The sequence below is a fragment of the Astatotilapia calliptera genome, chromosome 15, assembly GCF_964374335.1.
Source record: "Astatotilapia calliptera chromosome 15, fAstCal68.1, whole genome shotgun sequence".
Classification (NCBI taxonomy): Eukaryota; Metazoa; Chordata; class Actinopteri; order Cichliformes; family Cichlidae; genus Astatotilapia; species Astatotilapia calliptera.
This window is the reverse complement of record NC_137436.1, coordinates 8,060,356-8,204,534: the sequence shown is the minus strand read 5'-3', so window position 1 is coordinate 8,204,534 and position 144,179 is coordinate 8,060,356. Positions and strand designations below refer to the sequence as shown.

The window sequence follows — 144,179 nt, the reverse complement described above, 5'->3', positions numbered from 1 at the left end:
ATACTGTAAGTTGGACTTCCTGAAAGAAATGCTGACACAGACTTGCTGTATATTAGATTTAACATCTATGAAATTTTGTGACCACTGGAGGTAGGTGGATTGATCCAAATATTGATAGTACTGGTATTGGGTCGATACTAGCACTATAATATTGATATTTTCAGTCTATCTTCTGTCCTCTAAGTTCAGCCCACTGGATTGTGTTTTTGGAAATGAAACAATATAACTCACACATGTGCTATGAAAGTTGTCTGAACCTTTTTGTGCTGACCGTCGCGTGCTTCCAGGTCCAAACTGGATCCTGCCATGTGATTCCATTTGTCCTTAACCATTGGGAACTCTCGCGTTAACTTTTATTGAGTGGAAAAACGTTAGCGTTCATCCTCCAGCTTCACTGTGCTAACCATAGCTGCGTAGCTAGCCACCACGTAGCACATCATTCTATACCAACTTAGTTTCCTGTCTTCATTTATGTCGGAAGTGATAGCAGAGCTGTATGTTTAAATTTTAGCAGAGCTGTACATCTACATTTACATTCTTTCAGAAATCCCTCAGTTAGAACATGGTATATTATGTTTAGGTGGAAACTAGTGAGCTAACTTCCTGCTAACATCTAACTCCATCAAATATCATAAATTCTGTTTTCATGGATGCCTGGATGTTAAAATTAATTGTTACACCTGGTAAAGCAGCAACACTGATAATTTTATTAAAGATGAAAGAATTTAGACAGTTTTTAACTCTGAGTGATGCCGGAGTGTTTGTTTGACTTTAGGACCTGAAGCTTAGTTTGGACCCTGAAACGGTTAATGACCTCAGACTTAAAGACCGAATAGCGCATTTAAACAACAGAAGCTGATCTAAAGAACTTTAGAGGAAGGCACATTTACATTACACGTCCCCAGAAAACCAAGTTTCAAAATACAAGAAAACCTGAAAGGTGTGCTTTGTTGTAATTATTGTGGAAAGTAAAAATCACAGCGATTTAGTGGTCATTAAAATGTGTTCAGCTCATAAAAGATCACGCACAATGCTCTCCCCTACATAAGCTTGCCTTAATGAGTTAAAAGCCTTGGTATTGTTACCGGCAACGCTGGCCTTCTATTTGCTTGGTATGGGATACTAAAATTTGCAGTATTGCACAGTACTAGTTTCCACCACTGGTGGAAAAAAACCACTAAATAGAGTTAAGTTGAAAAAGTTAGTATCCAAGCATTTCATATCCAAACACGTTACGTAGCTCAAAATTGCAACTTACTTCAGAGAAACTTTTTTTTTTTTTTAACTTTTTCTTTCTTTACATTTTTCCGTGGCACAAATGAACTTCCATACAGATCCATTCGAGGCTCTGAACTAAATCTCTTCAGTGATTGTACTGTTGGCGCTAACTAACATCCAGGAAGTTTGTGCTTCAGATTTGGTGAGTGAAATTTGATTAATTTATCACTATGCCACTTAACGCTAATTGGCATATACTTGTGCGTTGCATGTATGTACACATGCATTATGTATCCAGCTTGCTAAGCATGTTCTCAAGTGTTAGCTCATAAATTAACACTCCAGCCAGAGCAGAGCCACAAAGCTAACACTGATATTTCAAAGTGCTGAGTTCAAAACCAGAAGGTGACATCACTGTGGCTGTGACATTCCGGTTTTTGCTGTTTTTGCTCCACTCAGAGAGAGGGTTTAAGTTTAAACAGAGAGTAAAATGGGCTAATATGCAATGCCTTAAAATAGGGCTGTTCGATATAACGATATATATCGGATGACGATATAAAAACGTCTATCGTTTCATTTTACGCTATCGTTCGTTTCGTGGTGTCGCAAAATAAACAGTTTACGGCAATATTTTTTCATCATTTTGATGGTCACTGTCGTGGCTATATTAATTTCTTAAAGTTCTCTCTTTCTCTTATATTTTATATAACCACACTATGGACGGACAAGCGCCTGGTTTTATGCGTTGTGGTTAGCAACAACATCGGTAACAGCATCGCGTGTCCGCTTGTTTATGTTTCACATAAACCTTTCACAATAAAGCTCAAGATCCTGCTGAGGCTTTTCAAAATAAACTGAATCACGTGAAATAGCAGATTATTTACGGATGAGAATTAAAAAAGAGCCGCCAGGTGCTAAAAAATTAACCTTAGACTCAAACGTTAGAACAGGCTTTTCCCCGCAGCACGCCGTGTAATAAATACTCACAAAGAAAACGGCGGCCTTTACAACTTATGTCTAAAAATGTATAGTTTCATGCATCTGTTAAAACACTCGACTCCAGCTACACGACGCGCAGCTGGAAACACTTCACGCAAGTCGAGCTGCCCGAGATTCACAGAATATACAGAAAATGTTACATTTTTGTGATTTATATCGTTATCGGGACGATAGAATTCTTATATACAGCCCTACCTTAAAAGATGCAAAGTTTTACAGAATGAGGTAATTTGACTTGTTTTTGCTTCTTATAAAAGCAAACAGTGAGTGAGTGGGTTACAGTGAGTAATGTGTCGAGTTTTGTATTTAATACTGCAGTTACCAGTATCCACCAGAGGAAAAAATAGCATAACTTATTACAGATAAAAAGATGAAAAACTACAGTAATCACATTACATATTTAGTAGCACTTTAATGTAGCATGTTACTGTATTAAATTCAGTAGTTACAGTACTGTTACTGTTATGTACCGATCTTACGTGTGTTACAAAGGTTTTTCCATTATCTCGATGCCATCTGGATAGAAAGAAAAAATAAACAAAACTTTTTTTTCTTCCTGCGCTCTACTATTAGCTGATATTAGTTTGTGTGCTAGCGAGAGAAAATAGTGGTACAGCTTTTGTTGAGTGGAGATATGGCCATTACTTTAAATTTTGTTGCACAAAAAGGACAAGAGTGTGATGTCCAACTGCATCCAGGATAGAAAACACTCTCTCCAAGCATCTTTCGCAGACAGCATGCTAGCGCAAAACTAGTCAAGAAGAAACTGAGTGAATGTCGACCCCAGGCAAGCACCCAGAGCCTGAACTTCATCAGGTAACGAAAACAGTTATGAGCAGTGAGGCTCGCAGCAGTGTAGCCTCTATTACTACCTGTTCGTGTTTCCACAGTTGAATTTTCATCTTCAGTTTGTATTGTGATTGTTGTGCCCCTATGTAAAAACTCAAAGAAATATTTTATGTGTATCCTCTGTAGAATAGTGTTGGTGTGTGGAACTTAGCTTAATTTTAATGAGTAACATAAAAGTAATGTAATGAGTAGTGTAACGAATTACTTTTAAGAACACTAGCACGCGATGTCCAAAACATTACTTTGTTTGAGTAACCACCCCAACACTGGCTTATAATGCAACATGGCAACATGAACATTAAATAGAATTTGTGGTTTGACACCGAGCGGCTCATTATCCTGCTCTCTCCCTCCACATTTCCTGTTACCATCCAATAAAGGTGACACCCCCCAGTATAAAGTAGTGCTGTAAGTAGTGCTTTGGTATTAATCCAAAACCCAATAATTAGAAATAAATACAGGGGGCGGTATTGCTGAAATTAGTACCAATACTTTTAACTTACAATGGCAGCATATGAAGGGGACAGCAGTGTGTTTTTAACTGTCTCTGCAGCACTTTGGGTCACCTTCTCTTCTTTAAATGCGCTATAGGCTATAAGTAATATAGGTGTGACAGTCAACACACAAAAAGTTGGAGGATAGAAATAGAATGCGGATCCTTTTGGGCTATTATTGATCCAAAACCAATACCAGCATTGATATCGATACGATTGTTATTTGGATTGTTTTTAATATAGTCACTGATGAACCAGCATCTAAGTATATGTAATGTGTTTTTGATCCGAGACATGTGCCACGATAAAGGTCGATGGGACTGTAAGTCACTATAGAGTTTAAGGTTATTACAGGTTAACTCATTTGCTTTCTCATTTTATTGAGCTCCAAAGCTAGCTGTATGCACACTCCGCTTTAATAACACTTGCTGTGTGCAAGTGGTGAAGGCAGAAGGTTTAAAATGTAGCTGCAGTGCTTCTATTGCTTCTTCTTTCTTTTCTTTTTTTTTTTACGTCACAAACTACTCCGTTACAATGTGAGCCTGACACCCAGGGCACACCTTTAAATATAACAATATAAAATATTTACCTTACCCAGCAGGTGTTTAAGTTGTAGAAGTCACACAAAAAAAGAAAAAGAAAGAAAACACAAGAGTGCATTACTTTCAAACCTTTTTATTTGTTGAGTTACACCATCTGACAACAGCTCGAGTAAAACCCAGGGACATTATACACACCTTGAAAATTTGCTTCACTCACACACACACTCACAGGCAAAACCACAGGCTTCACAGTGTAGTTATCTGGATGCAACACTGGGGTAGTGTGACCAAACAACCAAGCAGAGGCGCCTTAGCTCATCAGCAGAAAAGGGGGGGGGGGGGGGGGGGGGGGTGTTGAGGTGTATATGTGTGTGTGTGTGTGTGAGGATGTGGAGAGTGTGTGTCTGGTGGTCGTGGTGGGGGGGCAGGATTCAGGGTGTTGGGAGCACAGCCGTGCAAAGAGATAAGAAGTTGTGGGATTGTCGAATCGAGAGACAGAAAGCAGAGAGAACAGATGGATATGTAGACTGCGTGTGTGTGTGTGTGTGTGTGTGTGTGTGTGTGTGTGTGTGTGTGTGTGTGTGTGTGTGTGAGAGAGAGAGAGGGTGAGAGGTTATGCTTTGTTTCAGTGTTGTCAGCATTAGGAGTTTTGAATTAGAGGCCCTACCACAAAAAAACAAGAACAACAACAAGGAAACAGCACAAAGATATTTATTGTTGGGATGCAGTTTAACACAATTCACACAAACCTTCAATTTTAATAGAGATGTCTCTTTTATACACCAAAAACAAGGCACAAAGCAAAACTACACAACAAAAACTAAGCTATCACATCTCGGACTTTCATCTGATTTGCATACGTGTCATATTTTACATGCATAACAGCTTTACCACATAAAAGAGCGACACTCTAATGAGTTTTCCCCAGAAAGCGAGTTTATTACCTACATCTGTCGGGTTAAGCCCTTATCCACTCACCACGTACCATCTGCTGGGTGCAGCTCTCTACCTTTCTTTTTTATCAAAGAAGCCGTTGGGGGTATTTCCAGTCCTTCCCGGAGTTTTATCCCTGAGAATTCCAGTACAAGCTGGGGAAGGGTTGAAGGTGAGAGGTCGGTGCTGGATAATATTCCTTGACAAAGACAAGAGTTTAGCAAGTAGGCCAGAGCCTGAGTGCTTCTCCTCATAAAACTGATATCCAAATACGTGGTACGGTTTTTAGTGTCCGCGTAGCGCATGCGTGTTAGCGCCATCGCATCGAATGCATGGACTCGAATTATTACAGGGAAACGCAACACTCAAGCTCCGTGGCTACTGCACATCCTGCTTGCAGAGTACTCACACATGCAAATAGACAGATAAGTCTCGCACCTTTTCTTTTATGCACATGTACAGTGGTGCTGTACATGAAAAGAAAAGAAAAAAGATGGCGGGGTGAGAAACAACACAGCAAGAAGCAAAAACAAAACTTGACACCCAAGGCTCTCTTCGAGCGGCCACTCACGTATTTTCACCAAACACACCCGCGGCAGAGCTCAGCTGAAGTAAGCAAATTTTCCTGGTGTTGCTGAAACCAGCTGTGTGTCTTCCCTCACACAATTACTCAGACACACACACGTGGGCGCAAGTACCTGTCACTTCCTGTCTTCGTGAGGTCACGGTCTCGATCTCACACCTGATGGATGTTGGGTGCGCTTTTTAAGAGTGGACCCCGGGGCAGTGGAAGCAGAGGGAAGCAAGATGGGAAAGGGAAATGGAGAGAGAGAGAGAGAGGAAATGAGACGCAGGAACAGCCGCGTGGTTGTTTTTTTTTGGTTTTTGTTTTTATGCAAAAACAATCACGACTCAACCTGGTCGCTCTGCCAGTGCGGCGGTGTACAAACGACCAGGGAGGCAGTGCTGTCGTTCGGTTAAAACACCGCTCAGTTGAGAGTTTTGGCTGCTTTTATTACCGGTACCTACCCGTGGAGCGCTTTCGAGAAAGTGTCTGAATGTAGGAAGACAAAATGATGCAAATGACTGCAAATCTCGGCGTGCGCTCTCGCGTCTGTCTCTTTGTGAGTGCGAGGCGGCTTTGTGAGGGTACATTTGGTTTAAATTATTTTCTGAGAATGTGAGGGCCCACATCAGATGCGTGTGCCACATGTATTGACACACGCTCCTACACATACACAGACACACACCCTGTCATAAACAAAGGGTCCTGTGGGAGGAAGTGTGAGAGAGGGAAAGTACCTCATCAAGACAACAACAACAGCAGAGGTGTAGGGAGTGACAGCTGCTCACTGAGACAGACATGAGGGATCACCTCTGTACCATAACAATAAACACAGTATGATTGACTTGACTCTTGACTGACAGACCTGCACACACATCTGAAGGACACATCTGAGGGAGGGCTAAAATGCTACCGGGGGTCTTTTGCACAGTTTTGGACACCTGTTGTAATTCAATTGGATGCAGGGAGGTGTGTGCTGTCTGAGAGACAATTTGCTTTTCTGTCCATGTTAAGCTGTTATTTTTCTATGGAAGCTGACATGTTAGCACAGCAGACCACATTCAAATGATTATTTTCTAGTTATTCAGGGACTAAACCTGAAAAGAAAACTGAAGCCACAAGAGGAAAGCCAAAAAACCTGCAGTCCCGTGCCACTGAGAGCTGAGGGTTGGGTAGCTCACATAGATGGTGTAAAAGATGGCTGTAGGTTTGAGGTCTAAAAAAAATCCCTAACCCTGTATTATTTTGATTGGCCATCCATTAGGGTTGCTGTGGCTGAACCCAGGATCTTCTAATCCTCATTTTAAAGTATCCTGGGGGAAGATACTGAGCAACATGCAGTGAAATGTGTCGTGTCCAAGCTGCAGACAGGCTGTAGACATAGCTGCGCCTGGGGGCCCTAGCCAGGACCCTTACTGGATACTGGGAGGGAATTGAACTTGCAACTTCCCCTCCAAAGGTGTGTGGTCTTACCACTACACTATCCAGTTGCATTACTGTCTTTATTAGAGTACGAGTGTGGAATGTTAGCTTAAAAGTGTTTAGCTGTAGAAAAAAATGGCTTGTGTGAATGGGGCTTGTAGTAAAAAAAGTACACTGAGTGCTCAGATAGAGTAGAAAAGCATTCTTTACCAGTCCTTTTATCCCAGCAGGTCACAACCAGTTTAAAATTGCAATGATGACAACAGCAAAAGCGGTCAGTCCGAGGTTTCCTTACACAATTCACTGATGACAAGCGATATGATGATGGCTCTGTCTATTTTTCTTTTAAATATCATTTATTTTTGAGCAGAGCATTAAGCAAAAAGGATTTAGTAATTTCCTACTGTCTGTTTCCAACAGTAGTTTGTTTCCTACATAGTATAATGTCTTTATAAAGGCATTAAAAAAATAGTAGCGAATCACTTTTGCATCACTTTATAAAGATGAGACATTGTTCTTTTTTTTTCTCCCCCTCTGAATGTAAAAAAGTATTCTTTTATTTCATGTAAGCATCACTAGTATAAACAGACACCGCTCTCGGTCAGACACCAGATGTCTTCACAAAATAACAAAAGCTGGGACATGCTCAGTGCTGGAACTTGTAATTGTACAGGCGCAACACAATGCAAACACTTTTTGTTGCATAGAAATGTTGCTTTGACCTTTACTACTTTAAATTTTTTAGCTGTGGCCCTGCTCTTTTGTGCATGAGCAAAAAAAAGAAAAAAGAAAAAGCCCTGCCCAACTCCACCCATCCTGAACACAAACCACAGAGATACACGCACACACACACAGAACACCTGACCACAGTAGGTACCCCTCTTGACCACAATTCATCGCCACGACCACACCTAAAGCCCCTGACTTATTATCAAGACCTATGGCAGTGCTAATTTAGAATTAGCACAAATTTTGCTAATATAGACTGAATATAACTGCTTTGCTTTCGTGGTTGGTATAGATCACTATCAGTCAATGGTTTAGTCATTCATCGATTACTAAATTGATAAGTGAAAGTTGTGCTTTTCCTCAGGGGAACTCCCACACTCACATATGCAAACAGGCACGCACCTGTCAGCAGGGAAACCACCTCCAAGGGCATGTCCATAGATAAGTTGATTATTTATTTTAATGCACAAAAATGGGAGCAATAAAAATGGACAGGAAACCCCCGTCTGTTATGTGTTAGCGCTTAAACGGCGTAGAGGTATGTGTCCCGATTAGGTGGTCTTAAGTGTTATTGTGTGGCACGTTAGTGAAGATAAGTTGTAAAGTACAGGTGTGCAACCCTTTGGAGAGATAATTTGCTGGGCGGGGAGGAGTTTTTCATATGCAAACACACTCGCACACACATGAGTAAGAGCATCCAAGTAGATAACCCCGTGGCATGCAATTTTATCATGCAGAATGGCATTATGTTTTTTGACCCACAAGATAAAGATACTTCCAACACATGCAGCGTGTTAAACCAAAATGTTTCTAATTCCCTTTGACAGAATCATCCTGTTAAATTGACTTTTCTAATAATCTAAAACCTGTTATCCTTTTTAGTCTGTATCAGTTGCTCATTGTCCATGCCGTTTTACTTCCACACTGTTTCAAAGCTGGTCCTGGAAGCAATCAAAATATAGGCTACCCCTGGGAATACATACGTTGTGTGCCTGTAACATCCTGTGCCCAATGAGGTTTTCTTCTGTCCTTTCTAAGAGTTCAACTCACACAGAAGCAGAGCATTTAATTAGCATGGGGAAATTTGACAAGTGTCTTGAGTGGGCGTCATCATCTACGGTAGCTGTGTCAGAACTGGAACAGTTGACAACAGGAAGTCTGGACATTCTGGAATCACTTAGAAATTCAATGCTGAAACTAAAGGAGTGATCTGAAAGTCACCCTTCAAAGTCGTCTCCTTGTGAAAGTGGCCTCTTCTGACCTTGGACATTTAAAGGCCTTATTTAGCCTTCTGTTTTGAGTCTTTGTAGCAACTAGGATACAACCTACGTAAGTAGCTGACATCATTGATGGCATTTGTGCTTGTGTGTGGTGCATTAAGTGTTTTAAATAACCTGGTGATTGTGTTACTCTTTGGGGGCGAGCATATCTGTCTCTCAAGTTTTTCCACTTCTTTGTATATTCATTCCCTCACATCCATTCCAATAGTTTCATCAACCTCTGACAGGGAATTTGCAGACTTTCATGAATCCTTGGATAGATAAATTCAAAAACTGCAGCAACAAAGTAGCCAAAAATTCACAAGAGGAATAGCCAGCACCAATTAGGCCAATCACAATAGCTGCGGCCTGCATGGGACTGATGTCAACATTCATCACATCATGTTACATCGCAGGTTGTACAGTGTAGATTTCCCAGTGAAGCATAAATCCTCAGAAAAACAAAAGAAAAACATCAACTTCTGTGTCATAATGACACAGTTTTTATGTTAATAACACTAGCGGTAAGAGCTGCATCTGCAGGCACAAAGACCAGTGAGTAGTTTTCAAAAGACCGGTCCAAAGTCATCTCATCATTTCAGAAATTCTATGGTTTTTGTTTAATTTTCTTTACAAGGGGTTGGGCTCATTGCATTCATCCGGTGGGATGAGATTTCCAATGTGGAGCCACTGAGCTGCCTGACTAAGAGCATGTCGTGCAAATGACTTTAACCGTTGTGTCAGTCAGTGTGCCTGCACACAATTTATTTGTCTCTTTTTTGGCCACGCAAACATAATTTTCACTCACCAAATTGGGATCAGCAATCGCTTTTGGTTCATATCAGTAGTAGGATGGAACTAGACGACACATCATATTAGTTTTAGTTTTCAGTCACAGTTTGGTGAGGTTAATACAACAAAATTACTTTTTAAGGCATGTTTACAGGTTTCGTGGTTTAAACGAGTCTGCTGAAAGTCATACAGAAAGTATTTTTTGTTAATGTTAACGCTACGTTACTTAGGTAGCAGCGGCTAAAAAAAGAAAAAGAAATCCGGCAGCATGCAGTTTTAGGAAAACTAACAACTGTCTGCTAGAATGAGGAACTGGATTTTTCCCGCCATGGTGTAAGATTGTGAATCCTTTTTTTGGGCCATATTTTGAACTTAATCATGCCACTGTTGTCATTTTAAACTATATGTTGTGTGCACAGAAACTGGCAGCGCTTACCCTCAAATGTGTTGTCAAAGCAGAGCTTTACATGTTTACTTTTTGTTTTCACAGCTCCACTTCTACTTTGAGGGTTAAAAATTATGTTTATAAGTAGGGTAAAGCCACATCTGCTTAAAACAACATACAGACCCTTTAAGGTTTGGAAATTGTTAAATGAAACTTGAGATATTCAAGCTGAAACATAGAATACATGAATATATACCTCAGAGTTAAATCCCCACTTCGAGAGGGTTGGGGCCAGAAACCAGGCTGTTCCTGAATCAGCCAGAGGCAGACGTTTTCTGGGAGGCCTTGGTGGTGATTGCAAAACAGGAAACACGAGGCCTTGATAACTCACATATACAAGGGCAATACAAAAAGTGTGTGGGCATGTTGCTTAGAACACTGAGAGATGGGGCAGAGTGAAAAACAGCGAGTGTATGTGTCACAGCGACATGGCCCTATCTGATGCGTTTGTCTACACACCTCAGTAAGTACAGGATATATACGGGTGTGTGTTTGTGTGTGTTTGTATGCAAGCTGTGAAGCTAAAGATGTGTTTAGGGCTTCACATAGCTGCCAAAAATGATCATGTGTCATTAATGGTACGGGGGCTCTTAGCTGTCAGTCACACTCGAGGACTAAAAAAATAAAGTGAGAAAAGAAAAAACAAACATAAAAATGGAAAAACACTGAAAACAAAAGAAAGTGTCAGCAAAATGAAGGGCGCTTATTGAGAAGGATGTGTGCATTCCTGCTGTAATCTCTCTGTGTGTGTATCTATTACTCTGTAATACACATATGCATTCAGCACTCTGCCTTTTCCGTGAATGCAGGACAAGACAGAACTTGCACACTAGCCCGAGATGACTTGAACACACACAATACACACGTGTTGAACCGGTCAGACAGCACTTATTAGTACTTCATCAGAAACATGATAGGGTTTTGTCATGAGGGAGCTTTATATTCTTCTGCATCCTTGAATATATGGCTACTTGTGTGTTTAAGTTAATCGTTTACATCTTGCTTGCTATTCTGTCACACAAACCGCAACCTTAGGATTTTCTGCCTTCTCATTGCCTTTGCTTTAATTGAAGCTTAACATCTGGTGCCTTGTTGCAGTGTTTGGGAGTTTCAGTTATTGTAATGAATTGAAGTAGCTCAGACAACTTGGACTCAAACTTAAGTTCAGACAGAACAAGCAGCGTTTCTGTGCTTGCTCTTGCACCCTGCAGTAACTGGCGCAAAATGCAAACTGCAGGTCAGTTTGTTTGGTACACCTGTTCAACTGTTTATCAACGCAAATAGCTAATTAACCCAAATCGCACTGGAGCAACTCAATGCATTTAGGTGTGTAGACATGGTCGAGATGACCTGCTGAAGTTTTAAAATGAACATCTGGACTGAGAAAAAAGGTGATTTGAGTGACGTCGACAGGCCCGTAAAAGTATTTCAGAAACTGCTAAAGTACTGGGATTTCTCCACAAAACCATCAGTTGGGTTTAGAGAGAATAGTTTAAAAGAATGAAAACATCCAGTCAGTGGGACTGGATATTCAACATTCCCTTGTTGATGCCAGAGGTCAGAAGAGATCAAGCATACCGCTTCGAGTAATAGAATATCCATCCCTTTAGGACCACAGTGGTCCCATCTTCTCGTGCCTGCTTCCAGCATACTGCACCATGTTAAAAAAGCTCAAATCATTTCAAACTGGTTTCTTGAACACAACAGTGAGTTCACTGTACTCAAATGGCCTCCACAGTCCAATCTCAATCCAAAAGAGCACCTTTGGGATGTGGTGGAACGGTAGACTTCCATCATGGATGCAGCAACTGTGTGATGCTATCATGCCAATATGGACCAAACTCTCTGAGGAATGTGTCCAGCAGCTTGTTCAATTTGCCCCATGAAGAATTGAGGTAGTTCTGATAACAAAAGGTACTAGCAACTTGGTACCAGCAAGGTATACCTAGTAAATAAACTACCCATGTATATTGGGAGAGGTTACATCAGTTGTACTTAGTTCCAGCCCATTTCAGATTTGAAGGCTAAGCAAGAAAAGAATTGACAGAAAAAACACTTACATCACAGTGTAAAAAAATGCTAACAGTAAAAGGCTACAATAGTAAATTTGCTGTCAAACAGAAGCTCAGGAGTTCACATTCCTGTCTGGGCAGGCTTGTTTAGGTCCCGGAATGATGTCAGGTGTTTTAACACAAGTGTTGTCAACTCAAGCAAAGAAGTAGATTTAAATAGTAATTAAATCATCAAGCATTATGTTGCATTATTGCTATTTAAAAGGTCTTTCACTGCAGCACTGGACTTATGTGGGTGTGAAATGGAACGGCTTTAACTTGTTTTTAAAAGGCTTTTATTGTGAAACATTTGCAGGCAGACCATATGCCACAACAGCTGTACAGAATTATATTTTCCCCCACCCGTATTTGGAGATCGGCCTTTGTTTGTGCCAGCTATGCCCTCAGCTATCACCAGAGACGAGACTTGAATTGGCTACCTGTTTTTATCTGAGGTAGACAATTTATAGGACGAAAACTAAAAGTCACTGCTGAAAAAGTCAAGAGTGTGAAGCTGCCGAAAAGAGATGAAGCTATGTGTTTTTGGGCGGCAAATCAACAGGTTTTTTATATTTTTTATATTTGTACTTGCATTGTCAAATCCTATATAAGTAATTCTGTTTCTTTATTATGATCACAGTACAGTAGTTAGAGTAATTATAAAATGCAGATATTAAAAACCCACTAGTCTAGCCCCAAGCAGACGCTGGATGTTCAGATAATATTGATCTAAAGCTGAAGATCTGGCATAATGGAAAGGTTTTGTTTTTGCAATAAGGGGAACTTACAGTAGACAAAATTCTGTGGTACTAGTGTTTGTGTGTGTGTATGTGTGTGTGTGGATTGAGGGGGTTCTGTGAAACAGGATGTAGCAGTGCAAATGCCTAAAAACTTTTTTTTTTGAACTTGTGTTTGCACAAGAGATGAAATTGATCCTTTACTGTAAACCTTAGGTCCGTGTTGTGCTGATGACGGGGACTTTACCACAATTTGTCTTGCACCCTGTCGCTCAGAGGACCGAGAGAGTGCCCACACATAAAAATCTCAGTTTTAGATTTACTTTAACATAGTGTAATGTAATATTTTACAAACATGCAGCTGAAGGATAACTTGCCAAATCAACACAGTCAAATGCAAAACTATGCAAATAAGATGCAAACAGTGAGTCAGTCCCATAATGGAAATTTTTTTTGGCACTATTGTGAGTGAGTAAATAATGTGAGCTTAGTCTTAAGGTTCCAGCTATGGTTACACAACAACTCAGGTTAAAATAATGAGATAGCAGACTTTTTTTTTTCATTTTCCCCTAAGGGAAAAGAAAAAAACCCCCACTGTGGTTCAGTGGATACACCAAGAGATTGAACTTTCTGCATGGGATTTGCATATTCTCTTTGTGCCTGTATGGGATCTTTCTGTGTACTCCGGCTTTGTCCCAATCCCACAGTCCAAAGACATGGGGAGATTATGATATTACAAGGAATAATTATAAGAACTTTGTCTGTTTCGTCTATGTCTTGTTCAGGGGTTAAGAGAAAGAATCCAGTTGGAAGGATTTTCCAAAGTGTGACCATTAATAAACATGAAAACAACTTTGTCAAGCTATGTTCAAGATTTTATTTTCCTGCTATGTTTACTGAAATCAAGGTTCAACAAGGTTATTATTATAAGCAACTTCTACTAGTTATAGCACTGTGGAAACGTCTAAAGCAACTTGTGATTTCTTTGTATTTTCCTAGGAAAATGACTAATAGGTGTAGCAGTTTATTGAAGCAGAGTTTGCCCAATTCTGACAAGCTTGAAAGTCAATATATGGGATGACCACTTTCATTCTTCAACACAGCCTGAGCTCTCTTAGACAGCTGTCTTGTAATGTCTTTAAGCATTCCTCAGGAATAGTTCTCCAAGTTTCCTGAAAGACTTTCAAAGCTCTTCTTTGGATTTTGGCTGCCTTTTTGTTCCCAGACTGTTCTCACTCCCGAGGCGTCATATACCGACGATTTGTAAGGCATTCCATGGGAATGTAAAAGGCGACTTTCCGTGTTCCTATGCTACGCGCCAGGTTGTGGATGAAATCCAGTAGAACGGCGGTCCTGCGGTAATAGATGTTCCTGCCATGTGTTCCAGCCCTAACCCTAACCTTATCCCTAACCTTAACCACCACTTTAATGACGTTAGATTGCGTTTTCCAAAGCGATTTAAGTAAAATAAACGTACATGTTTCCATTCATTCCAAATGGTTCTCATGTTTCGTCACTTTTACAATCTCGTAATATAGGGACATATTGGGTGCTCGGATATACATATAATATACTGACGATTTGACACCTAGCGTAAAATGTTATGCTTTGGGAGTGAGAACTTATTGTAGTTCCATTCCCTGTCAAAATGATCCCACTGTTTCAATAATACTGAAGTCCAGGCTCTGGGGAGGCCCATCCAGGACTGATAGTGTTTAATTTTGTGTTTTCTTGACAGCCACTCTTCTAATGAAACCATTTCTGATGATTTCTTAAGGGCTTAATTTCAGATGCTGTTCATCTGTTGTAGTTTGTTTGGTTTGTTTTTAGATCTACCACTTCTTCTTTTGTCCTCCACTTGCCCAGTTTCCAGTTTCTCAAAAAAAAAAATGTAGGCACGCACCCACAATATCGAGTTTCAACTAATAGCTCTTTAGGAATAGCTTTGTTAGATTAAAATATTTTATGCTGTCTAACTGTTTTATCTTTTGGCATTTTTTTTACCGATTCAACCAAATAAATGGGAATAAATGACATGTTTTTGTGACAGTCCGCTAGTAAAGATACAGTTTAAATATTGATTCTTTGTTAAGTTGTCTGTTTCGTGTAGAGACAACACTGAATCATCCCTTGAGTTAGGAGCCTTTAAAAAAAATGAATGATGCATAATTAAGTGTCAAATTGCTTAACAAATAAAAACATCCCTCTCATAATGATCAGGTCCAAGAACTGGGAATGAAAATGAAATGAGTGAAAAAGCAGTCGATATCCAAAGAAAAACTTTGAAGGACGTTTTGTGGTTTTCATAGGAACTGTTGCTCAACTATTGCTCAAGATCACTTTAAGTGTGACTCCTCGGCAGAAAACATAAACAAAGAGGGGTTGTTTGAGAGTTTTGGACATTTCTGTCTCTCTCTCTCTCTTTTTTTTTCTTTTTTTTTTTTGCTACTGGTGTTTTAATACTTAATGAATATTTTATTATTTCCATTATGTAACACCGTTTTTCTTGTCACACAGAGGTTGAGTGGGGAGAGAGGGCAAAAGTTCAAAATCCAGGTCAGTCTCAGTTAGAAACAGTGCTGTAGGTGAGTGAGCACTTGTCACATCATCTTCAAGAAGACGTCCCTCTGTCGATGTACCTAAGTTCTGTGGTACAAAAAGCATATAGAGGGATTAAAGATATAATATACTACTTAGCGACAGACTTAGCTCGAAATAATTCCCAAGCGTGTTCCTTAAAAGAGCAGGAAGAGGTGGTGAATGAAAGAAATCCATCCAGATCCAGCTGATAAATGAAGACCAAGAACAGGTTTGACAGCTCTGACTCAGTCCTTCCAACAAAGACATGGATGGATGGAGGGAGGCAGAGGGAGAAAGAGAAAGAAAAAAAATGTCACATCACTGGCAATTCCAGGTATATTAGTGGGTCACAGTGAAATATAAACCACACCCAAGTGTTTTTCTTTTTTTATGAACGTGTTTCTATTTGTCTTAATGGCAAACAGTAGCAAAGATCATTTAATCATTAACATTTGATCATTTCTCCGGCAACTTGAGCGAACCACTTGGCATTAATGGCCCATGTCTGAGCTGCACACACCTCACCAGAGAGTTATGAAAACGTTGTGGTCCAGAGGTGGCCAGCTGATGCCTATCCAGCGGTTTTTCTCATGAATCTGGCTCCTAATCCAGCCGCTTGCCAGTCTTGAAATGTCAGATGGTCTAAAGTAAGTGCAGCACACTAAAACGTGCCCCCACGTTCTCCCTTGCAGCCCTATAGCGTCTTATATCTACCACCACGCTGATTTCCTTTTCTTTTTTTCTTTTTTTTTTCTACCTGGACCGAAAAACGCCTGAGGTTTTTCTCATGGGAAAATCTTGGAGAGGTATGTTGCTCCGTGAGCAGGGAGTGAGAGTGGAATCCCGTTTTTCAGGATTTAATCTCACTCCCCACTCATGATCCAATCCCAAAGTCTTCATGACGACCGGCATCGTGTCTGAACACGCCGCAGATGTTAGGAAATTCTCGCTCAGCCGGATTCAGAGGTTTTGGTTGCGCGCAGCACCTTTCCACGACTTCTCGTCTTTTGACTTTTTCTTCTAGCTAAATCCATGACTCACATTTCTCTTTGAAACTCATCCATCTTTTTTTCTGTCTTTTTCCTCAACACAGCAGATTTGGACTCTTCCATACAAAGAAGACACCTACATTAAAGCAATCAAGACAACCCTGATTTCTTTGAATAAAATGCAACATGACAATGCAAAGTGTTTATCATGAAGCCTATAATAGTAAATTATTTACCAGCATTTTTAGCTAAGAAGAAAAATAATTGAATTTAATTGGAATTAGCTGGATAAACAGAAGAAAATGAAAGAATGGGAGTGGAATTAGTAATGGAAAGATCCACTATATCTCCCTGTACATCTGCTGCTACACTATACTTATCAAACTCCCCAGTCAAGTCAAGTAAGTCACATGACTTTCAGTAAGTCGATCACTTCAGGAAGAAACCAGCTTCGACAAGGAAGTAATGTTTCCCACCTATAAAATATATGATAAATGTATATTTGCATGTTTTAAAATGCAGAGAAAGCATGCGAATCTGGATGCGTGCGAATCCTCGTTGTGAAGAATGTAATTCTCGAACAAATAGGAGAAGAAAAAAACCAACAGGTAACACCCAGAGACCCACAATTTGTGCTGTTTTTTTACCCCTGTTTTATTACCATTAGAAAGCACATGAAAAACATTTTATTTGTGACGCACATACATGTGCAGATTCATCAGGGCCCAGGACAAGAAGGAGGCAGCGAGATCGATCCATCTTTATATTAGTGTTTTACTTCATGGGTAGAAGTAAATAATAAATGTGTATTTGTTATTTACTTATGAGAATAAGTAAATAACAAATAGCCTGCAGGCCTTCTGAAGGGAAAAAAAATGAGATGTCACCTTTTGCAAAGCCAAATTATTCATTGGTGCACACTGGACTTTATTCTGAAAGCTGCATTTGCAACTTAAATTATTTTAATCTATTTAAATTAGACCCTGCACATGTGCTACGTTTGAAAATCCAGTTGTTTTTCTTGTATTTTCTTTTCTTTCCTGCACTGCTTATTGTGTATGCACGAGTGCTTGCAATAATCTGATTGGCAGCTGGTCAGTAGCTTGTTTTGCCTATCAAATGCTTTGCCCCCACTCCTGTCTCCATGAGATAAATAATAGGGATTCTGGTGACCCCCTCTGCCCTTTATCTCATGCCACCATGAGGTCAAATGTTCCCATTGACAAACACTGGCTCCTGACGAGGTATCTTAAAAACAGAGGAAAAAGTTGGAAGAATATGACTTTGCATGCCATAGTGTCAATACATTAGATTATAGCCTTTACACCTGTTTAGATATATGGGGGGAAAAGGGGTCTGCTGTGAAATAAGGAAGCTGGGAGTCTGCTCAAAGGCGCTCATGGTGTTTTTTTTCTGTTTACACGCTCCAAAAGTGAAGGAAGTAAGTGTCTGAAGAAACAGAGCTTGAGAGACAAGTTTAAGGAGTCAGGAGAGTGCATTTGTGTGCACTCGAGGGGGCAGGTCACACACACAAATGCACGCACACAGATGAATAGTGTGTGACCTGCCCCGGGCGCACCTGAAACAAACCAGGATGTTTGTGGACTAGATAATATTTTCACTCACATCGGTGTTTTACAGGACAACACTGGTCCCCGAGAGGCAAACATTGATGTCTAATATGTGTATTTGCGCATTTGTTTATGCTCCAATGCTCATGTGTCTTTGAAATCTCACATCAGACAACATGTGTCATAGCTGTCATAGTTTCACTTTTGCATGTTAAAACAGATTTGTTTTTTTTTAAAAAGGTGAAGAATTTGGTATTAACTGAGAAAAATAAAACCTTTTAATTAGTGTGTCCTAAAGGCTCGAAAGACATGAAAGATTTTTTCATATCAACTTCCTTGTTCCACTTCTCCACATTTCCCAAAAAGAGAAAATGAAACATAACCAGCTAAACAATAAGGAAGATTCCTTGTGTGTGTGTAAAAAAAAGCCGCATGTGCTTACACACACACACACACACACACACACACACACACACACACACACACACACACACACACTAAAAATGCTGAATTACATTTCTTTTTATGTGTCGTTGGTGTGTTTTGTGCATATTCTAACATTGCCTGGATTCTCTGATGTGCGTTATAAAGAAGAATCGAGTCGAACTGTTGGACTCTGGGTTTTTTTTTGGTCATGCTTTTAGTTCAGATTTTCAGCATGTGCAGCAAATTGTAAAAGAGGCAAAACACACTCAAATCCCCAGCCTACTTACAACCCCCCCCTAAAAAAAAAAACAGGTGGAAAGGCGAGTAAGTTGAGCGGTCGTGTGTCCGGATGAATCCAAAGACGAGAGGCTGAAAGCAGGGAAAAGAACGGGGAGAAAACTAGTCGGTAAGCAGACTCACTTGGACATGGCACAACCGCCAGGGTCCTCCTTCCGTCACGCACAGACGCAAACAGCAGGAGACCAAACGGTTCTCTCGAGAAGTCAAGTCCGACTGAACGGACAGAAAGAGAGTGGACAAAGAGGAGACAGCAGGAAGTGAGCGAAGAGATGCATGAGCACATAAATAAATGCACGCGTGTTTGCAGACTAACGCGCACGATGATGATGCAAGCAAAGCAGTGTTGCCATAGCCACAATTACACATCACATTTGTTTAGATGGTGTTTTCTGGTGTGTTTCAGTTGGGTTTTCTTCATAAATAACATATAAAGGAGCCGTCCTGTAGACGAGGCTCAGCCGACTCCACCGCAGCTTTACTCGTCGCAGGAGAGGGAGGTTCGTAGAGGTTCTATTGATAGTTTGGAAGCTGGGAAGTAGCTGGTGAAATTAAATAAATTTAAATGTTTTCAGGGAAGCAGTTGGATAAATGAGAGGGAAGCTTCTTTATTTTATGGTGTAATCATCTCACAGAGAACTTCACGGGAGGAAGTTCGATACAGGAGGAACAAAAGCAAAATCCAGCTATTTTAGATGTGTCGCATAAAGTGATAGGTGTATCCCTCTTTGCACACACGGACACACACACCTGCAAAAGCAACACACACACACACACACACAGACACAAACACGCACACCCCATGGCACACGCACAGAAGCAAAAGAGGAAATTCTCGGTCAATGAGCTGAACAATACTTGACATATCTTGATATATTTTTACTACACACTTCCCTTCTTTGTGACAACTTCCCCACAGTTTTCACTACCAGGGAGGCTTACTACTGCACATGAATGAAGAAAGATGTACACACACACTCACACATGTGTGCGCGCGGAAGGAGAGAGAAGGAGAAGAGAGTTGTTTTGCAACTAGAAAGAGGAAGGTACATGTGTCCCTCATTCTTTTGTGATGCAACACAAGCACACTCAGTGAGAGCACACACACACACACACACACACACACACACACACACACACACACACATAGCCTTTAGTTCTTATCCAGACTTGCATGCAAAATTTTGTAAAGCCAGTCCTATCGCTTGGGAACATTTTCATCACTAAAAACAAAAACCAACATCATAATAAATAACCCAGGCAAGACCGCGCAGCCGGAGGGGGGCAAGACAGAGCATGAAGGCAATAATCCCTCGGTTCACGCTCACATGCGCACACACTGACCCAGCTCAAGGTGTACACTCCCCCGCCCACTCCCTCAGTCCGCAGTGAAATTTGCATTGAAGTTTGCAAGTCAAATCAAATGCATGGGAAAGTAGCAGTGAGTACTTTAGAGAGCAAACTTCCCCAGAATTCCCCCCTTTTTTCTCAGGAGACTCCCAAATTACATCCAAGAAAAAAAGAGGTGAAGTCAGATTAAAGAAAACTGCTAGAAAAGCATGTCATTCTCATAGTGGCCGGGGGAGAAGACACACTTGAGCGTGTGTTAAATGGCACAAAACGAGCTGTGTGTTATTTGGAATTGTTCAAGAGCGAAAACACTGTATTGATGGTGAGAATGAACCTCGCTTCATTCAGGGAGATTCTTGAAATTAAATTACTGTCGCTGTCATTTGTTGCACAAGCTGACACACTGTGGATAACTGGAAATGTGTGCTTGAGGGGTCAAGACCTCCGTGTCCTTTTTTTGTTTCTGTACTCTGTTCACTACCAGTATGATGGAGACCCTCATCACCCGCAGAGTGAGGGCTTTTATTGAACCTGATGTTTTCAGTGTGCACATTGGAGTGTGGGAGCTCATAAATAGACTGTGATGCTATTTTTTTTCAAGCAGTTGATTAGGTTGTATTAGTCAGGCTATGCTACTGTGCAAGAGTCTTGAGCCACCTTGCTTTTCTTTATATTTTGCTTCCAAGGAGCCAAAATGATCATTTTACTCTTGCATAGGAGTTTTCCAGAATTTTCTTTGGACACTTGCTGCTTTTTCCCTCATTCTCAGTTCAATCCTTGTACTTGACCATTTTTAGAGGAATGTTTTTTTGTTTGTTGAGCTACTTCACATTGACCTATGAATCATTAAAGCATAATAAAGGCTCCAAGGGATAAATTGCGGTTATGTCTACATGTAACAGACAACTTTGTTACTAGCATCCTGTTGCAAAAACACATCATTTGTTCCCATTTTTCTTTTAATCGGATCTTTGACAAACACCAAAGATTACGCAAACTATCTACAGCAGATGAATGATATGTAAGTCAGGTCTTAAAAAGTATAATGAGAAATGAATCAGGACCTTCTGTGACTGATGACTGTCAAGGGGTCTGATGGAGTGATGAATTTGAGATTATTTTGGTTCAAATTGTCAACAACAAGTGTCTACAGCCATCTGTAAATCATGGTGGAACCTCTGCCATTTTGGGGGCTGCATTGCAGCCAGTGGTGTTGGGGAACTTATCAAAGGTAAAATACAAACATAGGAAAGTACAGTTAGGTTTAGATTCACCATGTAATACCATGTGAACCTGGCTTTATCGTTATTGAAGCAGTGTGTGGGAACATTTTGACAGAGAATGGAACTAAATGCAGCCAACATCCAAAGAAGAGCTTTAAATGTCCTTCAGGAAGCCTGGAGAACTATTCCTGAACACAACTTAAAGAAAGTTCAGGCCGTGTTGAAGAATAAAGCTTTTTATTTCTCTGTCACCATGACATAATCTGTCAACCAATTACAGCAAATGTGCAATCTTGTGGGACTTTTGTGTAATCTTTTACAATCAGTGTCGAACACACACTATTATAGTACATTGTGCTATTGAAACTGATGTTATGCCACACCAAAAAAAAAGAAGAAAAAAAAGGTACTTTATTTTCTTTTGTCGTCTAAACCCGAGGCCTTGTTGACTGCAGAAATTACCTATGGAGTACACAGTTGTATTGGCAGGATGGTTAAGCATTTTGGTTATTTTGATCAGAAACAATAACACACTTGTCACTAAGACGGCACGTACATGATCGTTATTTACAAGTTAAATATTTACATTTAAGAGATAAGCGGGACATTTTTGAGCCACTAAAAGACTTTAGCATGTAAAGGTGGCATCTAGTGGAGTCTAAATAATATTGACAGATGTATGTGATGACATCTAATGCAAATGTTAGTGATATTTGATTATTTAACTGTTTTTACATTATGTACAGCAAAGTATTTCAGCTTCATTTGCCGTTTGTTTTTTTTTTTCTTTTAGTTTCACTTTGAGCCATTTTCTGGATAAGTGGCATAAAGACTGCCCAGACAAGATATGCAGCATTACAGTTAGTTCCCCCTTAAAATGAAACATGCCTGCACTTTTTTTTTCACACTGAAGATTGAAGATTTCAGGTAAAGTGTTTAAACGGTATTTGTTTACATGCTTCAATACATTTAAAGAAAAGTGTGACGAACACATGCATTTTTCTACATATCAGGTTATCTTATCTCTTTAGCAACTGTTTGGGTAACATACTGAAAATGGATGTCTGGTATGTCCTCAGTCAGCGTCAGTACAGGAGCAAACAAACAAAAAACTAACTGCATCAAATCATTTACATTGTAAAATTTTGCTTTTGATGGGTTTATGGGGACAGCGCCAATTCTCTCTGATTAGGGTGTTTATATAAGAGATTATATTTAAACTTTTAAACCGATTATGAACAGAAAAAAACTCTTTGTAAACTCACTCACAGGTTGCAGCAAGATTGTCGAAAGTAATGGCAATTTTACACGTATAGCACCTTTATGTGCCTAGCATAGAGATATAAACGGATATAAACATAGAAACCTTTGTAGGTTTAAAAGGCTTTAGGACTTGGACAGATATTGAGTGCAGGCCTGTGTAAATAAAGAGGTTAGAGAACACCTTCAGCTAAACCTAGAAATAGGAATGCGATTGCAGATGATGACAGAGCAACAGCTTCCCCGTGCTTAAAAGTGAAGCCGACGTGATCGTCCTGAAATCTGCAATTCCCTAAGTGGCCACTAGAGGCTGCTTCCAGAAGTGAGTAAATTCTCATGACATGTTAAAATGCTCAACTTTAGCTGTGAAGTTGAGATGTTTACAGCAGTGTACAGAAATATGTTTTGCTCTCTAAAGATAATTTTGCCCTTTGTAAAAACTGAGCTTAAAGTTGGAGCAAGTGGGGCATGCCCATTTTGATTGTACCCATACAGGCAGCTAAATTTGGCTAGGCTTCACCTGTTGAGTCACTGATCTGGACTTCTCCACTGTCCATTGTCCAGCACCTCGGTGGTGCTGATGCACTGAAATCATATGATAAATAACACAACTTGCTGGATGCACAGATGACTAAATAAGCTATAGTTTTAGCTTCTTAATAATTAGTTTATAGCTGCAACTTGCTAACCAAGCTTGCTAGCATTAGCTGGTAAGTAATAAGTCATCTCTCTCCCAAAAAACAGCATTTTAGCAGCCAGATGCTGATGTGAAGGGCTCACATAGCAGCGGGTGATTTATTTTGGCACGTCTGTAGTTCATAGTGTGTATATCACAATCAAGCTGACCTTTAATGAACTGCTGAGTCATGGCATTGTAGTGTGACATCACACCCCGTCTGATTAGAAAATAACGGCACACAAACAACGCTGTGGCTGATTGGGAGAAGGGAAGAAGAATCTAACGGATCAGAAGGAAGATCACGTTAATGTGGATTTGCGAGGTATTAAAAAATGTTTCAGGGTTAAAGATAATGAGGAAACATCATTCAGAAAATTGTTCTAAACTTGTATTTTCCGCAAGAAACACACACATACAACAAAACAACAACAACAACAAAAAGAAAAGAAAAGTTGACTTGAGATTCTGGGGTGTGTTAGAAGGTTTGAAAACCTTTTACCCAATCGCACTACAGAACTTGACCGTGCAAACCCAAAACAAACATTACACTTCCCCCAAAAACTAGACAAAATAAACACGGCCATGCATGGCTTAATCCACAACTAGACACCTTGTTTACAGGAGCAACAATATCACTGAGCCTGTGTAATTGTGACTTTGATAGCAATATGATTTGACTAATGATGCAGATCTGGAAGAACAGGCCGAGCAGGCTGAGCTGTACCTGCAATAACAAGAGGAGGCATGAGTCAGAGGAAGCTGCACGTCTTCCCCCAGCAGGCCACGGGAGGTGGATGCAGTAAAGAAAGGGGAAAAAAATCGCAATGATTTCGAGGGCTGTTAACAACACTTGAGTATAAATAGCGCCATAAAAACTTGTTGACTAAATATTTGAGCGTTTCCATGATGGTTGGTGAGGTTTTTTGTTGTTGTTTTTTTTCTTTTTGAACTTTACAACCAGAAGATGGAAATGAATTGGGCCAGAAAAAAAGGTAAAGGTCCAAGGTCAATAGCAGGTTATAGAGGTGAACATCATACATGTCAACCAGCCAGGAAACCATACGCAGCCCACTTATACACAAAAACACTTTCACTGCACTCACTCGTCAGGTTTTCTGTGAGCAGGTCCCTCATAGTGCATATCGGGCTGCAGGCTCCTTGCGTGCCAATCCTCTGCTGAGACCTGCGTTAAATTGTCTCAGAACAAAAACAACCAAATTACATTAACATGTACCGCTTAGTCTTCATTTGTTAAAAGCTTTTCATCCGCCCACACGTTCTTACACATATTTGCAGTATGCAAATGTTTAAAAAGAAAATGAAAAAGAAAGAGGCCAACAAATCCAACTCCTGAAACACACACATACTAAATAATAATAATAATAATAATTATAATGCTGAGCTCACTGTCCAGCATGCAAACACACACAACATGAGAGGGTGAAATGTGGCAGGTGTGTTCCCACTGCGCCTACGGGTTGGGTATTATTTCATCAGATACACATATCTCCACACACACACACACACACACACACACACACACACACACACACACACACACACACACACACACACAAAGAAAGAGCGAGGGCACAGTCAGAGGTGCCAACAAGTTTGGCTCCTGGTTATTGATCATGTACTTATTTGTTTGCAGTGTGTTTTTTGGGGCCTGTGTGGGGGCGGCTCATGTGAGAGACGTAAATACTGCACCAAAAAAGAAGAAAAATTAACCCTTTACTCATTCCACTACACAGTGTGTTTCATGGAAATCACCCACTGCACTGAGGTGCAGTTTAAGGACAGATGAAGTAGAGTGTAAAGCCCCGAAAACATCGAGATTGAAGCAGATTTTAGCTATGACCTCAATGTGATAACTGTTTTCTTTCAAATCATTGCAAGCAGATAAAGTGCATCGGTAGGTTTACATTCAGGTCTCACTGATTTGATTCACGCCCCGCGTATTATTTCATGCACATTTCACCAAAGTGGAGCCCCCTTTGCAGCCACATTGTAGGGGTGCAGCGATCCGTTTATGGCATGCTCACAATGTGATTTAAACGAGAGAGGATGAGACAGACGTGCAAAGATATCTGATAGAAAGCGCGAGTGATAAAGTTCGAAAGGTTTCATTCGCGACAAAGCAAAGAAGGGGCGCGATAGGCTGAGCTGCTGAAGTGACAACTGGGTTGGTCTTTTGTGAAGTTCTTCAGAGCTCTGAGGAGTGAGAGTGAGCACATACAGTAGTGTACAGTATGCTTATTATGCTTCTGGTGTGTTTACGCAAACTGAGAACAGAGCAATGTAAAGGGTATGCTGACCTTTCAACTGCCTTTACGGCGTGGCTTGAGGCAAAACGGAAGAATGAATGTGTCCTCTTTTGTCTTTCCGAGTAAATTTAAAAAGACAGTCACCCCCCACCCCAACAACTCATGTTGGGGTGGGGGGTGACTAGAGGAGTTCCTCTTTTCATAAAAGTGTATATAGACTCATTTGGTCTGTATGATGATAAATATAGTACGTGAGTGAGTGTGACAGTGGGTCAGAGTGAAAGAGTGAGAGATGCTTCTTTTTCTTTTTTACAAGTATGTGCTTCTCTCTGCTGCAGGTGGGCAAAAACCTACAAATAAGAATACAGATGCAAAGGTTGGAAAAGATCACATGAACCTGACACATGAAGTCTAGTTAAAGAAAGAAACAAGGGACGAGGCAGAGAAACGTGGCAAAAAGAGCTTACGGTATAAAAAAAGGGTACTGACTAACAACAGGAGATTAACCCTTTCAGCAGCAGTCAGACACAAAGTGAGACAAGCGCTGAATCCGAACACCGGGTTTCATTTTTCACTTTCAGTACACACATCCTTCACTCTTTATCTTACAGCCGGGAGGCCAAGCAGGAGCTGACTTTACGTTTTTTAGCTCAGCTTTTGCCCCCTTTTTTTTTTTTTTTTTGAAAAATGAAGGTGTATCCCATTTAAAGCAGCGATTTGCCAGCTTTGCATTTGGAGGTAGATGGTTATCAGCTCGATGAGGTAATGGAGGGGATGTTTTTACACAAGGAGGGGTAGAATTTAAGGGGCAAAGAGGGTCACTGTTTGCAGTGTCAATATTTACAGTGACACACACAGAGGAGGAGCACTGACTATGGCAAACTGTCTCTGTGTGTGTGTTTGTGTGTGAGAGAGAGAAAGAGAGGGAAACACTCAGAGGGAAATACCAGCATGAATGGGTGCCTGATGTCATGCTCTAGTGAGCAGATCATGTCAGAAACACAGCCTCTATCAGCATGTCACCCAGGCCCAGGCCACTCTGGAGTGTGGCGTTGGATAAAGATAAAGTTTAGAGAAGTGAGCCAGGACGGTGTAGTGTGACTGGCACTGGCTGACCAGTGGACTCTGTGTGTGCGCTTGTTTTGCTTTGCAAATTTCAGATATGCAAATAAGGAGAACACAGGTCGCCTGTAGCACCTCTCTGCTGCTCATTACTCTTGGTACATTTCCGTCCTTTCCCCTGTTGTTCCAGCCCATATTTACAGCACTCTCTTTACTCTTCCATTTTGAATACTAAACCCCCCGCATTCATTTTCTTAAGGCTTGTTCTCCCTCCTCACACTTTGCATAGCTCACGTCCTCCCAGCTCCCGCTCCCTCGTTTTTCTATTGTGCGAAATTCACAAGAAAATATGCTCAATTATGCAGTAAACACACCACGATATCGCAATTTGGCAATTTTAAAAGTCTAGATTCTTTCATCTTCTGTCTTTGCCCTGCAACTGCAATAAACACGACTCCATGCTGCTTGATTCTGCCCCATCTTTCTTCTTCTATTTATTTATGTTTTACATAAGAGCTCATAACCCCGAGCCATACCTACATCCCATAAATCATCATGTTGGTTGCCTGGTTAACAACTGTAGTCATACTGTAAACAAAACAGCAGACAAAGGTGCCCTCGTGTCATTGAAGACTAATGGCATGGCATCAAAGCCAGTGAAATTGATTTGTCACCACCTAGTGGTCAATTGTACTTATTACAGCTGCTAAAACTCCCATTTAGTCCTCCCGTTTTCTTTCTTTTTAGAGCACAAATACAGATACAAAAAAACTGAGACCTCGTATGGTTATTGAAAATCTTTTATTATATTGTTCACAGTGCTCAGAGGGTGGTTGTCAGAACACAAATGTACAGTCGAGCAGTCAGAGGACCCGTCAGACACCCCACCTTTCCATATAGAGACTCTTTTCTTGTTTAGACTGCATGACAGACATAGTGCAAACAGCTCTTTAATTTCCAGTTCCCTCTATTAGTGATACAGGATATCGAGAGCTTTATGTGAAAGGTTTCATTCAAAAAATATTCTGTTTAATTCAGCTGCTGTGCTAATAATTATGCACTGTAGTAATAATAATAGTCCATAAGGTAGCACACAGAAATATGAACAATTAAAACTGAGAAGACTCCTTTTGCAGATGAAGAGCATGCAATAGGAAAAGATCCAGATTTCACAGTCAGAAACTGACCGGGAACTTTAAGCTAAAGTATGAGGAGTACTAGAAGAACTGAAAATGGAGCTTATATATTGAAGTCTTAAGCACTGCGTTCACTTTCTCTAGAAATCATTAAGTTACTGCACTATACGCAATGAAGGACATTTGATTATTGGTGAGATTAAAATCTGTTGCGGCATTAAATTTCTTTGTTATTTGCAAACAGTTAGTCGGTTATTGCTGATTGCAGAATACCCTCAGAGGACGTAAATCAGAGGATTCTGTAACATGTTGTTCTACGAGTATATGCTATGTATAAGGTATAAAAAACAGCTGGGTGCGACTGTTATTTTAGAGAATCAAAATATAAATTCACAGACTTCTTTTTCGTGAGATATATTTATGGTAATGTCGATACTATAATTACTCTGGCATATAGACATACAGTACATATAATAGTAAGTAAAGTCAGTATGGCTCAGTTACCCTGTATCAGTGCTAATTCTGAGAGGTATTTGAATACAAGGCAGTCTGAGGCCTTCTGTCTGGACTGGGTCTACAGTATGGCAGTAACGTGTGACTTCAGAATTCAATACTGTTCAGGTAGCATATTTATATGTTTTTTCACTCGGTATTAATGGTAAAAAACAAAACAGATTTGCTCTCGGCAAAGGGAGCAGAACTCACAAATGAAAACGAGGCTGAATTAGTCGGTAAACTTTCTCTGCTGTCACTACATGCAATCAAACAGGCCAGTGTGCGCCAATGCAGTAATGAAACCTTTTCACAGGTGATAACAGTGACATAGGAGCGCACGCCAAACAACAGTGCGAGTCTGAGCAAAGCCAACAGAGTGCTACAGTGAAGACACGTTAATAATTTACCCATTAATAACCAGAGCTACAGATATGAATACGGCCTTTTTCATACAACTCGGCCAGTGACTTTTAACTTTATTGCACATTAAAACACAGCTAGCGCAGCTTTAGAAAAAAAAAGACATCATAGAAACGTCATTAATCTTACACTTTCTGTGAACATGTCATTACTGGAGCTTTAATTATGCTGTAGAACCATTGTGTACAGAATATACTGCGTGTCGGCTGGGTCGGTGGAATCGTAAAGCTCCTTTGTAGCTCAGGAAAACCCGGGCATCTGTAAACACTGCATACATGTGACAACCCAAACTGTATAGAACCAGAGCAGAGTGCTAAAAAATAGACTGTTTAACAGCAGTGTGTTTGGTAATTGGACCAACCAGTATTTACACACATTTTAATTTCTATGGATGACTCTCACCATTGACATAATACATATTATAAACACCATTTAAACCATATAGATTTTTAGTAAGTATGGCATATACTTCTCTGTAACACTGCAGAATAAATATGAATTAAGAGGTATTTGCAGTTACTAATTGGCCCAAGTCTCTTCATGGCATACACTAAGACAGGATACTGTACCAAGTACAAAAGTCTGAGAGAGGTAACAAAGCAGTGAGATGATGTGTCATAACGGTATATGGGCACCTTGGCCTTGTTTATCCGTTGTACGACCTAATCTGACCCCGATAGCGGGTGAAAGATCAATCAGGAAACAAGCTGCTACAGCACTGTGCGTGTGTTTCAGTATATGCTGGTATGGCTGAAGAAAAACAGGCATACACTGTAAAAAAGCTTCTCCAAAAAACAAAACTCCTTACACAATATGCTCCACAGACAGACCAAGTTGCTGTTAAGGCTTTGTTGTATATGAGCTTATAAAGTGAGGTTAGAAATAAATGCACCTATAAAGTTGTTACAAAGAGTGACCGTACCCTGTAAGTAGATGAACACATTGCTGAGATTTTGGCATGTGAAGTGCTGAGGTTGTATATCACAGTATTTACACAGCGTAACATTGCATGAAGACAAACTGGTTGTTTTTTGTTAAAAATGGCTCTCGTTTGCGTTCGGCGAGCGAGCTCGAGTCACAAAAACAAGCATCCACCTGACGGTCAGTGTTCAGCATCTAGCGGCTGATGACACTTTTGTGTATGTGTGTGTGTGCATATAAGTCAGAAAGGGTATTTATTATCTGGGTCACTCTTACAGGTTAAAACAGAATACATGTTACAGTTTACTGTACCTTGACATACCAACTTAGTGCTTTTAGTTAAAAACGCACTTCAGTGAAAAGTAGACAAGTGAGACACTTGATTGAAAAAGCATCCAACAGGAGTTCAAGCAGTACAAAATGAGGAAAAAGTAAAGAGCTTAATATATACTGTCTAAATGTTTAAAAAGCATAGTATATTTGATATATTTATATATTCCACCTATTTTTTCATCTATTTTACATCATGATTCCACCACCGTCCAGCTGATTTGTATATAATTTTGGCTTTTTAAAAAACTCTCCGAGTAGCATTGCACAGTCACACACTAACATTTGTCTTCACTCATCCTCTTCTGCCAGACTTTTCATTCTGTTCCCACTTTCCTCAGTTAATTTGAAGCACATATTATCAACAGGTTATTAAGCAAGGCATGACTTTGTCAAAATTTGCATTAATTTACTAAGATCATCCATCCTGACTGCGTAACTGTGAAAATCTCCCTCCATTTTCATCATTCCTGCAGCGCTACAATCCTTTGCTCCTGCAGAGGGACCCATTTCTCACGTATCCAACCCAACCCAGTGCTCCCACTTTCAGAGCCGTGGACAAAAGGCTGTGGGAGCAAACACCCTGGAGGACACAACAGGGGAGTTGAAAACACTCCTTTCCTCCATTTATAAAGGAAGATGAAACACCCCGTGAAAGAGGAGGGAGATTAAGGGATGTCTGCTCCCTCTCCAACTTCTCCTTCAGGCTCCTCAGCTTGGGAGCGGCCTTGCACATCTGAAGGTGTGTGAGCACATCGTAAGCTGCTCCAGTTAGCTTTGTTCTTGTGCAGGTGATCTAGCATTGTTTGGCTGAGCAGGCTGGGCTCAGTGAAGCGGTGCCACTCCTCAAACAAGGGCTCCACAATGTAGGAAATAAAACCTTAAAACACACAGACATCTTCTGTTAGGTACACACGGTACGGCATTCGCGAACAGGGCGAAAAGAAAGCGCGCTCCCTTTTGATTCTAAGTATTTCCGTATTAGTACACAATAAAAGAAAAATCTAGCCATCACCAGGTCTTAAATGTAGGTAAATACAACCTGAGACGAAAAAAAACCATGACATATTACACCGTCATTATTGATTTAACAAAGCTAAGACAAAATGCAAACGCAGGGTGATTCAGTATCTTATAGAACAACAATAATTTTTTTTCTGTGTGACTTTATCAGTCTGCCACATCACCGTGGGGGAATTTTGGCTCGCTCTTCTTTACAATAGTGCTTTTGGCTATTAAGGTTTGTCGCCATTCATTTATTAAGGTCCTGCCACAGGTCTGGACTTTTACTGGGTAACATCTTAATTTGTTTCTTTTTCAGCCATTCTGTTGTAGATTTGCTGCTGAGCTGGGGATCACTGAAAAGTTGCACGATTCAGTTTTAGCCCAGCTTTAGCTGACTATAGAATTGGTATACAGAGGAGCTCATCGTTGTTTCAGTGACTCCAAGGTGCCCGAGTCCTTTGGCTGGAAAAACAAGCCCAAATCATCACCCCTCCACCTCCTTGCTGATATGAGTGTGCTGTGTTTCATTTTCTCCTGGCAACCCTTCCAAACAAGCCAAACTTGTTTAGTCTTTTTCTGACTGAACTGTCATGAACTTTAACATCTCACATGCTAACTGAGGCCTATAGAGTCTGAGATGTAGCTCTTGGGTTTTTTTTAATAGTTTTCTGTGGAAGCAGTAAAGATATACTTAGCCCTTTGCAAACCGCTTCTTCCTTTTTGGCTTAGTTTTTGTTTAACAATTAATGACACAGTGAAATATTTGATGTTTTGTAGTTGATCAGATAAACTGTATTAACTCCTGATATATAAAACCTTAGAATTAAAGGGGTTGTGCTTTCTTTTTATTGTACACAGAGAGCCCCTATGAAGTGCAGTTGTGTGTCTGTAAGTGCACTCTAGTACTCACCTATCTGAATGGCTGGGACAGAGTCAGACTGTTGGTTGCAGAGAGGACTGATCTCTAGGTCAAACTTCTTCTCCAGGTCACCTGCAGGTTAAATGCCAGAACTCAGAAAACAGATATAAGACATAATGAAGAGAGATACAGATGTTAATCTCTGTTAAAAAACAAAATACTGTGTATAGACTTCAAACACAGTGATGTCTTTATTTGCAAAAATGACATCTCTGCATAACTAGTAGGTAGTGGTGGCTAAATTGAATACATTTATGATAAAACAACACACATTTAATTGATCTCACATTTAGAGATGTCCTATTTCTTTTTCTTTTTTACATCAATATTGAGTTTTGCTTGAATTTTTTAATTGCTTTGCAAGACAGAAAGAGTATTGCTGTTATTAAACAATGAAATGGTATTTTGAAGAAATGCACATTTGGTTTTAACACTGAATATTAGTAAAAGTATGAACTGATCATGTCACTGATCATTTGAGAAAACCTTGACATAAATTGAGATAAGACATCCTCTCACCCTGTCTGTAGAATTCCTCACACACCCGCTCGCTCCACTGCCTGCTTAGCTCCCAAACCCGACATGGATTACAGATATCTGCACACTTGAGTGCAATCTGCAGGTTTGCAGATTGAAAGAAATGCACATATACGGTAAATGTAGAGAAGGTTTTCATTCAAATTCAGCTTATAATGAAGCTGAAGTCACAGGAAGAATTGCTGTGAGAAATGGAGACGGTGCACTATACCTGCAGTATAAAGTGTCTGTGTGAAGCCAGCTGAAGATCCAGGTCCTGGTTGTCCAGATGTTCTCTGAAGGTCATTAGGAACTCATTTTGTCTGTTTATGTCTGTAGCCAGGATGAGAGAGCCCAACCGCTGTTCAATGTCTCGCCTGCAGAAAAGAGGGAAGCGTCACCAAGATGAAACAGCAAAACATAAACTTTCAACTCCACCTGTAACCGAGCAACAACTGTTTTTACAATAACGTCCTACATGGAGAGCTCCTTGGTTGGCGCTCACATACCGAGACTGACCTCTGACCTTCTTGTGAAGGCTCAAAGACTCATGGTGCAAAGAAACAAGAGTAGCAAAAATGCTTTAATTGTATAAAGTAGTACTAGAATACTTCCCTCCAAAAGACTTACATAGTGGACGTGAGGCTCTCAGTCCAAACACAGATGGATTTACATTTTAGAGCCATTATATTGTGCAAGTTAAAGCTTAAGCCTGCATATTGTCCATTTAAACAAATGAAATTTTACAGTAACACTTTCAAATATCCAAATCAGCCTGCTATGCTGTATTCGTGTTTGTGTGTTCTTACGACATGTCAGCAGGCAGGTGGGACAGCAGTCCCGACTCTCGCAGCATGCCCACAGTAGATCTCCAGTGGTGACTCTCCAGCACAGATGTGTTCTAGACAGGACAAATAAAAACCAAACTGTGTTTCAAACAGGCCGAGACACAAGGCCCTTCATCCACACGCTGACATCCATCTGCAAACTGGTGTGTACCTGGTAGAGGGATGCCAGGTGGTGTCTGGTCTTGATGAGGAAGGGCTGGTTGACTCCAGGATGGTCCACGTCATGGGCAGCTGCTGCCATCAGACCCAGGAATATGTCCAGAGGACTCAGATGCTCTGCCAGCTACAACACAGCAATGTTTGTTCTTTACACAGGAGGAAGACTTGGACTCATTTTAAAGAAATTTTAAAGAAAGCTTGTTTGCTTGATTGTGAAAAGACACGTGTTCTTTGGAGAATAATACTAAGTCTGACAAGTGCCCAGTTTTCTTATTACTGCCACTTCTTGGGTCTGTTTTTACAGTTGGTACTTACAAAAGAGGCTGTGTATGAGATTTTAAACATTCATGCAGTGGCATAAAAAACCAAAAACAAACAGTATCTGCGTGTTTAAGTAGCTACTGGCTACACCAGCTGTAGTTTAGGAGGTAGGGCAGATCATCCACTAATTGGAAGCTCGGTAGTTTGATCTCTGGCTGCTCCAGTCTGCATGCCAAAGTGACACCAATTTTCAGAAAACCAGGCTAAAATATGTATTTTATAAATTCACTCAACTAGAATCATTCAAAAGAGAAGGCAAGAAAGAAAATGCACTTGTTGGCATTGTGGGGGCACACCGTAATGTTTGTTTTTTAAATATTTTATGTGGGCTGATGACTGTAGCACTTTTAAAAACAGCTTCTCAGACTGTAGATAAAATATGTGTGTGTGCGTCTACATAATGTGAGCGTTTTGGTCTGTGATTCTTGTGCTTTACTCATTCAGTAGATCTGAATGTGGTATAAAGCACCTCTAACTTTCATAGCACAGCCTACAAATATTACCTGCTGGAGAAAACAAATTGTGTATCATGCCATTTAAAGTACTTGCAGTTAAAGCCTAGATGTGTGCCATAGCATGTAATCATAGAATATTGACCTCCAGGCCTGTTCTTATAAAGGAATGTTTGTTGTCTATGACACACTGGTGCGTGTGCTGACTGAATTTCATTCAGGGCTTTTACCGAAATAGAAGCATCACAAAGCACTTCACAGAGCAAAAGAGGACACAAAAGCAATTACTGAAAAAAGGGAAAGATGCAGAGAAGCTTAATCTGGTCAGAGGGCTTTGGAGAGTTCTCAGAGCTATGGATTGATGTGTCGTTGAGTCTAAGTGAGCGGGAATTATCCCAGAGGGAACAAAGCTAATAGAATATGTCAAGGAGAAGCTTAGCCTGGTGAGGTCTTACAGTGTGAGTATGACAGATAGAGAGAGGCAGAGCGCGTGTGTGTGAATACAGTATTATTCATTACCTTGGGCTCCCTTAGGTAGCAGTACATGGCTTGAGTAACATCAGCAGCATGAACAGCATTGTGATAGGGATTTTGGGAGTGGTAGTCCTCCTGCACCATGCCTAGCAAGGAAAAACACAAGGCCAAACCCTGTGAAACACGACTTTCACACCACTGACCTGCACTACTGTTTTGACTGTTTCAATCTCCATTTGATTTTAAGGGTGTTTTCACACCAACAGTTTGTTTACCCTGGTCCAAGGGTGTCACGTCCGGCCTGCGAAACAAATATATGTGCTAGATAGTTTCATATGTCAATTATTAATGGTCTCTTGGTATGTGGGAGCTGAATCCTCATAGCTTGGATCATAGTCACACCATGGTGTGATAACCACATTCACACCTGCACAAGCAAACTGCACCGCGATAGAAAAAGAACCAGAGTTTGATTCAGAAGGAGTGAACACAGCGGGTGATGTGTTTACTCCTTAACAAGTCCTATAAATGGCTAATTAGTTTTATAAAATTCTGATGACTTGAAATGTCTTTACTGCGATCAGTTTACGCACACAAAGTCCAGACAATGTCTGAATCGGGTCAGCTGGCACTGGATATGATCAGTTTAAGACATAATCTCACTACAGAAAATAATAAATACTTGTTTGTTGTGATTTTACCACACTACTTCCTGCATTATCTTTACATTACACCCAGCACAATCAGACATCACACTGACTTGCACAGTACTAGGAAGCTGGCAGGTGATAGGTAGACAGATAGTATTTTGGCGGGGCATTCAATGTCATTTCCATCGTGCAAAAATTCATTTATACTTGAACCCATAGATTGTGTTTCTTTCCTCTGCTGTGTGAAATTACAAAACGATGTTGACTGTGTGCTCTGTTGCCATAACAACACGTAGCTCATTGTTACTCTGCAGTGTCTATGAGGTACCATTTAGCTTGCTATGGTTACTGGGTTAATATTCACTTACTACAGGAATGTGCGGACTATCACTTTGCCCAGATTTGTTGTTAGTGCTCAGAGTCTCTTTTGTAATGATTTACTGGTTGAGTAAAAAGCAATTGGGAGTTTTCCTTCTCAGCTTTCAGTCCCGCCAAAATAACAGTGCAGGCGCACTTCATAGTAAGTAATGTTTCTATGGAGGCAGGAGAAATAATTATGTGTAAGGACAGCAGTGTTTTAAAGCTGAGAAAGAATTCCTTAAGTCGGAAGCTTAAAAAAACTATGAACACTTTATTGCAGCTTACCAAGAAACCTGTTAAGTTTGACCATATCCAGCTGAAAGTGGTGAATGAGATCGTAGACATTGAAGAGATGGCACATCAGCGTCACCAGGCTGTTACCTAAAGCACACAACATTGACATTCAAAAGAATTCAAATAACTCAGATCAGTAAGTCCACCAAGTTAAAAAAATAAATAAATCACGTTTTACATTTCATATGGAATAACTTTATACAGTGTTTGTGCTGGAAGCATGCATAGAGTGATGGTGGATTGTATCCTGTAGGTGGGGGTCAAAAAAGTTTATGAAAATAACCAATTTAATAATAAATCACCTCACCGTTTGTAAGACGATCGAAGAGGAAAATGTCAAAGTTCCATGTGCCTACTTTTGATAGCATGTGCTAGAAAGAAAGAAAGAAAATTGTCAGACTTTATCTGTTGGGAATATGTGTATGGCTTTGACTGCATATGAATATGTCTGTGTGTTTTCTCACAGCAGCTTGTCCCAGGTAGTCATCATCAAGCAAGTGTAAGGACCTGGGGGTGTGAGGAACTAACCCCCTCAGCAACCTAGAGGCGTGGCAGTATCTCTGGAAGCTCAGGAGACGCTTCACCTTTCTCCTGGTGACGGTCTCTACCTCCCCCTGTTGGGCACTGGCTTAAATTACAAAAAGAAAGAAAATGCATGTTGTGTGAATAGCTGAAACACGTTTTCTACACAAATGGGTGACCTACAGGATTTAAATGGTATGTTGTTCTGTCACAGAAACCAAGAAGAGAAATATTTTAGGTAAAACCCCATCATTACAAAGGGTGGGAATTTCAAAAATAATTTATTCACCAGGAGGTATTTGCCTACTCTTTGAAAATCCCCTCTTCCACCCCTGCTCAAATGACTGTGCATAGTTGTGGTAGACTTGTGATATGAGTTTGCACTGAACCTCCTTCATGAAAGCTGTGGTTGTCTCTGGCTTTGCATGTTTCTCCTGTTTATACAGTAGCATCTAATTTCACAGTGGCACACATGTTTTACTGCTTTGTTTTTTTTCTTCTTGTTATTGTTTCATCATGCTCAGTAAACTGCTTACAGGCACATTGCTGCCACCATCTGGCAGTAGTAGCCTATCACATCCAACCTGATGCCAGTAAAACAAGAGAAATATATACCGGTATATGTTAAAATCAGAAGCACTCATAAAAACTGTTTGTTTGTTTTTACCATGTGTTGTTAGTCATTAAATGTATTTATAGCTGAAATAAACAGCTTAGTAAAAAGCCAAAAAAAAGGGAGGGGGGAATGTCAGACAGTCTTTTCTAGAAGGCCTTTGTGGTTTACAAGGATAGTATTTTGTAATTGTTATGTAACAAGAAAAAAAAAACTAAGAAATTTGAGCACTTTCTTAGGTTGACACGACTAACACTGCTTCACACTGATGTACAGTTAGGTAACTGTTTTGAACAAAGAGACTGCTTGGCCTCTGTGAACAACATCAGTGGATTTTAAATCAAAGAAAGAAAAAATAGATGTGATTAAAGTGCAGACTTTCTGCTTTAAGATAAGGGGGTTAAAAAAAATTGTGCATTAATTGTTTATGACTTACAGCCACTCTTTAACACAGTTAAAGAGGGGTCAAAAATAATTTAATTCAATTCAATTCAATTTTATTTATACAGCACCAAATCACAACAACAGTCGCCTCAAGGTGCTTTATATTGTAAGGTAGACCCTACAATAATACATAACAATTGACTGACAAGCAGTTTCATGGACAGATGAGGCCTGTTCCCAAATGATACAGACAATATCTGGAGATGATTCAAAGAGATCAGGGTAAGTGAGAGAGCCAACATTAGGCTGATAAAACAAACTTATCACAGAAGGAGCAAAAACTTTAGGAGTGGCTAAATCTACAATCTGGTACATTCTTAAAACGAAGGAATACCAGTTAAGTAACACTCGAAGACCTGAAAGACCACAGAAGACAGTTAAAGTGGATGACGATACAATCATTTACATGGTTCAGAAAAACAACTTTACAACATCTAACCAAGTCATGAACACACCTCTGGAGGAGGTGTATCATTGTTCACAACAAGGTGCAAATCACTGGTAAACACTCAAGAACAACAAGGCAAGATTAGACTGTTTACGACAATATTTTTTCATCGTTCTGATGGTCACTGTAGTGGCTATATTAATTTCTTAAAGTTCTCTCTTTCTCTTATATGTAATATAACCACACTACTGACGGACAAGCGCCTGTTTTTATGCGTTGTGGTTAGCAACAACGACGGTAACACCTTCGCGTGTCCGCTTGTTTATGTTCCACATAAACTTTTCACAATAAAGCTCAAGATCCTGTTGAGACTTTTCAAAATAAACAGAATCACGTGAAAGAGCAGATTATTTACGGATGAGAAGTAAAAAAAACAGCCGCCAGGTGCTAAAAAATAAACCTTAGACTCAAACGTTAGAACAGGCAACCCGCAGCACGCCGTGTAATAAATACAACTTATGGCTAAAAATATATAGTTTCATACATCGGTTAAAACCCTCGACTCAGGGTGAAGGACGCGCAGCTGGAAACACTTCACGCAAGTCGAGCTACCTGAGATTCACAGAATTTACAGGAAATGTAAAATTTTTGTGATTTATAACGTTATCGGGAAAATAGAATTCTTATTTCGGGATATGAGATTTTGGTCATATCGCACAGCCCTACCTCAAAGAGTTTTCACAGTTCGGAAAAGAAAAAAGAATCTGACAGGTGAAACCTTGCACCAGAATGATGGGAAGAGAAAAGTATGGAGAAGGAGAGGAACAGCTCATGATCCGGAGCATACCACATCATCTGTCAAACATGGTGGAGGTAATGTTATGGCATAGGCATGTATGGCTGGATGGTGTTTATTGATGATGTGACTGCATGATAGAAGCAGCAGGATGAATTGTGAAGTGTACAAGGCTACACTCTCTGCTCAGAATAAGCCAAATGTTGCATAACTGATCAGACAGAGCTTCACAGTGCAACCAGATCATGACCCAAAGCAAACTCCAAAAACAACCCAAGAGTTTCTCAAGGCAGCAAAATAAGATACTCTTCAATGGCCAAGTCAGTCACCTGATCTCAACACAACAGAGAGGCTTTTCAGTTACTAAATACAAACCTGAAGGCAGAAAAACCCGGAAACAAGCAGCAACTGAAGGTGGCTGCATTAAAAGCCCGGAAGAGCATCTCAAGTGATGAAACACAGTATCTGATGATGCTCATGGGTTCTACACTTCAGGCAGTCATGGGCTGATTTTCACCCAAGTATTAAAAACAATCCTTATATTGTGTGTGATTTGCAAACAAAGTTTTAATTAATTTACATTTGTTAAACCCTTTGAATGAAAACTGAAAGTTTGCCCTTCAATTAAATCTTGACTGTTTGACTTAAATTTCACTGTTGTACCTTTTAGTAGGTGTTAATATTAGACTGAAATACAGAAACAATCAAATACAGTTTATTGTTGTTCCAAGAAAATTTCATTTTCCAAGAAGTATAAAGGAGAATAGTTTTTTACATGTATATTTTTTTTTTAAATGAGGAGACTTACTTTTTAAAATTCGCAGATCAATCAATGGGTAAGAGCCTCGTCTCTCAGCCAGCAGCACACCAGCATGACCAGTGTTCAGCCTGCCATCAGCTAGATGGAGAGAAGAAAGAAAGACAGAGGGGGTGTAACCGAGAAACATGAATAAAGAAAGAAAGATTTGGGATTATATTTTTGTGGTGGCTTTTAGTGGCACACATACCCCATGAATAATAAGTCAACGTTTCAAGAGGAAGCGCGGAGACGGAATGAGAGCAAACAAGGGGCTGACGGCAATGGCAATTTTATTTATATAAGACATTTCATTGTAAGTACACTCAATGTGCTTAGCAGAGATGATACAAACAAAAACCTGTGTGGGTTTACAATGCCTCAAAGCAGTGAAAACAGCAAAATAAAACTTTACAAAGAACAAAAAACAGAGCAGCCAGAAGGGTTTTGGGAACAGTGTTGTACTTAAAGTAGATAGTCAAGATAATCAGCCTCATGGATTCAGATTCAGATCAGCCCCCGTGAAACAAGAGGATCCTTGATGACACAGAAGAACCAGGACATCATGCATCTCATCCGGGTTTGCCAGAGGAAAATGGATTTCATGCCACCTTGCAGCTGTAATGGATCACACTAACACTTTGCCTTTATCAGATTGTTATTGCCTAAACTTTGTGTGTGTGTCTGTGTGTGTGTGTAGCTGAAACTGATGGTTTCAATTGGTTTTAATCTGAATCAAATGTCAGGTTTGTCTTACAACCAAAGATTAATTGAAAGACCTGAACTTTTTTCTTTTCTATTATAAAAAAATTGATTTCTTTGAAGAGCCGGAGTCTTGTTTTTGTTCCTTCTCTGAAAAGTTTTGTTTTATCAGCCTAATGTCTTGATTTCCACTGTTTACACAGCTGACAAATGTTTTCTGGGGAACATATTGATAAATGCCAATGGATATCAAACAGCAAATTTTCTCCTGAAAGGAATCGAGTGTTTCAGCAAACTGTGTGAACGCTCATCCACAGTCTTGAATAGCCTGAGAGGTCCCCTTCTGGGTTTTCCTTGTGGTTCGAGCATCTATCTGATGGAGAAGGAGCACAAAAGCTAAACAGAGACTCCTAATACTTCCTCTGTTTAGCACTTTGCAATTCACACACTCTGAGGCCAGAGAGGAGACACAAAAGAACTAGGTCCTAAGTCACAGCCAACATGCACACAGATAAAATTTGCACTTGAATAAGCTATGGGTATACTGAATAATTTACACGTCAGTTGTGGGGAACTGGAGCGTATTATATCCCTAAGGTTGCCAAATCACATCACCTCTTTGAGTCTTGCTTAGGAGATGCTAAAAGCAACTGAACTACCTGTTAATGGGGTTTGAGTCACTGTGGTAACGCCCTCGAGTTGCCAGATCTTGCTATGCAAGTTTAAGCTGCCAAAGCGTTGGAGTTTGCAGGTAGATGTTGTGTTTGCATGTGTGTGTGTATGTGTGCTTTGCAGGAAAAAACATATGGCACAAATGTTATAAATCCTGATTTATACATGTAAAAAAAACAAAAACAAGTGCAGCGGGGAAGTGACTCAGCCTGCTAAAGAAGGCAGAGGAGTCCCACTGGCCTAGTTTTTGCAATAAAAGGAGAATAAGGGGAAGGCCTCTTTGCTCTTAATCCTGTGTTCTGATGCGCGAGGAGAGGAGGAAATACATCTTCTGGAAAAACACCGCAGTCACAGATCATCCTCCTTCTAACTCAGACAAACACAATCACACCAATTCCACCCCCACCTCTCTCTCCCTCTATTCAAGCTGCAGTATTTTTCATTCACATCATTCCAAGTTTTCATTTTCTTCCCTAATTTTTGGCATCTTTTTGCACATCCTCCTCCCTCTCCATTAGTGCCCTCATCCTTCGTTCCCGTTCAACAACTACACCCCATCCCTTCTCAATATGAGCCATCATTTCCATCACCACCTGCTCCTCTTCTCCATCCCTCTTTCTCTCTCTCTCTTCCTTTAACTCCGTGTGGTAAAATAGGTCATTGATTCCACTATGCGCAAAACTGGGTCATTTCAGATGAAAACGTGAATCAGTCGGGAGGTGTTTTATTAAAGAAGCGGCGACGCACATGCGCCTCGTCACGCAAACCATGCTGTTGTGCACATGCACGCTTGTAAATGAGGTTAAATCCCTGATTCCAAATACAAAAACAAGATGGCACAATTGCCACATAGCGCCCACTCACGCGAGCAGACACAGGGGAACTGACAGGAATACATTCACTTGGCTTCCATGAATCTGTGGGTGTTTGTGGCACAAACTGTACTTTGGGGCTGTTCTGAAATTTTAACACATGCATTGCTGTCATATGCAGTGCCAGCATATGACAGCAACCCCCCCCCCCCCCCCCCCCCCAAAAAAAGCAAAACAAAAAACAACAACAACAAAAGGAAAAACACATTTTAAACACAAAGGGGGAGATGATGTTTTCTTCCACCAACAGCTGCTGCTTTATCTGGATACACAGATAAATACAGTAAACACACTGACCAGATACAGTAAAAACCCACTGGTAATGCTACCATTCTTTTTTTTTTTTTATGAGTATGTGCACTTCTACTTCATTGTCTTGCTAAGACTGACATCCAAAACCACAGGATGAAAGTTTATTGTGTTTTTTAAAAACTATCCATCTGTGCTTTGTGACGCTTTCTTTAAGCCCTTGCTACAGTAAATGTCACAATGACTCACAATCACCACTGACAACTTATCAGCAGTGTCTCCACACATTTGTATGTGCTGATATCAAACAGTGCGCAGACAGCCATTCGCCCTCATTAAGAAATCGTCGCATGTATGAGGTCATCACAGGGAAAGTCACCGACAGAAAACAGTATTTCTCCATTTCCCCCTTGCTTGAGTCAGCAAAGGTAATTCCCCACATTATGAATCATCGATTCATTATTAAAAATCCACGTTGTTCCAATTTTAATCATCAGATTATTATAAAAATATTTTCCAGTTGCTGTCAGACTTCAAACCTATTAATTTTCCTTAAAAGGTTAAGTCTCACTAAACACTGATAAGACAAACTGAAGGTATCGTAGAAGAAGCCCGAGATCGAGCCGAAAACACTTCTAAATGTCAAAAATAAATATTCAATAAATACTCAGTCAACGTAAGTTTTTGGAATCACATCCTATGTGATAATGATGCTATGCAACTGATGCTGTGCAACTTTCCAATGCTTTATTACTGTGATTGTTAAATATAAAACACATTGTCCTTATTTGCGGTTGATGCTGAACTTCGTTAGTAAGAGACATAGGCTTGATTGATGATGTCACACGGACAGCTGCAGCTCACAGATGGTAACACAGCTTTATTTAATGGACCCTCTGGCTTTACAGCCCAAATCCCTCATTTCACTGTCTACTCTGCTCAGCTGTCTGAACTATTCTGAACCGCATTTCGACCTGCGTGGCGTACGACCACACGCGCATGTAAGCATACGGCCCGAGGAGTGCTTGTCAGAGACAATCTGTCAAATCTGTCTTGTTAACAGTGAAAACATGGCACGGACTCAGAAGCTCAATATTTAAATAAAAAAAATGAAATGCATTTGCAAAACCACAAAAAAACAAGACCTTAAACTAATTTCAGTGCTAATGGGTGAAACTGAGACGTATGAAATTTGTCTCTCTCAAACTTGGACGCATTACCTTCCACACGTGCACTCCTGTTTTCTGTGTCCAGCTTTATCTCTTCTTCCTGCTCCTTTCCTGATTCCACCCAAGGACTTGCTTGATTTCTCTCTGGCCCCTGAGAGCCTCCCTTGCGTGCTCTCCACGCTGCTCTGAGTTGCCGTATAAGAGCTGGTAGCTCCAGGGCTAGGGAGAGGCCACCACATGTAACAGGAGGAGTCCTGAGGGGACCCCAAACTGGAGAATCAGGAGGCTCCTCTGGACAGACCCCAACATCAAGACCGGTGTCCCGCATCCTGAGATCTGGGCCCCAGAGTCCCTCTAGGACAGGCATTTTGATACCACGCAGGGATAGAAGGATGGATGACAGGTGCACCAAAAAATATCAAACTCAAACAGAGGCTGAAACAGAGGAGAGGGTGAGAAAATATGGTGGTGTTGACAAAGAAAGAGGGAGAAGAAGAGGGAAGGCAGAAGGAGAAGCTCACTGTCAGGTAGCCATGGGTGAGGATGAAGGAGTTGTCTAGATGTAGGACAGTGTAAGAGAGACTGCAGGGAGACACGGTATCAGTAAAAGGAAAGTCAGTCGAACAGAAAGAATGAGAGCATAGAGGTGAGGAGTGACAAAAAAGAAACAAAAAGTGAGGTGCCGTGAAAAGCCAAAAAACAAGAGAAGAGAATCGTTGCGTATCCCTCTGTCCCAGAGCCACTGACAGTCTGGTTCTTCCTTCTGCCGCATTCTCTCTTCCCTCTTCAATCTCACTCGCGCCAACCTTGTTGTGGAGTCTAAAAGCCCCTCCTTCCCCCTCTCTAAGCTCGCTCACACACCGTCTCTCTCTGCCTACTAGCCCAATAACAGACCAATAGGATTGTGGGAAACACCGTCGAGCTTCGGTTCACAGCTTCTGTCACATGGTGAGAATAGTGAGACCAAAGCTGTTTGAGGTGAATTTAGGATATATACACAGACGCATCAGTCCCCCGAATTAATTTTCACAACAACGGTAGTTCAAAACATTAAGTCTATTTTTTACAAATTTAGCATTTAAAGGCAGACAAGACTATAAGAACTCACTACAGGCCTACAGTTTTTTTTCAATTATATGCATCATTGTTGGATGGAAACAATAGAAAATACTACTAATATTAAATAATGTCCATTCAACTTCCAATGCATCAAATTACTTTAAAAAAAATTAAAGCAAAGAGAGATATTGAAAATTACAATAACATAAATAGAGGTAGTAAACTCAACCAGACGGTGGACATCAGTGGTGAAGTGAGCCATTAGGCTGGAGAAGCAATCCTATTGGGCTTGGTTAGCTTGTGGGTGTCTGAAGGCAGCTCGTAGGTACTTGCAGGCCAAGTGTGGCTCTGGTAGTAGTTGAAGCAAAAACTCAGGAGCGGAGATCTTTGGTGAGCATGACTTTTGATCAGCCTTGAAGAAATTCGGACAAAATGCGAGGTGATGTCAACTTAGGCTATAGTCAGGATGTGGAAGGAATAATTTTAGGATTTCTTCAATCCCACTGACATAGCTTCTATAAAGGAAGCAAAATTAGGGGGACGAGGGGGCACTGAGGTCACTCACGGTACCAAAGAGGAGTCCATCTGTTAGCTAAACCTCAGATCCAGGAGAAACCATGCAGTGTTTGTCGTGGCCGTGGAACGCTGGACCAACTTTTTAGCTTATGCTTATGCAGTAATTTTTGTGTCATTTTACAAGGTTCAGTCTCCAGAGTGGGAGATCTTTCTTTAAATCATCAACTCTGACATTAAAAACTTTTTAAAATTATTTATTTATTTACTTTGGGAAAACTTAAGAAGTTGGGATGGGATTTGTATGGCACAGGACTTGGTGCTAATAAATATTTAAACACAGAACAGAGGGAAGTTGTCACTGATTACTTTGGCAGAATATTGACTAATGGTGTTACCACAAAGAGCAAGCCACCTATCACTGCAGCCTATTACATATTGCATTTTCTAATCAGCACACTGTATTGACAGTGAATATTACAACTAAGTGGACAGATCACCTGAAAGAGTTTGCAATCTGCGTCATCAGCATATCAGGAGCTATTTTAAGATTCCCACCTCTACGGGCGCATAGTTTATTTAACTCTTATGCATACAAGCTCTTTTTTTACTAATGCCCTGTTCCCAGGTGCACTGACTCAGTAACAATGCCACAGGAGCAGGATTCAACAGAATACAATTATAAACTTCTTCTGCTCGGGGGTAAAACGAGGTGCATGCTGTGAGTCACCATTCATTAAGGCCTCACTGGCACAGGAACACTTGGGTGGATTTGCTGTGATTTATTGGCTCTGAATTCTTCAGTATAGGTGACTAACCAGCCCTGGGCCAAAACACAGCAAGGGTTTTTGAGAGTGGCAGAAGAAGATTTGAGAAAACAAACAAACAACCCAAACCCCTTTAAATTCTTAGAAGATTTTCATGTTTTAGAAATGTTAAAAGAAAATGGTCAGTTTTCAAAATTAAAATGAAGTAATTTTTAAATCCGCTAGCTAATGTCCCTAAACTAAAGCTAACTCTCTGCAATCCTCTGTTCGATCAATTCTACCTTAAGCCTAATTCATTCTTTTATCTCATACAACCATTATGCATCATGCAACTGTGTCCCTTCTCTAGCCTAATTGATTTTATTGGCCCAATTGTAGCAGAGACTTGTACTTCAAGACAAGTTCAAACCTCTCTGTTTTATGTCTTTTCAACCATTAAAGACCTGGATTTCCACTGCAAATTGCTTGTGCTGGACCTAAAAAGCTGGCAATGGCAAAACAGCAGAAACACTGTTGTCATTGCCTTTGGAAAGACTTATTACATGAAATTCACTGATGACTCACAAATGCAGCCTATAAATTCTGCCTGTCACGACTTTCTTTTACTAAATAACAGAATATTCAGTTCTCAAACCCACTGAAATGTAGTCTGGTTCTCATAAGGAACCAAGGCTGATGAAGCTCCTCAGCATTGAAGCCCAACACTGAGCATCCTTGATAAATGAGATCACAAGGTTGCTGGTTATCAGTTGTCTCTGTTAACGCTGAGTTTATCCATCCAGCTTTTCAGAACCATAACAGTGAGATAAAAATGTGATAAAAGCAGAAAACTAGATCATAATGACAGCTAAAATTGATGTAGATATTGTTGTTAGTATTTTAGTGTGACTAGCTCCCTAAGATGTTAGAAGCTCTGTTTCTGCAGGAAAAATGAACTTTCACATGGAAGTATCTGTTATTTGTTATCACCTGCTACATTACTGAAAATATATGTATTTCTGTGGCTGCTGAAATCTATTAATCTGAATGAATTTCAGTGAATGTAAGCCAGTTAGATATAGCATGTGCTCCTCTTTACATGCACTTCATTTGGAGGATGCAGTACTAACAGTTTTGGTTTTTCCAGTGGAATTGTTTCCTTGAGAAACGGTCACATGCAGACAAAAGTTTCAACACCCTCGCACTCACCCTCACACACACATGACAGGAACATAGCCTTGAACGCCACGTATCACTTGCAGGGAGTTCGTTCTAAGAAATCACGAGACAAAGAGCATTAAGATAAAAGATACACTACTGTGAGAAACTGTGTGAAGCAGGCAGTGAGAGTAAATGCAGAACAGAGTAATTCATTGAAAATGTATCATTGCTATGTGCTGAGAATATAGTTGTTTCATTGTAGCTTAGATCAGCATTTGGTATTTTGTGTAAAATGTATTTTCTTGTTGGCTGTATTTGTAGTATTTCTCTGTGCTTGCACCAAGAATCTTACTATATTCACATCAGAAACAAATTTCCCCTTAAACATGGAATATTATTATGCTTAGACTAGTGACAGCCATTTTCAGAGGATTGAACCCTTGGACTGTCTATATGTTCACATCATTCATTCATGCAACGGCCTTAAGGAAAATTCTGCAATTTTGGCAAATATGAAATGTGATTACCTGGACTTTATCATAACCTGATTATATCTGAGTATTCAAAGGTCAAGGTCACAGTGACCTTATGTGCATTCCATCCTTGTGGAAAATGATACATTTACATTACATCTGGCATAAATGTCTGTCTTGCTGCCATAAACATTGCACTATTGAATTAATATTTAATTAAGCTTGAATTAATTTTTAATTAAAGGTTACCTTGTACCAGATAAGAAAATCTGTGCCGTGGGTTACTCTTTTTAGCTTGGTTGATTGGAACACTAAATCTCTGTAGCCTAAGGAGAACAGTAAAAATGCCTCTTTTATTTAAAACCACCAGCAAATAAAAACATATCTGTGTCTTATAACTCTCTGTTCAAGTCTGAGGTGTTCCTTTAAGGCAGAATGCTATATCAACATTAATAACACATACTTAAGATTTCATTCAACTCAAATTTTAACATTTGAAATCATTTGTAATCTGTACAGTGAATTTTAACCAGTTGCTCACTCTCTACATATGGCTTTTGTCTGCATCATTGTAATGCATTTCCAGATCTCTGCACGACATGTTAACAGGGGGTAAACAGTGCCGTGGTTTAACCAATCATTATCTATCAGATAGACACAGCTCATACACAACATGTGCACATATAAAAAATAAAATAAGGGGAAAAAAGATGTGAACAGTGTACGTTTTGTAGGTTTTCTAATAAAGATCACTTTATATGGCTGGAAACCACTGACTCTCTGTCCTTTAGATTTTTGAAGGAGACTTGAAGACTGGGTCTTTCTTTAATTTAATATGATTTCTTTTCAAGCCTGCACTCATTGAAACTGCAGTGTCCCCCACATGTTGTCATGTCCCACCCACAGACTTAAAAAAAAAGAATAGCTGATCACACTACAGTCACACGCTCAGAGCAGCATGCAATAATCGACAAACGTCTCCTACATTTTCTGAGAAAGACAAAGATAAAATCTTCTCTAAATGATTTTATTGATCTCAGGCAAACTACTGAAACAAACAGCGACCTATAAAGATATCAGTGCAATTCCAATTTCAAATGTTTTCAAGCATTTCTCCGTAAAACTCAAGCATTGTCAAGGATTTCCCGCACAAACCATGTGAAACTAAAGGGGGTCAAAGTCAGAGCTGTGAACAAAAATCAGCTCGCCTGACTCACTGACTTCTTTCAGGTGTCTTATTTTCTTTAATGGGAACCCCTTCCTAATTTTGAGTTTCCGTTTCCCAAAGAGTACTCTCATCACAGTGTCTGTCTTCTGCCTAGTTATAGCCTGCAGTCATTAAACTAGCCTGTACCCATTACCTATCATTTAGATAGATAAATTGATAGATATAAGGATATATGTATTTTAAAAATGTTAAATAACACAGTGAGTCTTAACAGTGAAAGTGTCTCATATAGTAGCTTTCAAGAAATAGTGCTGGTTGTGTTTTTATAACAGCTACAATGACATTCATGGTGTAAGGGGTTAAACGACATCAGCATTTGTATTTTTAGACACACTGTTGTGGCTACACTTCATCGTCTCATCCCCAAGGTCTAAGACTGTAGTTATGATTAACAGCTATATCTCCTCTCAAGATAAAGCCTTTGAAAACATGGCCTAAGCAGGCTAAGTCCTGCATATGTAGGACTTTTCCAGATTAAAAACACATTGTGTATTGAAACCCACAGAGCTGAACAATGTAGACAGTTTACAGAGATAGCGGAAATATGCATCCCTGTTTGACATAGAGATTATTCTCGGCCAAAGGTCAGTGAAAGCCTGAAACCAAATATCTGAAAACACTATCTTCTACCAGACTACAGCTGACTACATATGCTGTATTTACAGCATACGTAGCACATTGATGGAATCGGGTCAATGATCATTCTTACCCAGCATGCGAACCTGTATGGCATTCTGCTCCCAACTTTTGAAGGCTACAGCTCCACACCTCTGTGACAGAGAGGAATAGGGAAAAGGGGAAAGGGAAGGAAAGGCTGACATTAATATTACAAAGGCCAAAAATATGCACACTGCTATCAATGAACTGTGTTTAGTGAAAAAGGAAACTGTGCTAAAAGCCGCAGTGACCCTACGTGTGAAGCCACAGACGGTTTTCACACTTGTGTGCCACCCCTGCACTCTTTTCCCACAAGCCCTCACTTAAAAGTAAGAGAAATTCTAAATGAACAGTTATAAATGGAAATTGAATTTAAACTAAAAACGAACTAAAGATGATCTATCTATCCAACCATAGCAAATAGCAAATATTTCAGGAGATTTTGGTCTATTTTCATCACATCAGGACACTTCCTGTGTTGGGTGCTTTGTCAAACTGAAAAAGTAATTTGGGGAAGGAAGAAGGGTATTTATTTAAAGATTATTATTCATCACAGTGAGTAAGAGAGGGTAGGGGCAATCAGTGACACTGGCATCTGTGCTTCCAGTAGAGACATATCTGTGTTTTGGCCAAGAATGCTAAAAAGTGGGTCAGGCGGCATACTGGCATACACTGGCAATGATTTGCGCATTGATCACATGCTTCCACATGGTTGGCCCTCACAGCCAGGGGTCTTTAGTCATCTTTTTTAGTCATTTTCTATCAAAGGTGTACTTGTCTCTAATTTAAATCACATGTTTTTTTGTTTGTTTGTTTGTTTCTTTAATAGTGAAAGATGGAGCAGATAAGACTCACAGTACTGTTCTTCTCAACTCCCACCCTCCAATACCTGATACTATTACACTGTTACTATCGTTATTGGTATAACGGCAAGTTAACATTAAGTTTACAGTTAAGAATTATTTTTACAAAAATGTCACAATCCCTGAGTTTATGTAATTGTTTTCAATTATATATTCAGAAAACTTTATTCTCACCCTCCAATTAAACTCAGGCCTCCGTTTAAGACTCTCAGCTCAGATGCTACTGTCCCACTGGACGTTTTTTTTTTTTTTAGTTTTGTTTTGTACTACAAAATGTCGAAGAGTCCCTTCAAAGTAATATGAATGTCAAAAGATTAAAATACCATGACTGTCTTATGAGTCAAAATTGATAAAGCTTGCTAGCAGTGCCACATCTGCCTGTGTACCCTGATCTGATGTCAGCTCTTGAGTATAATTAAAACCCAGAGTCCTGTGCTGTAGATCAGTCAGACACAGCTCGGTACATTTCCCAATTGAGGTCATCTATTTATAATAGCCAGTAATGGCTATAATAGTTATAATGGCTTGACATCTATGTGCATTTTGGAAACGGGTGAGAGGGGACTGGGTACAATGTGGGAACAAACTACATACACACACACACACACACACATATATATATACATGACATCCTGCATCGTCCCGGTCCCCAAAAGGAACCGGCCCAATGAGCTGAATGACTTCCGACCGGTGGCACTGACGTCACATCTTATGAAGACTCTAGAGCGGCTCTTCCTCAACCTCCTCCGACCACAGGTACAACATGCCCAGGACCCACTACAGTTTGCATACAAGGCGGGTGTCGGAGTGGAGGATGCCATCCTGTACCTCCTACACAGAGCCCACTCACACCTGGATGGGGGAAAAGGCACGGTCAGGATCCTGTTTCTTGACTTTTCCAGTGCCTTTAATACTATCCGGCCCTGTATGCTTCAGGAAAAACTGAACAGGATGGAGGTGGACCCCTGCCTGGTGGCCTGGATCTCCGACTACCTCACCGACAGACCACAGTACGTCAGGCTGAAGGACATCACGTCTGACACTGTGGTCAGCAGCACAGGAGCACCACAGGGAACTGTGCTGTCCCCTCTTCTCTTCACCCTGTACACCTCTGACTTCTGCTACAACTCTGAATTATGCCACATTCAGAAGTTTGCAGATGACACGGCCATCATGGGGTGTATCTGGGATGATCAGGAAGAGGAGTACAGAAGTCTGGTGAGGAACTTTGTCGCATGGAGTCACACAAACCACCTGCAACTCAACACCTCAAAGACTAAGGAACTGGTTGTGGACTTCGGGAGGTCCAGAGAAGGTCCACTGCCGGTTCAGATAGAGGGGGAGGAGGTGGAGGTGGTCAACAAGTACAAGTACCTCGGGCTGTGGGTGGACAATAAACTGGACTGGTCATGCAACACAGAGCACCTGTATAAAAAAGCCCAAAGCCGACTGTACTTCCTCAGGAGGCTGAGGTCTTTTAACATCTGCAGGAAGCTCCTGAGGATGTTTTACCAGTCGGTGGTTGCTGGAGTACTTTTCTATGCTGTGGTGTGCTGGGGGAGCAGCACAGCAAAGAAGGACTCATCCAGGCTGGAGAAACTGATCAGGAGGGCTAGCTCTGTGGTCGGCATGAAGCTGGACACTCTGGTGACAGTGGCAGAGAAAAGGACACTAAAGAAACTGCTGGACATTATGAACAATGCTGGGCATCCTCTGCACACGGCCATAAACAACCAGAAGAGTCTGTTCAGTGACAGGTTGCTTCTCCCCAAGACAAGAACTAACAGACTTAAAAACTCCTTTGTCCCACACGCCATCAAACTGTTTAACTCCTCTCTGGAGGGGAGAGGGAGGGGAAACAGGAGGACAAAGGAGGGGGGAACAACTAAGCTGTAGTGCCTCTTCACCTCACTGTACAATACCTTGTGCAATACTTTTGTAAATAGTCAACAGTGCAATAGACTCAATACTTGAAATGTGCAATTCACTTGTATTTTTATTTTTTATTCCTATTTATTCTATTTATCCCCTTTGTATATTTTATTTATATTTGTTTCTGTATTTATATGTGTGTGTGTGTGTGTATGTGTGTGTGTGTGTGTGTGTGTGTGTGTGTGTATATATATATATATATATATATATATATAACAATTCTGTAACTGTAACTTCGGTCGTTGCTGTGCTTTTTTTGGAAATCGAATTTCCCAGAGGAACCCACCCGAGGGATTAATAAAGTTCTAGCTTATCTATCTTATCTTATCTTATCTTATGACTGAAAGCAGGTACTCTAGCTAACCTGACAAATCATCTGTTATCCATTATTAAACATGTTCTTACTTTGTTACTCCTTTGGAGCAAGACAGTCATAAGCATGTACCTTGAGTAGGAGGATTTACATCTGATTTAGCGCACATTGTTTACCGTCAAGCAGGAAATGGGTGGAAGGAGGCAAACCAGAGGCAGTGACTGTTCGCTCATTCAGCCCACGTGGTTATGGCATGTTTACAGGACACGTCTTGTCATTTTTTTCCATGATCTCTATGCTCACATCATTACTCATTTCATTTGGCCAGCTTTCTAGTTTAAGTCTCTCTCTCTCTCAAATGCTTATGACTAACACAGCTTTTCACTCTCCTGTACATAGCGGGGAGTCAATGTTTTGTTTTTGTTGATATTTATCCCCCATCCGTTTTGTGCTAGGGAAACAAATGGCAATTTGAAGTGTTTTAAATTTTCGTTACACTATGTTTGAATATTTAGCCAATACAAAATGGATGTGGTACAACATATGAATGGTTGCATCTGTAGCTAAATGTCCACTCGGGTACCAACAGGTCAGTGACAGTCATGGATACAGATGTTTGGACAACAAATAGTTTTAAATTATTTAAAACTTTTCATATATACCACTGACAAATTTCATTAAACCCTGAAGTGGAACATGGTCAAAGAAAACACATATTAAATGTTAATGTTATGGATCAGTTTCTTCAAAGGTTTTCATGGGCAGGGTCTGTGCAGGCATCACTTGTACTAAGTGATGCATGGAATAAAAGAAATAAGCAGTGTGCATAATGATGCATAATAATGCATAATCAGCATCTATTCAAAATATCAGAGGGCAGAGAATAGTAAACATCAAATCAGGGAATTAATCTAACAATGACAATTTAACAGAAACTAACCCAAAAATTCAACAATTACTCAATAATATCATCTACCAAAAACTTGCTGGTAGCACTACAATGCCACACAGTCAAGAAGTGGGGACAGCTAAACCATCTTCCCCACAATTGAGTAAGCTCCACGCTTCATGGAAAACCATGAGGTGCGTTACAAAGTTCCTGAAATAACTTTTATTGTAAAAACCACCCTCTCTAATAGGCTACAGACCCTTTAGTTAGGATTAGAGTTATTTATTTATAAGGTTAATAAGGTTAAGGTTAATAATTTTCATGCACCTCTTTACCCATACCTTATGTAAATAATTTATGCATATTCAATTCAAGTATCTGCTTAGACATTTATAACTGAACATCTAATACTTAACATATATGCTGTGGCATGTCAGCAAATACCACAAGCAAACCCAGCCAAAAACAAGTCCACTTCACATCTTTCCCCTGCTTGCGTGTGGTCTGCAGTGCCCAGGCTGCAGGTTGACTGCTGTAAATCTGTCAGTACACTGACGTGACACATGGCAATAATACACAAGGCCGAACACTGCAGCAAACACGGCGTACAAGAACAAGCCTGCACCAATAAGTCTTTACCACAAAAAAACACAAGGTCATTATTGGCTTGCTACATGTCGTGCAAACATTTAGTCCATATGAGAATACTAGCATGCTCATCCGGTATTAATGCAACGCCACAGCATGCACCATAAACAGTATTCGCTCACTACAAACTCTCATTTAAGCGCCAAAGACTGTTCACAGGTCGTTACGGTGTAACGGCTTTCTGCCGTTAAGGCCTATTACAAAACAAGTCTGTCTGTTTAGAGGCAAGCAGCCGACACAGCTGGGGGAAAAAATCACAGTCTACGTACCTCGACCATTAAACAGGACATTTAACCATCGTGGCAGCTCGCAGATGACAAGTGAACGCTACGGAATCAGGCGCGTGCGGACTGTTTTCATGTCACGGGGGGAGCTCAGGAGTTAATCGCGTACAGCAGGACGAAAGGTGACAGAGTCCGAGCTGACAACTGTTTTAAAACAACTATTTCATCCTCCTCTCGCGGTTGTCCCTCATCATACTCGCGTGGTAAGCATACTGTGGGCTTTTTAAAAGGTGAAACCGAAGTTGCTGTTTTCCCTCTCCGCCCCTGCCCGCGTGCTGCTGCTGTGTGTGTATGTGCTTGGTGAGCCGCAGAGGGAAAGGAGGGGGGCGGGGCGGGTCTTGTTGGGAAAGATCCAATCAGGACTAGGATACAGTACCTGCTCTAATTACGATTGGTCGTTATCAAATAAACAGTGTTTTTAATTTGGAATATTCTAAAATAAGGGTGAGTACTGTAAGTACTACTACAGGATACTGCACAACACAATAAAGCAATGCAGCCCAACCTTTAGTTGTTTACTGGAAGAAATAAGAGTATATATATTTTATACTAACAGAGATTCAATAATTACTACACTACAACTACCACATTATTTCACTTTTATAAGTAAATGGATGTCATTTCTGTGTTAACTCTATAAAACAATCGTCCCCGAGTAGTTCGCACATGTTGGTGATCTTAGAGAACAAACAATCTGGTTGTTGCCATTCAGGCCGCGTTTAAACACATTAGTCAAAGTATATTTCAGCATGCTGAATGCTGACATCTAGTGGAATAGAAATATACAGAAACGAAATAAACTGCACTAAAAGTTTGTTGAAATACTTATTTGCAATAAATCTCATACGACTGTAAAACTTGTTTATTTCCCCTTAAGTGGTGCAAAAATTGTAGGAAAAATACATTTGTGGGTTGAGCGGCAGATTTGAGTATGTGAGTTGCACCCATTAAAAATTTGCCAAAATTTTCTCTGCCATTGCCCAACAGCTTATTCTGCTATTGAGTCTTGTTTTAAGTTTCTTTTTGAGCTTCAGCTGCCTGACTGGCAACACCTGTGAGCATGGACCCTGTTATAGCGTCACTTGTTGTCTGCTCCAAGTATGCCATATTTGACTGATCTGGATAGGTCTTGTGCCATAGGACAACTTCAAGCTGGTGTTCTGTGAACACAAGTTGCAGCATTACTTGGAGTGAGCCCAAGTATCATCTCGAAATTGAAGACCGAGTTTCAGATAATGGGAGATGTCACAGGCAGGCCGCAAAGTGGGTGTTCTAAAAAGATGACACCACAGGATGACTGGTTCCTCACCCTGTCGGCACTTAGGAGCAGTAGGCAGTCTTTTACAGATTTTTCAGAATGAGATACTGAGACAATCTGGAACAGACTGCACACAGCCAATGTCCCAACTCACAGGGCTGCAAGGAGGCCTACTATGACTACTCTTCACCATCAGGCCTGTTTGCGCTGCTGTCAGAAACAGAGATGGGCAGTAATGCATTACTGTAATCTGATTACTTTTTTCAATTAACAAGTAATGTAAGGGATTACTATTGCAAAAAAGTAATGAGATTACTGTTATTTTCCTATAAGCACGCTGCGTTACTGCATAAACTGTCATGATTTTGTTTGTGAGAGTGTCTCATGACAATGATGTAAGCACGTGCAATGCCTGTGGCAGCAACAGACGTGAGAACGACCATGCAGCGTTTAAAGCATGGAAGTACTTACTTCCATGTAGTTATGGAACTACTTGATTTGATTTATATTTTGCTGTGTTTTACTTGCATCTATTTAAAAGAGTGAGTGTAAACACAAAACATTATTTTATTTTATATGCTGGAATATGCAGAAAATAGGTTTAAATGTTAAACAATTTCTTCAAGTCAAAAACAGCTGCATATAATTAAATTTTTTGCTTAATGCAATGTGCATAAAATTAAAAGATTAAAACAAATAAAACAATTGTTAGAAAGAGGCTTTCCATTTGATTCAATGTTATATGATGGATTATGCAGAGAAAATAGAATTGGGCTGAAAGGTCTATTGCTTTATTGTGTATTATGGTTATGTATCATGTTTTTGAAAAGTAACGAAGTAACGAAGTAACTAATTACTTTTGAAAATAAGTAATCAGTAAAGTAATGGGATTCCTTTTTTGGAGAAGTAATCAGTAATTAGTAACTAATTACTTTTTTCAAGTAGCTTGACCTACACTGAGTCAGGAAACATGTGGAGGAACATTGAATCTGGATTCTGCCTACAGCAGCTAGATCGTACGTTCAGACTGTCATAGCTTTTGGTGGAGACAGTGTGATCATGTTTGGCAGCATCTCCCTCACTGAAGAAACAAGACTTGTCATAATTGGAGGCAATCTCAGTGCAGTTACATATCAAGATGAGAGTTTGCAACCAGCGATAATCCCATGTCTCTAAGTTCTGGGACCAAAACCTATCCTCCAAGATGACAAAGCTCAGTTTATCAGAGACTACCTCCAGAATTTAGAGTGGAGAGGATGGAATAGCCTGCCTGCCGTCCTGACCTCAAACCCATTGAACATTTGTGGGATGCTGTGCTGTTTGTGCCAGAGTGACAAACAGAAACAATTGGCTGACTTGTGACAAATTCTAGTTGAAGAACCAGAAGCCATCCCACAGCAGTGTGGAACCAAGCTGGTGACTAGCATGAGAAAGAAGTGTCAAGTTGTTGTGGCTTTGTATGGTTCTTCCATATGCTATTGAAACGCCTGTTTGTTAAATGAATAAGTTCTTGAATTGTCTTGTTTCTGCAGACTTCAATCATCCAATCCAGTAAACAGGACCAAACCAGAGTCAATAGCAGATTAAGCTGTTTGGCATTGGCAGGGAAGATTTGGCAAGTTTTTCTATGGGCACAATCCGCATACTCAGTTCTGCTGCTCAACCTACACACTCATTTTCCTTAAAATGTGGCACCATTTAAGGGGAAATAAACATGCTTTCCAAATATATAAGATTTACTGCTAAGAGGCATTGTTATAACAACATAATAATCAACCAAACATAAATTTCCTTTTTGTGCCAAGTTAATTTGCATAACAGTGGATTTAAAAAAATAAGTAACAAACATTTCATTATAGCTTCTGAAAGTTTATTGGCACTTTCAAACATTAAATCTGTAAAATCATAATTTAGATGGTAGTATGGAGGAAGCAAAACTGAATACACTGACATAAGACACGGACCTTCAAAGTAAAACAGGAAACACACTGACTGAACTTAAGATAAGTAAACTTAGAACAGAGACAGGGGAGACAGAACATTAGGACCTGAGACATGGGACAGGAAGGCACAGAGTACACAACACAGAACACAGGGAAGCCAAATAACATAACCTAAGAACTAGAACTCAGGATATACAATTGAACTAGGGAGCTAGAAATACTAGCACAGAAACAAAACTGAAACCTAACAACCAGGAACTATAAAATTGGACAAGGTGGGATTACACACTATGGCACAGCACACAAGAGAAACGGGAGATAATAGTTAATAATAGTTACTAATAATAGTTAATAGTTATGAGTGCCTCAAAGAGTTACCCATTTTGTGAGCTGTGTTGTGGGATTTCTCTTTAGCGTATTGTCCTTTAATGTATTGTCTTGATGAAATGCTTTCATGTTATTTAGTTTAGTATGTCTGGTTCACACCTCATTCACGCTGGGAAACAGACGGTGAGAAACTGGTGAATGTCTCCCAGGAGACGGAAGCTCACACAGGAAGACTTGACCCCAGAGTGGGGGAGATTCACACAGGTGATAGAGAGTTTTCTGTTTAGAGCCAAGGTGTGAACTGCAACTGTAAAAGCCTTTTGTTCCGTGACAGTGTTTAAAAGGGACCTGAACTGTTCATTGTCAGAGACGACTTTCAGTGCCCCGTGACTGACGTCTCTCCTCATGCATGGGAAATAAAGTGTTGGGTTTTAACTGCTCATTGTGTCTGCAGGCTTTGTTAATAAATTTCCACAACAGCTGTCAGCTGTCTGTTGCTTACAGCAGCAACAGAAGTTACTAAAGAATGCAAAAAGGGGTAATGTGTGACAAAGGACCCATTGTTTAAACCAACAGCACAATCATTGATAACATTAACAACAATATTCATGTGTTGTTGAAATATAACAGCTGAGTTGAATAAACCAAAAGGTATGATTTAACACTTAGAGCCCCCGAGATCAGCCAGTTGGCCAGAAGGAGCGATAAAGGCTGACAGACCAATAACTTTGTCTATCAGGCAGACAGGCCACCTACTCCCTTTTCCTTGTCACTCTTCCTTGAACTTAGTAGAAAACGTCATGAGTTTAAGGAAGACTGTGTAGGAGAATTAACTATCGTTTATAGTTAACTTGTTGTTGAAAATTCAACATGTATCAGCAGGATATGGAAATATACTTCTAAAGAACATTTCATGATCTGCAATACTTTGGCATATTTATTGATTGTCTTCGCGAACAGTGTGAGGGTGCATGGCTATGAATTGTGGAACAGAATTATCTTCTTTCCTGTCATAAAGAATGGTTTCATGTGTCCTCTGGTAAATAAGTTATTAAAGAAAGCATTTAAGCACTTTTCCTAAAAATTTAGGGAATTTTACCCAGCTCTTTTTATGGACTACCATGCAGATAATACTGGGTCACTTTACTTAGAAATAGAAACTTTCATGATATCCTTTTGTGTCGAGCTGACATTTTCTCCTGCGCCTCCCATAACCATCTGTAAAACTCCTAGTTTGCTTCAAAGGCAGGGTTCTTCCTGTTTACCTGCATTCCTGTCTGACACACCTAGAAGCTGGTGGTAATCAGCTCACCTCTGTGCAACTGATTCCTTTACAGCTGACGAAATCCCTCACTTCTGGGAAAAGGAGTATAACCTGGAACATTAAGGGAGACATGGAGCAAACATGAGGAGACAGGCTGAGGAGACAAGGATGAAACACAAGGAGAGGAACAAAGGAACAGGTAAGTGAGACAGAGACAGAGAGAGGGAGTGAGACACATAGGGAGATCACAAACAGGAAAAAAAATCAGACAGAGAGAGAATAAATAGAATAGAATAGAATAGAATAGAATTCAACTTTATTGTCATTGCACATGCACAGGTACAGGGCAACGAAATGCAGTTTGCATCCATCCAGAAGTGCTTTAGTGATATAGATATATTACAATATATATTAGCAATAATATAGATATGTGAGTATATTACAGAAATGGGTCTATTATGGTATGTTATAATGTACACGGTATGAAGTATGTTGTGAATATTCTATAACTATAAGTATGTACAGGCTGTAGTGAGTACAAGCTATGTACAGGATATGAACAGGATATAAATATGAAAAAAACTATACAGAATATGAAATAAATAACTTTACAGAATCTGGGATATACAGCTATACAGAAATGGGAACTATGCAATAATAAAGACATGACTGGGGAAACATAAACTCAGAGAACACGACAAACTCTCACAGGAAACACAGGGATGAGACAAAGACACAAAAGGAACCTGACTGTAGTAGAAATACAAATAAGCTCAAAGACATAGACTCAAAGAACCAAACTCAAGATTAAACTATATAAAGCTTGAACTTAAATCATCTTCATAATGTAAAGGAAAGAATCATGAATTCAAAACTAAAAACCCAGCACCCTGACACTTCCTAAAAAATTTGACTATTCATCCACAACCTACTTGTGAGACCAAAAAAACCCCCCCAAAAAACATGCTAGAGATGCAAAAATACATGCAAATACATACTGAAGTCAGCTGGCCTCTTCCTGAACTTTGAAGTTGCTATTGATAATTACAAAATGACTCTTTGAAGCATCTAATATATGCATCTAATCCTGCCAGTGAGGAAGGCTATCTTCTTTTTCTCTTATTTGAGATACTGGGGAAGTGTGGACCGTAAACCACATTCATCGTACTGTACACTGTTTAGACAAAAAGAAGAAGTGCGTTTTGAGCTAAACCAAAGTGAGAGTGAGAGACTGTGTACACTTCATTTGAGAGCACATGTTAAATAGTGCATCTTCAGCATAGAGGGAATACCTAGTTAAAAATCTTGTTAAAAGTTAATAATTTTCATAAAAAGAAAATTAGTGCTTTTATATTTTTCATTATTTAAACATAAATTGTGTTTACTTTGTAAAATACAAATATATGCTTTCAACAGAAACAGAAAACTAAAACATAAATTAAAAAATATTAGGAATTAAATGGTTTTAAAAATACTAAAATACAATAACTAATAGTTTTGCATGACGAGCATTTATGTACATATATATCTGTGAATAGCATTCATTTGTGTCATGAATAGTTAGACATGATAGCACGCCAAGTTTGTACGTGTTGACGTACTTCCGGAAAAATGGACGCTATCAACGTGTATCTTGCCATTCCACATCGCTCATATGTAAGGTTGAATTTTAGCTTTAAAAAGTATTTGGTATTATAATATAACCATTATATAATATATTTAACTCCATAAAGCTTTTTTGTTTAATTGCAGGTTGAGTTTAACCTTGTGATCAAGGGCAAACCATCACCCATTACGCCAAATACGTTTACTAGCGCTGCCCACGAAGTAAGGTTTTCATAGGGTTTAGCAACAAACAGACCATATCCAGGACAACATGCTTTTCATAGCAGTATAATAGCACTACAATGCGACACAATGTGATATGAATCATGTGTTTTTTGTTTGTTTTTCTTTTTTTTGCATTCCAGGAACCAGAACCGATGGACTGGACTGCTTACGGTGAACAACCAGTTCCTGGCCGGTAACTTACACACTTTTCTACTTACATTGTCAGTTTGTGTTTATTACATTAAACACACAGTTTGTGTTTATTACATTAAACACACAGTTTGTGTTTATTACATTAAACACAAACTGACAAACTTCATTACATTATTGTTGATCTATATTCAGTACCTGTTTGTATACATGTATAGATGTATAACCCTCTCAAGGCAGGCATTGCAGATTTGAAACAACCTGATTACCCCACATACATATTTTATGAGGTTTTTTTTTTACTCAGAAGTACCACTGCAGGTATTCTTTTGTGCATTAGCAACAAAAACTTAATTTGAGCCTGAGAGGGATAACCTTTTTGTTGAACTAGTATAAACTAGTAGAAAAGTAGAAAACTAGTAAGCTTAAAATACTCTGCAGAATTAAGCAGATTTAACAGCTTACAATAAGCTTTGAATTCTGCTTTGTAGAATAGACTAGACATTTAATTTTTAATTTTAAGCAAGTTCCATTATGTACTGTTTAAAAATTAATTTACAACATACTGTTATTGCCACTGCTTAAATAAACAGGTGTTGTGGTTTATGCATTTGCCTTTATTTTCCATTCAGTGCTGCTGGACCATTTGTCTCCTCCATGGATGACGACGTCACCCCAATGGAGATAGACTAAAAGGTTCAGCATACCAAAAGGTAAAACATTTTTTTAGATCAAGCAAAACTTCAGTTGTTTTTCTTGCAATGCCCTTTTTAAAATTCAGACTCAAAACAAATTCACCCGTAAACATACTTAAAGAACTTCATTATGACAGTTGTGGAATGTCGGATCCATGTTTTTGCATAAATATAACGGACAGTAACACCTTTTGCTTAGTTTCAACTTTGTAAACTAATGGATATGAAGTTAAGTCATAAAGATGTGACTTGGATTTGGATTTGGAAGCTGTTAATGAGAATTCTTGACCAGAGTAGAAACTTTCAGGAGTGTCTAAATCAAAAATGTAATAACAAAGAAAAATCCTTTATCAACATTCACAACATGTGGAATATTTTTGTTGAGTCTATAATCACTAGACAACTTAGTGAATGTGATGCTGTATGAGGGTTTACCCCAAGATATTTTTCCTAACCTCATGAACAAAAGGACCAGATTAGACTTTGCTGAAAAACATTTCAAGAAAGACTGCCCAGTTTTGAAATAACACTGTTTAGACAGATGAAACCAACATTTGTAAAAGCTTGTAAAAGAAAGATTAGATTGCAAAATTATAAATCCAGCTAGGTAAAGTACGTATTTGTACAATGACACAATCTCCACCAAAAAGTAATTGGTAATACATATCAGTCTAAATAAATTATTTTAGAATTATTTCAAGAAATCCTATAGCTACTTTTGGCCACTCCCTGATTCAACAGAGGGTACTCCATTTTTTATTTCACAGATTTTTATGCTGGATAGCCTTCCTGATGCAACCCCAAAGGAATTTCTGTCACGGGTTGCCGGGGCAAGCCGTGTGAATTTATCAAAGGACCCAAGATACGGATATGCACTGGTTGCCTGTCAAATATCGTATTCAATTTAAAATTTTGTTGTTTACTTTTAAAATTACTAACAACACTGCACCCAGCTACCTTAAGGACCTTTTAAACCCTTATGCTCCTGCTAGGGCTTTAAGGTCATCGTCACAGTTACTGCTGGCTCAGCCCAGATCTCGACTTAAGACTAGAGGTGATCGATCGTTTGCTCTTGTTGCACCTGTGCTGTGGAACAATCTCCCGATTGGCATCCGGGCATCTGATTCTATTCATTCTTTTAAATCACAGCTTAAAACATATCTTTTTAAACTTGCCTTCTCCACCTTTTAATTGCTGGTTTGTTTGTTTGTTTGTTTGGTTGCTGTGACCTATTGACCTCTTGTATTAATTCCCTCCTATCTTTCTATTGGTGTCTTTTATTATGGTGGTACAGCTTTTATCTTGCTATTACCCATGTGCTGTAGTCATTCTTATTGGTAGCTTTTATCTATGAACATAACTCGTTATTTTTATTTATCCTTTATCAATGTTTGAACCTTTTATTGTTTTATGTAAAGCACTTTGGTATGCCCAAGGCTTTTAAATGTGCTCTATAAATAAAGATTGTTGTTGTTGTTGTTGAAATGAGAGGGCTTTATTGACACAAAACTCGAGTGATAACAAACAAAAGGAGAGTGTGGCGAGAAACCGAACTTAGACAAACTACACTGAGAAAACTAAAACCTAAACACCAAACCTGAACACGAGAGAAAGCAACTTGTAGGGAGAATTCACAGGATGACGGCAGGAGATTCACAGACACGAAAACGCCAAATAACACAGACGAACCAGCAACAAGGACGAGGTAACACACACTATAAATACACGCGCCAGGAATCAGGGGATGGGAAACAGGAGGGGAACACACCTGAAAGATATAACAGCTGACGAGGCAGGGGAAACGTAAATAGAACACACTGACATAAGACAGAGACCTTCTCAATAAAACAGGAACTTACACATGCAAGGACACGGACTAAGAAACATGGACTTAACACAGGAATACATGGGCAGAACCGAATAAACACTAAACAGAGGAAGAACAGAACCAAAATCACAATAACAGAAAACACAAAACGCTGGGTCAAAAGGACCCAGGATCATGACAATTTGTGTCTCATATTATCTAGCCATCTTTAGTTGCTGCTTGTTTGTGGGTCTCTCTACCTTCAGTTTTGTATTCAGTAACTGAAAAGCTACTCTGTTAGGTTGAGATCAGGTTCGCTTGACCATTAAAGAATTTCTCATTTCTTTGCCTTTAGAAAATCTTTGGCAGCTGTTGCATTTGCTTTGGATCACTATCCAATGGCACCATTAAGCACTGCTCCATCAGTTTTGCTGCATTTGGCTTAATAAATCAATATAAATTAGTGGCTGGGTTCCACTGAGAACCATGCATACCATAACACTGCCTCAACCATGTTTCATAGGCAAACATCCTTTGGATGCTTCTTAGTAATTCCGGTACAGATCATTATTGGTTTCATCTGCCCGAACACATGTTTTTTTTTTCCTTTTCTTTTTTTCAGAACTGTGGAGGCCCATATAAATGTTTTCTGGCAAAGTCTAATCTACCTGTTCTTTATTGTAACAAGAGATTCCTTCCTTGTTATAAACTGTCTCTATTTTACTTCGTGAAGGTGTCGCATGATTGTAGATTTTGACAGTTATACATGTAACTCCTAAAGAGTGTTCTTCACTTAGTTCAATGTTGTGACATTGTTTTTCTTAACCACAGAAAATTCTGTGATCACCCACTTGTATTCTGTGGTCTTCCAGGCCTTTGGGTGTTACTGACTGGGTCAGTGCACATCTTTTTTTAAGAATGAACCAGACTGATTTGGAAACTCCTTTGGGTTGTGTATAAATGGCTTTAATTTCTACAAAAGTTAATGCAATATTTTTGCTGTGAATTAAAGCTATGGATGAATGGATGTATGGAATAAGGGATACTCCTGATTGTATTTGGTGGCTTTTCAATTATTTATGTATCTGACTATATATAAACAATGTATGATGTTTCTTTTTTCTGTTTTGTATTTCTCACAGTGAAAGAAGAGGATGACAATCATAACATTTCTGCTTGGGCAATTACAGTTGATCCTGCAACAATTTGGTTTTTTTTTTTTTTTTTAGATAATTTTGTAAATTTCATTTCTCAAACCCCAAGCTGCTGTAATCAAGTGTTACTATAAAAGCAAGTAGAAGTCAATTTTTTTTAATGCAGCAGCTAATTTCTTCCTGTTGGCTTTAAAGCGGGTTGACGGACCTTTTTTCACAAGAATATATCTTGAAAAGTACTTGATATATGAAACTAAAATTACATAGTACATATTACATATTTTGTACAGATTTTAAAGACATTACACAGATTTGGGACCAATCAGGAAAAATAATCTCTAACCCAGCTCAAATTAATTATGTTTTTTATGCTATTTTATAAACCCCTTTATAAATCTGAATCACAGTAGTAAAACTCAAATAAAATACTTTTCTTTTGGGAACTTAAGCTTACCAAGGGTAGGCCAATGGTAATAAAAAATTAGATGCTCCAATATATATGTCCAAACTGAACCATAATATGTCTATTGCAAATTGGAGAATGTTCTAGAAATTTAAATAGATTATTATTTTTATTCTAATTTGAGTACAGTTTTTGAGATGTTCATTTTCAAGCATTGCCATATATAGCATCTGATATGCATTTTTTCCCCTTTTTTTGTGACAAGTATTCTATATGGTTTATTTTTTGGTATTGTAAAATTCAACTACATATCATTCAGAAATTAAATTGCTGTGAACAAACATTGGACTTTTTTTTCATATTTTAACTAGCCAAAACTTGATGGTAAAAAACAACAAGAGAAAATACAGACTTTTATCTTTAATGGAGTTTGAAATATTTATGTTCAAATACTGAACATTGATGTGTTCTTAAAGAAGACCTGAAAGTGGGTCAGTGGAAAGTTTTTCCAAAAAAATAAAACTGATATGATATTATTGATGCGAACCTAAAATTTCACAGTACTGATTATGTTCAAACACGACAAAATCTTTATGCAAATTAGAAAAGGTCAAGCAGGAAATTTTCTTAACATTGGCTGATTTGAGATTGAATGACCACCTTAAAAAATATGTATTGGTCTATAGGCAAGATGACTTCTGTCAATGATAAAGGGATTTTGTAAATCCTTGTACTTTAAACAAAAATATCTAAAATATTGAAACATTTTAAAAGCGGTACAATAACAAAACCATACTTCTTTAAATCAATTTTTTTAAGCATTGCACAATTACAAACGTGCACTTCCACTTAACACAGAAAGTTTGTGACACACTTGTTTGAACTGTAATTTAAGGCAAAACTCAAAAACATAATTCTGTAATTCTAGTGTAACACCACAAGCATGTTAAGTTGTAACAGAAAAATTACTAAAATGTTCCATAGCAAAGTAGTAAAGCTCAATGACCAGACAGCAGTCCTTCAAAAGTATTCTTCAACTCAGGAGAGTATCCAGAGGAGCACAGTTAGCAGTTGTTCCAGTGTTTACTGACTTGTGTAAGACCAACGAATAGTCCTGATGCCCTCTACTCATTGGCATCTGTGTTTTGTGTGTTCACCATTCTCAATATGGTCTCCCTAGTGGACTTGGGTTAGTGTAATGAACCTGTGTTTCACAATGTTCTCCTTTGCATCAACTGAAAACTGAGGAACATATAAGATTGTGGGCCAAAATGTCATTTAGCTGGCTGAGCTGAATGTCTCAGATTCTAGGGAAGTCACAATACCACTACAAATATCAGATTATATGAAAAGTATCAAAATTATGCATTTTTACCACAGAGAGAAATATCATTCAGCACATTTCTTTCTTATCTCCAAAAATAAACAGACATCCAACCTGCTGGTGAAATATGAAATATGTTTGTGTAATCCAGTTTTTTGTTTTTTTGAACAGGTGTAATTTATTTCAGGTGTCCATAATATCTAAGGCGTCAAAATGTCAAGAATTAGATTGACATAAATTCAGTGAGAAGAATGAAGTCTTTTGGGATCCTACGTAATCAGTCAGAGCAAATACTTCATAATACTGACAAGTATGAAATGTTGATTAAGAAAGTGAGAAAAGAGAAGAAGATAACAAGGCATCCTAAATAAATGACAGTAAAACTGACTATAAGCTGACAATTACTAGCAGGATTTCTATTGTAATGAACATTTTTTTGTGTTACACTGTCATTATTGGTCAATCAGTGTCACTGTGTGTAACCTGTGGAAGATGCAGTGCCAGGAAAAAGTAAGCAGCTTCCTCTTATGAGTGTGTGAGAGGTTTCCCTTTCCAAAATATTGCTACTGCCCCTGTCAAATGCATGCCAGTAGAAACCTAAAGAGGCCGAAATTGTAGTGTACAGTTGTCCCTCGCTATAACGTGGTTCACCTTTCGCGGCCTCGCTGTTTTGCGGATTTTAATTTTGTGCAATATTGCATTTTTTTTTTTTTTTTACTGTGCATTGTGTTCTGCGTCCTAATTGGCTGTTGACCATTTCAATCAATGTTAAGTTACATAAATCTTCGATCGCTAGCAGTGTGACTCTGAAGTGCTGTACTGTATGTTTGTAAGTTTTCTCCGCAACAAACAGACAATGTCGACTAAATGTTGTCACCTGCGGGTGCCTTCGATTTCAATCTATAATACTGCACTGATTTTTCAACAAGGTTTGAACTTTGAGATGGCTTAAACAAGAGAGAAAAGTGCGAAAATGTTCATGCCTGTCTGAGAAAACTGTATAAAGTCTGTTATAAATTGAAAAATTAAGATAACAACACTTTCATCAGTGCACTTTAACTCTTTAATAAAATAGAAATATCCTGCTAACAGTTGCATAGAATAGAGCTCTATGAATCTCAGAATCCACTCTTACAGATTTCACTTGGTTGAGGTAAGAAGGTAGGGCTCACAAAGTGAAACATTAATGCAGGCAAGCTGCACCGCTTACCTGAAATTCATTATATTATTTGCTTTAAAAGGTGGTTTGCACAAACATATTGCTAAGAACAGTTAAAACAGTTAAGAATCCAATGACAAAAAAAACCTTTGTGTACAAACCCCTTTGTTTACAGCAGCTTAGAAACATACACATTTTAACATAGTTAGCACATTTAAAATCCCAACAGACACAGAGACAAGCACATTGTAGTCCATAATAAGACAAAGTAAGGACAAGCAAAAACACAAGTCAGTAGCTGCAGTAGTAATCCGCTGTGAGGCACATCTGTAGGAGCTGTTGATGCTGATGTCACTCTTTAATGATGTAACAGGTGGCGGTGTCCCCGACTTCGCCGAGGGGGGTGAGGAACCTGCAACAGAAGAGGTGTCAGGTTAGGAACTCTCCTTCAAGCACATCATCATAGGGGATGGATAACATTTTTTAACTTCTCAAAGATCTCAGCGCATCTATGGAAAACAAACCTTAGGTGACTCAGGACTGCCGAAAGGTGAGAGCTCAAGGGAGTTCTCTTTGTCAGAGGAAGTGTTGTGGCGGAGATGGGTGAACTTTTTCTTCAGTGCTTCAGCAATCAGAGCTGCCGGGTCATTAAGCAATGCCGTACCTCCTTTACTGCGCCTCCTAACTGGTTTGCCCCCTGGAGATCTGCAAAACAGAATGAATATGCTTTGTTAGGTGGGGGGGGGAAAGATCTACTTCAAATTACAGGAAAACAAGCAGGAAACGCCAGGATGCTGAACTACTGGTGCAATGAAGAAAGCATTCTGCAGCTTCAGATATAAAGAGTTACATTTTTAATGATTAGTTTTCTTTAAATCTGCATATTTACCTCTTCACTGAGCGCAGTTTAACATGATTTAAGTCCTTTAGAACATCCAGCATGGAGGGCATCCCTTTATTTTCAGACCCCTTGGTCCTCTGGTGACCCTTATCGAGATCTTTCTCATCCTTCCTTTCCTTTGACCCAGTGAAAATGCTAGGGCAGGGAGGAGGAGGGGGTGGTGGTGGAGGAGGAGGAGCCACATGGCGAGGTGTGGAGGTGAGCGCTGGAAGTGGATGGGAAAGGGAAATCCCAGGTGAGGCAGGCTCATTTGGGGATTCAACCAGACCTAAAACACGATGAAAAATAAAACAAGAAAAAAGAAAGAAACACTCAGTTGGTGTTCTGAGAAGATGAAAGCATCTTGAAAAATGGGACAAAGACAAACACATTGTGTACCTGAGGCTGGAGCAGCAGTAACTATCAAAGCAATCTGAGCTCGCAGTTTCAGCAGCTCACTCTCCAGCGCTGTGATCTTCTTCAGAGCTTCTGAATCAGGCGTCTGTCTTACAGGTGGCCCTCCTCTCTGAGCTCGTATGAATGCTGGTTCTGGACATCTCATCACATCTTGATTTACAGTACTTCGCCTTACTGGAGGTAGGTGGTTCCTACGGAGACCCCACATCATTCGTATATTAATTTAATGTCTTACAGTTGTCTGGACAGAATGATCAATGCTGTCCTTTCATCTCACAAACATAAAAAGGTAAGATTCTGTGTAAATGCAGTGACATTAATCACATCCAACAAGACTGCCTAATGAGTGAATTTGTATGTTTACTTTTATGGAATTCAGGGTTGCAGGGAGGGTGATTTTATCTGTGCTGTGTCATTTTTGTTTTTACCTCGTTTTAGCACAGCTGTCACCCTCATCCTCAAACACCCACATGACATCAGCAAAGGAAGGGATGGCTGGTGTGTCCACAATGGGCTCGATATATTCATGGTGCCTATGGCCGAGCAAAGCGACCTGAGGAGACAAGGATAAGGAGGGATTACACGCTGTAAACGAGTACACAAGAGAAATAAGAGTCAAGAGATTCTAAAAACAGTTATGATAACATTAACTTCTTTTCATAGTGAAGCCTTGATTATATTCTATTGCAGACAAGGACAATTAGAGACAGTATGGGTGGTCATTCCTCTTATATTTCCTTAAAGCCCACCAAGTCCACCAGCAAAGCAAGAGGAAAGCTCCAGGGAGGGAAAATGAAGTCAATGCACAAGTGCCAAAAGCTGCAGCTCCTCTTTAAGATAGAAAAGAAGTCTGTAGTGTGGGGACACAGACTGCTATTATTGTTATTATCAACAACAACATGGACAACTGTAGAATGAATGAATTAAATAGTTTTTAATTAAAAAGCTGTCAACATGCCAAATGTTACATTGATCAACTGTAGGGTGACCAACTGTCCTCTTTTCCCCGGACATGTCCACTTTTCACGTTCTGTCCGGGGGGATTTTCGAGATTGATAAAAATGTCCAGGCTTTCCTATATTCCGACAGAGGACCCATGTGTGCTGCTGCTTTGTGAGTTGTTCTACGCTTACACACGGGACAGACAGCGCACAGCAACGCGCGTAATAATGTTTAAAAGATCCCAAAGCACAAATGGATCTTTTCAAATGAATTGCAAAAGAAATTTCCCTCGTATCGACCAAGTACTGGTAATTTTTCTTATGCAGATGAGGCATTATTTCTGTACCATTATTTAATTCAAGTTTTTTTTGCACTTGTTGACTTGTAAAAGCCTATATGACATAGTTTACAATTCATTAACCGCACAGAGAAGGCATCGTTTAAATATGTTAAATATGTTTCTTTAAGCAAGTTCTTCATGACTGAGCCAAGTGTCCTCTTTTTTGGAAATCAAAATGTGGTCACCCTTATCAACTGCAGCTCTTGATTGTTTTATGCATGTACAAGAGAAATGTATTGTTTTCATTGCAAATAGCCATTTGTGTTGTATATTATATGCAACCGTGCATGCAAGTGTATGGACTCATTTAGCCAGCAGTGCTGACTGGGTAAAGTCAAACATGTTTTGTAAAACACAGATTGTACAATACCTGAAACTGGACACGTGGTGTCGGTGTCAGTGGGAGATTTGATCCAATCATCCGCACAATGCTGCGATACTGACCGCACAGCGGACTATTCCACACTGGAACCAGCTAAAATGCACGATGACACAGACAAGACAGAAACATAATGTCGCAACGTCAGATTTAACAGTTCACTGATTCAAGCAACCCACGGATGCCTCAGGAGTTTGAGTATTGCAAAACAAAAGAATGACACAAGTGCGTCTGTGCACATACCACGTCTGGAGGAACACCAAAGTACTCCAGGACGATGCGCAGCACATAAAGAACATCCTCTGCTAGGGACATTGGAAGGATGTTTTCTTGCACCAGCTGATGACTGCAAAGCTCTGCTTTCTGCTGAGTGTCTTGGTGGGAGGCCAACACAGAAAGGATGGGTCTAAGTCACATGCTTGAAACCTGAAACAAAACAACAAGAACAAAAAACCCAAAAATAACACATACGTAAAGTAAGATAATGCCTCACAGTAAAAATCACATATGAAACCAACAAACAAATAATGGTTCAAATATTGATACTAGGAAAATAATAACAATAATGATGATAATGACTATAGTAATCTGATAATCTGTGACCACCGATTCCTTCATCTGCCACTTCTCTGCAGAGGAAACACCACGACTCTCAAACCTATAGACTTACAGAGTTTAAAATATAACGAATGCATAGGTTTGTATTGATAACAAAGTAGCTTCAGACAGTTAGAGTTAAACATTGGAATTGTCAAGGTCAGAAAAACGTTAAACCCATACGAGAATGACCAGGACACAACCTACAACAGCAAAATGAAAGTAAGTGCAGCCAACGGTCGGTTGCTGCCATCACTGATGCTCAGAGAGACAAATGTCGGTCTCTACTACTGGATGTTGATTCGGCAGCAATCTCTCAGTGTACCAGCACACTGGAGAGAGCATGGCTGACTTTAGGTGTAAGTTACACAGTGTCCTGCCGTTCTGAGCAGTGGGGGCAGAGAGGCACCGCAGTGGAAAAGCTGCGTGGATCATCAAAATTAACGTGCATGACACCTCCGGGATTTTACACGATAAAAAGAAAAAAAAAACATATAGTCGCACTTACCGTCAAAACGTGAATTAGCAGCTACATTTCTCCCAAGCCATGTTCCCAGACGATACTGTAAACTAAATGATATTCACCGAGAATCTGCAGCTTCCCTTTTTTCGCTCACGCGTTCAGATTAAAAGGAGTCTGTAAAGTCAAATAACGCTGCAGCAGCGAGACGTCTTCTGGTTGGCTGTGGATACAGAAGTAGTAAGAGCAGCCAATAGGGGTGGGCGACTTTGCGGCGTAAGCGGAGGCTAGTCGACCAATCGGGTGATTGCACCAAATTTGTATTTGTGCACGAGCTGCTTCTGCCCTGGGTAAGAAACATTTAGCTACAAAACTACAGTTTAATTATAACTGTGATATATTTTAATAGAATAGCAGTTAAAGTGATCCCCCAATATCTGGTTATGAAGATGGAGCGAAAAAAGAGGAAATGTATTTTTTGTTAAGTTTATTTAGCCTTTTCTCCTAAAGTAGTTAGCTAGCTTCTTTGGCTAGCCACATTCTCAACGGCAGCGTAGCTGCTTGACTTGTTAACATTAATCCGGCCTGTATGTTTGACAATGTTGGTAGTTTTGAAACATTCATTAGGAATTGTAGTATGACCTCACACCGGACAGTTTTGGGATAGGAAAAGCTATTCAACAGCCGCACGTCTTTTACCTAACACTCTTAAGTAGATATTTTGTCCACCACATGCCAAACGTTGAGAATGACTAACTCCTTTGTAAATGTTTTTCACAGTCCGATAAAGTTGTTAAAGATGATGGATGCACTGTCGGTGGTGAGTCAGCTCCGGGACTTGGCTTCTGAGCCCCAGAACCGCGACGTGATAGTCCAGGATCAGGGCTGTCTCCCTGGGTTGGTTCTCTTCCTGGACCACCAGAACCCAGATGTCCTTTTTGCAACTCTACAGGTATGTTATTGGACGGGATTCAGATTATTTCTGAATTTCAATTAGTTACATAGTTTTAATAACATTAGGTTGCTTTCTGTTTTTAAGAGAGAGACCAGTGAAGGTGAAAGCTTTCATCATTGGGTCAAGGCTGGGCTGGAGCCTATCCAGCTGTCATAAGACTAAAGGCAGGGTACACCGTGGACATATCTATTGTGTGGCAGGACTAAACATAGTGACAAATGTTCATGCTCACATTCACAGCCAATTTAGAATTGCCTATTAATTAGATGTAGGATTTGTAAGACAGAATATTTGGAGATTTAGAAGTCTGATATTTCAATATAGCAAGCACTTTTCTTTCTTTCAAACACACACAATGTTATGGGCAGCTGTTTGTTAACTTCTTTACGCTCTACTTCAGCTCTGCTCAGATCCGACTGGCTCCTGTTTGTGATATTCCAAAGATTATATTCCCTGTTAACATATTGCTAAAAGGCAACTTTCCTTTTAGCAGAGTGCCATCTAATGGACAAACTGCTGTTTTACATTTTCATTTTTAAATGGCAGTGCATCAGCAAATAGCTAATGCAAACTCTACACAGAACGTGACAGATGGATTTGAACCTAGGACCTTCTAGCTGTGAGATGTGGCGCTAATCACTACACCACTGTGCATCATTTAAAAGACATATTTTCCATGTTTTCCAGTCTTATTACCAATTAAAGAAGGTTTTTAAAGCTCATAATGTGATTTTTACAGTGGTTGATCTTCCTAATTCAGCCCTCTCAGGGATTTGTCTCCTCATGGTCGTAAAGAAGGAATCTTTGATGTGTTATGTGAAGGTTTAAACCCCCACACTGTGAGCCTTTCTGAAAGCAAAACATAAAGGTGATTACTTAGAGGTGACCCATCCATGCCTATTAAGTATACTTGCTTAATTCCTTGGGGGAGAAAAGTCTCCTGTAATCTATATTATGTGCAGGTTATATGAAGCATGTGAAATGGGTGATATGATACTTAATCTAAAGTTGATGTGCACTGATAATACCACTGTTGTGTCGCTGAACTGTAAGCATGGCTGTATATAAATCCTCTCTGTGCTATTTTGTCCTCAGACCCTACGTTACTTGGCTGAGTTATCTACCAACATCCCCACCATGAAGAATGAACTGGGTATGATGGTGAGCTTGGAGAATCTTTTGGCAAGGTGACACACCCATGGTTACTTTTACCTGTGAATGAACACATTATTTCATTTGCATTTTAATGTGGCTATGTAAAATTTACAGTGATACTTGGCTGCTTTTTCAATGCATAAATTCTGTGCCTTTTTTTTTTTGCATAATAACATAGTTATAAGTTTGTAATGAAGGTGAGTGTTCACACCTCCAAAGCACATGATTAAATATAACCTTTCTCCATACAGAGATGGTCTCTCTGTTGATATCACCTCTTTGGCCAAGGAAGTTTACGATATTCTCAATGCACCTGCTAATCCTCCGCCTGAGAGAAGAAAGAAACCCCAGTTCTTTCTCAATTCTTCCAACAAGAAGGCCAAGTCCATCACTCTGCACATACAGGGCTTGGACAGCTCTGTAAGTCGACTGCTTTTTACATACAGTTCATTTATGTAGCTATTATAATCACCAGTAAGTTTAATTATGTAATCTCTCTGTCATTAAGCATCGAGGTTTGTGCGAGGAAGCTCTTCTGAAGGTCAAAGGAGTGATAAGCTTCACTTTCCAAATGGCATCCAAGAGATGTACTGTTCGCATCCGTTCAGACCTGCCCACTGAGGTAACAAGCAAAGACAAACATTTACAACCCAACATTTTACCAACAAAGTTGGGATGCTGTGTAAAATGAAAATAAAGTCAAGTAAAACCACATTTTATTCACAATAGAACATATCAAATGTTTAAAATTAGAAATTGTACCATTTTTAAGAAAAGGTAATTTTTCATTAACCTCACACTCTTCCCTGATGTCCCATTTGCAGAGTCTGGCAACAGCCATCGCTGGCACTAAGGTGTTGTCGGCCCAACAAGTGATAAAGAATGAGGCAGGAGAAGAGGTGCTTGGATACTTGAATATACTTTCAGTAAAGAATATTAGGATATGGAAGTGTAAGTTAAAGTTTAACTATGAATTTGTTTGTTTTTTAAATAACATTGTCTTCAGGTTTATATTCCTTTGAAATCATCTGGAGTGGATGTGCCTCAAAACTCAGCCCTGCCGGATTACCTCCCAGAAGAAGAGGAGAGCCCTGTGAGGGAGGTCGATCGAGCAATTTCCCGCACCACAGCCAAGGAAGATTCCAGCGGTAGCTGGCTCAACGCTGCTGCCAGTTTCCTCACAAAAACATTTTACTGGTGAATCAGTCACAGGGAGGTGCTTTTAAGACTCATTCCGGTGTATTTAACTTGGATGGACATTACTTGTTGTGAGAAACCACAGCTGAGTCCTGGCTTCTACTGTAAAGTCAGCATTTCAGTTCTTGTGAGATGATCAGATTTTGGGCTAGATCTCTTTTATTGTTTGAGTTGACTGGAAACTAAAATGCTTGAATCATCTGTCCTCATTCGGTGTAAATATTTCTTTCAAATCTGTTTTTAAAATTTCATTTCCTCCTAAAATGTACAGAAACTGTTTACAATCCTGACTGCTTCTTTCTGTCCTGTTTTTAATTGTTGCTGGTTTATGCTACAGAATACAAATGTTGTGTTGTCACTGTACTCTGTTCTGTTTTCTTTCTTGGCTAAAGAGTTTGAAAAACAAAATAAGGTAAAATTACTGAATAGGTAACCAGTTCAAAAAGTTTTATTCATTTGAAGCAGTACAGCTGCAGCAGTTGTAGAGATTTTACTTTTACAATGATTCAGAGAGCTCACCTCATGCTTCCTCTGAAGTAAAGGGCTATATTCAAATCTTTGTGGTAGTAATAAAATATACATTTTTACATTTATAGCATCAAATATATAACAGCATGCCATGTGTACTGCTGGTAATGTCCTGCAGTACATAATCAAGACAAGTTTATTCTTTAGTGGTACTGTTAGACAGTGCTCAAGTCTGAGGACCCTAATGCAGATCATTTGTAGGAGCTGAGTGAAAATGAAGTGTAATGGCCTGCTTCTAGAAATTTAGTAATTTCCACCTTTTGTCTTGCTATAGTGAGAAGTGGTATGAATTATGAGTTGCATTATTTATAACTGCGTGACACAAATATTTGATGATTCATACGGAATTCAAAAAAAGCCACTGGGGAGTTTGGGCAAAGGGCCAAAACGATTGAGCTCATGAAGCAAAGTCACATCATTCCTTCTACACTATGTTAAGGCCAAGGAATGTCATAATTAGCAGCATCTGTCAAATCCTTGGAAACAAATCTGATTATTTTAACAATAACATCAGTAAATTCATTCAATCCAGTTTGGATTTACTTGGCCAAAAAAGTGGCTTACAGGCAGTGACAGGATGTAGAATAGGTGCAACTGTGACAGGGTTAAAATGTGAATGAATGAAAGGGCATAACTTAATAATGAAGCACGTTTTTGTAAATTTGAACATAAAGACAATGACGACATATCATTTTATCTGTACAGCAATTTGAAGAAAAATCTGACGTTTATACCCTACATTTTCAGTTTTCAGATGACAGTATGTTCATTTTTGTCATTATTAAACCTAAAGTCATAATACTCCAGCACCTGTTGCACCCCAGTAATAACCTAGTTTAAACACTGTAGAAACAGTAAAGTATATTACATGACATACCTTTTTTTGCATTAGTCTTAATACAACTTCATGCACTGATATTATTCCTGTAGCACACTTTATTTCTCACATTTCTGCAGAAATATTACCTTGTGAGAACCATAAGGTTCCAGTCAGAGACAAAAATTCATAAACGAAGCTAGATTGGGGCCTGAGCTAAAGTCCCATCGCTGATCACAATCTGTCTACAGAAAAATAGTTCAAAAATGTTCAAGTATCACAGCTGCTGACTGACAGCTGATCTTAGTTTTTACATCTTTGTCAGTTTCTCATTCGCGCTCTCAATCACGCACATCACAAGACTATACACACTCAATGCCTCAATGCCCTGCTGTGATTTCAGGACATTCACTTAAGAATCAGGGAAACCTGTGGCTATACACAGAACATACATGATGACCAAGTGTAATCATGTTCAGATACAGAAAAACAAGCTTTGCCCCACAGAGTGCAGGATGAGGGAAGAGTAATCTCTCTCAGTGATGCCCTTGCAAGATGTTTGGAGACACCATCTTTGGGAACAGTGCTCTTCTGTCACAGGAGAGGAAGAAAGGAAGAATCTAGTGCTGAGAGTTGTCCTACTGATTCAGTCCAACAGCTCTGTACTTCACCTCTCTGTTTGACCTCTCCTTCATGTCTGTGGGTGTGGAATCGTCATGTTGCATCAGGGCATCAGGCAACATCTGCAAATCAAAGGTACAAAGAATTTAAAGCACAGGACATATAATATATTTTCTTTATTCACTTGTAAATAAAATATGATCTTTCAACTTGCAATGCTTGAGCTACTATATTGAAAGTGCAATACTAAGTCTTCATAATCTGAATGAGCTTCTTGGTATGAAACAAAAATGAATAAAACAAAAACAAACAGAAAAACAGAGCAGCCTGTAGCAGCGATGAAGCCATGTGAGAAACTTGTGGAGGACTGCACCAATAAGCTGTACTCAGGTCTGCTCAATCAATTCTGTGCCAATAGCTTATTGGTGTCCTGGTTTCTCTTAAGCCTAATGGGAAAATTAATTGGTCAGTGATGCTCGAAACAGTTCTTCTTCTTGTTAACTTTTTTTTAAAATTAAAAAAAAAAAAAGACATCTTCAGAAGCTTATTGGTGCTCTCCACAAATGTCCCAGTTTCTCATTTGACCCCATGGGAAAATTACACCTCTACTTCAACATAACTGCTTAGATACTTTGAAAGTCCACAGTGATGTCTCTGTACATGCTTTCATTTACAAGAATTGATTGAAGAGTTATTCTGTAAGACTAGAGTTACACATAAAGAAGAAATATTTGAGAAGATGCATCCCACCCAGGATGTCCCGTCCCAGTCTGTAAGACACCCTCATCTTTCAAAGTCCAGCAAAAATTAAATAACTCGATTTTTTGGTAAAATGTGATGCCTCAATCTGAGATACCCCCGATGACATCATTTTGACACTGCTGAGGTTTCTTTCATAGAGCTTGCAAAGAGCCCACCAGAGCCTCAGAAGACTGTCACAAAATTTATAGAGGACATTATTCATCAAGTCAGGTTTGTAAAGACAAGATGCGCACACACACCAAGAAGTGACCAGAATGAATGACAGTCTCTGTAATTTTATCAAAAGGAAACTAAGGGAGGAAGAAGAAGGGGGTGGGGAGTAATGGGATATAAATGTAGGAACTAGTGGCTAATCAGAGAGTGGATGCCTTCTCACCTGCTCCCTGCTGGGCTGATATATCGTCTACTCTGCTTAGAGGTTTCAGTAGACCATTCTCTGAGAAGGCTAGGACAGGAACTCTGTTGTCCTCCTGCTGTTGCTGTTGCTCCTCCTCTCCTTCAGGAGGAGACAACCTGGAATGTGAAGGCAGTACAAGCACCTCTTCAAACTCCCCATTCTCCCTAAAAACCAAAAAAAAAATAACAGTGTCAGACCTGATGACATCACAAGCAGTATGGCTGTTGTATATCATGGCTGTTGACTGTACCTCTGGTCAGGATGGCTCAGTGCTGTGGTGTTGGGGTTTGGGGTGGGATCTGGTTGGCTTAAGTTGCCATTACTATTGTGTCTTGGTGTCTCAGTTGCTGCTGACGCAGCAGGAGAGGTCGGGTTCACTGATGGTGAAAGAAAATCAATCTGGTGTCAGGAACAACAACTGCAGAGGATATGTTTTGACGACAATCTGAAAGATATATTACTGCAAAAGTAATTATAAAAACGGTATATTAAATTACCTGCATTGTCTCCATTTCTGACCTTCTGGTGATGAAATGAAAAAAAGGAATTAATACTCAAAGATTGTTCAGTTGGATAGTTGTTACACTTTTGTTTACTCCATTTTCCCTCTGGTCTTTACCTTTTCAGTTGTCTCTGAACGCCGTGTTCTCTTCATGATCTCCTCAAGACGCTGGAGGGTTAGAAAAAAAGAAAAATGCTTTAATGTACACTGTACCTTGCAATTTATGCGTGTTTATAATGTGAGGTCACGTTACCTTCTTTCTCTCCAGTCGTTCAGCCTCCTCTTTCTGGAAGCGCCTCTCTCTCTCCTGCCTCAGTCGCTCTGCCTCCTCTCTCTGTCGAGCCTCTTCCTCCTCTTTCTAATGTACACAAAAGCATTTCATCTTATTAATAGGTCCATAGTGCTCCAACGTGTTCTCGCCCTCGAGTGTGTAGCAGGCATATCACAGATATACACAGGATGTACTCTCCCATTAAAGCCTGGATGCACCTGGAGCTGCAATGATGGGCTCTCAGATATAAGAGGTCTGTTTTAAAGAGCTTCAAAGTGTGATTTAGGAGGCTGGAATTGGGGCGAATACATAAGCAGTACATTTTTCTTTTGCCTGGAAAGTACAGTTTATGTTCCCTTTGAGAGTTTAGGGCAGCAGAATATATTTGGTTAGGTTTAAAAACAGACTTTTCCCTTTTGACAACATTAACCCTGCACATTGAAAAATTGTGATTCCTGCCAATCAGTGCCCTTACATTGCCAAGAAGCCTTTTACAAGCATCCATATGAAGTTTGGGAGTGAGACGTGTCTCGTAATTTGCCATAACCTGGCGCATCACTGTAGTTATGCTAAAGAGAACATCTGTGTGTGTCTCTGCATCACCATCAGGTCTGTATTTGACACCCCGGGAATGAGAACAGGCTGAAAGTTCCAGCAGCAGACCTGCTGCCATTTGTGGCAACCACATAAAAACAAAACAAGTCAACATAAACATCTGTAATCTCAGACCTGTTTCTGTAGTCTCTCTGCCTCTTCTCGCTCTTTCCGAAGTCTTTCTTCCTCTGCCTTTCTCTCCTCTTCCTCCTCCTTCTTCCTCCTCTCCTCGGCCTGGCGTTGAGCCTCCTCTTCTCTCCTTGCTCTCTCCTCTGCCTTTCGGCGAGCCAACTCCTCCTTTGCTAATCTGGTGAGACACAACCAAGTCAAAAATGATGCAGCCTTTCAGCACTACACACTCCCTCTCATGCACATGCTCACACACAGCCCAGCCTGCACACCTTGCCTGCTCCTCTTGTCGCCTGCGCTCTTCTTCCTCCCTCTCTCTCTGCTCGCGGGCCAGCCGTCGTTTCTCGGCCAGGATACGACTCGCCTCCTCCGGGTCTGTGGTGCCCGCTGAAGGCTTGTGAGCTGGTGGACTGCTTACACTCTCTAGAAGGCATCATAAAAGTTATGCTGACCAGTGTAATAAACTGTAGCTGTGAAACAGGTGAGAGATTCATAACTCACCGCTGGTTGCCGTTTGCTCATTTGAGCTCTTGTTCTGACCCAGTGGCTGAGGTCGAGGCTGAGGAGGGCTGAGGACCTGCTCATCATCCTCCTCTCCTCTGGGTGTTGAAGGGTGGGAACTCTCAGGTGTGATCCTGACAGGACGAAGATTTCCAGGATCTTCTGCCCCTGGAGACTTTAGTAACTTGGGGGTTGGAGGTCGCCCCACTGGTTTCTGTGGAGGTCTGTGAGCAAAGGAAGTATATATTTTTTTAAAAATAGTCATCATTCGAGCATATCAGCAAAATAACTTCCACGTTACATTTCAAATAAAACTGTAAAACTCAATTTCAGCTCAAAATATTCCCCATTTATCAAATGTAACTGACCTGCCAGGAGAGGGTGCTGTCACTTTACCGCTCTTTTTGATTGGGGAAGAGGAGCGCTTGCTTGGGGGCAATGAGAGAACAGGAGCAAGTGGAAGTGTCAGGTTGCTCCATGACTTCCTGACACTGTCACGGTCTTTTTGCCGCTGTTGGTTCAGGAGATACGGTAAAAACAAAAGACAACATGCACGAGTCAAAACAGGCAGTTTTTTTTTAAAACACCACCAAGTAAGGACCCAGGGAAGCAAACAACACATTATCATCAAAACTGCTCTTCCAGAAAAATGTCCTTTAATGCAACACAAAGGTAACTGGATGGTTTAGAAGGTGCCCTATAGATAGTAGCCACACAATATGATGACGAGTAACAGGGTTAGGCTTAGATTACCTCTGGCACCAAACTCAGAAACAAAATAAGAAAAAACAAAACACACTTAACAGGTCACAAAATGAAAAACAGTCTTTTTAATTTGGAGAAAAAAAAAAAAAAATCACACTGCATCCATTATCTGTACATTCTCACTGACCTTGTATGAATGACACACCAGCGGTATTCTGGAGTGGGTGAGAGTTATCAGTTCACATGCACAGTGATATGTTAGTGTGTGGGATGCACGGCATACAAGGGGCCTTCTTTCTAAGATCTTAACGGCATAATAAGCTGTCACGAAGCAGATGAACAGTGGATGCAAGTGTGTGTGATGACAGATACTCTAATCTATTGTTTATATTGTTTGATCAGAAACATAATCAATTTGAAAATGACAAAGTTGAAGAAGTAGAAGAATTAAATGTTACTCTGTGCTTGAAAAAAAATGATTTAAAAAAAAAGATTTACGTCAACACGTTCTGTAATATCAGTAGCAGGAAATAATGATGAGTTGCTTTTTGTTCACAAATATTATTTCCCAGATATTTTGTCATGAGCTGATGAAATCTACCTGTGTTGTTCCGGTTGTCCTCCTGCGCGGGGTGTTTGAAGACGAGGAAGCTGCGTCCCTGCTGAGGTTCCTCTCCTGGCTGCGACAGTGAGGCAGTGGCTGTGCCTGCAGGGCCTTGAAGGACATTGAGCCCATGGGGTGGCAGGAAACTGAGCGAGGACACACAGGCATGGCTAGGGTGATGTATAAGGTGGGAGTATACAGTGTTTTTGAAGGTATTGATTGGGGTAGTGTGAGAATTGGTAGGACACCAATAAGTGTTGGATAAAATGGATCACAGAGGAAAAAGGATCAGGAAACAAAGACAGGAATGAGAAGGAATCAAGATGAATAATAAATAAATAAATAAAAAAGGAAAGCCATGGGTTGAAGAAGCCAGCGCAGGATTGAGAGGAATGAGGAGAATATTTATGGTAGGAACAGAGAAGAAAGAAAGAAAGAATTAGTGCTACTAAAAAGTGCAAACAGCTGCGAATGTACTGCAACCATCACCTGGCACTGTCTGACAAAGACTGTCTATGTGATACAAAATAAGGATTTGGTTGGTTGATTAGGGTTAGTAAAAAAAAACGTAACACAATACGCTTAAAGATATTTAGATCAGGAACGGTTTGCCAAACCATTACTTGCTATAAAGAGTCCCAGTGTTGGAAGCATTTCTACTTTGTCACCCAGTTAGAACAAACTATAGCTATCCACACAATAGACCCAAAACCATACAAAGCAAGCAAGCACACAGAAACAAAAACATCTAAATACATGTAAGAAATGCTCTTCACCAGCTGAAGATGATGCTGAATGTATCAAAGAGGGCAGAATAGAAAAGAGTGAGTGAATTCAAGTAGTTCACCTAGAAGTTATTTCTTTCCCTTAATGTAAACAATGATGGAACACACACAAATGATCTAAAACTCCCTGCTGCTGTGACAAGGCATGGCATCAGTAGAGGAAGATTTCCTGAACAGATCACTTTATTTGTTTTGGGGGACGTATGTGCATGTGTGTCTGTGTGCGTGAGCTTTGGGTGCCTGACACACGCTGTTAAAGGAAGTTTCAGACAGTGTAATGCTTTAAGTCCAGGCAAATCAGATTAGCATCCGAAACTGCTTGGGTCAAGAGACCAAGCATAAAAGAGTATATATACTCTTTTTAATAAAACCTCTGCCTTAGATCAAGAGAATCTTGATCTAAAGAGCCAAAGGGCTTTAAATGTTTTGTTTTATAAAATCAGTGTTGCGTGTTACCTGATTGGTCTCCTGACAGACTCACTGCACTGCGGCTGCGGGCCAGATAGGAGTGTGTTGGCTGCTGCAGGCGGTTCACCATGTTGCTCTCCCATGGCGTCAGTGGAAGGCGGCGCAGTCCTGAACACACGCATGTGACATGTGAGCTTTGATAAGAGCTACAAATACAAACTACCCACTTATTTGCCTAAGCAAACAATCAAAGCAGATTATAAATTATACATATTTACTGCATTTTCCCCCTTTCCCAACACTGTCAAGCATTGCAGGTTAGAAATAAAGTGAATTTGTAAGCATGCACAGACTGCCGTGCCACACCTACACCTTCATGCATCTGTTTAATTATGAGAGGCAGCAAACACCGTGGTATGAAGAGCAAACAAAAGGGCAAAGACAAACAGTGCAAGATAAAAGGACACATGTCATTTTTAAGAAAATGATCTTCAAGAAATTTCAATTTATCTGGGAAATCATTCAAGCAAAAAGCTTTCAGTTTACCTCAGGTAGTTCGGAGAAAAAGGCTATTTTAATTAATTAATCTCCACGGCAACCTGATAAGTAAGCCAATTAAAGGAGATCCGGCACAGTATGAGACAAAACGTGCAGTGCTTTGCAGGTGTCAGCATGCAGGTCAAAGATACATCTGGGCTGAAAACTGTAGCAATAAATGGGTTTTTATATTTCTATTACTTTATATATAAAAACATTCATGTTTGAGAGTTTTTTAGAATTCACTGAGTGATGCTTCACAGTGCCTCAGTGTGCGGTGTCTTCTGATAATATAATAATGGGAACAAGAGCATAATTATAATTTTATGACTAATGTGGGTGCCAATTTTACAGCCAGGATAAAAACAGCATACAGTGTTCCCACAAAAACAAAAAGATTATCCTACTGAGGATTAGAGAAAGGGGTCACGTTAGAGGGGGGGTAGAAAAAAATCTTGATCCCTCAGATGAAATGCACAAATGCCAACACGTGTGTGCTGGACTGTGGGCATTTGTTTCAATAATCATAATGTATATTTATACATAAAAGGATATTAGATCAGCTTGTCATGTCATGGTAGGCTCTCCAAATCAAAGTTTCTCTTTTCAGAATATTACATTTAAAATTTTACACTGACAAATTTCTACAAAAGTAACAGATTATTTTACAGTTTCCAGCCCAAGATCTTTTTTGTTGCTTGCAACATAGTCGGAACAGTATAAGAGACCAAAAAAATTTCCACAAGAAACCTGTGTTTTTCTGTTGGCTGGTCTTTCCCTGATGCAGGTGGGGTTTGGACTGAGCTTTGTTTATGACAGGGGAGGAGACTGTTCTCATCTGTAAGCCTGTCAGCAGCATACAAACATCAAATGATGCATGACCCGATGGTTAGACTTCAACAATGACTTCAGTAAAAGCTCAAACTCGGAAATTTGCTTATTTGCTTTCTTGCTGATTACTTCATGCAAGGATTCATTTAGGTCTAACATCTGAAAAACAGACCAAGTCAGCAGTTTGTTAGCTTAGCTTAGCATAAGGCAAATTTTTTATTTACCGGTAGTGTTTTTCAGTTTTATTGTTCTTTTTGTCTTCATTTTAATCAAATAACTTCCTATTTTACTTTGTTCATATTTCACACCGTCTTGGGCCTGTTTAATGGTTTCTGTTTTGAAGTGTAGCTTTATTGTAAATTTGGGAAAAATTCACCTAAAAAGTATGTGTGTCCAATTAAAGGTACAGTTATTGACGTTTTTAGGCTATTTCATAAGAAAGAAATGATAAAGTACTCATAAATATACATTATATAATAAATATACAAATATACATTCATTATTATTCATTATCTTCCAAAAAATTGATGCATTCTCATAAACTTAGAATTAATCCATTTAAAATATACCCCACCATATTTGAATACAGTGACCGAGAAGGACACCTTCCTTCTGACTAATCACGCTTTACCTATCTGGCTGGAGACCGACCACATATGTAGTATGGCAAAGGCAGAAGAGAAGTTGCAGACTTTCATGCCATGGAAGGACATTGGAGGAATATGAAAACAGAATTCTTCTGACATCTAGCAGTGAAAATTTTTCTGCATTGTAATAATATTTCATCTTCTCCTGTTAAGAGTGTTATTTGATTTAAGTTTGGATTCTGGTGTTTCTCTTCCATTCTTTAACTAAGCTATGTTAACTCTCTGCTGGATTTAGCGTCATATTAACTAAATGGGAATGACACGCTACACAATACATAGTTATAACATAAAAAGTGTGTTTCAGTCACATAAACATCCCAAATCTAATTAACTAATCACAATAAAACAATGAGTGCTTTACAGCCTGTCACAAGAGACTACTTCATAACAATGGCAAATTATACAAGATGGAGTCAAAAGCTGACCATTGCCAGTGGATGTAATGAACTGTATTTGTGTGTGTATATTTATTACCTCGATCTGGTGAGTGCAGGAGTGTGGCAGAGGAGCAAGAGAGGCGCTTGGTAATGACAGGGTCTGTATGCTTGGATAAATTCATTGTGGACACTGAGCGCCTATCAGCATCTAGAATACAAAAACAACAACAACAAAAAAAACATGACAAATGCATATCAGTTTTATATTGAATTGGTGAAATTTAAGGAGAGAAAAAGGGGAAGAAAGAGAGCTGAAGTCAGTCATCTCTCTGGGTTTCTCTATTTTGGTTAATTCAGGTTAGGTATGAAAAACTACCAACTTGTTGCTAAGACAGGAAAGATATTTAAAAACAGATTAGTGCTAAATGGGTCTTATGTCCTCTAAAATAAAACTAAAATGGCTTGAGTAAATGATCCTGTGCCTGGGGATATAACTTTACGTCACACGTGAACTGCTACATGCGAGTGAAATAGCAAAACTACATGTCGTGCCATTCACACTGGCCTACATGAAAACTAAAGAGAATGAGCTAACACAGTGCTGAACAGTTACAGTGCTAAAGCCAGCGTTCTAACGCCAGCCAGCTAACCCACACAGTGCTTTTATATTCACATTGGGATGTCATTCCGTATCTGTAGTAGAGACTGAAAGCACTCTGCATGTGCTCCAGTCCAGCAAGGTCGAGTGGATAGAGGAAAGCTGACTCGACAAAACCTGGGCCAGGAGGGGAAAGGACAATGGCAGAGAAAACAAAGAGTGTAGAGCAGGTAGAGAGCGAGCCGAGAGTGGGAGGGAGAGAGAGAGAGTTTGAATTTGAGAGCAAGGGGGGGGGAGAGAAAGAGAGAGAGGCAGAGAAGGGTGTGAATATGCAGTAACAACAGAGGGCAGCGGATCTGAAAAGTTCAAATATAAACATGGCAGAACAATACTGACACGCAGAGGCAGGCAGACATATTTATACAAGAGAGGCACTGACAGAGACACGCATCAGGTGTATGAGCACCAATGCAGAGGGGGAAAAAATGGCTGTACAACTGACTATGTCTATGGTGTGTTGTGCTGTGTGTTAACAGGTATTGTGTTATATATGTGATATATGTAAGAGTACCAGCTGTTGTGCAGGGAGTGTTTGTCTGCAGAGTTCCTCCCCAAGACCAACGGTTGGCCTTCTGTCTGGTTTTCTGGCTCTTCTCCATAGTCCTGCGAATCACTGCCTCATGACGAGCCTACAGTCAAAACAACGAGAACATCAATGGCAAAAAAACAAACAGCCATCCGACATACCAAGTGCTAAGCAAATTCTCTCTCTTCATTTCTTCTGAATGAATGGAGTGCTTTGACTGCACCCAAAGTAGCAATACATGGCAGATAGAATGAAAGAAATGCCAACCTATGTGCTGGTGCTAAAGCTAAAGCTGAGGAACCATAGACACTTTCTAGGCTGTAGAAATTGGAGTCCACTGAAAGTTGAGGTACGGTGGGCATCTGGTGGCCCAGTAGCAGTAGTAGTAGTTTCCCTGTTCTCCTACAGTCCTTGTTTCTAAATTTATAACGTTCCTATAAAATGAAGACTTAGATCCAAACCTAATTTCCTACTAAGATGTAACTCTTTACTCGTTGAAAGCCTACTGAGAGTAACCATTGAAGCGGTTTGAACTGAGTGCTTTCTGTCATATTTCAGGCCTGCTTATAAAATAAAATGACTGAGTGCATCAAAAGTTAGCTACCCTTTGACATCTCAGCTATATACTGAGATGTCAAACCTCATACAGGTGAGGTTGTCAAATATCATCTTTATGGAGTAAAAAGTTAAAAACCTACTGTATCAATAGAAAAAAAAACTATCCAGATTTATTATTACTATTTATGCAAAGTCATCAACATGTGCTGCTACAGTGTCATGTTACAGATCTTTGACACATCAATGTTCTAGTTCACTAAATCAACAACTTAATTAGAACGTCAAATCGCTGTAAAGTTAATTACTGCTGGACAGGAAATCTATGACTACTTCACAGATCTGCAATTTTTCTTTACATTTTTTTATACGAGAAAAGGAGTGGTTAAACACACAAATACAGTATCCATGTCCCCCCATCCTCCCTGGATGGGTGTTTCAGAAAAAACTTGGAAGCAGGTGGCAGGTAAGAGGTTAGCCTTTGTGTGTTCACGAGTGTAACACTCAGGATGCACAGTTGTGAACGAGGGGAGCATCAGTACCCTGTCTTCCTCTATTTTTTGCCGACGTTTCTCCTCCACGGCAGCCCGTCTCTTTTCCTCCTTTACCCGCTGCTCCTCCAGCTTTTTCTTTCTCTCCTCAACGTGTTTCTCATAGTGCTGCCTGGCTCGTTCCTCACGGGCCTGCCACTGGGCCTCCTTGGCAGCTGGCGCATGTAAACATGATAAACAATTTGTTTGAAAAAAGAAAACAAAAACAGGCAACTTGCACACAGCACGAAAAGGCTTATAGCAGTAATGTGATGTGTCAGCTGTGGATCATATGAGAAAGCTTTAGCTCTCAACACAACGCAAACGCCTCAGCCCCTTACTTGGGACCAGAGGTGCGACCAGTGTACAACAGTGTGAAAAAAAACCCACACTTAAAACATGAATAAATAGGCAATGACTTCCAAAAAGCCATCTGTTGTATTATATTGGTTATACTGACACACACACACACACACACACACACCCTCTAATATCCAAAACACCAGCCTTTCTGAAAGCTGTCCCATGGACTGTCCCATTATGTAACACGGAATCCATGGCAACAGGCCGCCTGGCTTGAACCTAGCCTTTATGTAACAGCCAGAGAAACTGGCACTTCACCACAGCTACCAACCAAGTTCAGTCACAATATGTTGTGGGAAAGACAAAAAAAAAAAAAACACCCAAAAAAAGATAACTTTTATTCTTTTCTCTGTCAAACTCACAAGAACGCTCACCATTCTGTTTTTCACGCTCCTCCCGGCGCTCACGGGCCAACCTAAGTCTCTCGTCAATCTTGTTGAAGAGCAGCGAGTCTGCAGCACAAACAACAGTGAAGAATGTTAAAGGCCTGACATAAAACAGTCAATGCTGAGACACGGTACAAACTAATCTCATTGAAATATATGGTAAATGGTAAATGTCCTTAAGGACCCCAAAGCGCTTCACACTACATTCAGTCATTCACCCATTCACACACACATTCACACACTGTAATGTATGTGGGACTCACCTGTTTTGGTGCCAGCATTGTTACTGGGGCTGTTGCTGTTGGTGGTGCGACTAGGTGTAGGAGTGGGTGTAGGGGTCAGGCTGGGAGTGTAGGTCTGCCCAGAGCCTGCAGAGCTGGGACGGGTGGTTGAAGACACGGTGCCATCCTCTGACTTAAAGTGAGAGTACGATGCTGCAAAGAAGGACAAACAAGTGTCACATAATAAAACAACAAAAGAAGAGACAAAGTGGGAGAAAAGAGATACAGAAAAATACAAGATAATAATTGCACATTAGGAAGCACCATCAGAAAGACTTTCCACAGCTCCTCACCCAGAGCTGTAATAAATGTTTTCCCACTAAATAAAACCCATTCAACAACACTTCAACTGAACATTGTGTGTAGAACAAACTGCTGCTTAAAATAAAAATGAACATATTCAACCAAATGCTTAAGAAATAGCAGTTTACCATCAAAAAATTTCAAATGCATCAAAAATCTCTGCAGGTGGTCTCCCCGGCATTTTCAGGCTTTGCTGAGTTGCTTAACAGAAAAACAAAATGCAATAAAACAATATGCACTTCACTGTCTTCCTGCTATTCATAGATGTGGCCATGAAGTTGCAGTGTTTCCACCAAGCTCACAGCTAGGCTATTGATTAATTGCACCATAGGGTGACTCAGCGCTTTCAGGTTAGCTTCCTGGACACAGAGCGTTATACTGGCTCTGATGCAGATGAACCAGACACATAAATTTACACGGGTAGGATTAGAAAAATTGTATACTATTAATAAATACTGTAGGTGTACTAAGCAAGCATTCAACACAGTCCTTTCCTGTGTGTGGTGATAAGAGAGAGACTCCTCAGTCTCCACAGAGACCAACCTGTCCCACAAACCCAAAGACCAAAATAAATCATCCCCCCTGACTAATCTGATAAACTGAAAAAGATGGACTCCACTTTAATTATCACAGCCATCATGCCCTATTCTACACAAGTCTCTCTATCACCTATTTCTTTTCTTTACAGAAAGAGGACAGGATGGAGTACAAGTTTCATATCTAGAGTTACAGATGGAAATCTGTGTCTCAATGAATTTTATAGTTACCGGTACATAACATTAAGAGTAAACACTGAATCATTTCTCAACATCCTGGCTTTTTTGATTGATTTCATGCTACTATTTCCTTCCAGGCTTGTTTACAGTACTGCGAAAGTGTCTCATTTCTTTATATTTAGTTTCCAAGCAGCCAAACTTGTCTGTGGTCTTGAAGTGGTCTTCTCCAGACTTTCTGAAGGTCTTTTTAAGTTGTTTTTTGCTTTTTTGTTTTGGGTTTTTCCACTCGTTCCCTCCAGTTCTATTACCTGGTCATTTTAGAGGTTTGTGTGTCTGCCTGTTAAGGCACTTAACACTGACCTATGAATCGTTCAGTTTTAAAATCAATTTAAAGTTGTATCTTTGGGGACTTTGTTACTACCAGCTGGTAACAAAAACACTCTGTTCCTCTTTATTTTAATCTATAAAAAATAAAAGCTCATAACAGTCTGACAGGCATAATTGAATATTTTTGCACTAATAAGGTGATTCAAAAACTGCTATTAGTCAAAAAGCTTCGCAGCTTTTTGTGCAGTGAGGACAAAAGAAGTGGCAGGCCTTAAAACAACAACAATAACAACAATGAAAAAACCTACACTAGATTAACAACAGCTGAAAATTACAAAAAAGCTTGCACAAACCTAATACTGTATTTCCATTTATGTCTGCATGTGTTCTCTTGACTCACTGCAACAATTCCCCATTTTCCTAGCAAAATGTAAGGGCATGAGGTGTGGCTTAAGAGTTGATAAAGATTTGATCAAGGACTGAGAAAAAAATTGAACCTTCTTCCTCCTAAAAGGTAAAAGAGAACATCAGTCTGAACACAACAAGTTCCACTAACTACTACTTTCAAATGCCGTTTTTCATTTGCAAGCTGATCAGTTTTAGTATATTAGAAACAGTTTCCTCCTTTCACTTTATTCTCACTGTACTTGGTAATTTATGATATTTTGTTTTGCAGAAAGTCTTATGAATCTAAACTGTCACTAACGTCTCCATCCAAACACCTCGAGAGGTTTTTAGGGTGAATCACAAAGACCAAGGATGTGAGGGCATAGCTGCAGACGGATTGTATGTCACAGTCTATGGAACATCTACAGAGGTGTGTACACAAGCATTCATAGGTCTGCCCTGCCTCGGGTAGACTGGCATTGGAAGTGGTTTAATATAGGCTATTGTTATGAGAGGAAAGGCTGGACTGGGCCACGTAAAAACAAGTCTGGTCTGTTTATTCTCTTCCCCTGAAATCCCTTTCCTCAAACAAAAGATTCAGTTTATTGAATGATGAGGATAATACACTGAAGTCAGATACTTAACGAGACATACGTGAATGGGCTTTTGGGTAAACAAAAAAGATGGCTTAAATGAGATGAAGTCAAGTCTGAATGAAAGGCCAGGAGCTCCTGCAAATGCATTAAAAGGAGAAGTAATGAGCCTTTTCATTTATACAAGTTGACTTCAAGTTTCATGTTGTGATGGAGTGGGCGTTTTAATGATCCGAGTGGACTACCGCACAATGAGCCAGTAGGCGACTGTCAAAGACCACAACCAGTTTCTTTAATTTGACAGCTTAAATTTATGCACTTCACTTTAATCAGCTGGGAATACTTAAAACTACATAATAAGAAATAACACTTCTTAAAAAAGTCAAGACAAGAGAGAGACACTTTCATCCCATGTGAAATTAAATAACATTAGCAACTCCTCCAGGGTGTACCGCGCCTCTCGCACCCAAACTGTAAGTAGAACAGTCATCTGTAGGAATAAGTATGAAAAGATTAACAATTGGTCGGTTTAATCAATTAACCACACTCTCACAGAAATATTCAGAATACAAAGAAGAAGAGAAAAGAGGATTGCCTCTTAAACTATTAAAAAATTACTGGAATAAAGGAACTGAAATTTTGACATTAACAATGTGGCCCATATTTACACAACTTGATTTACCTCATAAATATTTACTGTAACTCCGAGCTAGATGTCCTTCAGAGCATTTGCAGATAAAAGTAAATGGAGAACGAATGCATTCCTTCAATTCCTATACTTTGAAAAAGGTGCATGCATGTTGTACAATATAGTTACGAAAAGCAGTTAAAGCCTTTTACTTATAACAATCAGTGGAATTTGATAACCAGACAAAATTGATCTCCACATCTCTGGTTCATACATCTTCTCATTGTTTCCTTTGTTCAAAACATTTTTCCAGATGACGCAGTGTCATGATAACATCGCAAATCTGCACTGTCTGTGTTTTTTCAGCTGAAAATATTACAGAAAAAATACTAATATGTTGGACTTGTGCAGCTTATATCCTCTTACTGCGTCTCACAGACTCACCCATCTGTTGTAGAGGTCATAAACCGACAAACCTCAAATAACAGCGAGCATATTTGCTTGTGAGCAATAGACAGCAGCTTAACAGCCTTCGCAAACACACCAAAGTCAGTTTCATGTGTGACATAATTCCACTTCCCAGTAATAAATGTCTGGCTACACTCATGTCCACCACCTTTTGCTACACTTTTATATAAGATTCTTTCATATTTTCAACCAACTGTTAACCAGGAACATAAGAATCTACACATACTAAGCCTGAAGTCCTACAAAAGTCTAGATTCAAAAGATTAGGACAGATGTACAAAATATTTTGGTTTCACTCCAGCTGACGTGATTTTAAGCAATGTCTTTATGAGTATGAGTTCTTAGTGTTTAAATTCATATTAGGCTAACACATATCCTTTTGAATCTTTGGTAAATGACCTGTATTTGTATAGCGCTTTAATTAGTCCCTAAGGACCCCAGCCCATTTGAAGCCCATTTAGAAAAAAAAAAGAACATGGATCATCTGAACTGACAGCAAACACCTCGTATTAAAACTGACACTATGGCAATGGTTTGATCTCAAATGAAATATTCGAGGACAAAGCCAAATCCAAAGCATACTGATGCTGGTGCTTTTGTAGTCCTGTTCATTCCCAATTAAGTACCTTGTACTAGATGAGTGTGGATTTGGCAGCAAAAGTTTAGGACACAGGTGACCCAATAGCTCAGAGGCTATGGTGCTAACCAAAAGGGCTAAAAAAAACCCCCAAACTTGCAGCTAAGTCCCATATTTCAACTCCTAGCAAACAGGACCATTGCTGCAAGTCAGTCTTGTCACTTCCTTTCTTTTGTACGCTGTTTCAATAGTTTAAATAAAGGCAAAACAAAATTCTGGGTTTAAGGCTTTACCTGGATTGTGGTTCATAATTCCAAGATTGCACCTGCTGAGCTCTTGGCAAGCATCCCACTCTGACTAGTCGAATCGGAGGACCAGAAACCACATTCCTACTTCTTGAAAGCATCTTTCACTGAAAAGAGTGACCCAATGAAATCCATGTTGCAGTGAGGTGGAGGGGGGGCAAAGAGGGCAGTCAAAAGAAATCCATCCAAAACTCAACTGTTTCCAGAGTAAGAAAAAATGGGAAGTGAAAACGAGAGGGTGAGAGAAAGAGTGAGAGGTCAGCTGTGGTCGGTGTCACTGCTGCTGAGAGCCAGTGTGTGAGACAGGTTGTGGCAGCTCTCCAAACCCCATCCTTTTGTCCATGTGTATGCATGTATATTTGTGTAACAAGAGTATGTGTGTAACAGAGAGTGAGACGTGAGAGTGTCACCGTTTAATCTGCCCGCCCCTCCCTCCGTTCTGTTGCTTGCATGTATGTGTGTATGTGCATGCACGCTCCCCACCCCCAATCTATCTGCATTCATTGCCAGTCAGATTAAATGGTCAGAGTTAGCGATTAATGCTCCGCTGTCCAGGCCAGCGGATAGCACGCTGTACGGCTCCTTTCCTTCCCTTCAGCCTGAGAGGATTAGCTGCTGCTAATGCTAAGCTAAACTGTAAGCCCCAACCACCAGAGGAAAAAAAAAAAGGGGGGGGGGGGGGCAGGGATGGGAGTGTTCCTTTATAGCTCTAGGAGAGGCACTCAGGCCTGGGTAACAGGTGCAAGAACGCTGGCTTCTGCTGCAGGGCCAAGCTGCAAATCAGATCATGAGAGGAAAACTCTGTCATTTAAAACTGGAAAATTTTGAATGTTCCCATCTTCAAAAGTTTTTAAAAAATTTTTGTTAGTACAAATTTTTGCTCGACAAATTTTCACTGACAATAGAGCAGGGGTGTCAAACTCAAATACACAATGGGCCAAAATTCAAAACTGGAACAAAGTCGCAGGCTAACGTTAATATTTATTGAAATATATTTATTCCTCCAGATATAAGAATGAATCTTTTCTTATGGACTCAAACACGTTTTGCTGAAAAACTGAATATGGAACAAGCAAAACTTAATACTAAACAATATATATATTAGCTGTATAATACCAGTAGGCCAGCTCTAATAGTAATTTGGTATGGCTTCGCGGGCCAAATGTAATTAGTCCGCGGGCCTAGAGTATGCATACAAACCAATGCCCTCAAATAAAGTCATCTTGTTTACTATTAACAATCAATGGCAAATGAAAATCCACACACTTCTTATAGCTCCATCAACCATTTGACTTGTACATGAGTAATTAAGTCCATACCATTACTGAGAAATTACAGGCTAAGGTCAAAGTAGAAAGAACTATTTGAGACAAAACAAATCAGTTTAGTCTAACAGTCGTGTGTTGAATCAGTCCAATCAACAGCACCCACCATGTCTTCATAATAAAGATAACTGTGAAAAAAAGCAGCTCCTTCACAATTTCAGACTTCACAGTAAACCCAGCAGTTTTCTCTCCTTCCACCTGTTTCAATCATATCTTACATGTATGTTTGCTCCATGATGCAACTACACATCCCTCAGCATGAGATGGTTGGATTCAAACAGGAAATGCAATTATCTAGAAATGAAACTAGCCACTTTGTCTTGTTCCTTATATATAATGTGGCATATGCATGATTTGTAGAGTCAGTCTGTAATACTACACTACTTGAAGAAAACCATCTAGCTTTGTTCTTTCTACTAAAAAACACTGGTCACAGCATCATCTCAACATTAGATAAGGCATGAAATTAAATCTAACACTATATCTTTCTGAATTGTGTGAAAAGGGAAAGCTAACGTGTGGCACATTTATGCCTGCTCCAACTGTAATAGCATCCCGACTGCTCTGCTTACTAATGCATTTAGATCACATGTACAGTGAGCCGCACCTCCATTCTCATCTGCAGTCCTTGAGTCAATCTTGCCCTGTCAGCTGATTTTCACTCACACAAACAGTAAAACTGTGCTTCCTCATCACACCTGTCAGGCGCCTGTCTCTGGATGGCTGCGCTTCACAGTTTTAGAGGAGTTTTCCTTTGTAAAAGCAAACTGTGCACAAATCAAACAATTACTACATATTGCTAGGGGTATCAACTCCTACCTCTTTATTCAACATCATTAGCCTTGCATGTAGACACATTTGTCTTTAATGGACCACATTTTCAGATCTTTCTTTAAACTGCTGCGACTCTCTGGAGTCTGGTTAAACATCTCTGTGCCCCAAGAGCTTCTCTGCCCCAGATAATGCTCGCTCTCGCTCTCACACACACACACACACACACACACACACACACACACACACACACACACTCTCTCTAACATTTTTGTCAGCGCAAACATCACAGTATTTAAGGGAGAAAATGTAGTTTACACTGCTCTCATTTTCTTTTCTCATTTTCATCCATACCTTTTGTCTTTCTCTTGCAAGCATCTCTTCGTCTCTGTACCTCCTCCTCCTCAGTGATGGTGAAAAGTGCTGGGATAGCTGAACGGTTACCTCGCTTCCTCAGCCTCCACTTCCCTTGCAAACACCCACCTCCACCTCCTCTTTCCCCACGTCCTTTACTATCTGGCATTGCCTACCCTGTTGCTAACCCTTGAGCCCCAGCCTAACTCACCCAACCCCGTCCCATCCCACCCTGTGATGCTGGGTGAGGATGGGAGGTGGGGGAAGAGGTCTGTCCTGAATGCCAGAGGATGATGATGGACGAGGTCACCCCTAAAAGCCACCTTCTCTAAGACGTAGGTAGCTAATAGCTAGTGCTAACAGCAATTTTCTTCAGGTTGCTGCTCTGACTTTAAGACAGCAGGAAGAAGCGACAGAGAGAAGAAGAAACATGAGTAAGGAGATAGGGGAAAAAAGGCGGTGGAGATGGAGGAAAGTAAATGTGGTGGATGAAGGAGAGCGTGGAAGAGACAAACAGAGCAGCTCATTGAGCCAAGTCCATACTCCCTGCAATGGCATAGAGAGAGTAAAACAGAGTGAGTGAGTCTCTTGTAGGATGAGCTCTTGCAGTCTGGCTTAGAAAAGAAGACTTAATCCACAAGACTGGCTTGGTTGAGAGCTGTAAGGATTGTGCTTCTTTTGACTCCCGAGATGCCGCCTCTGCTGTCACTACTTTTACTGCATTCCTTTTTCTCCTGCTTCAGCTCTCCCTTGCTAGGTCTATTGTGTGAATGCAAACTTGTCAGAAGAATCATATCACCCAGGCAGTGACTGCACAGAGCACACACACACACACAAACACAGAGTAACTGAGGAGAGCGGGGTTTGTTAAAATATTCAGTGCGAATCCAGTGGTGGAAGTTGAGCCGGTGCTGGCAAAGGGTTTCCCTGACAACAGCAGCACATGGACCAGTGACGCATGGGAAGTGAGAGAGCAGAGGACGGACACGCTTTAATGTGCTGTACACAGTCACACACACAACTAGGGATGCACACACCAAATCAAATATTGCAGTACAGGAGCTGCTTCTGTGAAAGGGGTGTGTACAGAGAGCACATGGTATATAGCCCCACCCCACCATCCACTTAAAGAGCCATCAGCCATTTAGGATGCCACGGCGATGTACGATGAGCGAGAACATTCATATGTTGCTGCAGCTTCACAAGAATGCAGAAGGAACAACACGCAGCACATCAATATTTAACCAAGGAGCATTATTGTAGTTGCACTGCATCTACAATAATGTTGCAGTGCAACTTTATTGTTGCTTGGCTCTGTAGCCAAATTCAGAACCTTTAAAAGGTGACACAATATGGCAGATGCAATGAAAGGGAGGGTGAAATAAAAGGGGGAGTATTTCAAACTTTGAAGGCCTGGATAGTAACAGTACAAACACCAGGCTCAACTTGTATTACTGTTAATGCATCCTTGAGCTAAACTAATATGGAGATTAGAGAAACAAGTGCGATAGCTTGCATGCTGTGAAAAGCAACATAGCCACTAAAGTTACAACTCCACTGTTTCTTTTACTTTATATGTACATAAGAAAAAGCATTAAGTATTTCCTAAAATAATTCCAAACCACTACCTTTTCCACTATTCCTTTACTATATAAAGGAATTCAGGACAAGTCCTGCTGTCTCATCTCCTCAGAGAGCTCACACTTCACAAACGCACACATTCATGAAAGAGCAATCTGATCTTTGTCCCTGCAGGAGAGAGCAATGCTGTAATTCTACACTCAGACTTTAACCTGATAGGATGGGTAACACACCCTTCTCACACCTACTGAATGTGTGTGTTAGACACAGACATTTGAAGAGAATGGACATTTGAATACAGTAAAATGAAACCAAGAAAAAAAAAGATTTCGTTTATTGTTAAGTTTAATTGCTAACCCTGGGTCTGACATGTTGGGGGTCCTGAATGACATAATGTTTGACATAGTGTACAATTAAAGTATAACAGCCGAGTTGTATGCAAATTTAACCCAGAAGTATTGAGTTAAATTTCTAGAAAATCCCATAATGTGTGATGGATGGCCAAACTGACAGCGAATCTGGGAAAACACCGCAATCACCCACAGAAGTAACTTTTTGTGCAGGCAGAATGCAGGGCAACTCATGAACAAAGCAGCAAAAAGGATGATTTGGGAAGCAGGTAGTAATGACAGGAGATAAACCACATCTTAGGAACTTATTTTCTGATTGGATCAAAGCTGCAGTACCTCTTTATAAATACAGAGTTAACAACATGTATTAATTAATCTGTGCAGTGTTACAATGCATGGATTAGAGGTAATTGGCAGTAATTTTTTTGTGAGCTGCAAAATAAATTTAAAATATGAATTCTTTCTTTTAGTGTCTCATCCTCTGTATCTGTATGTATGACTCTTGGTGGCTTTAGTTGCTGTCTAACTGCAGGTCAAGCTAGGTCAAAGCAGGGGACATTTGTGGAACAGCTGAGCTTAATGCTATGTAATCCTAAAGTAAGTAATCTCAACTCATTCAAATCAATAAAAGGTCACGCCCACCGTGCACCCATTCTGCCTACGATATAGTTGTCAGGGCTGCTTGTGTCGCAGTACGTGAACATAATCACTCTTACTGTAATTCATACAGCAATAATTCTTTGCATACTTAACTGGGTTCCAGGTCTTTATAAAAGCACTGGAATACTGTTTATGCAACTTTCTGTGTGCTATAAGGGACTCTCACACCTATCCAAACCCTTCATCTAAACTAATCTGCTTTTTATACATTTTCAAGGAAAACTGAGTGAAGGTGGTGACCTTTGCCTGGATGCACTGTGGATTAACATGAACAGATACTTTTAACTTCTGAAGGCAGCTTTATATAAGGGACACACATTTAAATGAACACTAAATCACTGGGATTTTTGCTTTCCACAATAATTAATTAATAATACACCACACATCTTTAAGCTTTTCATGTATTTTGAAATTTTCTTTTTTTGAGACCTGGAAAGTAAATGTACCCATGTCTAAAGCACTTTGGTCAGCATTTGTTTTTTCAGCGCACTATTGCCTTTAAATAAAATAGATGCAATAGTCAAAAGAATAAAGTTAAAACATTTTTCATAGTGCATAATAAAAAATTTTTTCATTTCCAAAAAATTCTTAATTCACTGGACAGAAAAAAGTATCGATTTTTTCATGCTAGTATCGATCTGATACCAACACTTAGGGTTGGTCCAGATACTATCGATGTTTGGGTCGATCCGCCCACCTCTAGTTATTACAGCTCTGCCATTAGGAGTGAATGGGAATCACCTGCTATATCGTTACTATTTGAGGAGTGGCTAAAAGTGAAGCAAAGGGGTGTAAGATACGGGAGATCTCTGCCCTTTGGCAGCCAAAAAACCCAACATACTTTACATACTTTTACAAGATCACTGATAGGTGACATTTCCGGAACTGACAGGCGTACAGTTTGTATGTGTTGTATTATTTCTCCAAAGACATTATACACACATTGACCTACAAGATAAAAATGCACTTACAAGGCGACGTGGCCATTTTAAGTTGTAAAAATGAATAACGAGAGTATAAATGATCATGTTTGGGGTATTAATAAGCCAACTCAAAGTTCAAAAGAATATATAAATCCACCTGTGAGAGCCAGAGAACAAAGCTGTAGCCTAAAGACATATTCTATCTATGCCATCCCGAAAACAACCTGCGGCTCATTTTCATTAATTCACCTGTCACGTCAGCTGAAGGTGGATTTCGACGAAGTGACAAATTGTAAGCAACAGGTGTCTGCCGAAGCTCAAAATGTCTACCAGCTACAACACAGACTCACAAAAAAGGGGTAAAACATAAATAAATAAATAAATAAGTATTACAGCAGCTTACGTAACAAGTCGTGTTTGGTAAACGTAAAGTAACCGGTTGGGTGAGTTGGTTGATAGTTAATCCCACTCCCGTGACCGACCGGCTCCGAGTCTCTCTTTAGCTCAGAGTCAGTGTTCAAAAACAGACCCACTCAAGCACCCTTCAGTACTTCACACAACTGTTATTCCCCCTTAAGAAGAAGAAGAAAAAAGTTTTGTCAAAGTAAAGTTTCCTGTTGGTGACAACTCACCTTGGGACTCCGGAGGAGATGTGTCGCTGCCATCCTGGTCCGCCATTTCTCCTGACGTCAGCTGAGAGGGATCAGCGGCAGGAACCCGAGGGAATGATCCTGAGACACACCGGGACCGGGGCCCCTCCCACGGACAGGTGGAGGGGACAACGAAGACCAGTATCAGATCAGCAAAACAAACTAGAAACTAGTAAAAGTTACATGAATGTGTAATGAGTAAACTTTAAACTACGCGACTTAATTTAATTCGGACTGCATAAACCTCACATAGATCCTGGGCAACATATAAATAAACCTTTAATTGAAAAAAGTTTTTTTTTTTTTTTTTAAAGTAAATCCACCTGAACTTACCCTGAGTTTAAAAGGAGAGGTTTAGAAGGCAGAAAGAGGCGCAAGCGAAACAGGGTGCTTAAGATGAAGTGTTATACTGACATCTGGTGGCGGTAAGGCAAAGTGTTGCTCGATAAATGTTGAAGATAAAGCACACGCTGTTATTCCAGACCTGTCATAGCTAGTCAACGTAGAATTTATGTTTTCAGTCAAACTTACACCATAATACTTTTCACATGTCTAATCAGTCATCCGACTAATCAGAAGACACCATATTAAGAGTTGGTATGGAGAAAAAAATAATGAAATCTGAGGCTTTTTGGTCCGCTTTTCTACGTTGTAGAACATAAAGAAATGAAAGATATGACAAAAATTACTTTAATAGCTGAAGATTCTGGCTTCCTGCATTTTGAATGTGGGTTTATTTACCTTATTTTTGTTACAGCCTAATTTAGTCTTTGAGGTTAATAAAATAAATAAAAGTCGCATTATTTTCATTACAAACAGTTTTATGTATCACACATCTGGAAACAGCTATGCCTTTTAAACTGGCAAAACACAAATCCAGTGTTTTCTTCTTGTGTGCACAACAAATATACGGCACTGCCAGCAGAGGGAGGCCTCGTCTTACATTACAAATATTTGATTCATTAAAATTCTGTGTTTTTGTATGCGTTTAGAGCTCTCTCGTTAGGTTTTACTGATATATCAATAAATAATTATAAATCACACGGTCAAACTAACTGCAATTTTATGTCTGGATAATTATACCTGAACATTAGTAGATATTTTTCAATTAAGCCGCATTTTTTGAGTCATTAAAAAAAATTAAACAAAAAAAAAAATGCAAAGGCAGACTCATTTCATAATCACAACATGAATAAAACACTTCTAACCAGCCCCGCTCTATTTGAGGCTTTTCTGTTCATGGCTGAATCCATGCCAGTCTCTGCTCATATCGCTGCTATTTAACAGACTGTGCCGGCTTAGCCCCCTCTCTGGACCCTCAGTAAAGTGCCTGCTGATTGGTGCGCAGAAAACAGCAACCATGGCAACCAGCTGTTTGGCAGTTTCTCTGTTGGAGGAGATGTGGAGGGGGCGCGGCTGGGGGGGCACATTAGCCTATAGGTATAATCACATACTGACAGACAGACATATAAACACACACTGCAGCATCATTCTTTCCAGCTATCTGGTAGCTATATTTATCCAAAAGGTTTGACCCAAGACGCTCAACAGCCGGTTTTTGTTTTCAGTCTACCACACAAAGGCACCACATGCATCTCTTAAATTACTGTTGAAGTCATGATGTCTGATTTATTTAGCTTGTGTCCTGCTTTTCTCAGAGACCTGAAAAGCCAGTATGGGTGGTGTTCAGGGTCATGTGTGTTTGACTGTGTTCACATGTGTATGACAAAAGCACCTCAAATTGTTTAACCTTCAGATTCTCACTACATAGAAAAAGGACTCTGGTTGCTCATTCACATGCATGCCGCTTCCCTAAAGAGCGAGGGACATAAAGGATTGGGTACGTATGTCTGCGTGACCTAAATGTGGACAAGATTTGAAGCGACTGGTTCATTCTAGACGTTCACACTTAGAGATGCTGATCCTCTGTTGATTAATTCTCATGGCTCTTCATCCACGGCTGTAATCAGCTAAGGGTGGCTGCTGGGAAATAAGTAGATCGAGGAACCGATTAATGCAGAGGACAAGCTTTTGCCTGCCATTTTGATTCATTTGTAGTCCTGTGCGTTTGTGTGTGGATATAGAGCCAGTAACATCAGGGTGGGAGTCAGATCACTTTCTTGATTAATAAATTTGATTTAAGCGGAAGAATCAACAATCCAGAACAAACAGAAGACCCATAAAGACCCATGGTTTTTGATATTTCTTTATTTTCTGCCACATAAGCGACAGTCAACATAAAATCTGAAAAACACGTCATCTACTGCTTTTGTTTACGTTTCAAAATTGACTTTGCCTAATTAAAATTGTGTAACCCAGTGAAACTAGCACACACAAGTCCTTACACGGACCTTGAATGTTCAACATTTGACAGAACGGTTTGACTTATAGTGACGATATATGTTTTTGATGGTCCTTTGACAAGGACAACTTCACTTAACCCAAGCTCCTTTGAATTAGTCATCATGCCACAACACTGTGCTACTTTTCCATTTGTATTTACAACCGAATGAGTCACTAAATAATGAGATACTGGTAACTGCAGTTCTGAGTACAGGTGAAGTCAGTGTTGCACTTCTACGAAGTGCTGAGAATCTGGGATGTTATGAGGTAAACAATGCAAAAGCTGCATAAGTTTATTTCAAACCAGTTGGCAGAGAAATGCTCCTGTGTTGAGGATAGTAACACATCACAACCTACAAAAAACTTAACAGATTAGCAATGGACACTCATAGCTTAGCTGTGAATTTTCACACAGCTCCCATAATTATTTTCTTGTTTGTAGCACTGCTGTGATTTTTTTTCCAAAGGTTATTGTTTGAAACCTGTTGGTTGTAAAGTGTCAGACAGGAAATCCATTATCACAGAGAGGGGCTATGATGTCATATAGCTCCTTGGTTGTGCTTGAAACAACTACTTTATGTGGCATGTATTTACCTGTTTAACACAGATAATACATAATGTATAAACATTTCTTTACTTAAGTGAGAATCGACTTATACAATGTTTATAGAAAGCAGTCTTTGTCCCAGGAAAGGCTCTTACAAACCTTAACGAACTTTTTAAAAATGTAAATAAAAACAGAATGCAGTAAACTGAATATCTCACAAATCCATATTTTATTTACAACAGAACATAGACAACACATTAACTATTTAAACTGAGAAAATGCACTATTTTCATTTTATGATTGCAGGCAAGTAATTTTAGCAGCCAGACTCTTCTACTGTTCTTATATGCAAAGCCTTCCCTGAAAAAGACATCGTCTGGACCTGCGTATACTTTGCAGCTTTCATAGCGCCCTTTCAGATGTGCAAGTTGCCAATTCCATAGGCACTGATGCACTTCCATGGGGAATAAGCACTTTAACATTAATGACAGGAAGTAACCAAAAAAAAAAAAAAACCCTGAAAACTGAGACAGGGCAATACAGTTGGCATGAGGAAATGAAGAACTTAGTATCAGAGTCCAGCCTGAGGGTCATGACAAATAATAAAAGAGACACCACTTGGACCAAAGCATACAAAATTATTAACCAAATAAAGTAGAAAACTGTAGTACTCCATGAGGTTTGCTAATCAGTGTTCTTGGTGTATCAGTATCTGGATGGGTTACTGAATGCTAAGAATGCCTAATGTTGTATAGAATAAAATCTAAAACAATCAGGCCAAAGCTAACCGAACAAATAACACAATGAATTGTCTCCCTGAATGGAGAAGAGCTGAAACAGTCAGCTCTTAAATGCTTCAAGGAGACTGGTCAGGTGCTTTCAGTTGCACTGATTAACCCCGCCTACCAGGAACTTGCAAGACAACTCACAGGGACACATGGGGAAAAACACAGCGGGAACTGGCCAAGGGAGAGGGCTGTTACACTCAAAACACAAACGGGATCAACAAAGCCAACCGATATTAGGACCACGACATGCATACAGGTTTTGCATCTTTAAATGTATAAACTTCTCAAACCTTAGCAAATGACACTATTTAATAATGTTTTATTGGTTTCTACTATAATATTTTCAAAACGTGTTACCCAGATGGTAACAATGTAAGATATTTACCATGGCAGAACCATGGCATGTATGCCATGGGAAGCCTTTACAGGTGCACAAATTAGTGTGTGTGTCTATGTCTGTGTGTGTGTGCGTGTGTGTGTCTCTGTGTGCGTGTGTGTGCACTCCTTGCACTCCTAGATTTTTAACTCATGCCTTTTGCAGATCTTTGTAGAGGATAGTGAAGTTAATGTGCTTTGCAACAAAGCACATTACTGTAGCAGTGTAATTGATGTTTTCTTGGAATATACTTTGACATTGCTGGAGTTTTATAACTGACATGAAAGCACATGATTAACCATTAATTACTTCTACTCAGATATCAGTGTTACCTTTGACTTGTTTTTTTTTTTTTCACTTTTGGCTCTTGTGACTTTTAAGTCACCATCTGCTTCTTTGTGTCTGGCGCTGCTTTTTCTTCAGTCACTTTATTCTCATTACTTTTGTAGAAGTGGGCAGAGAGACAGGACCATCTCTATATAGTAATAAACTATTTATGACACTTGCCAAACAAGTTTAAGCAGGTTTAAGTAGCTCTGCTGCTTTAACTTGCCGTGGGACAACTATACTGTTGTTTGTTGGCCACTGTCTGAATTATGAGGAAATGTGGGTCAATCTTATTTTTTTCCCTTTGATTAAATATTTTACTTTGATTGTTTTTCCTAATATTGCTCTTTCAGATTAAATGCTATTGCTGTTATTTGTGCACTTGTAATGATGCACTAAGCATGTATTCTACCTGGTTTGCTTAATGAAAATAACCTCTTTATGTGTCTCTATCTCTACATAATTCACTAGAAACAGATGGTATCATGAAGAATGATCTGTCCTCCCTCCTGTGGATAGACAGATCACCCACCAGGATTCCCCCCATGTTGTCTAAATAGACTTGGCCTGCCTGAGTGTGCGCGCACACACACATGTTCACGGGGTGGGTGGGGGGTGGGAGGGGTTGTGTTCTCATATGTTTATGAGAACTTTTACAGCTGACCAATCCCAGCCCTCTGAATGAAAGGGCCAATCACAACAAAGAAAACAAGCCTAAAAAAACAAGTAGTTCATGCACAAACAGGCCAGCAGACATATGGCTTCTAAATAGTGCTATTAAATCTAAATCCTTGAGTTAATCCCCTGGGTAGTCGCAGAAGTATTGTCTATACTGTGTTTATAACAGCAGTGTTTATCATTAAATATTCATAATACTCCTCCACGATGATAATATCTAGCGGTATATGTTCTTATGAATTGCAGAAGATGCACAAATGAGCATAAATGATCTCCATAATTATGTCAGACATCATGAGAGTCTGTCTGCTAAGTTATTATTAATGCACAATAACATTTTCACTCTCATCATTCTACAGAGGAGTATACACTTACAATGTCATTGTAAGTAACAAGTTTGACTTCCTTTTAGCTCCAGAACTGCCTTAATTCTTCATAGCACAGATTCAACATGGTGGTGGACACATTCCTCACAGATTTTGGTTCATATTGACCTGATAGCATCACACAGTTGTTGCAGATTTGTTAGCTGCACATTCATGATGTGAATCGATATCTGTGACTGTGGAGGTCATTTGAGTATGCATGCTGCAGCAGAAACTGAGAATCATCATTCATTTTCAAAACAGGCTCATTTTTTTTTTTAGGTTTAATGAATTCAAGAGGCGTTATTTCACATAACAGACATCAAACTAATTTGAACCTGAATGGAGGGAACGATAACTCATAAGACAGCTCAAACAGAGTGTTTTTTAAAATTGTTTTATTCCCTGTTTCTCTGCTTGTGTTCGACGTCAAGTCACGTACATTCATTCAGAGTTACAGTTAATTATATTAAGTATACTCTTAATATTATTTTATTGACAGTGATGTTCAGTTAGCTAAGTTACATCATAGAAACATAGTCCAAATAGCTACTTTTTACGTTGATACTATGAGTACATTTCAAATCCTGTACTTTTTTTACTCAAGTAAAGGTGTTGACTCAGTATTTTAAGTTTTATCAGAGTATTTTTAACGCAACTATTTCTGCTTGTAATGAAGTGTTAGAGATGTTCTTCTGAATGCTTTGGTTGTGATGAGTGCTTATTTGAGCTGCTGTTGCCTTCCTATCAGCTCCAAGCAGTTTGGTCAGTTACTCTGACCTCTGGCAAAACTTCCGCTTCTTCAGAACGTCTGCTCACTGGATGTTTTCTCTTTTTTGGACCTTTCTCTGAGACGGATGTGTGGGAAAATCCCAAAAGATTAACAGTTTCTGAAATACCCAGACCAGCCTCTCTGGCATCACCAACCATGCCGTATTGAAAGTCTCTTATATCACCTTTCTTCCTCATTCTGACAGCTTGATTTGAACTTCAGCAGGTCATATTGATCATGTCAACATATCTAAATGCATTTGGTTGCTGCCATGTGATGGGCTGATCAGATATTTGGGTTAATGAGCAGTCAAAAAGATGAATATAATAAAGTGGCTGGTCTTCCTGCAAAAGCATTCGTTGAAGTTAACACCACTTTTTCTATGTTAGATATATTTAGATATTGCATCTTTAACACAGCTGTAAACCTTAAATGTAAAATATACTCAGATATACAAATTGGCCACTTTGGAAACTGTGTTTATTTTTTTTAAATATACTTGGGCAAAATACTGAATCACAACAAAACTGCTCTTGCGTGTAATCTGAAAAAATGTGATCGAGAAGACAAACCAACAAAACGCTGTATGAATTTCTCATTTGACCTGTAGGCCAAAGTGGGAAGTGTAAAGCAAGAAATAAGGCATGGGAAGGTTGCAAGAACTTCAACTTCATCCATTAAGTACGTCTGACTGATAATGCTTCTGTATGTATATTGAATTTTAACTACTTTTCAGTACTTTTTTAAGTATTTCAGACTGTTGCATTGGTATTTCTTCTAAAAAATATTGTGTAAGCATTACAGTGGTGTAGTTATTAGCACTGTTGCATTGATGCATGGTTTTGAGTTTGAACCTCTTGCTGGCTACACTTGGGGGGTTTTCCTTTCGGTACTCCAGCTTCCTCCAACCAAAGATGCATCTTCATTTAGCAGTTAGAAAATGGATGATGACTCTCCTGCCATTCCCTAACATACAGTGGATACAATTTTTTTCTTTATACTAATCTCATCTATACCAGCTAATGTATTTTGAACCTATTCTTAGTAAAACTGGTGCACATGTACAACAGCAGGTCATACTCATTCAGCCAAATCAGCTCTCTGTATTTGCCTTGAGCCATAGTAGTAGTAATAGTAGTCACAATGCACAAAATTAATATTTCAAACAAAGTCTGTGTGCGTTTGTGCACACTCACATTTTTTATGCTTAAACAACAAGAGTTGTAACATTTTATTGGAGTGGAAAGTCGAATGGATGTGGTGTAGCGAAATTAAAGAGTTTTCCCATAACATGCATTGCAGGATTTACCACGCACACATGTGCAGACTGTGTAAGTGGAACACATGCATGTGTGTCATATAGTATTTATAAAGTGCAGAAAGGAGGTTGTTCTCAGAGATTTGGTTGTACTTACTGTTGAAGAAGAATAAAATATTCAGTAAGCATCCAAAAGTTACTCAGATTGAGACATCACTATCTAAGCCTCTTCATGCAGTTCTTCTTTTTAACAGGGTTACTGTGCATCAGTTAATCACGGTGATGACAACAAGAGAAACCTGCATGCTGTGCCCTCTTTGCACAGAATGCTGGTCTAGTGTGCAAAGGATGACAGAGAGTCATGAGGGCAACAGAAGAAAAAATCAACCCCCATTTTCGTACTCCCATTCGGTGGAATAAATGATGCTGTATGACTGAATTGCCTGTCATGTGAATGAATGAACAGGCTGCAGCGGCGTTACTCCCTGCACCAGCATTTCTCTGATGGTGCTGTTAGGTTCCACAGCAGTGGGTACACGATGGGATCTATCTTCAAGCTGTGGAGAATTGTGTCACTCCATCTCCCATCTCTTGCTCCACTGCACCCAGGGATATCTATCTTTTTATATTCGTAATATTTTCCCCTTCTTTTCTTTGTGAAATGTTTGCATGAAAGACTACCGAATCCACAGAGAAGAAAGGGGAGGGGGAACGTAGTGAAGAAGAAAGAAAGGTAGAGGAAATTATATGATCAACAGAGAGAATGGCAAATGGGAAGAGGGGGATGGGAAGACTACAGGAGGGTCTTTACAGCAGGAGATATACTGCACTGTATTCTGTTGTACGACTTGAAATGCACTCCTCAGAAAACACAATCTGGCAACAGCTCGCCGAAATGACACATCCTCCTGCTGGTGTCGTTTAATTTCATACATCCATACAATTTCCCTGTTTGTGTCAAACAGCTGTCTTCCTTTCACATCAGCGTTAATATCGTAAAATGCCGTGACCAACAGCAACTTGTGAGCACCGTGCTGCTGTGAGATTTGCTGGTGTGCAGCCAGTTGACTGAACCGGGCAGGCTGACTGGCAGGGAGGGAGCTCCTGTCTTTAACTATTCTCCTCACATTCACCTTGCAGTCCCAATTATTCAAGGCAGCGTGCACTAGCACTCTCTGCCAGCCAGCCCCAGCTGTGAAAAGTGGGTCATGGAATTAAAGGCACACACACACACGTGCAGCAGCACCAGCAATGCATGTGCAATTCTTGTTCTTGCAGTGAAATCCAGAGTGGCTGCTTAGAAATATGTTTTAATGATTCAAAAGACCTTCATTGTCACGCTCTTTGCCACAAAAAAAAAGCTGTTTTAACATTCATTAAATGTGTCTCTCTGGCCTCTATTCTTCCACCTGACTTTCCTTCAGAAACAAAATATACAAGCCGAGTGAAGGCATGCTGACATGTTCCCCCCAAGATACAAGATCATTGCAATGATCAATGTGTAGACTCTTGCAGATCCCTTTTAAACAGCAGCTTTAAATCTGTCTCTTATATCAATGAACAATTTCTACCTAGCAACAGTGTACAGTAGGCCAGTGGGCCAGTCCATATGGGGCTAGAGAAAGGCTACTCGTGCGCACATTGAGCAATAATGTCATACCCTGATGAGCCCTTTACAGAGTCAGACAGCGTGCAGGCGTGTCCTACTAAACTACTGCCACACTATAAGGCATTGAAGGGGAGCACATTGGGCACCATGATGCTCTCATATGCCCCCACGGTTCCGTGACAGAACTCTCAGATCTCAGCACATAATGCATAATGACATGGACACGCACAGATGCACATGTACAAATATAAATGGGCATCATAAATATGGAAGGACCCTCCTGCCTGGTTTAGGGAGATAACATCTTGTAGACAATACCACTACCAATAGGGAAAGACTTCTCAGACTTTAATATTTCTAAAAATAAAATGAAATAGTTTATATTTGATGCTGGAGTTTTATTTAATATTGGGCAGGCTATCAGTCCTTATGCTAACTACGTTCTTTATTTAGACTTTTGTGTTAATTTTTCTCTCAGCTTAACTGAGACACACTTATGACAGTGATGGAGAGATCTGACACCAAGCAAGATATGATGCATGACGTCAAAGCTTTCTTTACACGGTCATTCTCTTTTTATAGTTACTTTGAAACTGGAGCAGCCACATCCTTTATGCAGTTTACTAAACTCCTTTTACTAAAATGTAGCTTATTGTGCCTCTGTGTGGTAATCTCTGTGCAGTAGTGTGCTGTTTAAACCTGATGGAAAACCAACCAGTTAGGGTTGGCGAATGGTTGCTTTCAAGTTTGCGTTCCATTTCTTTCCAGTTTCACTTCTGCTAAGCAAGAATTTAGTGAGTGTTTGCAGACAAGTCAGCATCTTTCACACAGACTGTAGATGACCATGAAACCTGCTAGCAAACAATAGGGTCATAAGGATGTTTTGCGAGTAGCAACATATATGTCATAGCCAGTGACTGCCAGTAATCTCCAGCATCTACCACAATTCACGCTTTTCCCTCAAGACTGGTCGTTGCTTGGGGTTCACTGATCTGTTTTTAGGCCTGGTGACTGTGACTTTAGGAGTTGATTTCACAGTTTCTGTCAGTAACCGCTCGCTAACTGGTACACGTTTCCCTCACGACGACCAGTCTCCAGGCCTGTGTGACTGGGGCCATAAGTAATCAGTGACGTTGCAGTTGCTGTATCATCTGCATAAATGTTAACACCTTCTTGTGCTTTGGAGACACTTGGGAATGGATCTTGCTGCTGTCTGGTTCTGTAAAAAACTCTGAAAACACAGGTCTTTCAGTCAACTGCCTATTGCATAAAAATTTACTTGAAAAGGAAGTTGTGATTCAAGCTGTCATTGGAAAAAATATAAGTGTAAATAAGTCTAGGTTATAGAAGACTTTTACCATGCTAAGAGAAGCTAACAGTTAATATAGTATCTATCTAATAAAGAGCAGTGTTTCAAGAGAAAAGACTATGCAAATGGTGAAATGTGGCTGTAATGAAACATACAAATGCATTTTGCATGTCAAGTAAAATGAAAACTAGAAGTAGAAGGGAAGTAGAAAAGAAATAGACAAGTAGAAACATTTTCTTAAACAGTACAGAGTCATTCTGCATTTTTATTATCGGCAAAAACAAACCACACCACATTACATTTTAAAAAGAAGAAAGCTTATTGTGGATGTACAGAACAAAACTGCAACTGAATAACATTTTTGTATCATAATAATAATAATAATAATAATAATAAAGGTATAAAAAAGGAAAGTGTTTTACTTTGTGAAATAAAAACCTTTAGGCCAAGAAAATGTTCCCCTCAACATGCTACTTTAAAAACACATGCAAACATAGAGCTTTCTATATATGGACACTTTCAAAATACTCTCCACATGAAATCCCATAAATAATAAAATATCTGCCACTTGCCCCTGAAGTATTTCTTGACAGAAAATCCTATAGAGTACCTTGATATGAATCTCAGTAGCCCGTAATGTCTCCATCTTCATGGTTTTCCTCCAAATTCACCGAGCCAGAAAAACTCACCATTGCTAGCTTAGAGTGATGACACGTATCCAACCCAGTTCAGACAGAGAAATAGAAGATGCAACTCTGGAGCATCCACTCCATCAGTCAAGAGAGACAGACTTCTTGCAGACACATTTCTCAGTCACCAGTCAACAGTGAAAACGCCTTTTATAACTTAACCAAAGTCTGGGAAGAACATCAAAAACAGCACCATTTTTTAAAATTTCCTGGATTATCTCCAACGTGACGTCACGTTGTCTCAACACAAAAGGTTTTACAAAGTCATACATGGTAGCTATGTCAAAAAAGTTTTGTTTTTTTTAAATTTTTGCTTGATTATAGGTCTATAATATACTCTTCATCAATACCTTGTCTCTGTTGTTAGCATGCAAGAGGGTGCTTTGCAAGTGTTATGTTAAACTAAAACATTGCCCTGCTTTTGTCTTTGGCAGCTGTGGGTTTATACTTTATATCAAACTGCAGGTTTTAGTCTGCACCTTCCTTTTTTATACGATTAATTATTCCAAAATGAAACTGGGCACAACCCTGTAAGGGATTCGTGATTGTACCAGAGATTTTTCAGTGTGTTGCTGAAGGGAAATTTACTAGCAACAAAACAAATCCACCTCTTAAACCTGCTTATATTCAGTTGTAACACAGTTTTCCTGCAACATGAAAAGAATTACTAAAACTTCTGAGCCCACCCAAAGATATCTCTGTAGTAGGAGCTGCGGCAGACTAATGCCTCCATGATGTTTGACATTTTAGGATCCCAGTTTTGGCACACCTTCTGTCGGCAAGTTAAAGTGTCAAGTCCTCCGGGGTTCTTATGCCACTGTTCTTACGCTTTCAAGTCGTCAGTAGTTTAAGTTCAGTGCTGAGTAAAAAGTGGACTGATCCTGAATGTCCTTAAAGGCAACATCAACCGCTATTACAGAGACAAGTTAGCAGAATTAAGTGAACCGGGTGTAAAAACGACTACAGTGTTTGGGTGCTGAGCTTGAATCTAAACTACCAACTGATATGTATTCCAATAAGGGAGATCATGAACATGTACAATGACGAGCAAAAGGCTGCCAATCATACAGGTTTTTGTAGTCTCATACAGAGAGCTGCAACACCCATCATGCCTTGCTGTGGTGAAAAGTATACTAGGAGACTGGGTAACAAAAAAAGGAAAAAAGAAAATCTTGATATGATTTTAGCACTGCTTGATAAAACGTTCCCACTCTTTCCAGAGTTTACACATCACAAAAGACGACGGGATTAATGTATTAATGTGTTGTGCTTTTAAATGAACTTGACACAAGACCACAGAGCTCCCTTACATTTGCAAGCAATAATGGAGTAGGGATAAAGAGGGTGACAAGAACTCAAACTCTCGAAGACCACATTTCAATCACGTGAACAAGAAATGGCAACATACAGTACTTTAGAAAAAAAAAAAGAAAGACGCAACAGCAAAAAACCTCCGTAAAAATAGGACAAGAAAAAAAAAAGATCAAGAAGCACTGTGTTTAAATAGTGCTACAGCTAATTTCACACCTACTGCAACTATTTTTACCACCTCTTTTAAAGTTTTTGTTGGCGTTTTATTCTGTATGGCTGTTTGGTTTGTAGGAGTGGTTTAAAAAGCTTACATGGCTCTGACACATGAAGTTAGGTGGTGTTTGTATTAAAGCACAGTTGCAGTTCTGGCACATTCCAGATATTGTGACTATTTAAACATTTTGGCTCTGCTTTACTTATGTACCTTTCAACAGTCAAATATTATAATACACCTTGTTATTGTGATCGTGAAAAGAATGACTAGTGCTATATTCATGGATTATACAGCAGATGTTTGCAGAACAGTTACTGATGTTTTGATAAATTATTCTGTTTAATGACAGTCCATGTATGGCGGGCTAAGTAGGAGATGACGGAGTTTATGGCTGATTGATGGTTGAGCCATTATAGGCCCTTCTTGGTTGGAGCGCTAAGTTTTCTCATTCCCCTTATCCTTGCGAGGAGCTCACGGACAAAGTTCTGTAGGGAGAAGAGGAAAAAATGATTTAAAGAGACACACACACACACACACACACACACACACACACACACACACACACACACACACACACACACACACACACACACACACACAAATCGAGCTTAAGCAATTATCAAATGAGATTTGCATCAGAAGGCCATAATTCAAATCTATAACATTTCTTTAGTTTCTGTTTGATTTTGCAGGCTGAATCCTGAATCCTTTGTCTAATGGCTTAATAAATATACAACTGACAGAAAACAGGTTATACACACAACCATATTTACTCTGCCGAATGACCTAATAACACAGTTCCTAAAGATACAATTAAAAATTGTAACAGGTAATTGCAAAGTTATTTGTTATGTGTAAACACAACAGTGATTCATTCCTTGAATTGGTGCTTTTTTTATGCTTAGATGATTCATAGGTCTGTGTTCAGCAAAAGCAAACCAAAAACATTCCTCTGAAAATAGTCAGGTATAATGACTGGACTAAAAATAAGTGAAAAAGCAACAGGAAAACTTTGAAAGACCTTCAGAAAGCCTGAAGTACTGTTGTTCAAGACCACTTTAATTACAAGGAAATCTGGTTTATTGGCACCGAAACATAAAAAATGAGTGGTGGCTAGAGTCTTAAGCGTAGTACTGTAGGAAAGGAAAAAAAGAATTTGTACCAAACAGAAAACAAACACTGGCCAACCCCAGTCATATGGGTATTGCTTTTTAAGTCACAAAAAAGAAATGCCAGTTTATGAGGCAATAAGTCAGAAAAGGATGGAAGAAAAAGATTCCTCATCTTGATCTAATGGCTCTATAAAAGTCTGCGATGGTGCTGAAATATAAACCTCACAATTGTAACAGAGGTGACACTTATCGTGCCCTAATTACTGATACCTCCCTCCTCTTGTCACTCTCTTCTTTTCCTCCTCCTTGATCTAGAGGTCTCATCTATCCTTCACCATTTGTAACAGCTTCTTTCATCCCCTGTCATTCTCTCACCAACAGTGCTCTCTTTCTTTTACTTTCATCCTTTCTTCATCATTTGCTTCCAATTGTCACAATTCACCTTCTCTCTCCATTGCCTCTGCTTTTCACTGTCCTTAGTCCATGTCATCTATGTGGGATTGTGTTCAAAATGGCATCTGGGCTACTCCAGACTCGAGGGATTACAATCTGTGTGTGTGTGCGCGCGTGTGCGAGTACGGATGTGTAGGAGTGACACGTATCAGCAGCTGTCAACCTGGCTGAACGTTGCTGTTATCTCAGATGCCAGTGACCTTGACATTTTTTCAACAGGCTGACCTAATGCCACGCACAAACACATGCAAACAGTCACAGATGACAGATGGGCAGTCCATGTTGGGCAACATGGCCGTATGTAGAGGTAATGTGATTGTTCTGCACCACCTTTAATCACCAAAATAGCTTAACCCTAACTCCCCCAACCCAGATACTTGAAAGCTTACCCGCACACACCCATTCGCACACTCAAAAACAAGCGCCAGTGTGAACAAAGTTAAATTGTGTGTGCTTGTATGTGTTCTGTGTAGCTTATGGGCCCATCTAACACTTGTTTCATTCAGGTCAGGGTGACAGTAGCATGAAAATGTGACTTTACAAATTCAATACAGCATGTGCGGATCAATAATTTCAGGTCACTGATCTCAAGCAGTGGACATGGAAAAGAGAGCTTCACCGGAAGACTTACCTCTGTTGGTTTGTAGCAGTCTATTAATGATTCCTGTGTAGAAATTGGTAAAGGAAAAACAGAGAGTTGTTTAGGGACATTTCCCAGCACTGTCTGTGTTGGATTGGTTGGTTAGCTTTTGTTGATATGGAAAACCGCGGTAATGTATTCAGACAACATAAAGACTGATGATTATGTATGTTTGACATCAGTCTGTCTTTGAGGACAGGTCCACCATACAGTAGAGCCAACAGAAACAGGATACCATACAAAGCAGTCACATGGAAAATTTGACTTTAAGGTGAGTGTTTCCATTATGGAACAACTAGGGTGAACTCAGGTAACCTGGGACAATTTCTGGTTAATCACTTCGGACACTAAGAAAAAAAAAAACCCTGTGTATGACATTTAACTGTGTTCAGCTGCTTTTTTTTTGGTATTGGATTGGTATAATAGAATTTTACTGTTTTGAAATTTGGGCTGTCCCATAGTTTTGACATTGTTCAGGTAAAATGGGCCGACTGACTGCCAAAAAATGGGCCAGTCATATATATATATATAAAAAAAAAAAAAAACACCCAGCACGCCCCTGCGGGCGGTTTATCCCTCAAGCTCGGGTCCTCTACCAGAGGCCTGGGAGCTTGAGGGTCCTGCGCAGTATCTTAGCTGTTCCCAGGACTGCGCTCTTCTGGACAGAGATCTCCGATGTTGTTCCCGGGATCTGCTGGAGCCACTCGCCTATCTTTCTGATCCTCTTTGCTTCTCTTTGTTCATTTCTCTTGTCTACATTGAAACATTGTCTACAATGACTAGTCTGACATTCTTCAGTGTCAGACTAGTGATAACTAGTTTGACGCCAATATCTATTACTTCAATATCAACACACCTCTTTTACCCTCTAACGTATACATGTACAACTGTGTTCATGTGTACATGTTAGTGTATATTTGTATGTATTTATAGCTAAGATATATACAATATATACCATAGATGAGATGCATGAACCATGAATGTCCCATTTTACCTGATAACCCCACTTACCTTATTTCGCCTTATTTCATCTCCTATATGAGATTACAATGTATTTTCTGAGGACTTACAAATGCAGCCCAAAGAACATACCTGCAGTTTGCTGGCTCTCTCGTCATCACTGTTGACCTCCAGCAGGTCATCGATATCTATCTCTACCTCGGGCATCTCCTCCTCCTGGAACACAAAGACACTCTGGTTTACTGAGCAGCTCAAGCAGAGGAACTTGTGGAAGACGAGCACATAAATATGTGAGGGAGTAAATAAGAAATTAAAACGGAAAACAAGAATATTATACACTTATTATACACAGTTTATACAAACAGTGTGTCTGAGCCTCTGAACTTCAAGCTGCAAACAAGCTGAGCATATTTAGCATTTAGCTTTTTGGAACAGGCATCATATGGAAATGTCATTTTACTGTGGGTTGGTCCATTTAGTGGTTAAAGGCTGTTTTCAGCTCAGTGCCACTTCAAAGGTCCGCTGTTTCACTGGTTCATTTTATTTACCCACAGACGGCGCAGGGAGGATCAAACTGTTCCTCCCAGCTACCGCATGATGTATCATCCAAATTCTTCCTTTTGGGTTTTGAAGCCAAAGTGTCCATGTATATACAAGCAGTGGCCTTTATCAACAGCCATATTAATTGCAACAATCTGTGACTATACCACTCCACCATCCCTAGAATATATACAATTTCCATTTCAGATTATTCCCTATAATTTACATCTAATGCCAACGCTCATGTAGGTCACTGCACTCTTTTGCACAGGAAAGACTTTGTGTCTTAAACCGGTAATTAGTGTTTTCTCTTCCATTTACCAAATCTATGATCTTTCTCTAGCATCAACAAAGACACTGTTGATACTGGATTAATATTTTGGGCATTTGCACATTAATTAAAAATAAATAAATAAATACATAAATAAAAGACTAAGAATCTTTATCTACTACATGTTCATTAAAATATACCCCCAATCACCTTCTATCAACTGCCAAGTGTTAACTTTTTGTCACTTATATGGAAACTCAACACCCAAATCTCCATGGCTTTCAGATTTCAAGATTTTGCCAACCCTTACCTACTGAACTATTTGTATGTTAATAATTTATTTCTTTGTAAATTAAGTCTTTACCGGCCATAAAATTTAAGAGACAGCTATATGATGAACTTATAGGATATCAGTGCTCTTTTTTTTTTTTTTTTTTTACCACTTTATTGAACAGTCTTGGTGAAGGTTCACTGAAAACATCTTTATTTTCTTTTGTACTATATTACTGTACTACACATCACACTGGAAGGCTATAATGCTATGATACATTCACATGAGCCTGGCTCAGGCTCTATTATCAAACCCATGGTTTTAAGTGAATGTGACTTGCAGCCTTAATGCCTTTCTCATCTAATGCATACTAAACAACATTCCTTAGTAGTCCTCCATAAAAATTGTAGGATGATATCTATCATTATTTTTGCAGTAAACTAAAATTAATAAAAGCGACTAGTTCTTTAGTTGCACGTGTGTTTGTGTAAGCCTCCCAGAGGACTCTTGTGTAAGGTGAAGCCTCGAGCATGCACTGGTATTTAGACACAGGGACAGGAGGATGGAAGGATGGCTTGATTTTAGCTCTCAGCATTAAAGCTCAGTCACTGCTCAGTTTTGCGTGGGTGTTTCGATATGCACAGAATGAAATTAGATTACAGTTATACCTTTGAAAGTAGCCTGCAAGACAAAATGTACATTCCAAGAGACAAATGTGCTGCAATATGCACACATTTGACTACTGATGAACTAGTGCAAATGTATTGCGTGTTCTTGTTTTAGTTAGGCAACATATACACAAACATCCCATCATAGCACCCATTTACACAGTCAAAAAAAATTCTACCACATCTTAAACAGGCTTGATCATATTTCATCTATATTTCATCTCAAACACACTTGACATTCACACACACACGTAGACACACACACAAACACAAGGCTACCCCACCTCGATCCTTACTCCTGACAGGCATTTACACAACCTGCATTTTAAGCACCTCTTTCTCTGAAACGTCTTAGCGTGAGGGTCTCGCTCTGAAATCCTCACTCGTTGAGGAAACTGAGAAGAAAGGTAGCAAAGCCGGGAAAGGGTCAGAATATCTCAAAGCCTGCCACCTATTAGCATATGAGTGTGTATGTGGTGGAACCACAGAACAGAGGTTGTGTAAAAAATGCTAATCATCAGAGGAGATGAGCTTTTTCAGACTGCGGAGTGGAAGGATAAATTGATTTAGATGAAGAGGGAAAAAAAAGTGAGAAAATTGAGTTAATGTGAGGTGGTGAAATGATGGTAATGTTATTGTGTGTGTTGTCCTGCTAAGCACAAGCACTGATGTTTGCTTGAAACCTCAAGATCAGAATACTTATTTGTGTAAAATGATTATTTCCTAAATCTGCAATGCAGCATTCTTAGCTAGAGTGGAAGTAACTGACTGGTGAAATTCACACGATTTGGTTTGGTAATCAAATATTTCTTTAAAACTGATTATTGAATGTTCTCTTAGGAAACTTTAAAAACATTGTTGAAGTTTGAACTCACCTCTCCTGATGAGGGCACTCCTAAAAAGCAAAAACTGCTCATTGGAAAAACAAAAAAGTAATGGTTGTCTAGTGATAATTTTTCTGCAATAGACTAAATGGTCACATCACTCTCATTCGCTCATTGTCTAATTCTTCATAACTGCACTTAATTGTTATTGCACGAGTCTCCTGGTGCACGAGTCAGCCTGTCTTCAAACAATGGCAGCTTGCGTCAGACTCACTGCAATCACTCCCAGACAGATTTGCAAATAACCAGTCTTATTTAGAAATGCAGAGAGATTTGAGGAATCAGTTGGAGTCAGGCTGCAACCGGCTGCAAAGTAACGCATATGTTGTGTTAATTGTGTGGAATTTCCCCAGCTGTGGTGTACATGTGCATGTCCAAACTAAATTATTTTTATCCCCAGTAGGGATAAAGCTGCAAGGAAACTGACATCCTGATCCAGAATAAATACCTTTGAGCAACAGATTTGTGATTTTTGCTGAGTTACCACAGTTAGTTGGCGTATTGTCACAAACAAATTCTCATGTAATTGCCCTTTTGACCCCAAATGATACCAGACTGATTCCATCTTATTGCTGTTTTATCACCATCTTGGTGAACCAAAGTTGCCTTGAAGACAGAAACTCTCTGCATGTGGTGGCAGGGTTGGCCCCCACCTTTCAAACAACCACTTCAAAAGGCAACAAGATTTCAAAATCACTGCACAAAGTTGCAATAATTTTACTAGTACCAAAATCTCCAACCACTGTTTTCCTTAACTGCACCATTATTGAGGCCCAAACCGGCAAACCCGGCAGCATCAGGGTGCCAGAATTCCAGGAATCGCACCCATGTTCCCACAGATTTAGCAGCTGTATTAAGGGGAACCACATGATATTAGCCAGCTGATTTCAAAGATGAGATTACAGCGATGTTATATTACAGTGATTTATTTATAAATCTTAAAAAGAGAAATTAAGTATTTACAATATAAGCATATAAGAGAGGTCAAACCGTTCAGTGCCAGGCTTCCTCTACATTTTGCATTTTTTTTAAAGCTGAAAATAGGTGACAAAAAACTCTGCTCAGCTGGTCTTTAAGGAAATCTTAGACTGTTCAATATAAAAATATTCTTGCTGTTGTCTCTAAAAATTTTAGACAAAGGCTGGGTTTCATAGCCTTAGTGGAGACAAAACCTAAAAGTTCAAATCATCAAACATGCCTCCTTCCTTGGAAGGTCATGTTGTTTACACCTCACAGCAGCTACCTGCAAATTCAGACGTGTGAGTGGAGTGCAGAGATCATGGCCTCGGTCAGTGTCGATGAGTTTGTGTACTGTGATTTGCTGGTTTAACCTAATAATAAACATGAAAGCATGAATTCGAATGAGTAACAATGTGAAAGTGAAAACGTGTCAGGATCATAAATTTAGCAGACTGACCTACTTCTTAAGATGTTTGAGGGCAAAGGACAAGTCTGTCTGCCTGCCTGTGTGCCAAGCTATCAATCACTCGCTTCACCCTGAATGCTCCGTGTGGGTTTGTGTGTGTGTCCCTGAATATTCCACTTGTCAGCAGGCACTCCGTCACCCCCTGTCACTGTGATTGGTGATGACTAAAAACACGGCCTGCTCGCCAGGCGTGACTGCAGGCTATCGCCAACAAAATCCCGGCTCCTACAAACGCGCACATGCACCCACGCCGGTTTTTGCTACCATCAATCTTCTACAGGGAATCACTCACCACTGGGCTTCGCATTACAGTCCCTAAGTGTATTAAACACACTGTGTAGATGGTGAGAATGGAAAAAACACGCTCTCACACCTAACACACACATTGAAGATGTTGTCCTGCTAGATGATTGCGAGCCTAAAATGGCTAAGGTCACACCTGCTGCTACCGGGAATATAATTTTCCATTTAACCAGCATACAAAATGACAAAAGGCACAATGGCAGAGAGTGACAGGCAGCCACAAAACAAACAGAAATGTGAAAAAATGGTAAGTGCTGTGAAACTGTGAACGCCTGTTTATGCACAAGAGGCCTAGATTCAGCATTTTTCACAGATGACGGCTGGTTTTTGTTTGCATATGCAGAAGGGAGATATAAAGATGACTAGAAAAAGAGAGCGAGAGTTTGTGCGAAGAGGATGGTGTGCGCAAAAACAGATAACAAGGAGCAGTGTTTGTTGTAATGAAGGCAACTCTGTGAAGACGACGTGTGAGAGCCAGCAGGCAAAACAGAGGCCGAGAGAGAAGCGGAGAGCAACACTGCCAGCCTGTGTGTGTTTGCTGCGTGCAGAGATGCAGACGAAGTGAGGCATGCATGTCTGCCAGACTCATATTCACCGACAGCTAAACAGCCAGCAGCGTTTTCAGTCTGCTTCATCCGCAATGAGGTGAATCAAAGCTAATGTAAGCGGCCCAACCCCGTGACTCAACGCAAACTCTATTCAGACTACTCAAACGTTTTCTGCGAACAAAGAGTTAAACTCTGTTACGGGCGATCGCTTCACTCAGCCAAGTGATTCATAATTATTCCTATTCATGGCCCACTTTTATGAACTAGATCTACCAGTTACATTGGACAGAAGCAAATCCTACTTGAAGACATAATTAACGAGTCACATGAAACCGCGATCGAATGTTGTTTCACTTTAGAAATATTCTGTTTGAGGAGTAGCACATGACCTTTCGTGAGTTTTTCAGCTGAGCCAGGTAATGTCTCAGTAAGGTTGCTTTCAGTTCATCCAAGAAACAACACATGACCTGCCACAACTCTGCAATAAAGCAAAAGGAAGACATGTTAATGTACCCTGGTGTGATTCAGCAGACCACTCTTGCAGGATATGCATATCCTCCTGGTCAGTTTGATTTGACTTTCTGTTCGGTCCTGTTATCACAGATTGACAGTGTGGTTCAGCTGCCTCATTAAACACTTCAGTCAAGTCTTTATGTGTAGTGGCAACTGATAATGGATAACAGCTGAGAGTATTTTCAAGCATAGGCTTCTCTGAAATGGAAATATTCTAAGGTAAAACAACAGAGTCAAACTCACAGACGATGAGCACTCAAAGATATTTACACAGCCAGCAGCAAACACGCTCACAGAGGAACTTAGCAGCTGGAGTGCAAGATCTGCTACCCCTTGGGCCACATGAAACCTCACGTTGCAGGTCTGGATCTTTATGCTTATTTTTATGGCTTCCTGCTTGCTAGCTTAAATTCAAGTGTGGCGTTATGATAAAATGGTGCCACTGATTATTATAGTGCTGTTGCATCATCGCAAAAAGACACTTTACCTGGAGGATCATAATCCTCAGTGTGCATGTGTGTGTAAAAGAAAGAGAGAGAGACATAGATCTGCTGCAGTACAAAGAGCTCAACAACGTTCAGTCCCCACCCTCAGTGGGTAACACGCGCAAAAAAGGTGGCTGACATTGACTGATCCCTCTCATGTGTTAGCCGATATTAACCACACAAACACGGGCTCAACTGGATTGAAAGAGGAGTTATGTAGTAAATAAGATAATACCACCGCCTCTTCTTTAATCACTGCTCTGTATGCATGTGATGCAGTGCTTATAACAGAGACTGACAGGAAGAGCTGGTGGGAAAGGAAGAACGTAGGAAGAGTTTTAATCGTGCAGAGATGCTAAAACCTTCACCCTGTATTGTAAACAAGGAGACATGTCTAAAGAGAAGAACAGAGAAGAAGAATAAGCAAACGTTAGACCAGTGAAATAACAAATGCACTTGTTTGTTTCATTGGTATGAGTATCATTTCTTTCTTGATGATGTCATTACATTGTTTTATTGTTGTCTGACCCAGAGAATGCGGATGGAAATTAGCTTGCCTCTAAATCTGGTACAGTACATCTCTTCTCTTAGGAGACTAATGGCTTTGTAAATTTTCCCTGACAAATAAAAAGAAAATACAAATACAAACACAAGGAATGTAGGCCTGTGTTAAATTAGCAACCACGCAGAGATGAAAGAAAGGGGGGAAAAGGCAGGAAAAATGTGAAAAGAAACAAAAGAGACCATGTACGAGACTGCTAATTACAATATATAAGAGCCGATAATAAGATACAGGGAGATGGGGAGCGCACAGATAAGTGGGTCACTTGTGATGATGATGCAGAATGCAAGGAAGAGGAGGATTGCGCAACACTAAAACCTCACAGCTCAGCTTTCTTCCTCTCTTTGCTGCCGAGCGCTGTCACATCAAAGCGAGCAAGAGCTCAAGGTGGGATGAATTCATCTTCAGAGACCGCGTTAAACCTAGTAAGAGACACTACAGTGTGACAAAGAATGCAAAGAATCACAGGGCAGGGACAGGACAGGAAACATAAGGAAAACAGGGACGGGAGAGAAGTAAAACAACTAAATACAAGGATTTTCTTTCAATGCATGGGGAAAGCAAAAAGTTACTTGGAACAGTAACCAATAAAGGCCGGCTTCTCCTCCGTTCCTGCATCCCTCGCTTCCTAACTCACCCCCACCTCCCAGCACCTTCTTCTTGCCCTCCAGCGATGCAATTTGCTGAAACCATACAGCATAGATTATGTGACTTCGCTGGGTGAAGTTAGCTACTGCAGCAAAAGCTCTTTCCCACGCTGATTCAGCTGTACTCCGGAGGACACAGTATATCAGAGAGGAGAACTGTCAGAGAAATAAGCTTGTGGGGAGGAATTATACTCAAAGGAACTTTTCAGTTAAAAATAACAGATGATCGTGCATACTAAATTTAAGAATCTCGTTGTGATGTAAATGTCCTAATCATTCTCCCCCTGATGTTTCTCCACTTTGGTGTTGTAGTAGCTTTTATCTCCATGGCCAAAACTTGATGTTGAAGCCATGTCCTTGCCCTGTTATGCTGAGTCTCCTCTGATTTCTTTTTTTCTGTGTCATAAATGGTCTCTCCCTTTGAGTTTCCACATATCACTCTCTATCAATTAATACATCAATACCTTTGCAGTTTGGAAGAACTAGTCCCCCACCCATAGTCTTTAAGGTAATTGCTCTAATTTTGTATTCTGTGTAGCTGCATCATGCCATATGATTCTATGATTTACACTGGAGTTATATACACTTTTATATATATATATACTACTGGCTTTAGCCAGGTGGGCATTGCTTTTTCTCAAACAATCTCAAAATTCTGTCGTGGATGCAAATTTTGGTGACCTTTACGTTAGGCACGGGCAATGAACAAATACAAATGGACAACGTAACATTGCATTGCATGTCATGAAGATGAACATAATACATAGGAAAACCAGGAGAATTTGTATTTCTAATAAATCTTTTTTAATATATATACATATAGATGTTAATAATCACTATAAGTGTGACTACGTTTGTAGAAAGTTTCATTCAGATTGGCTCAACTGTTGAGGAGGAGATGAAGTACATGCAGACATATATACATGCATACATGAATAGGTTGGTACCATGACTGGTAACACCACTGTTTGTGACATTGCTACATTTTGCTCTAACTTTGCAAACAAAGCCTGATGGATAACTTTGCCATGGACCATTCTCCACATTTCTCAAACTCTCACCTATATTTTTTATCAGTTGAGAAATTAGCCTTACAAATCGGCAGTTTTGTTGGTTTGTTTGGGCTTTTTCTAAATGTTTGCAAGTCATGTGACTGATATACTGAGGTAGCTTCATCAATGAGGATCTTTTGCTAAATTATTATTTTTTTAATGACACCAAAGAGACAAATCTGGAAACTCGTTACGCTGCCAGTGTTAGGTCAAATACATCATATTTGAAGTTATCCCCCCTCTTGGACTGTAATCATTACCTATGTGTTTGAGGTCATGGAATATGGTTGGCGTATGAGTACATTAGGCTGATAAAGCACAATTAAAAATAAATAAATAAATAAATAAAACCATGTTAGGATTTAGTATTCTCAAATGCTTGTTGCTCTTTTAATGCCAAATGGGCCATTTGAATCACTTATAAGTGAAAGCCAGAGACATTAAAATACCCGGTGACAGGGAGAAAGAGGTGACATTTAACCTCAGCTTTCCATACCAACCTGTGCTTATATAAGAGTTTAAGATCCTTTCCAGAGGCTATGCACTTAAGGTTAATAACTACCTATGCCTTGAATCCTCCTTTAGAGATGTAGGTGCTTATCCATCTACATGGCTGATACATAGATAATCTCCATTATAGCTCAAAAGATAACATCATCTGCAAAAGACAGGGATACCAGCATGATGTCATCACTAAAGTCTAGGTGTTCCCAAACGTCAGAGGTAGTTACACAGAAAAAAATATATACTTTTAATGTTTTGTCAAGAGCCTTTAGGTCTTCTACCTTGCACAGTCTCTTCTTCAATAGCCCAAAATACTTACAGCATCAGCTGACACACAAGCCTTTTTACCCTATTGCTATACAAAATCAAAATACTTAACATCACCCTTCCTCCCCTTTGCTTTAAATCCTGATTTTAAAAAAGAGAGTAAAAATTACAGTAGACTGTCAAGCATGAAAATGCCAGTGCCGGTTTTGTGACTTTATTTCACAGTTTTGTGATCCTGCACAGGATTTATTTTACTGTATTTATCAGGCAGACAGTTTCTTCCTGAGGCTAATGGGTCAACAGCTGGGACCCATTTGGACCTTTGCCCTGAGTGTAAATGAGCACTTTCAGTCATTCTGGATGTAAAACATCATGAGCACCAGGGGCAGAAGCAGCCATGTTGCATATTGGCCAGCTATTTGGGGAGTATAATAACATAGGGTTAAGAACTGATAAAAATAATACACCCTCTTTGTTCTAATTTTCTTTCATCTCTAGTGCTTGTTTTTCAGTTGCATTAACTGCTTTCAAATGTGCAATGTCATGCAGCACATGCAAAGGTAGACAAGCCACACGCCCATATATGAGCACACGCCCATGACTTTGAGAGTCAAAACAACAGTCTTCCTTTTCTGCATATTTCCTTTTCTCAGACATGTGCGAATGACGACGGTATTTTGCATCTTCTCACTGTGCCAACCAGATAAACTGAGTCAGTGTTTACATATAGCCAGATTATGAATTGATTTGGCCTGCTTACAAAGAAACCACTGATTAACTGGATCATCTTGGGATGGGAGGAGATGTCATAGGAAGACAAGAACATCAGTGTGCGCGTGTGACAAGTCAACGCCTTTTCTTTTCATGGTCTCAGCAGCTTTCCGTTTCCCCATTGCTGGTTGCACATTTTGCAGCTGGTTCTCCTTAGTCTCTTCTTTTAATGATCATCTTTGATCAGTGTTTGGGTTCAAAGCTCAAGCTTAGTAAAATGGAAATTACACCACTACTAAACTAGGACTGAGATGCCTTGTATTTGTCATTTTTCTTCTTGTACCACTACATGTTGGGATTCAATGGCTACATTTGTAAGCAGTCTAATTCAAGTTAATAACCTGAAGACATTTAGCCTCTTTTCCACTAGTATCTACTTGGCTCTACTCGACTGGGGTTTTCCATTAGGTGGTAGTACCTGGTACCAGGTACTTTTTTAGTACCTACTCAGTTGGGGGTTCCAAACGAGCTGAAAATGTGATGTCAATAGACTGCATGCCAATCATCGTCAGGGAGTGACATCACTGGATGAGTCATGAAAGCAACTCAACTCTGAAACCCAGCAACTAGGAAATAGCTACATATACACCAACACTGAGGTCCAGTGATACGGTGCAGATGTTTACCATCAGTTTAGCAGCAGATACACCATCGCCTGATGTCCTCCATTGTTGTTTTGTGTTTGTGTCGCATACAAACGACATCACAAGACAGGAAGCGCTGCTGTATCAAACCCACCCACAATAAGGTGGTAGTCAATCGTTGTGGAAAACAACTGAAATGAGTATGGAGTAGAGTCGTGTCGAGCCCAGAAGGTGCAAGTGGAAAAGAGGCATTTGTCATTTCCAGATCTCTTTATTTTCACCTTGTCCACATTTATTCTTCATATGTGTATGTGTACACATATTTAATATCTGAAGTTATGATGTTGGTGGTTTCACTACTAAGGTCTTGAACAGATGTTTTGCTAGGAAAGGCAACCTCTAGGTACCGTGAGGACAGAGTTGAGGAAAGATGTGGAAAACATGCAAGCAGACCAAAAAAAAAAATGGGATAAACCTGATTATAGGTCCTGAAGCAACAAAGCAGCCCTAGACCATCACACTACCACCACCATGTTTCACTGTTGGTATGATGTTGTTTTCATGAATTGCTGTGTTAGTTTTACAGCAGATGTAACAGGACTCCAACCTTCCAAACAGCTTAACTTTTGTCTCATCAGTCCACAGAATATTTTCCCAAAACTCTTTGGGATCATCAAGATGTTTTTGTTTTTGGCAAATGTGAGACTAGCCTTTGGGTTCTTTTTGGTCATTAGTGATTTTTGTCTTGGAACTCTCCCAGTCTCTTTCTTATTGTTAAATCATGAACTTTAACCTCAACGGAGGCGAGTGAAGCCTGCAGTTCTTTAAATGTCCTTCTGGGTTCTTTTGTGACCTCTTGGATGAGTCATCACTGTGCTCTTAGAGTAATTTGATAGGCCAGCCACTCCCATGAAGGTTAATCAAATTCAAAGTTTTCTCCATTTGTGCTCACTGTGATTCCTTGGAGTTCTAAAGCCTTAGAAATGGCTTTGTAATCCTGTCCAGACTGACAGATATCAATGATTTTGTTTCTCAGAGATCTCTTAGCCTCCTTCACTTTGTCAGACAGGTTCTATTTAAGTGATTACTTGATTCAACAGGTCTGCCAGTAATCAGGCCTGGGTATGGCTACTCAAACTGAACTTAACTTTCAAAAAAAATGTGGTTAATCACAGTAAATTCATGCTTTGGTAAGCTTGGATAACTTGTTGTCCCTTAACAAATGATATCAGACAGATTAGTGTTAAGGTGTTCGTACTATACAAATACTATACAAATATAGATAAAATGCATGATAAACTTTCTTGGCTTCCTCCATCCATCCATTCGCTTCTGCTTATCCTTTTCAGGGTCACGGGGGGTGCTGGAGCCTATCCCAGCTGTCATAGGGCAAAAGGCGGGGTACACGCTGGACAGGTCGCCAGTCTGTCGCAGGGCCAACACACAGGGACAGACAACCATTCACACTCACATTCACTCGCACATTCACACCTAGTGGCAATTTGGATTATCCAATTAACCTATCCCCACAAGCTTGGCTCTCTGTGCAAGCTAAATTATACTATGGCTTGCTTGTATTTATAAAGAAAGCAATACTGTTTAACACACCACATTTTCTTTCTGCTCAATTGCAGTATCCAGATGAAAAACATAATCATAATACACGATTTTCAACAAACCGCAATTTAGTAATTCCTCGAGTTAAAAGCAACTTAAAAACTCTGTTATATTTAGAGCATCTTTCAAGTGGAATAATTCTATTTATAATTTCAAAAATAGCTTAAAAGCTTATTCAAACAGCTTTGAATTATTGCAAATATTGTAAGAGGGCAATGTCATTTGTAATGGAAATTTGTGTATTTTGTCTCAGTGTTATTGATATTTATATGTTCATATTTTCACAACTGTGAAACCTCACTGTGGATGTAATAGCCAAATTATGCAGATATTTTGCATTCACTTTATTGTGTAGCATTTTATTTGATTGTATTTGATGGTTTGGGATTAGCAACCACTGTTGTGGAAGCTAATGGGGTTCCTTATAAATAAACAAATAAACAAATATCATCAATTAAAAATGAAACTTTGTTTTTACTCTGGTTATCTTTGTCTAATCCCAAACTTTGTGTGATGATCTGAAACATGTAAGTGTGAATAATAAGAAAGCAATCAGGAAGAGGGCAAATATATTTTCACAGCCCTGGGCAGGGTGAAGCCAGTGCTGGTTGTTCGACCTGGTAACAACAGGTGAAGACTGCTTGCTTTTTCTCCTCTTTTCCTGTTAGCTTTTTCTGTTTGCTTGTCAATCACATCTTCCCTGGGTTAGGTCACAATATACTTCAGCTGTATTACGTAGTGGCACGTATAAACTTTTACCATAGTACAGATGTATCAGTCCCACCTTTCAACTTGTAGACATGTGTGATTAGGATCAATAGGAGACTTAAGAGACAGATGGTAGAATAAGTCCTGGTGAGAAAAATAACAGAAATGAGGAGGCGGAGGAAAACAAAAAAGCAGATGGGGTCAGACTGCACCAGAAGTTGACATGAGAGTGAGAAATTACACCAAAACTATAGAGGGAGAAAAAAAAAAAAAAAGCAATAAAACCTTCATGCTGAGTTTTGCTTTTGAAAAAGACATTTGATACCTTTCTGCAGCCACTGTGTTTATAACTGTTTCAACAGCTGGTGTTTAGCTGCTTGCTAAAAGGCCTTCTTGTCAACACCTCTGATTTGTTTAGCAGCGCATGCATGTGTCTGCAGGTGGTATGCGAAATGCGCCAGCACGTGGTTGGACACAGACCCCATCGGTTTCTATTTTTGCCCGTGTAATTTGAATGGAAGATAAGTAAACTCAACAGCGACCTTCCTCGCCAGATCCATAAACACATCAGGGTCACTCAGTAAAACAATTATCCAATTTACCGGTGAAATCTCCTACCAAGTGGGTCTGCCAGTCTTGGCAGTAATGATTTACTAAATGGGGGTCATTCTGGATTCAGGTTTGTCCCCTTTTTCCTCCTTCTTAGACCCACCTTCTTGTATAATCTCGACCTTTCACAGATTTTAAAAAGCACATTTGATCGGTGTGAAACAGACCCAGAGGTTGTAGCAAAGATCACCAGTTTTCAGAATAATGAGGCAGTGCAGCCCAGCCAGCATCCTGCCATCAATCAGAGTGAGACCTGTTCGATTGATCACTGAGGGGAATCACATCCATCAACTGCTGTGGGTGGTGAATTCACATTTTCACAGGCTTGCAAAACAGAAAATAAAAGACCCACAATGTTAAACTAGTGCCGGTAACTGTTTGTGTATACATGCAGTATATCCAGTAACTTCAGTGGTAACATAATGCTCCTGTCTTTGTATATGCCGATATGCGTGTTCACCCTCTGCATGGTATTGCTAAACCTATTGAACGCCACTAATGACTTGGCTTGAATTGCACTCCTTACTTCTCCTCAGCAGCTACCACACGAGGCTTGCACGATATAGTATATGACTGTTCCTGCTTCCCAATGTGGGGGGAAACACACACAGATACACACATGCACAAAAGGCAAACGAGAAATGTTATAGAGAAGGTCACAGAAGAAGCAGAGGGAGGAGGGGATAATGATGCAGACGGAGAGAGATAATGATGTTCTTTTTTTCTGCCAGGAAGTTGATGCTAGGGGGACAGAATCCAGATTCCACTGTCCACTACCAAAGCACACAAAGGCCGCCTGGGGACCCTCCTACACAAAACAGTGTAGAAATTAAACAACCGCTGTTATTGTGGTGATGAGAAAAGGAGCAGGAGATAGAAACATTAGTATTATCCAGAACAAAAATGCTTCTTCCTCAAGTGTCCGTGCTCCATTTCGTCTGTACACTGACCTGTGAGTGTATGTGTGTGTGTCCTGATGCTTATCAATGCATGGAAAGTACCCCCGACTGCTCAGCCATGGATATTATGGCCCCGAAAAGCCCACACGGCCTTATTCACACCCATGGACGCAGACATAAACACACACAAGGCCTCAGGGCCAAGTGTTGTATGCTGGCAGTGTCTGTGCCTGTGCACATGAATGAGCTTCATTGAGTGGGGCTCTATTAAAGCTGAGCCACGGAAAAGTAGGGCATTACAGTGTCTTTCTCCCCTTATTCTACAGCATACGCCCCCCGAAGAACACACACATTGAGCTTGGTACGCAAGCCAACAACATATTTACTGCTCTAGCAATCTGTTTGTCTCGGTTATTCTCTTCTTCTCTTACACACCAAATAAAGGCCTAAAGCTTCTCCTCATTCATCGATTGCTCTCAGGTGCTCTCAGACAGACGGTCTCGTCACTGTGCTGACAAACTCTGCCTTTTAATCACCTCGGCTTGGCCTCGGCGTTAATCTGCAGTCCAACAGCGTCTACTCAAGTCTCTGACTGTGGGAGAGGCTACGGCATCACACAGTTAATCGAATCTCAATCATGATTTTGGCGTCCTGCAAATAAACCCGCACAAGCCAATCACAGCTGTTCCCTGCACCACGGAGCTTGACGTTTCTTTGACAAGTCTGGTCGAGTACTATGTTAGAGGACAGAAATACAACAGAATTGGAATATTTGGCACAGCAGAGGCTGAATCCCTCAAAGCAGCTTATCATCTGCTGTTGGAAATACTTTAGATTTTGGGCAAGTGATGTAAACCAAGGAGCAATAAAAGAGTGCTGTAGAGTTGCTGCTCCTAAATCCCAACTGCACTTTGCTCAACATGGATGAGGCTGTGTGACGGTCAAATGCTGCTTGGTTGACAAGTGGGCCGGAACAGGGAAGGAAGCAACAGCAGAACCACCAGAAATGCATGAAACAGCATGAAAATAACACACAGTGACTACAGTGGAGACTGTTCACTGTTTTTAACACTCGGTTTCAGCTGTTTGAATGTTACATATAATGTTATATTTGCCCTTCTGGCTGATGGACCAATAACAGCACCAGCAAGAGCGGCCAACACACCAGCCACACCACATGCCCCCTTCAGGAAGATTGTGGTTCAACTGCTGTTGAACCATAATCTTCCCTTAAGTTATTCGACTGGGTGAAAAGACGCCACCATCTGCAGTGTAATTAATGCATGAAGGCCAAGAGAAACAATGCAAAGTGAATCTAATAAGCACTGTGAGAAACGAGGGTTTCAGGAAAGTGGTCAAGTTACTGGACAAACCACATGTTATTTCCTATGCAAAACATTGCCAGGGAGCTATAGAGGGGTCTCAAAGCTGTCTTTGTTTTGAGTTTTATTAACATCTATTATGTAGAGGCACCGAATAGAATGAAAGACTTTATATTTTGCTTAATACAAATGCACTTACCAGAGGTGAATAAACACTGTATTTGTCTGCAAAGATGCTTTAGTTAACAGGAAGCAGTGCCATGTTGACTGGATTTTGTTTTAGGTTATTTGTGTTTTGCTTATTTTTTGACTTCTAAGAGATGCACTCACTTTAGGTGGGTGAGGAGGGCTAATTTGGATGCATTTGTGCATTTGCAGGAATGTCACACAAAATGGATATGAAAGCAGGGTTATGTTTTCACAACTTTGTAATAAAAAAAATTTTGTCGCTAGCATAAATGAATAATTTTGACTAAAAACTGAATATTGATTAAAAAACAAACAAACCTATGATTATCATTTACGTAATAATGGTGCAGCCCTAGGAGAGGTTGTGGGTTAAGTGTTTCATAGTGTGAACTTACATGTTAGCAGTTCCATTAACACTTCAAGCTTTAATACTTTTACACATATAAAGTAATATAACAGTGAGTGATTTCTTTGGGCACTACAATGAGCCTATAATATAGTCAAGGCTTTCACTATATTAAGAGCTGCAGTGGGAGCACTTAGGACCTCAGCTTTCTAGCGCCTCTCCCTCTTTGGGTCATCCCCTCCTGCTTTTTTTCTCTCTGCTTTTTCTCCTCCCTGTCCTTTGAACACCAAAATGAACAGAGGCAACGTGTCCCGGGAGAGCAGAGGGGAATCCATCTCTGACAGAACTCACCTTCTGTTATCCTCTCACCCAAAGAGGAGGCACAGAGGGAGAGAGGGAGGGGTGGAAAAAGACAGAGGCTTAGGGAATAAATATATATATGAGATGAAGCCAAAAAGGCAAATTTGATATTTTGATATCTTGTTCATTTTAAGATTAAAGGTTGGTTTCAACATAAGAGAAAATATTCGCCTGTCTCCTTAGAAGTCCGGTAATACTCTCCTGTCAGCCACTACCGGAGTAACTTATACAGAGAGACTGGAAAAGAGTGAAAACTAGGGGCAGCTGTGACTCGGGAGGTAGAGGATCGTCTTCCAATCGGAAGGTCGGTGGTTCACCTGCCGGCTAGGCTGTGTGCGTGATTGGCTGAATGAAGATTTTATAAAAGGTGCTTTGAGTGCTCAGTTAGAGTAGAAAAGTACTGCTCAGTTTACCATTTAGCTATCAACAAGCCAGCTCCTCTCCATATCAGAATTTGGCATCCTGCATGGCTAAATGTATATCTGGTTTATTTAATCAATATAAAATCAAAGTTGCAATATTATTACAGCACAAGTTTCCCATGAATGCTTACATTTTCATTTTATTGCTTAAACAAAGGATGTCTTTATATGTTCACTCCTGGAGGTGCTGGTAGCTGGATCTTAGACATGCTAGAGGATCATCAGTACTTAGTTCAATTCTGATGAAACGGCAAGGTTTTCCATGACACACATTTTCTCCCTTTACTGTTTTCTAAACAATTTGTCTTCCAGCTACTAAGCAAGCACTGTGGCAACAGTTACAGGGAACAAGTGAAATTCTCACCAAAAACATAATCCTATTTGTTCTGAGTTCACCTTTCTTCCAGTCCATTACAATTCAGTATCACCACATTACCACACCGCCTACACAAACTTGCACACGCATACCCACACCTCTGTGATGATTGCTAGTATCAGGTTTTCTCATGAAACCGATATAGTGGCTGACCTTTCAGCTTGACCAGCACGCTCAAATCAGTAGCCTCCACTTCGATTTATCATCCGTGCACACACAAACACAAAATACACACCTTGGTCTATCTTGGGCCCTGCTCTTGAGGTGTTAACAGGCATGAAGGGGGTGTGTGTGACTTCATGCTTACAGTCATTTGAGCAAACATCAGCAGCAAAGCCATAAGAGCCTGAATGAAATGAACATGAATGCGCATAAACACAAAAAACTATTTAAGCCCAGATTTTCCTCAATGATTAATTATTTGAATATATAAACCTTGGATTTCATCTATTTCAGTTCCACCTTATGCAAAATAACTGCTTCATCTTTATGAGGGAAAAGAATATTTTTTTCAGTGTTGTGTGAAAGAAAGCATTGAACAATGCAGCAGAGTGATACTGTGTCAAAATAATGGAGAATATTGATGTGTTGGTTTCATTTCATTATCAGGCCCGTGTCTTTCTAACACTAGTCAACAACACTGATCTCATTCCAGCATCCAGTGTGACATCAGACTGGCAACAACACCAGTGAGCCAGGGGATTACCATGTGATATTATCCCATTTGCCGTGTGAAAGACATGACATGAGGAGGTGTAAGGCTGCTGGGAATATCTTTGCTGAAATCTACACTGCAGGGACTCTGTCATTAAACTGAAGTCGACCAAAAGCAGTGTTTTCTTAGAAAAGTGTTGAATTCTTTCTGTCTGGAAATCACGAGAGCTTGCGTACGTGCTTGATCTACTGTGTTTTCCTGTTTATCTAAATATCCATTTGCATGAAGCAAATCACAGTCCAAAATACAGATCGGTGCTGGGCCAGTGCACTCCAGCCGTTGTCAAACATCAAATACTCCAGTCACCTCTGTGTAGATCAAGCACACCTGCTGATGACAGTCCGACACACAGCCAAAGAGCTCGGATGGCTTTGAAATTGAAACTAGTCTGCTCTCAGGCAGACTCTGAGAAAGCCAGGGATGAACCAAAGCAGAACCATAAAAAACAGAAAGCTTGCAAACAAAATGACAGCTATATAAATCATACTAAGGTACTTCTATGTGCAGAAGGCATGCATGAGGTCTATATGCATTAAATGTGGGAAAGAAATAGCAGAAGAACAAACTACTGAAAAAGACATTATGACATTCAGCATCCTGCTGTAATTTTAACAAAAGTTTCCTTTCTGCATATTCACACACATACTGCTCTCAGATTTACTGTTAGAGTCAACATTCTGCATTCATTAACAACCACATGCGCATCTACAACTGCAGACATGAGACATACTCATGTCCCCACACCTGTACGTTATGTTTAAATAAAATTCAGCTCCTCTGTGTTGCCTGATTCATGCACATGTGCATACATGCTCGCAGACCCCTATGTAGTCTCTGATTGGCTGAGTCTGTGGCGACAGGCATACTGTAAGGCTGTATGTGTGTGCATAGTTGTGGAGACCTTCAGCTTGAAGGTGTGGGGGAATCAGAGTCAGAGGAGCTGATTGGCTGTTAACGAAAGTCACGGTATCAGCTCGTCCTTAACCCACTGCCCTTCTTATTTCCCCCATCCCCCAGGCCTGGCTCTGTTCACTTGGACATGACTTATAGATCGGCTCTCTTTCTGCACCCCTTTCGTCCCCCACAACGAGTATTGTGGCAGAAATTTGCCACAATACTGGTTTCCAGCGCGTGCTGTCTGCGCACGCAGCTCGCGGAGAAAACTACCATCACATCATGAGCCTGTGAGGTTTCGCTCTCGAGGATGGAGAGGTAAATGCACGTGAGGTGGATGGATGCCTGTTACATGGGCTGATCTCACAGCGGCGTGTGAGGATGAGGTTACTTGTTCGACACACACTGAATAATGAGACAAAGCGCGTCTCGGTCGTTCATGGCCAACGCGGCTGGTGCGTAAAAAGCGCAAACGTGCGGTTTCTCTCTCGCCGGTCTCTCAGCCTCGTGGAGTCAGCCATCCCTCTTTCTCTTTAACAAGGGAGAAAATTACACGGGACATGACACATGAGTACCACACAGCTTTGTATCTCCAAGCCAGCTGGTATGAGTGCGGCAGAGCACAGAGAGACACCGGCTAAAATATTTGGGGTCAGATGAAACATGGACGTACTTTATTCAGGTGCCATTCTTGTAAACGCAGTGAACCATCTAAAGTGATAGAGTAGTCCGGCTGCTGCAGTTCTGCCTAATCAACACTGAAACTGAACATAAAAAGCAAAGTCGACCAAACAGGAGAAATGTATAAAGCGGTTTCGATTAATTGCCTTTGAAGGCGACAAAAAGATAAGATTTAAAAACACAACCTCTCAAAGAACAACAAAGCAGCTATGCAGGGCCACTTTTTTTTCATCCAGGGCTGTTCATTGTCCAGCCGTCTCGGTGACAAGAGCGCACAGCCGTGTGCGGCTTTGGAGTTTCTTTCGACTTACCTCACAGTCATACAACACGCTGAGCTGCTCGATGATCCACTCCTCCAGGACAAGTCTTTTCCGCAGCTCTTTCCTGTCGTACTTCACGGTCACTTTGCCCTGCTTCTTCTGGACCGTGTCTTCCCCATTGATGGGTCCGGACCCCACGCAGCCCACTCCGGGCGCACCTTGGAAGAAAACGCGGCTGCCGGCGGTGGGCAAAGGGGCACTGGTTTCGGTGCTGGCGGCCGACATAGCGAGATGTGCAGGAGTGTTATTAAAGAAATGTGTGGATGGAAGGGGAGGACTGCGGTGCCGAGTGGGGACTGCGTGCTGCACGGCAGACGGGAGAATGGTGAGGAGCTTTTAAACAGCTGCTATTTAAAGCGCAGCGCCGGAGACAGGCGAGAAGGCGGAGCGAACACTGCAAGAAGTGAGAGGCTCTCAAACCAAAATATAAAGGTTGGTGACTGTAATCTAACTGGTCATCCTGCTGTTGGTAAAATTGCAGACAAATGCGTAAAAATGTACCATTAGTTGGTTAAAAATGAATAAATAAATAGGCTTAAAAGATTCAAATTAGATGAATGAATGTATTCATTTTTGCAGCGTACAAAGCGAAGCCCCTCAGTGGTGCTTCATCTTCGCAGATGCAGATACTGAGGGTCTTTCCTCAGCGTTGCTGATATTTCTCAAATATATTTTTCCAATTTCTAAAGTAGGGTTTGTAAAATTTTGTGGAATATAGAAGTAGGGAAGTCGTCTGAATATTTTCCAACTCAGTACAATTCTGAACTCTTTTGCGCCACCTGTCGGACATAATAATAACCTAACTTGTATTTTAATACATTTATTTAAAATAAAATTCTCCCTTCTTGTGTCGAAAGTGATTGTTTCTATGTGTGTGTGTGTTTTATATATATTTTTCTTATATTGGCAAATAGAGTGTAATGGACAGGATTTATGAGGGCGTTATAAATAAACTAAAGAAATGGCCTATCTTGCAAGCGTGTGCCTTATTGTGCCCACGTTATAACCAGTCTTGTCATTTAAAATATATTTGCAGAACTGTTATGTTGTATTTGTTACCATTTCTGCTTCCCCCTTTGCCCGATCTCTAATTAAAAACGCATTTTTATTGTAAATGAGACGTTTTAGCTGGATTAATAAAGGATATAGTTCCTTTCTGGCTCCGAAATGACTCGATATCATTCACGAGAGATGTTTTTGACCTACATTTTTAGATTATAGGCCAACAAGTCAATTATAACTCTATTAATTTTCACTTTTCGGTACAACTAGCTAGCTTTAAAGTGCCCAAGTGTATTTTTTGCTCCTTTACATGTTTGCTGAACTGCTTCATAGGGTAAAAACCTTTTTATTAATTAGATGCTGACTCTATTGTTCAAATCAAATCTATACTTTATGTTTTCCATTTGGCTTCCCTGGATTGATAAGTTTGAAAATAAAAGCATTCAACATTGTGAGTGTCAAAATGCATCATGTAAGTGTAGAAATATTTCTGTTGTGGGAAAACAGGATAAAATGACTGTGTTTGGGGCTTGATGATGAATCTGATCTAAAATGAACTCGTGAATGTCAGAAGAAGATACAAGCTTGAGTGTAATACTCTGGTAAAACTTCATAATGGGGGTAATTACTGTAGACCCAACATCTTGGATGTTATCTACACTCAGAATATCTTTTAGTATATTCTTTGGGAACTTGGTTTGGTCTTGGAATAAGCAGTCTATTACAGATATCAATGACATGTGTTGGTGAAACACTCTCTGTACCTGCAGTTTGGTTTTTCCAAAAATGTAACAAACAAAACAAGGACACACATATTGATCGCTGATGTCAACTCCACTGTGTAAGGTTCTTCCACATGTTCCACAAAAACAAATAAATAAATTAGGCGAGGGAAAAGATCTACTTACTTTTTCTGTTCTCCAGCCTCAGTAACTTTCACACAGTAACATCTACTGTAATATTTAAACCTCTGATGAAATCTCATAAGTGTTAGCTTTATTTTGTTACCACGATTGTTTACACAGAGTTTGTAATTGCAGAGAAATACTTTATTTATTTTGGGCATGTCATTTTCGAGCAGGAAGCTCAGAAACCCCTTTGGGGCTTAACAGGTTAATTAGGCCTCTGATATTTATTTGTGCTAATTTATAGTTAAGTTAATGGAAGAAAAATGAAAGCTTAGTCTACTGTTAGCATATTTAAATCTAAAGAAGGGTATCAAAAAAGCCAAACACCATTACAAAAAGAAGGTAGAAGAACACTTCTCCAACTCCAACCCCCGACGCATGTGGCAAGGACTCCAGACCATCACAGACTACAGGACCACCAAACCCTCCCCCGCATCCTCTGATGTCTCCTTCCTCAACGAGCTCAACAACTTTTATGCTCGCTTTGAGCGAGGGAACCCCACAACCACAACCAAAGCAGACGTGACGCCAGACGACCACCAACCTCTGACTCTCTCCCCCACCGATGTAGGAGCGGTGCTGAGCAGGATCAATGTCCACAAGGCTGCAGGTCCTGATGGCATCCCCGGGCGTGTTCTCAGAGCGTGTTCTGGGGAGCTTGCAGGAGTGCTGACAGACATATTCAACCTGTCCTTGGCCCACGCTGTGGTACCGGCCTGCTTCAAATCCACCTCCATCGTCCCAATACCCAAAAACTCCAACCCATCTTGCCTCAATGACTACCGCCCAGTAGCACTCACCCCCATCATCACTAAGTGCTTAGAGTGACTGGTCCTATCACACTTCAAATCCTGTCTCCCCCCCACCCTGGACCCCCACCAATTCGCATACCGCCAGAACAGGAGCACAGAGGATGCAGTCTCCATCGCACTGCACTCTGTCCTCTCACACCTGGACAACAACAACATCTACGCCAGAATGCTGTTTATAGACTTCAGTTCAGCATTCAATACAATCCACCCCTCACAACTCATCAGGAAACTGACAGACCTGGGCATCAGTTCCCTCATCTGCAAATGGTTACTGGACTTCCTGACCAACCGCCCCCAACATGTCCGGCTGGATAACCGCTGCTCATCTACCATCACAATGAACACCGGTGTACCACAAGGCTGTGTGATGAGCCCTTTCCTCTACTCCCTCTTCACCCACGACTGCAGACCTGCTGATGGTTCCAACACCATCATTAAGTTTGCAGATGACACCACGGTGATTGGCCTCATCAGTGACAACGATGAGGCCGCCTACAGGGAGGAGGTGGATCGTCTGGCTGAGTGATGCGACACAAACAACCTGCTGCTTAACACCGAGAAGACCAAGGAGCTCATCGTGGACTACAGGAGGAATGCTGACCCACATCCACCCATCCACATTAAGGGGACGGCTGTGGAGCGTGTGAGCAGCTTCAAGTTCCTGGGAGTCCACATCTCTGAGGATCTCATCTGGACGACCAACTGCTCCAAGCTGGTCAAGAAGGCTCACCAGCGCCTCTTCTTCTTGAGGACTCTGAGGAAGAACCACCTGTCTTCAGACATCCTGGTGAACTTCTATCGTTGCACCATTGAGAGCATCCTGACCAACTGTATAACAGTCTGGTACGGGAACTGCTCTGCCTCGGACCGGAAGGCGTTGCAGAGGGTCGTGAAAACTGCGCAGCGTATCGCCGGAGCACCACTTCCTGCCATAAAAGACATCTACAGGAAGCGGTGTCTGAAAAGGGCTGGGAAAATCATCAAAGACCCCAGTCACCCATCACATGGACTCTTCACCCTCCTGCCCTCTAGGAGGCGCTACAGGAGCCTCCGGACTAAGACCACCAAGTACCGGAACAGCTTCTTCCCCACAGCTATCAGACTCCTGAACTCTGCCTCCTGACATCTGACCCACGTTAACTCATGGACTGAACATACACACACCCACAATGGACAACTGTACCCTCAAACACACAATAATAACATGGACTGAACCACCACTCACAACCACTAGCACTTTATATAGCCTCTGTAGAATTATCCACATATCTCACTTATCTTAACTGCACTACTGTATAGCTCTGTAATAATCATTCTGTACATACGATAATTTTTAATCCTACAACCGTTTACAACTTGCATAGTTCCCATTTCTGTATAGCTGTATATCTCAGATTCTGTAAAGTTATTTATTTCATATTCTGTATAGTTTTTCATATTTATATCCTGTTCATAGCCTGTACATAGCTTGTACTCACTACAGCCTGTACATACTTATAGTTATAGAATATTCACAACATACTTCATACCGTGTACATTATAACATACCATAATAGACCCATTTCTGTAATATATTTACATATCTATATTATTGCTAATATTTATTGTAATATATCTATATCACTAAAGCACTTCTTGATGGATGCAAACTGCATTTCGTTGCCCTGTACCTGTGCATGTGCAATGACAATAAAGTTGAATTCTATTCTATTCTATTCTATTTATTTGAAAGGGCATTGTGTTACTTTGTTTACATAGTAGGATATAGATCACAGTTATTCATCAGTGCAGCATTTTCTGTAAACTCAGTAAAGGTCTGTTACTGAACTGAATTGCAGTAACCACCAGAGGGAGCAGCATGTGTAGATTTGAAATGTCAAATTTCCAAATGTTGCTCTCTGGGAGACACTGATATTGTGAATGATTTAAAGACATGGTATAAACAGAATAAATTCCAGTGATGGCAGGATCATGGAGATGACAAAATGAAGCAATATTTTAATTAGTTAAAATATCATACTTCTGTTTCTAGGAATACAGTACTGTTGCAGATCATAAAGCATAGACAGACAAAATGAGAGCATTTTGATTTTTTTTTTTAAGGGGGATGGAGGTCAATGTTACAAACTATTCCCCACAAATCAAAGTCCAGTATTGTCTTTATTTATTTCTAATCTGGAAGCAAAAAACAGGAGTAGAAATAATAATCTATTACTCCTAAAACAGCAACAGTCATAATATTCATCTAGCAGTGCATATGGTATTTTTACAACTGCAAGCACTGCTGGAAATGTTGCCTCACACACTCAGGTACGCTCATGTCCACATCACTATCCAGCAACATTTGTCACCAAAAAATGGACATTTCCCCCCTTTTTTCCTGGAATTCTATGATTTCTTCCAATATCATGCTCACATTCCCACTGCTAACCCATTTAGTAATTATATGCTTTGTTCTATTGTCATCATCGTTTTGTGATCCGTTTTAAAAAATGTCCTTGAAAAAGGTTTGAAATCTCTTTAGCAAACTGTTTAAAAACACGGAGCAAATGTGGACTAATCGCTGCTGAGTGCTGTGATGAACAATGCGAACTGTTTACTTATATTTATGGGATTGCAGAGATCAAAGTCAAGATTTTTTATTGGTTGTTCTGTGTTCTGACTCTTGTGTCACCGGTGACTTTGAAACTTTTACAGGTGAAGCATTTTCCATTAAAGTTTGAATGAATTATAGTGACAGAAAGAGGCCACAAGATGGCGCCAGTTTTGACGTAGTAGATACCACCCGTTGGCTGTTTGGTTTACGTTCGCACCACTCCACGAGTATTGTGCATAAAGTTTAAAGTATTCCTCAGGCTCATGATTTCTTTTTCCTTTGTGGCTGAATTAAAATAAATTAATTTAAGGAAACTAGGGCGAGTCTTTCATCAGTAATTGATTATTTAAAATACTTTACTGCCTAAAGTCATAGGTGTGAGTGCGAATGTTTCTCTGTCGCTCTGTGTTAACAGGCTGGCGACCTGACCGGGGTGTACCCCACCTCTCGCCTCATGGCATTGGGATTGGATTCAGCCCCCACAAATTAGATAAGTGGTAGAAAATGGATGGATGATATAATACATACCTGCCTGATCAACTGAAGTATAATATTGACCAAACTAGCAAACAGTTACCAGAGGATTGTACAGTACATCTAATTTAAAGTAAATCAGTGAACTGTCTGTGAACCTTAGACTTAGATATGAACAGACTGAAATATCCACTGGAAGTGGAATATTAACCTAGTGGGACTTTACACGGATTTAAATGTCCTTTATGTTGGTCCCAGTGGATGACTTGGTGGTGGATCTGTGCGTTATTTCATTTTATAGCTGACCCTGAAGCTAGTGGGCCATTTCTCAGTACGGCTGCTCTGACTCAGCCTACAGCCCCCGCCCCGATAACTGTAGTAGTGTTTCACAATCAAGTCTGCGTTCCGCTGAGGTAAGCAACACAAAGGGCAGGTACCCGTGGCCTTTTCTCTGCACTCCAGTGAGCATGGCTTTCCTGTCCGTGTTCACGCCTGTTCTGGCGGTGGTTTTATGCCTGGTGATAGGCTTCGTGCTGGTGAAATCATGGGACACAGAGACCACTTCCACATCTCCAGGCAAAAGTAAAGGGGCGACAAAAGGGGAGAAAAGACCATGGGTGGACCAGGACTTACAGGACGATACAGAAATCACAGCAAAAGAAGACGGTGAGAGCTGAGCCTTGTAGTTCGCTGTGGGGCTGAACTTTTTTTTTTTTTTGGTGTGGTTGGTTGGGTGCATGCTTTAGAGCCAGTTGCATAATGTTCAAATGTAGGTCACAACTTTTAAAATGCAATGTAAACTGAACATTGAACACAATAAAGAATGTGGTTACCGGTTTAAAATGTTTCGGCAAAGGTTCTGCGTGGATTCAAAAAGAGTTTTTTTTTATTGGTTGCCTATTACATAACGTTCCTCTGTTGTTTTTCACATGAAACTCCACAACTTGGCAAGGCGAGTAACTGTATCCTCACATGCTCTTTAAACTGAGAAAATGTATCATTTAAAGAACATAAAAATAACTCATTATGAATTTGATGCCAGCAACACATCTCAAAAAAAGAAAAAATACTTTGAGAGTGGAGAAACAAAAGACTGAAAAAGTAAGTGGTAATAAAAAGAAACAGCTGGAAGGACATTTTCCCATTGGCAATGGACCAGTAACACCATTGGGTTTAAAAAAGAGCATCTTAAAGCAGCAGTGTTTCCCAAAAGTAAAAATGGGTGAACCAAAAAAACAAAAATAAGTGTCTGTAAATTGTTGAAAATTTTCACAAAATTGTTCCTCGAGTAAAATTGTGACAAATTTGTATATCTTATTATAACTAAATTGAAATCTCTGCATGCAAGGGACATGGCTGAATATAAGTAATGCCAGTGCATTAAAAGCAGGCATGATTGTGTCACGGAAGTCACTGAGAAGAATTGCAGAAATCGCTGTCTGTTCTCCGTACTTTCCACAAATGCAGGTTGAAGAAGCCAAATGTGAAAGTGATCCAGAAACACTGTCTTCTGGTGTAAAGAGGAAAGTGACCACCAGGGTTGTTATCGGCACTCAGTTCAAAAGCCTGCATCTCAGATGGTGTGGAAACACATCAGTGCCTGTGAAATTGGCAGCTTTCACATCTGGAAAGGCGACATTCTTGCTGAAAGGTATATTCAGGTTTTAGAGATGTTCCAATTCAGATGGCGTCTTGCATATTTCAGCAAGAAAATGTTAAACTGCATCCATTACAGCAGCACAGGTGTAGAAGACTCCCTGTGCTCATCTGGCCCACAGTTCCCACATGGTGGAATACTGTTGTTAAAAGCAGACGGGATGCTACGCAGTGGAAAACAGGAACCTGTCACAACTGTATTTGAGACATGCTGCTGTCATCAAAATTAAAATAACCCAGTATTTATCATGAAATAGTAAGATATGTCAGCTTAAACATTTCGTATGCTTTGCGCTCTTGTGAATAAAATGTGGACTTATGAGATTTCCAGATCATTGCAATTGATTGTGATGACTTTTTACAGTGTGTCCAAACTTTTTGGGATTGGAGTTGTATTTTATTGGTATGTCTTTCTGTCTTTCATCTTTTATAAGATGGTGATGCTGATGATGATTGGGGGGACAGCACTGAAGAGGAGAACCTCACACAACTGCCTTATTCACCGCAGCGATACCCTGAGGAGACAATGCTGCAAAGGTCCAAGGAGTTTTACACTTTGATGAACCAACGGAGGTCTGTCCGATTCATCAGCCCGGAGCCTGTCCCACGGGAAGTCATCGATAATGTCATCCACACTGCAGGCACGAAATGTCATTAAAACATAATTCACTGGGATTCACCCTAGTATATTAGTCTGAGCTTCATTTTGAAGGGTTTTTTTTTCTTCTCTTCCTGTTCTTCACGTGAGCAGGTACAGCACCTAGCGGAGCACACACAGAACCCTGGACGTTCATTGTGGTGTCAGATCCAGATATAAAGCATCAAATTAGACTGATAGTTGAAGAGGAGGAGGAGATGAACTACCGCCAGAGGATGGGGGAAAAATGGGTTCAGGATTTGGCCAAATTGAGGTAAACATGCATGCAAGAACGAACATGGATAACATTAAATTCACAACTAATTTTCAGTTAATATCTTCCAAAGTAAAAAAAACACATTTTCTTTCTCTTTTCCCTCCTCTTGTAGGACAAATTGGATTAAGGAGTACTTGGATGTTGCTCCATATCTGATCCTCATCTTTAAACAGACCTACGGGATTCTCCCAAATGGCAAGAAGAAAACGCACTACTACAACGAAATCAGCGTGTCCATATCCTGTGGGATCCTCCTGGCTGCATTACAGGTCATAATTCAAATCATTTGAAACACTTGGGAAAGCAGCTCTTCTCTCTCTCATAAAATCCAAAAATGTAGTGCACAAATCTCACTGTTTCTCTCCGTCTGCTTCATCAGAATGCGGGTCTTGTTACCGTCACATCTACGCCCCTCAACTGCGGCCCCAAACTCAGACTTTTACTTAAACGCCCGGCGAACGAGAAGCTGCTGATGCTACTTCCTGTTGGTTATCCTGCCTCTGATGCTACTGTGCCTGACTTGAAACGCAAGCATCTGGATGATATTTTGGTGCATGTGTGAGAAAATGAGATGTCTTCATCAAATTCTTTGCCTGTAGCTGAGAAATCAACCAAGCAGATGCCTGATGAGAATTAGAAGTGCTTTCACAGTAGAGAGAAGCAGAGAGTGAGGCTTCTTTAGATCAGTCTTTAAATGTTTAAGATAGACAATCAAGAGAGGATGGCATGAATCTTTCATAGCTTACTAATTGCTAACCTAGCTTTTGAAGGCAAAGTAGTGAACATTTGGTTGGCTTATTTGGGTTTAGCATATTTCTATCATGCAAATTTCAAATAAATAACCAGCAAAAATTCTTTGATTCCGTTCTATAAATGTTCCTCTGGTCTCTGATTTTCCAAACCACACACAAACAACTGAGGAAAGTTCATTTACAACAAGATTTGGATGAATGAAGAACAGGTGGTTGCTCAGTTGAATGCTAACTGCAATAGCAGTGTTCAGTAAGCACCTGCATAGGGGGAGAAAAGAGAATGAACTGTAAAATTGAATTAGTTCCCAGAACCTGATGCAAACTTGTTGCCTTAAAAAAACTAAGTACAGCTTACTTAAGAAAACTAAGTTAGGGCACCTTATTCATTGTGAGTATAGTCCAGCCATGAGCCTTAGAGTATTTTTGTGGGAGATCTTATCTAGAATTAACTTTTCCCAAATACTGCATACAATTAGAACACTGTCATTTATTTTGAGTGTTTGTAGTGTTCCTTAAAAGGTGATTTCACAAGCCCTGATGAACAGGAGAAAGGTCATGCAGTCTCAAATTTCCATTCTTTTGACAGCTGGGAGGAGTTTGTCATGAAGTCCAATTACTCAATGGAACTTTGGATAAGATGCCTATAAGAGCTTCCTGTTGCAT

The 144,179-nt window shown here is 40.0% G+C and overlaps 6 protein-coding genes and 1 long non-coding RNA gene across 27 annotated transcripts; 3 read left to right on the top strand and 4 right to left on the bottom strand.

The window, feature by feature from the left end:
* Nucleotides 1-27,521: 27,521 nt before the first annotated feature.
* On the bottom strand, nt 27,522-54,315 carry LOC113037531 (3',5'-cyclic-AMP phosphodiesterase 7B). 4 transcript variants are annotated; one of them, XM_080289937.1, is made up of 14 exons: nt 54,014-54,315; nt 49,152-49,212; nt 46,790-46,852; nt 39,611-39,700; nt 36,504-36,667; nt 36,347-36,410; nt 36,031-36,126; nt 34,781-34,881; nt 33,481-33,612; nt 33,291-33,382; nt 32,720-32,858; nt 32,485-32,587; nt 31,957-32,037; nt 27,522-30,921 (listed from the first exon to the last, which is right to left on the bottom strand). In XM_080289937.1, exons 3-14 carry the CDS (start codon nt 46,812-46,814, stop codon nt 30,710-30,712), a joined length of 1,299 nt encoding a protein of 432 aa, XP_080146063.1. In that variant the 5' UTR covers nt 46,815-46,852; nt 49,152-49,212; nt 54,014-54,315; the 3' UTR covers nt 27,522-30,709. The 4 variants fall into 4 exon arrangements, with proteins under 4 accessions (XP_080146063.1, XP_080146060.1, XP_080146062.1 ...); XM_080289934.1 differs by lacking the exon at nt 46,790-46,852 and adding an exon at nt 43,314-43,697; XM_080289936.1 differs by lacking the exon at nt 46,790-46,852.
* Nucleotides 54,316-58,861: 4,546 nt separating this feature from the next.
* Nucleotides 58,862-65,200, top strand: LOC113006641 (uncharacterized). Its single transcript, XR_003269789.2, has 4 exons — nt 58,862-59,019; nt 60,791-60,843; nt 61,433-61,513; nt 64,445-65,200. It is a non-coding gene; the product is annotated as an uncharacterized LOC113006641 (long non-coding RNA).
* A 2,032-nt stretch (nt 65,201-67,232) lies between these two features.
* Nucleotides 67,233-71,567, bottom strand: mtfr2 (mitochondrial fission regulator 2). Its single transcript, XM_026194734.2, has 8 exons — nt 71,406-71,567; nt 70,544-70,726; nt 70,292-70,396; nt 69,068-69,192; nt 68,622-68,830; nt 68,232-68,511; nt 67,867-68,047; nt 67,233-67,754 (listed from the first exon to the last, which is right to left on the bottom strand). The coding sequence occupies exons 2-8, from the start codon at nt 70,613-70,615 to the stop codon at nt 67,701-67,703; spliced, it is 1,026 nt and encodes a 341-aa protein (XP_026050519.2). The 5' UTR covers nt 70,616-70,726; nt 71,406-71,567; the 3' UTR covers nt 67,233-67,700.
* On the top strand, nt 71,568-75,027 carry armc1l (armadillo repeat containing 1, like). 3 transcript variants are annotated; one of them, XM_026194736.2, is made up of 7 exons: nt 71,568-71,707; nt 72,138-72,309; nt 73,408-73,499; nt 73,719-73,887; nt 73,976-74,089; nt 74,292-74,366; nt 74,474-75,027. In XM_026194736.2, the coding sequence occupies exons 2-7, from the start codon at nt 72,157-72,159 to the stop codon at nt 74,666-74,668; spliced, it is 798 nt and encodes a 265-aa protein (XP_026050521.1). In that variant the 5' UTR covers nt 71,568-71,707; nt 72,138-72,156; the 3' UTR covers nt 74,669-75,027. The 3 variants fall into 3 exon arrangements, with proteins under 3 accessions (XP_026050521.1, XP_026050522.1, XP_026050520.1); XM_026194737.2 differs by lacking the exon at nt 71,568-71,707 and adding an exon at nt 71,806-71,828; XM_026194735.2 differs by lacking the exon at nt 71,568-71,707 and adding an exon at nt 71,812-71,837.
* An 834-nt stretch (nt 75,028-75,861) lies between these two features.
* Nucleotides 75,862-99,015, bottom strand: map7b (microtubule-associated protein 7b). Of its 16 annotated transcripts, none has more exons than XM_026194730.2 (20): nt 98,880-99,015; nt 87,962-88,132; nt 87,687-87,764; nt 86,962-87,125; nt 85,850-85,967; nt 85,354-85,455; nt 84,778-84,888; nt 83,576-83,671; nt 82,337-82,456; nt 81,093-81,265; nt 80,155-80,297; nt 79,787-80,010; nt 79,558-79,708; nt 79,292-79,463; nt 78,545-78,649; nt 78,409-78,459; nt 78,287-78,311; nt 78,040-78,166; nt 77,769-77,953; nt 75,862-76,752 (listed from the first exon to the last, which is right to left on the bottom strand). In XM_026194730.2, exons 1-20 carry the CDS (start codon nt 98,923-98,925, stop codon nt 76,742-76,744), a joined length of 2,373 nt encoding a protein of 790 aa, XP_026050515.2. In that variant the 5' UTR covers nt 98,926-99,015; the 3' UTR covers nt 75,862-76,741. The 16 variants fall into 16 exon arrangements, with proteins under 16 accessions (XP_026050515.2, XP_080146049.1, XP_026050513.2 ...); XM_080289923.1 differs by lacking the exon at nt 98,880-99,015 and adding an exon at nt 94,734-94,922 and having other exon boundaries at nt 78,287-78,308; XM_026194728.2 differs by lacking the exon at nt 98,880-99,015 and adding an exon at nt 94,734-94,917.
* Nucleotides 99,016-111,125: 12,110 nt separating this feature from the next.
* On the bottom strand, nt 111,126-134,736 carry ppp1r14c (protein phosphatase 1, regulatory (inhibitor) subunit 14C). The gene is made up of 4 exons (XM_026142500.2): nt 134,394-134,736; nt 114,781-114,864; nt 113,680-113,712; nt 111,126-111,968 (listed from the first exon to the last, which is right to left on the bottom strand). Exons 1-4 carry the CDS (start codon nt 134,625-134,627, stop codon nt 111,894-111,896), a joined length of 426 nt encoding a protein of 141 aa, XP_025998285.1. The 5' UTR covers nt 134,628-134,736; the 3' UTR covers nt 111,126-111,893.
* Nucleotides 134,737-140,428: 5,692 nt separating this feature from the next.
* On the top strand, nt 140,429-143,616 carry iyd (iodotyrosine deiodinase). Its single transcript, XM_026142309.2, has 5 exons — nt 140,429-140,860; nt 142,285-142,491; nt 142,602-142,761; nt 142,877-143,033; nt 143,144-143,616. The coding sequence occupies exons 1-5, from the start codon at nt 140,662-140,664 to the stop codon at nt 143,324-143,326; spliced, it is 906 nt and encodes a 301-aa protein (XP_025998094.1). The 5' UTR covers nt 140,429-140,661; the 3' UTR covers nt 143,327-143,616.
* The last annotated feature ends 563 nt before the right edge of the window (nt 143,617-144,179 follow it).

Coding starts and splice junctions, on each gene's coding strand:
- ppp1r14c (XM_026142500.2), bottom strand. CDS start 134,627: ATGTCGGCCGCCAGCACCGAAACCAGTGCCCCTTTGCCCACCGCCGGC. Junction 114,865..134,393: donor GCGTGTTGTATGACTGTGAG/GTAAGTCGAAAG, acceptor TTTGTGTTCCAG/GAGGAGGAGATGCCCGAGGT. Junction 113,713..114,780: donor AGAGAGCCAGCAAACTGCAG/GTATGTTCTTTG, acceptor ATTTCTACACAG/GAATCATTAATAGACTGCTA.
- armc1l (XM_026194735.2), top strand. Junction 73,500..73,718: donor TTGGAGAATCTTTTGGCAAG/GTGACACACCCA, acceptor TTCTCCATACAG/AGATGGTCTCTCTGTTGATA. Junction 74,090..74,291: donor GTTCAGACCTGCCCACTGAG/GTAACAAGCAAA, acceptor TCCCATTTGCAG/AGTCTGGCAACAGCCATCGC.
- mtfr2 (XM_026194734.2), bottom strand. CDS start 70,615: ATGTCCCTAGCAGAGGATGTTCTTTATGTGCTGCGCATCGTCCTGGAG. Junction 68,831..69,067: donor GACAGCTGTGCTAAAACGAG/GTAAAAACAAAA, acceptor GGGTCTCCGTAG/GAACCACCTACCTCCAGTAA. Junction 68,512..68,621: donor TACTGCTGCTCCAGCCTCAG/GTACACAATGTG, acceptor ATCGTGTTTTAG/GTCTGGTTGAATCCCCAAAT.
- map7b (XM_026194728.2), bottom strand. CDS start 94,902: ATGCCAGATAGTAAAGGACGTGGGGAAAGAGGAGGTGGAGGTGGGTGT. Junction 82,457..83,575: donor CAGCCAACAGAAAAACACAG/GTTTCTTGTGGA, acceptor GCGTGTGTTCAG/GACTGCGCCGCCTTCCACTG. Junction 78,167..78,286: donor CAGAAATGGAGACAATGCAG/GTAATTTAATAT, acceptor TTTCACCATCAG/TGAACCCGACCTCTCCTGCT.
- LOC113037531 (XM_080289934.1), bottom strand. CDS start 43,629: ATGCCTGTCCTAGAGGGACTCTGGGGCCCAGATCTCAGGATGCGGGAC. Junction 36,668..39,610: donor TGATCTGCGAATTTTAAAAA/GTAAGTCTCCTC, acceptor TTGTAATTTAAG/CCAGTGCCCAACAGGGGGAG. Junction 32,588..32,719: donor CTTCACACAGACACTTTATA/CTGCAGGTATAG, acceptor CAATCTGCAAAC/CTGCAGATTGCACTCAAGTG.
- iyd (XM_026142309.2), top strand. CDS start 140,662: ATGGCTTTCCTGTCCGTGTTCACGCCTGTTCTGGCGGTGGTTTTATGC. Junction 142,492..142,601: donor TAATGTCATCCACACTGCAG/GCACGAAATGTC, acceptor TCACGTGAGCAG/GTACAGCACCTAGCGGAGCA. Junction 142,762..142,876: donor CAGGATTTGGCCAAATTGAG/GTAAACATGCAT, acceptor CTCCTCTTGTAG/GACAAATTGGATTAAGGAGT.